We start from the raw sequence: 138,451 nt of genomic DNA, 5'->3' as shown, positions 1-138,451 counted from the left end.
GAGAGGGGGGGGAGGGCCAGAGGGCAGGTGGGGAGAGCACGTGGGGAGAGAGAAGGGGAGGGCAGGGCAAGAAGGGAGAGAAAGAGAAGTAAATAGTTTAATCAGTAAAGGACTTAAGCAGTGTGCGTGGGGAAGAGACACAGAGAGAGAGACACAGAGAGAGAGAGGAGAGAGAAGGGAAGGAAGCGAGGTGACAAAAAAATAAGCCGGGATATTAATAGGAAGTTCCGGGAATCAGAGCGGACACTTCCGTGACACAAGCAGCAGGGGGCGGAGGAGGAGCCTCGGCAGAATGAACAGTCCAAATGTTAACACAAATCTTAATCACACTTAATCACTCACTTAATCGTGTTTTGACTTTAGCTAGAAGGAGACCCTCACCTGAAGTCCCCCCGTCTGAGTTTGTGGAGCACCTCAGGGAAGGCGTGTGTGTAATGCACAGGCAGACACAGGTGACCCTCTGACCTTCACCCGCACAGAGAAAGGAAAACAAGGGTTCAGCACGTACAGTCCTTTTCTCTGACGCTAATCTTTTTACGTTTGTTTTTTCTAAGAAGATAAAATAAAAGGTTAGTTGGACTGAATCAAGTTTCTTTTTTCCGTTTCCTTTTTTTTTTTTTTTTTTTTTACCCAACAAACTTCTTGGGTACCCAACAGGATTGTCTGCTAACTGACAGTTCCAGGTGTTTTACAAAACATTCCAAACCACTATTCCCTTATTCCATGTTTTGTCTTTATTCATAAACCCTCCCTTCCAAAAACATTCCATGATGAGTTCATACCTCTCCGGATCAGTATTGACACCAACAACTGGTTTGTCCCTGCTGAACACCTTACTGGCCACTAGTAACATGGTCCCATCACCTACAACATGAATGGAGGTTAGTCTCAATGACAAGCAGGCTACACAATAGCTTATGTGTTGTCTGAAGCTGTTGTTTGGATAACTCCCTTTATTCTGTGGGTCACACCTCAAATAACCCCTTTATTCTGTGGGTCACACCTCAAATAACCCCTTTATTCTGTGGGTCACACCTCAAATAACCCCTTTCTACGGTTTAGAAAAGGGGTCATCGTTTTGTCCCGCAGTAGAACACAAAAATGTGTTACTGTTGAAAAAAAACTACAAAAATTGCTTCCAAAAACGAACACTAATCAACTAACACAATCTATCTTTTATTGTGAAAACTACAAAAATGACTTCCATAAATAACGAAGAAAACCCCTACCGCCAGCAGAGATGATGGCATCGGCCCATTTCACCGTTTCTTCACTGTATTCCCCCCTCTTCACCACACGCACTTCAACTCCCTCTTGTCTGGAGAGAGAAACACACACAAACACAGAGAGACCAAACACAGATTTAGCACCAATAACTATCGTTGCTTATGGCAAGAGAACAGCGTCTGTGCCACTCGTAAGGAAGGCAGGAGGAAGATGTGTGGCTGGGGTTTATTTAAACACACACACACACACTTACTGTAGACTGTGCACTATGTGTTCCACGTTGCGTGTGTGGATGTTGTGCCTCTCCAAAAGACCACAGTAGCTAGAACCTTTCATTGCCAACTGACAGGTAAAGGAAACAAAACGTTGGAACTTTAAGTCAAACAGTTTCAAATACGACCCTTGAATAAAGTTGATGAAACCGTTATCAAAGTGAGTTGTGAAGCAATGTTCAGGCATTGGTGGACGAGATTTCCTAATACTGCAGCTTACAACAATTAGGGCCCAAGACCAGACGGCCAGCCAAGGAGGACTGAACACATTTCTGATCAGTATATCAGTGTGACTAGTCTTGAGTTAGACCTACTTCTATATAAAGACATCCATACAAGACTACAAACGATATAAATACGTAACACCCTCTCCCAAGATAAAACTTCAGGCAGACAAATGGCACCAGCAGCCTGTATCCATTGGAGCTGCAAAAAAGGATATGGTTGCTTTCACGTCATCGTCTTACCAGCTGTTTCAGATCCTCCTGGGAAAGTTCTGAATAACGGTATCTTTGCTGCTCAAATTCATATCTTGTCGTCTTCGTGACCACCGCAACTTTTTCGGGTTTGAACCCAGCATCGGCATGCGATACAACATGTCGTATTCCAAACAGGACAGGCGTGAGGCGACGAACACAGGTTCCATTCAGGACTGCGACAACTCGATTCCCGAGGCACATAAAGTTCATGAATGAACGACTGGTCATTGTAAACTTGTAAAACAAAGGTCAGTTTGTTCACGACCTTATCTACGGAATCGCTACCGTCTGTCAGTTTATCAAATCTCGGTTTAACTGGCAGTCCAGCTGTTTAGCCTGGCTTCCATTCATTCACTGAACTCGTTGAATCCAGATGCTGCGAGACAACGCTGTCATCCGTCCCGACCTGTCAAAGCATTAGCATCCGACCTGTCACTGCTAACCCAAACCTCGTCAGGTGCAAGACCGGGCGTTACGTTTGGAAAGAATTAATGTGCATTTCTCGACCGAACGTGTAACTGAATCCAGGTAAACAGCAGGTCCTCAAGCGAAATAATGCGACTAACAGGTTAACACTATCCATATAAGCATGGCCACTTGTGGATTTGTCAGCTTCCTGACAGCTAACTAGCTAGCAACCGTAGCCCTATGGCTGTCCAAAGTTACTTAGAAGCACGAGGGTGTTCACGAAAACAACCCCGCCTTTCACATTTTCTACGTATTTTCTTGCCAAACGACTACTGTCACTTTTGTCACAATTATTATTTTCTTGAAGCAACGTTGACCCTAGTTTGCTGACATAGCTTACACGACTTCTTAAGAGCGTACGAGGACAGTTAGCTAATAACGAGGACGCCACAACACACAGGTACAATCCCGCATCCCCACGCAGCTGCAATTTCATTGGTCACGTAGAACGTACTAGTTAAAAGGGGGTGGGGCGTTTATGGTACTTCTGATATACCTTATCTATCTTGGCTCCTTCATCATATCCGCTTTAGAGAGAAGTAAATTACAGTTTTTCTCAGTCGCTTTGGGACATTTCTCAGATCAGAATTGAAGTTCTCAAAACAGTAATTGCATTTCTCAAAACAACTTGTACAAATAGTAAAACACCATGGATTACTTGCAAAAGCCAGTCTATTGCCCAAAATCCTTAGTTCATCTCTCAAAAGTAAATATCTGTGTCAATGAACATGTCAGTGCCATCAGAATGACAAGTCCTTGTGTCATTGTGTACGTATAAGACAGTCAAATTTCTTAGTCATGTTGTCAATATAACAGTGTACTCTGGAGGGATGTTCTGATGTAAACTTGGCTAAAGTTTTGATGATAATTATTGTAAATTGTAGGTTACACCTTAGTGTATATAGGAGTTTGATTGCATGAGACGGACAAGATTCACATTTATGCTTTTACTGTAATTTGTTGACAGACCATGTCATTGCGATACAGAAAGGAAAAGAAATGTGAACATAGGACAATCTCCTTAGGGGAAACTGTACATGCAGTGCTGTAGGAATGACAGTGCAGTCTTCCTACACCTCCTGACGTTCCTGTCTGTTATACACATCACAACGAATATCTTCTTTTGCGACCCCCCCCAATTCCTTGGCTTTACATTGTCAGACGTTGTAACATTGTGTTGGGCTCTGGCTATATATACTTGCCAGTTGATGGTTCATGAGACGCACCTTTGTTACAGTTATGGAAGTGTCAGTTAAATAAACAAACCTAATTCAAGGAAACAACACTTCAAGAGAAAGAAGTCAAACTCAAATGATCATCATCCGCTCTTTTTAATAGGTCATGACGACATATTAGGCAAAATAACAAACCATCAAAATACAATTTGTACAGTGCTTGACAATTATAATTATATATAACTAGATGCTAGTCGCTATCTCACAATGCAAGACTATCTTTCAACATAGCTGCTTTGTATTAAAACACGAGAGAACCTTTAGAGAATTTTGCTTGTAGGATAGCTTTAAAGACGCACAAAAGCATTACAGTTTTTCTTAAATGACGGTATAGAAAATGTACTGCAAGGATACCAAATCAGATGTTGTTCAGTTATCTTTTTGTATGAGTAATTAAGAGCTTAGACGGCAAACAAAGTAAACCAAATGTAATTGTGTTTAAAGTTAAAATGCACCAAAATAACCAAAATAGATGTTGAAATTTGTGACTTGAAAATTGGTTCTCACAAGTATGTATCAATGTTTGAATAAGAATACGTATTTAAAAGAAATACAAAAATACATTCTTCTAAAATGAACATAGAAGAACAAAACCTTTTTGAAAATACGAAATGTACTGAATGGTTTAGAAAGCACTTTGAATTCAACTGTGGTTTGTGTGACAGGAGAATAAAGTATATAAAATATTTCACAAAATAAGTAAAAAGGTAAGAAACATAAAACACTTTTTTAACTGTCATACCAAAATATTTGTATTTACATCGGCAAAAAACATCTGTCCATAAAGAGAACAAATCAAATGTATTTCTGTTTAAGTCAGAAACAGGTAGCTACACACATTTGTGGTCTACAAAGTTGATTTTGTCCCCAATGCACCAGTACGGCCCAAACTTCTCTCGATGTTGGTGCTGATAAGACTTTGCTTGCTGCTGAAACTGGAGACCACTGGGTTGCGCAATAAAACGTCACCAAGAACCCAAACTGGGTTTACCGTGCATCCAATCACAGACCACTTTGAAAGAGAGGCAGAAAGAGAAACAGAGAGAAACAGAGAGAGACAGAGAGAGATTATGACATAATTACGTGTCACTGATTCAGGCATTCAGGTTATTACTGGGAATCCAGTGGTGCACAATCACGTTTGTATTGTGTATGATACATTCCCTGTATTCACCAGGCTGTGACAGAATCAGGCTAGAGTTAATCCTCTACAGACATATTCAGCCATAACATCTTGAAATGCTCAGTCGATGGCCCTATTTCGTGGTCCTACGAGGAAGTGTGAATGATCCTCAAGGAGAGTCCTACTCTGAAGCTATATACAGTAGAGGGACAGAGAGAGGGAAACATATGCCCTAGTGTGACATCAGTTACCCACCACTGGCATGCATTTCATGCATGGGCCAGATGATATGGAGCTAAAGATAGCTTAATCCTTAACGGTTTTGTGGGCGGACAAGTGTAACTTCAACTCCTAACTATAAGCGCAGGAGGGTTTTCTGATTGAGATAGAGACAGACAAACAAAGAGAGAGAAAGAAATAAAGACAGACAAACAAAGAGAGAGAGACAGCCACGGACAGACAAAGAAAGAGAGAGACATAGAGACGGACAGACAAACAAAGAGATAGAGAGACAGACATAGAGACAGACAGACAAACAAAGAGAGAGAGACATAGAGACAGACAGACAAAGGGAGAGAGACATAGAGACAGACAGACAAACAAAGGGAGAGAGAGAAAGAATCGCTAAAGACCACAAGCATCACAGCATCTGTGTCTCACCAGGTCTCAACCGGGTGTGCAGCAACTTCTCCTTCTCCCTCCTCTGCCTCCGTCTCTCCTCTTCCTCCTCGTCTTCCTCCTCCTCGTTCTCGCTGTAGCAGTGTCCCTCCCGTGGCGGGGCCCCGGCCCCCTCCGCCTCCATCCCAGCTCCAGCCCCACCACGGAGGGCCACCAGGCGGTGGTGAATGGCCATGTAGAGCCTGGCCACGTCCCTGACGCTAGCCTGGACCAGGAAGACCCGCATGGCCTGGCTGTCCACGTCGGTGGCAGTCACCTGGAGGTTGCGCCTCCCAGGTCTGCGCAGGTGTGTGTGAGGCCACAGCTTGGTGTTGAGGATGACTTTGAGGCTTCCCTGGTGTCGCATGACTGAGGAGAAAGGAAGGGGGACATACTGATGTGAAGTGAGCTCCACAATCGCTTTTTATTTTATTTTTAAAAGGTTTGTATATTAAAATCAATGTTTTACATGATAGTGTAACGTCTTTGTTTGCAAACGGCTGTCAAACACTCTACACCTGACCTATGCGTATACAAATGGAGTTTGATTTGATTTTGGGAGTTTGAGCAGACGAAAGAGCCAAGGTGTGAGGTGAGAGATGCTTAGCCGATGTTTCGAAGTTAAACAGAGGGATGACAAGTGAGGTGATGTTCAGGCGGGTGTAGTGAAGAGAGACCGAGCTGAACTCACCTATCCTGGACTGTAGGCAACCTTTGGGCCCTGAGGCTAAATCGTTGAGTCGAAGGACTCCCCTCCCTCGCTCACTCCACGACTGAGTTCCCTTCTCCAGGACAAACAGTATGCAAGTCATCTGAAAGGCAACGATGACAACAAGCTGAATAAAGACGTTTAGCTGACACGGATGTGTGAGGTATTTTCTTACGTCAGTTATGCTTCTGGCCCATATATCTTGATCATAAACTGCGGTTACAACCTGCTCACCTGCACCACGTTACTCTCCTTCTCTTCTCCGGTGAAGAGTTGGACGCGCCTTAGTGGACGGTGCCTCCGGTACGAGGCTGTGTGGGCCGCAGCCGACTCCCTGAGCGATCTCCACACCCTCCCTTTCCAACACACACACAGCTACATTTAACACCACTCGGATACAAGACCGACACACAGAACACTCCAAACACGACTCCCATGTTCTAAATCTAAGAACAGACTATTCAGCCCCTCAGGAAATACATAACAGCCTTTCAACTGAACACTTCAAATGAATGCTTCACTCGTCCAAATGAAAGCATATTTTTAAACACATAAAGATATTGGCTGGGTTCTTGTGTCTCAAGTTACTTTGGCTGAAGTTCTGGAAAGATACCAGCAGAGGAACAAATGAATGTGAATAGCTCAGAGGTAGAGCATTTGACCGCAGATCTTGAGGTCGCAAGTTCAAATTCCCCCTTTACGTAGCTTTGGATAAAAGCGTCGGCAAAACGAATACGTTACATTACAAATATACCACCGGAGGGCGCTATAGGGCACCCTTTTGACCTGATGCTCCTGAAGCTGAAGCAGATTTACGCTACTTGCTGCTAGAATCTTCCAGTGGCAGCGGGCTAACAGAAAAGTAAAACCCAGGATTTACCGTTATGACTTGGCTCAGAGCTGGAGGAGTCAGATTCTGAGGAGCTGCAATCTGACTCAGATTCACCGCTGACTGTTTTCTGTGGACTCTACGGACGTGACAAAAAACATGATAACAAGGTGTTAGCCCATCAGGCGCTGATTTACTGTGGTCACGTAGTCGTCATGTTTTACGTTCACGTGTCATTTTGAATGTCAGCGCAAATGTTTGTTCGGAACTCACCAGAACTCTCTCGCTCATGTTCTCTCCGAAAACAAACTGAAGCCTGTCAGAGGGGGAGACGTCGATGTCTGATCTGGAGAGAGAGAGACATAGAGAGAGAGACATAGAGAGACATAGAGAGACATAGAGAGAGAGAGAGAGATTATTGTTATTGCAAATTATTTGGCAACATTAATAAAGCAAACCAACTTGAAAAATTATAACATGGATACAAAGTTGTACAACTGTGTGGTGTAGTTACACGTATGTATATGTTTAACTACCGTGTGTGTATCTGTGTGTGTGACTGTATAACATAAGTATATATAAGGATTTATATCAATGAATATTTCTGTAATTCTACTGTTGCTTTGGCAATATGAACAATTGTTGTTTTCATGCCAGTAAAGCCCTTTGAACTTAAATGAACCGAGAGAGAGAAAGAGAGAGAGAAAAAGAGAGAGGGAGAGAGAGAGAGACAGAGAGAGAGAGAGAGAGAGAGAGAGAGAGAGAGAGAGAGAGAGAGAGAGAGAGAGAGAGAGAGAAGAGAGAGAGGGGTGCTGAAGCCACATTTATTCATCACAAACGTTCAAGTACAAATGCTACTGTATTACTGATTTAAATTGACACTTAATGTTAAGTTAAATTTGTGGACAAAAGACTATAGGGGGAGTAGGCCTATAGCGGTGGTAAAGCATTAGATTGCATCGTCAAGAGATCCTAGGTTCAAATCCCACCCTGTCCATCCCATTGGATAAAATTGATACATTTTGAATGAAAATTTATAGAAATTAAGGCCCAACAGTATACCTATGATCTGGAGGTGAAAGACTTGAAGGGGGTCTGTTTACTGTGACACTGCAGAGGCCACCCAGGTTGTCATGGCTACCCTGTAGGACAAAACACAAAGGTGTACTTAATTTAAATTGTATTCTATAGTCCTATATTCTGTAAATCCACTGGATATTCTCTGTCATTGTCCAGCCTATGACTTTAAAATCATATCAATTAAAAGGGTTGGATGTGTTCGTGTTCACCCCCTGTTAGTATGTGCTTGTTGCGAAGCGACGCATTGTAGGTGTGTGGAAGAATAAATTAAAAGAAAAACACGTAAAAACTGACCAAAACCAGTTTGAACGTTGAGTTTAACCATTGACAACCTACCACCCCTGCGGCAGTCTGTACAGGGAGTCAGGTGGCTGAGCGGTTAGGGAATCGGGCTAGTAATCTGAAGGTCGCCAATTTGATTCCCGGCCACACGAAATGACGTTGTGTCCTTGGGTAAGGCACTTCACCTTACTTGCCTCGGGGGGAATGTCCCCGTACTTACTGTAAGTCGCTCTGGATAAGAGCGTCCGCTAAATGACTAAATGTAAATGTACAGAATGTGTATCTCCAGAAGAAAACAACATGGATTCCTGAGGCCGTGACACAGTCAGGGCTGAGGAGAAAGTGTTTTTAACCACAAGCCTTAAAACTGCTGAGCAAGTTCATGTTCCAGCCAGGGTGGACAGGACACTACGTGCCTGTTCTCAGGGATGGGTTCCCGGGCCCTGGGCAGTACCACGACCCCCACACCCAGGTGTGAGACAAGTCCTGGCTGGCTAGAACCAGGACGGGGGAGGGGGGGGGGGGGGGTAGTCTGTGGGGAGGGGGAGTAGGGTGAGCGGGGTCTGGGACGTGAGGGAGAGAGGTTAGAGAGCTGTTGACTACCTCAGGCTGGTGTGATTTCTGGGAGATGCTCCAGGGCTTTGGGGCGAGGAGAAGAGCAGGCCTCAGCAGGGATCTTCTCATCCAGGGTGAAGCTACACTCCAGGGGAACAGGCAGAGGGAGGCAGGGGGTGGAGGAGAGGCGGAGAATTAGAGATTTGATCCACGATTTGTAGTCAGTTTTGCTATCATCGACACAATGCAATTGCCTCACAATAAGATTGTCTAAAAATAAGAAACATTTTCAATAGACAGCATTTTGCAATTAATGAATGGCCATGAAGCAAAATGGAAAAACATGGACATTTTTTGTTTTAGTCACCTGTTTCTGTGGTCCTCTTGCACATATTTGGGGGCATGAACACATTTGATTGTGACACTAGGAGAGAAAAGACAAGATCATTCTTAAAAAAAGATTCAACTAATAATAAAAAAAGTATAAAAATATAAGAATATCTAGCTTAAACTGTAGCATGCTTTTTGAATTAACATTTGGTCATTCCATTGAGGTTTCAAAGCGTGACCTAGATGTTTTCAAAGTGACCGCCAGACTTCAGGAATAGCAGCATGATCTCATGATTTATGACATGATCTCTTGCCAGTGGAGTGATTTATGAAATGGCATACGAGGGCAGACCAGATGACACGTGAGGAGGAAGAAGACACAACCAGGTGGCTGCTGGGAAACAGAACCGTGATGGAGAAGCTTAAAGTCCCATGCATGGGCACTTAAAGCTTCTGAGAGAGTGGATGAGTGTGTGTGTGTGTGTGTGTGTGTGTGTGTGTGTGTGTGTGTGTGTGTGTGTGTGTGTGTGTGTGTGTGTGTGTGTGTGTGTGTGTTTGTCGGTAGAAGCACTTTGTCATGACCTTCTTAGAAGTTATATTTATTTTAATGCTATTTCGATACTGTAATGGCTCTTGTTTTAGGGTAAGGTAGGTCAGTAAATGTCTGCAGTGTTCAATTAATTAAACTCACTCCTCTGTATTGAAACATCCCACCCGCGCCATCAAAAAGCGTTTTAGTGGCAAAGCTGGATAAAGCTGGTGTGTGATTCAGGAGTACCTGGACTTCAAACCTCAGTGAATGTCTCCTAGGGTAGGCTACCATACTGGCTTAGAGCCAGGCTGGTAGGAATGGGAGCCGTGTAGAGGGACGGTTTTGGCCATCCTAACCGGCGCTGTGGGATGAACCGAACACCGGGGGAAGATTCTAGATTTACTCACACATGCAGGTGTGGCTATGGTTGGCAACCGTGGCGCCAAAGCCTTGTCTCCAGCGTCTCTCAGCCCCATAGATCAGCTTATGTACAGTCTAGAGACATTTTGGTGTGAGGACGTCTGAAGACTGCCCCCTCCTCCTCCTCCTCCCCCCTCCCCACTCCCTCCTCCCCCCCCCCTCAAAATGACTGAAAGGAACAGGGCTGTAAACTTAGACCTCATCACCTATGCCATTGCTGACTGAGTTGGAAGGTGCTATGAATTTGAAACCCATTGGGCCCCTTGAGAAGGTCCAAGCTCTGGTTCAAAACCCTGTGGTGGGCCAAGACTGTTTCTCCACACAGGAGACTGGCCATTTCTGAACAAGTCGAGGCATGGCTCGTGCTTTGTGTGTCTTCCTAGCTGCAGAACATGTTCTAGCAAACCCATAAGGGGGTTGGAGACGTGAATCCAGATATGGTATTTCTGTCAGACGGAGCTGGATGTTTGGCATACCTGGGGGCGGCGGGGGGAAACACATCGAGGTGGACCGTATACGACTGCCTCTTTCACATGAACCTGGGAACAGACAGACAGGTAGTCAGACAGACAGGCAGGTAGACAGACAGAGAGACAGGTAGAGAGACAGAGGCAGGCAGACAAACATGCTTCGTCATACATGGCTGAATAGTTCAGTACAGTGTAGATCACAAGCTTTGATAACCTCCTGCGACTCATAATCCAGTCTTTACAGGCAAATAGAGACGAATGTTAGCTCCAAGTATTTACGTTTTGTAAACTGGTGCTGTGATGCTCCTGTGTGTGTGACTTTGGTGTGTTTCCCTGGAAGGTTTTCCATCAACACTCACCGTTCCTCGTTCTGGGACTGGGGAAGGTGAAGGATCGGGCTCTTTTGTTTGGACTCACCCCGACTGATGGAGAAAAGAAACCAATCAGAAAAACTCAACCGTTTATGGAGACTAAAATAACAATGTTTTGGTCCGGATTCCAGACCCTGTGATGCAATGTGGGGCGTTCAGTTATGGCGAGGACTGTGTGCTTACCTGTCCTCTCCTCCCACCTCTCTGCTCTTCTCTGAGGGGAAATCAAAATGAAGAGAGAGGACATTTTGAAAGCAATATCTGACACTCTTCCAGTAAACACAGTCTTTAACACAGCTTCAGACAGGCTCATGCACTTTTCAAACCCTCACCTTCATGGACAGGACTGTGTTCTGGAAGATGAACACTGGCGGACTGAGCACAGTTTTCTCTGTGAAAAGACAAATGAAACTGACTTTGAGATGTTGGCGTTTGAGACAATTGGACATTTAGCTACTTTGTGCTTTTACAGGCGCACACCTCAGCAGAGATAGGAAGTAATTAAGTACAAGTATTTAGTTACTGTACTTAAGTAGATTGTTCTGGTATTAGTACTTTACTATCAGTACTTTCTGTTCTTGAATTTTGGGGAGGAATTCTTTCTTTTTTCACTTTCTAAACCTTTTTGGGGAAACTTAAAAATATTTATGTATTTCGAAACCTTTATCCAAATTTTTTAGGTTCAACCTTTAGAAACCCTTTTAGAAAAAGGGAGAAAAGGTTTCCCTAAAAATGTTTTAGAAGAAACTGTTCTTCAATGTGTGTGAAAAAAATATTAAAAGTCACATAAATTATTTGAAAAAATTTGTTTAGAAAGAAAAGTTTTCCTTCATTTCTGAACTACATTTTTTTCTCTCGAAAAAAAGATTGGAAAAGTTGAACATTTTGTACTGTTTTTTATTTAAGTATATGTCAGAGCCCACACTTCTTTACTTTAACTTAAGTGAAAAAGTGTAGTCCTTTGTAGTACTTCAACTTTTTCAGATTCATTTAAAACATGAGTAACTGTACTTCTACTTGAGTAAACACCACTTACACTGAGAACGGATACTTTAATTTAAATGGAAATAAAGCCAATGCAGCCCTGAAATGCTGGTGCTTTGTAAACCTTACAGTTGTTTCCACACACACACACACAACCTCACAAAGAAGTGAGTAATAGGGAAAATGAGGACATGTTGTCCTGCCAACACTCCAGAACACACACCTATGAACAGACACGGGTTGTCCACTTCCATAAACCTAACGGTACTTCTTTACATTCCTTTATCTATCTAGTAACCAAGAACCCTCTGAACAAGCAAAATCTCATAGACACCCTCCCCAGAATGATCTCCATTTTTCAGACGGGAATCTGAAAAGGCGCCATCACACGACACACCAGACAGGAACGACAGCGCTAGCTCGCTGCCCCAGGAGATCTGAATCTTCCCTTCCAAAGCATTCTTTTTAATGAATGGAGGCATTGACTGTATGGGTCTCTTATGTAAGCCCTTGGTGTGGTCAGGGGCCCCTGGGGGGCTGGGGGGCTGGGGACAGGCCTGCTGTGGCTAGCGTGAGTGATGGGGTTATGCTGGAGGTGTCAGCCAGACACCAAGACACCAGGCCCTGGCAGTGGGTCAAACTGCGACCGGTCCAGACCTGTCTGGAGGTTATAAATACACCTTGCTGTCACTGAGCATATGTTATCAGCTCTACTTACACAGAGCTCAGCCACAATGACTAGAACTTGTAGTATAACTTCCTCCTCATGAATGAGAGAGGTTTTTATAGGCGAAAGGAATGTTTTACACCATTACGAACTCCATAAACGTAAGTTCTTTGTTGTCAAATTTGAACTTCCGTACAGATTTTGCAAAGGAAAATCACAGTAATTGACAGGATTTCTGCCAGTCCACTAATGAAGTTCACGGTTCAACGTTGAGGATTTGGAATTCAGTCACCCACAGGAGATAAGCATTGGGAGGCCAATCGAGGGGATTAGCAGTGTACACACACAACTGTCCGGACAGTGCCAGGGAAGCTCAGCTCAGGGTAGTTACTGCACACTGAAGCATCTAAGGTCACTGAACCCCCTGGACACTTACAGCAGGACATATCCACCCTGACAATGTTGCCAAGGAGAGACGGGGGTTAGTAAGTTAATCTGCTTTCAACGACCAGCGGAAGTATTCTGCACTGTGTATTCACAGTGACGGCCATTTGTCATTCCTCAACGCACTCCATGTTATTTCCCCTTCCTGCCTTCCTGCTGCCTGCCTTCCTGCCTTCCTTCCTGCTGCCTGCCTTCCTGCCTTCCTTCCTGCTGCCTGCCTTCCTGCCTTCCTTCCTGCTGCCTGCCTTCCTGCCTTCCTTCCTGCTGCCTGCCTTCCTGCCTTCCTTCCTGCTGCCTGCCTTCCTTCCTGCTGCCTGCCTTCCTGCCTGCCTTCCTGCCTTCCTGCTGCCTGCCTTCCTGCCTTCCTGCTGCCTGCCTGCCTTCCTTCCTTCCTTCCTGCCTTCCTGCTTTCTGCCTTCCTTCCTGCCTTCCTGCCTTCTTTCCTGCCTTCCTGCTGCCTGCCTTCCTTCCTGCCTGCCTTCCTTCCTTCCCTTCTTCCTTCCTGCCTTCCTTCCTTCCTTCCTTCCTGCCTTCCTGCTGCCTGCCTGCCTGCCTGCCTGCCTGCCTGCCTGCCTGCCTTCCTGCCTGCCTGCCTGCCTTCCTTCCTTCCTTCCTTCCTTCCTTCCTTCCTTCCTTCCTTCCTTCCTGCCTTCCTGCCTGCCTGCCCTGCCTTCCTTCCTTCCTTCCTTCCTTCCTTCCTTCCTTCCTTCCTTCTTTCCTGCCTGCATTCCTTCCTTCCTGCCTTCCTTCCTTCCTGCCTGCCTTCCTTCCTTCCTTCCTTCCTTCCTTCCTTCCTTCCTTCCTGCCTTCCTGCCTTCCTGCCTCCCTCGTGTCCAGACATTCTAGTCTTGTTCGTGTCCGTCTGCAACTCCAGAGGGCAGTCGACCCCCGACCCTACCACGGGCGTGAAAGACATCGCGAGGATGCCGCGCTGAAGTAACCGTTTCTGCTTCGCCGCCAGGACGCAGCCCTGACACGGCCCACGCTCTGGCAGACGCTCGCTTTCCACATCGCGGAGTAGGGAGGTCGCCGTTACGTAATGAGTCGTCAGTGGAGATGTAAGATAAACAATATGTGATTCATAGCTCTTCTGAGGTAAAATAAGTTTGTGTTGAAGCAGAGAGGTGGGATCGGTACAGTTTGGTTTGTGAAGTTTGATTGCAGACCAAGAGATTGAAGGTTCGAATCCTCCCCGGATTAAAGCATTTGCTTCACAAATATGTTATGTTTACATAATGCAACATGATGCAAAGCTTTTGTTAGTCAAACAACAGGTTTAAAACCACAAAGAGAAAGGTACCAATGTTTACTGAACGTTCTGGCAAAACAGTGACATCGATTTATTTTCTTTCCTGATGCAAAGCTTAAAGGCCTCCTCACTCTGATTAAATAGCAGCATTTGTCAACATGGCAACTGGGCACTCAGTGTGATTTAAGACTTCTTGTCCTCTCTCCTCACAATGTCACAGGCACGAACGGCATTTTAAGGTAAAGACAGTATAGGAACAAGCTGTTGGCTCTGTGCCCCCAAAATATCATAGTTTGAGATGAATAAAACATCTTATGTTTAATCTTACAGACATTTTTATTTACTGGGATGGTGCATTTTCCAATACACATTGCGAAGACAGTACCATTTTGAGAAAGATATATTCATAAATATATTCATAAATTGAAGACAGATATATTCATGCTGCAGCTGCATTGTACATTGTGTTCAACAGAACCCAAGGGATGTCCACTTTTTGGGGCTTGTTGTGTTGGGCCAGTTTTCAAAGTCAAGATGATCAAGCTGAAGAGCATGGCTGAATGAGTCATGGGGTGTGTGTGCTTCCAGTCACGTTGGCCTTACATCCCAGCCTCTGGTGAAATAGGCAGGATGCAGGCAGGCTTGTCCAAAACACACACATGCTTTCTCTCTCCCTCTCTCTCTTCCTCTCTCTCTGTGTCTCTCTGTGTCTCTCTGTGTCTCTCCCTCTCTCTTCCTCTCTCTCTCTGTGTCTCTCTGTCTCTCCCTCTCTCTTCCTCTCTCTCTGTGTCTCTCTCTCTCTGTCTCGCTATCTGTCTTTCTTTCACAGTGTCTCTCCTACTCTCTCTCTCTATCTCCCTCTTTCTCTCTTTAATTTATGTCCCTCTTTCTCGCAAAGACACATTTAGACTCGTGGCTATTTGTTTTGCACTCTGCTGCTTCGTTGTTGTTGACTTGCAACAGAGGGCATGAGAGGGGAGAGTTTGGCGTGTTTGTAAAGGCTGGTGTGGGATATATCTGTGCTGTGCTTAGGGTGACTCAACAGAAACAGAATAAGTCCAGTGTGCTTGTCCTCTGGCGGACACTCAACATTTCATAAACACCACTGCCAGCTGTGGCAAGACTCCACTCTCTCTCTCTCTCTCTCTCTCTTCTCTAGTGCCAGCTGTAGCAAGACTCCACCAACCATTGCGAGCCAAAAGAGAAGAAGAAACCCTCAGAGACACCAAAAGAGGAGAGCTTAAACACAACAAAATCCGCCCATATCTGCCCCTGGCCAGGCCACTCTGGACTCCAGCCAGTCAGCCACACAGAGCGGGGGCGGAGCTAGAGGGGGGCGGGGCAGGGTTATAGGGAAGGGGACGGGGTTGGGGGGGAAGAGTTATAGGGGTAGGAGGTGGGGGGGGAGGCCCAGGAAAAACAATATCTCCGCTCAGTGTCACAGGCGGCAGCTGCCTACACATTACTCACCCTGGGAACAATGCCGCCTTCCTTGTCTCCCTCTGTGCTGCCCCCCCCCCCCCACAGCGCCAAGCACCCCTCTCCCTCCCCCCACCCGCCTCAATCTCCCCCCACGCAGATTTGACCCAACTGCCCCGAGGACTGTTAGACAGAGAGCATCCTCTCACTGACGTGACAAGGCCAGAGAACAGGAGAAAAACTTGAACTCTTCCCCCCCCCCCCCCCCCACAAAAAAAGGCCTGCATCAAGAAACAGCGCGCAACAATGGCTCCCGTTCACGTAAACATCTGTGGTTCGTTTACGCAGCAATGCGGAGCGAACTCGGATTACACAAGCACAAATCCCCAGAATCACAGAACCTGCGCTGGGAAACCTAAACTCGCCGACAGAGTAAAGGGATGGCTGACGGCTGAGCGGTTCGGGAGTCGGGGCTAGTAATCAGAAGGTTGACGGTTCGATTCTTCTGTGCAAAATGACGTTGTGTCCTTGGGCAAGGCACTTCACCCGACTTGCCTCGGGGGGGTCCCTGTACTTACTGTTAGTCGCTGTGGATAAGAGCAGGACAGGGGAGGCCGCAGCCCCTGAGCTCATAAGCTACCCTGGGCCTCCAACAGGGCTATTACAGGGGGCGCTTCACCCCATAGGAATGTGAGGCTACTTACAACCACCTCCCACTATGGGCGTATCTGTCTGGCTCACTGAGGTAAAGTAATAACATCTAAATGATCAATGTAAATGTCAAAGGGAAATCAAACAGCAGTTGTGTCATGCCACCTTTTCTGAGGCAATCCCTGCATCAGTAATAAACCCAACTGCCGTTCTACAACAGCAATTTAATTTGTCACGTTGCGCAACTTCTGCTGTCCTGGAACAATCCTGCTTGTTCCTGTGAAACCAGAGCAGGGGCAGATACAAAGGCCTGGCTAGAAACTTGACTGAGAGTCCCACTACTGGGCCATGCCTGGAGCCAGATACTATAGTGAGACTTATGGAAGACGCAAACTGGAAAAAGCTGGTCCAATCTGGTCCTCGATTCCCTGAGTTGTAGCTTGGAGAGGGAAATGAAACTGCGCCTCCTAAGGACTGCTCTGCTCTCTCACGTATAAGCTGAAGAATGCCTACAGCTCGCTGCCCACTGTGCCCACACACACACACACACACACATACATACACACACCAGGTCCAGGTAGTCTTACTATGCCCACACACACACCAGGTCCAGGTAGTCTTACTGTGCCCACACACACACACACACACACACACACACACACACACACACACACACACACACACACACACACACACACACTCCAAGGCCAGGCAGCCTTACTGTACCCACCCACACACACACACCAGGTCCAGGTAGCCTTACTATGCCCACACACACACACACACACACACACCAGGTCCAGGTATAGCCAGACGTGAGCCAGAGTATACGTATACGTGAGTATACGTGAGCCAGACGGGGCCTGACACGGCTGGGCTCCGTGCCTGGATCCAGAGGTCGAACATGTGGCTCCGATCAGCTGCTCCTGGTCCCAGGACCCAGCTCACACATCCAGCCCACCATCCTGCTCCCCCCCCCACAACCCCCCAACCTGAACCCCCTCTGAGATGATGAAGCTCTCCTGAGCCTGACAGCGGAGTGTCTCTGGGTCTCTGAGTGAGCGGGCTCCCCCTTGGCAGCACTGACAGGGGTTGCGACCTCAGCCGAGGGTGTGCTGTCGCCACCCAGGAGCCGGGCGGGGTGACGGGGAAACGTCATGGCCCTGTTAGGATGGTTCCTACGGAAACCGTGAGGACCGTAACCTCTGTGGTGCGTTCAGTGAGATAAGAGGTGTTGCAGCATGAAAATTTGTGTCTGCATGTGTGCCAGAGAGGGTGTTAGTGTGTGTGTGTGTGTGTGTGTTTGACTGTGGGCCAATGTGGGAGATTTGCCAAATACGTCATTATTTTGCAAGAGCAAAGACTAGTCTAACAATGTTACACTTATATGGGGAAGATACAATTCTTGGCTGGAATACATTTATTTGTTTGACATTTATTGCGAATATTACGATTAGTAACTTTCAGCCCTTTCGGTGCCTATACTATAACGTAACTATTCATTATTTAATAAATTAATACAAAGTAATTTACCTTCTGCATCTGGAAGCCTAAACTGTCTTCCTTTAAATGTAAAAAGATGGATGGTTGAAATACAGTCACCTAACTCACCTTTCAACTCCTCTGCTTGGTCTTCTGCGCATCCTGCATCCGGACTCGGCTCGGGACCATAAGAGATGACAGCTCCACGCGCACTCTCCACGTGTGTGACCGAGCACAGAATCTTCTCACTTAAGTTCCTCGATAACTGCATCGTCCCTGAAAACTCTTCATCTCATAATGTTTCAGACAAGAAATACGATGATTACCCTAACTAGGGTCTGGTAGCCTAAGAAGGGGTGTAGTGAACTGACGAGACAATTTTTCTATTCGATTTTGCAGGTAATGACGAGATCGTATCAGATTTTAAGACAGACAACGGTTATGGACGCGACGATTTACCTTTCCGATTGCCTTACAGACAGAGAAGGTGAATGAACGCTCGGTTAAACCCCGTGCAGTCTGTTTACTACTGAGCGGCGCGCCACAGTTTAGCATTGGGCAGTTTATAAATGTGGGCGCGGCATGCAACATGACCATGTTTGATTGGCATTTGGTGTGGGCGATATTTTCAAATCCATATTTAAGGGACACCAGGCAATCTGCATATGTGAGTAGCACGAAGAACACATTATGTTAACTCTTCGCAGTCTGGGAAAACTGTGAACAGAATTAGTGATTGAAAGTAAGGAAATTGTTGACTAGGCCTATTCGCATTATCGGTCTGTAAGGTTGTAGAGTCAACATTGGGCGGGACGAAATCTTCTGTGGAGTCTGGGGGCCTTTACATTTAGTTATGAATATGATTAAATTTTTTATGATAATTTTTTAAGACAGCGTGTGTGTCTGCCTGTCGTAGTGTAGCACATTTATATTTTAATTAAATTTTATATCAATATTGGGGGCAGGGGCGTTTTCAGGGAGTGGCCTAGGGTGGCACGGGCCCCCCCTGAAATCTGATTGGCCACCCCAATATACGATTGGCTATATGCCCAGTCAGAGGCGGGCCACCCCTATCAAAAATGTCTGGACACGCCCCTGATTGGGGGGGACATTTTGACCAGATGTGCCACCCCCAATATATATTATGATTACGGCCCTGATTGAATGTCAATAGTTCAGACATTTTTCCAGGTCACATCCACATCCCTTTTTCCCTACGCGACAAAAGGCTCAAACTCCCAACTGATTAATTCAAGCTACTCCGTAACTTTTCAGGCATCACATCACCAGTACAACAAAGTTCATATTGCAAAAGCACAGTTAGCCAAAATTAGCCTACATTGATTCTATTCCACAGCTGCCAGAATGTTAATTCTGATAGAGAGGCGTTGAGCTTGAATCTGAAACACAGGAGAGAGACCCACCTACTTAGGCTCAGGTGATCCTCTTACAACACAGAACTGATATTTCTGTTGCAATTGGGGTAGCCTACCGTCCGAGTATAGTTCGCCCCAGTGATAGTAACAGTATATGATAAGTGGCTGCGAGCCAACTGCTATTATTAACACGGAGGGGGCCACCCGCATTCTCACGTTTGAAGAGTGTGCCAATTCTTGATCTCGCATATATTTCATACGAGCCAAGAACAGATGTATTTTCTACACACCTATAATAGAGCATAAACATAAATAACTTTTCTATTAAGCTCATTTTACCAGACTATTTTTGTTTTTCAATAGTTAACTACAGTATCATGTGTCCAGTTTCCCCCAGTGAACGCTAACCCCCAGTGCTGACGCACGGTCACATGTCATATTCCAGCTGGTAATTAAGATTCATGACGATAGAGGGACAGGCTGTGCGCGAGGGGGACTGGAACAGGCTGGATTTCTGGGCATGCTCTGTAGTAGCAGGAGGAAATTTCCACTGTCCTGTCCTGCAGCCTTGGAGGGAGGGCATGGGCTCTCTCTGTCTCTCCCCCTCCCTCTCTCTATGACTCTCTCTCTCTCTGTCTCTCTCTCTCGTGCTCTCATGTGTGTGTGTGGATGTGTGTGCTTCTCTGTGTGTTTGTGTGCCTGTGTCTGCATACGTGTGTGTGTGTGTTTGCATATTTGTCAGCACACATGCCAGTGAGTGTGATATGGGTTTGTTTTTTACAGATGATAAGGTGTCATTTCATGCATAAATACTGTGGACATGGTGGAAATGTATTTCTGTATGGATGAAGGCTTTCATTCTTGCCAAAACCCTCCTCACCGCTACACCTCTGTCGTGTTATTAGACCGTTTAATGACCTGTGGGACTGTGGTTTGTGTCGGGGGTGTGCTAGTCTCCCAGAATCCTGCTCTGACTGCATGTGTTTCCCAATTGGGTTTTGTTTTTAAATCTCAGGGTCCCCTAACCCTCGATATGGGCCAGAAGGTATACGCTATTACGCAACGAGACGGGTAGCAGAACTGTCTCGCTCTCTCTGACCTTGGCAGTGGGCCCTTGGCTCTTTACATGTACACAGCTTTTAATAAGGCCAAAAGCATACCCTGCGCATGCACTCCCTGGACCAAGGTCATCGCAATGTAGGTAACGTGTCACATGGCTTTCCAAGTTGATGTGCAGAGAGAGAGAGAGAGAGAGAGAGAGAGAGAGAGAGAGAGAGAGAGAGAGAGAGAGAGAGAGAGAGAAGTGAAGACGAAGGCCAGAATCGTTGAGAGAGAGATGTGTAGCACTTAGTGGGGAATAAATAAAAACAATGTTTACTGATCTAACAGTAATCAGAATAATGATGGTGGAGCACTGCCCTTTACTGGTAACCCGTGCTCATTACACCCTCCCTACTGCTTGTCACATCAGCAAGACCTCTACCCCGTTCATTACCAGCTACATGTTAAACATTCAGAGGATTTCCTCTTTGTGTCGTTGGAGAGAGTGAGATTGCTAGATCTCCTTCCAAAACACTTTTAGAAACCTTGACCACCCAGATATCTCTGAAGATCACTGCCTATCAATCATAACCAGATTTGTTTAAAAGGTTGGCTACAATTATTTTAAATCATTACAGTTTTACTTATTTATTCCGTTAGAGTAGACGTTTTTATTCTAAGCAACTTTACAAAACAGTGCATATACTAAATGCATCAGATATTCAAGGACTATAAGTGCACAGGTATAAAATTATTTCAGTGGTCACAACATCAGACCTGAAGTACAATGTTGGATGGGTGCCTATAAGAAGGATAAGGATATAGAAGGATATAGATGGAGGAAGACCAAACAAGATGTTCTGTAGACAGATACAGTAAGGTTCACAATCACATCCACAGTATCACAGTGACCAGGGTGTAGCCAGCTGCAGGTTCAATGAGACTGCAGAGTAGCCACACCCGTAGACAACAGGTTTCAATAGGCCCAAATGTAGTAAGACGTAACGTTATTGGTCGAAATACTGCTGAACCTGTGCACTTCTGGCATTGGTTTATCTGCTTTACTTATTACTCTTTACTGCACTATTTTTAGCCCATGTTGTTGAAGCCTCTGCTATATTAATAAAACGTAATGCGATGCTGCAGGAGAGCTCCACTGGGAATGAGGGCAGACACGTTCACACTGAGAATTAACCAGGTTATACTCTGCACTGACGGAAAAACAAAGTACAAAACACTTTGTTACTCCACTTAAGTATATTTTTTCTGGTATCAGTACTTTACTTCACTATTTATTTTTCTGACAACTTTTTGTTTTCACACCTTAAATTTTCTACACAAATATCTGTACTTTTTACTCTTACATTTTCAAGACAGGCTCGTTTTTATTTTTGTCTGTATTTGGTGGCATGATCTTTCTCCTGTCCTCCCTTTCCTCTCCTTTCAATTTGTGTGTTAAAGAAGTGTGATTTCTTTTTCAAAAGTCATAAAAATATTTTGAAACTTTTGTTCAAATGAAAAAAAATGAAAAAAAGTTTCAAAAGTTTGACAAAAGATGTGACAAGGTTTTAAAAAAAACAATGGCCAAATTATTTTTTTAGAAATTATAAAAAATTAATAAAAAATAATAAACCAAATTCCTTTTTTTTTCTTTAAAAGTTTGACAAGATATTTTGGAAAAAAAGCATTTGCAACTAGAATACATCAAGGAAGACAGTCATTCATCTGACAGTTTGCTGTGAGCTTTATTTATAACAGGTTACGTGGCCTGATTTCAGGGGTGTTCTCACTAATTATACTCCTCTTCGCTGGGGGACAGATTTTCCATACAGTGAAGTCAATCAGCACAGGACTTTTTTTTCCTTTTTATTCCCAACTAACTATAATTGACTTTGTGGAGTGGCAATCACCCTGTGGCACTATAACATGTCTAAGATGAGCCACTGTGAATCCTTCCACAGCAACGACACCCACAACATCACAAACCCCCTTGGTGATGGGCGGCATACATTTAGGCTACCTCCATCTTAGTCTCAGTAGTGTGTGTGTAGGTGTGTGTGTGTAAGAGAGATAGAAAGACTGAGCGAGAGTGTGTGTAAGTAAGAGTTTGGCTTTGAAAGTGCACCATGCACAGTCCATCTGCAGGACATTCATCCGGGCAGTTGTGTCGACTTATGTATCTGTAAATGACTGACACAGAAATAGTCTCAGAGAAAGAATTAACAGTGTCAGCGAGACTGGGCCTCCATCTCCCACATGGTTTGTGATCTCCTCCTTCCCTTTCTTCTCTCTCTCTCTCTTTCTCTCTCTCATTCTGTCTGTCTCTCTCTCTCTTATTCTCTCTCTTTCTGTCTATGTCTCTCTCTCTCTCTCTCTCTAGTCACCTCCCTCTCAGTTGGATAGTATGAGGGATTGCCTCAGATGCCAAAGCAGAACATACACAGCCCTCCTGTTAGTCGTGCGTTTTGCTCCATCCCTCCATCTTCCAGTCTCTCTCTCTTGTTCTCCTTTTCTGTCTTCCTTTCTGGGTCTGGGTCTTCCTCTACGACCCTCTGCCACACAGCAGCATCCTTGCCAGAGCTTCCCCCTGCCTGAGCACAACCCAGAGCAAGGAACAAGTTCTTCTGAAGGGAGCAGCAACTCCACCAGCCAGGTGAGATGTTTTTATAGTTTTCGATTCCTGTTCCATTTTCCCATGGATGACATGAAAGTGGTCGGCAAGGTTACCTGCGTTAATCTTTTCTTCGGAAGTTTCTTTTCCAGTTTGTTGTTGAGTTGTCAAGTTATTTTCCTCTATTTGACTGGATTTTTCTTTTCATTAGCACAAAAGAATATTGTTAGTTTTAAACTGTTGTATGTGTTATATTCTATGCAGCTTCATTATTCAGATATGAATAGTTTTTTTGTAACAAATGCATTATTCAGCAAACTCATTATTCCCAGAGGAGGAATGGAATATTGTCCCTTTCACCTGCTGGGCAGTACGGTTTCACACCAGGGTCCCATGGATCTAACTGTGTTAAACCTTACTTTGGAGTTTGACTGGAAGACTTTGTTTTCAAGCGTGGCTTCTTCTTTGTCTGTTATTTTCGCACAATACTCTTTGATCATGATGATGATAAAGGATGAGGAAAAGTATTGAAATGCAGAGCATTTTTAGGTTTGTTACCATGGAGGTTTGTTACCATGGTGTGTATTATTCCCAGGGCCGGTCCTTCCTATAGGCGACATAGGCAGCCGCCTAGGGCAGCATGAAGAGGGGGGGGGGGGCGGTAATTTCCCAAGTGCATCCATTAATTAACCGTCCCACACTACCAGCAGGGGGCGCCAACCGCTCCAAGTCATGTATCCGTGTTGTGGTTTGGGGGCGGCGCCCCAATTTGCGCTCCTGGGGGGGGGGGGGGTGCTGGGGGGGTGCTGGTGAATCTCGTCTAGGGCTTCAAATTTGCTAAGACCGGCACTGATTATTATTCAAGAGGCTGTGAGCACTGAGATGAGATCTGTATCTCTGATTCTCTGTGATCTTAACACCATCTGCAACCTACACCTACCTGTCTGCACACCCTCACCTGTAACTACACCCTCACCTGGAACTACACCCTCACCTGGAACTACACCCTCACCTGGAACTACACCTACACCTCTAATTACACCCTCACCTGTAACTACACCCTCATCTGTAACTATACCTACACCTGTAATTACACCCTCATCTGTAACTACAGCTACTAATCTACACCTGTAACAATTACACCTATACCTATCTGCATGGTGCAGATGCATCCCCGCGGTAACAGCCCTGGCCCCCGGTAACAGCCCCATCTCCCCGGTAACAGCCCTGGCCCCTGGTAACAGCCCCGTCCCTCGGTAACAGCCCTGTCCCCGGTAACAGCCCTGTCCCCGGTAACAGCCCTATCCCCCGGTAACAGCTCCAGCCCCAGTAACAGCCCCATCTCCCCGGTAACAGCCCCATCCCCTCGGTAACAGCCCTGTCCCCTCGGTAACAGCCCCGTCACTTGGTAACAGCCCCGTCCCCCCGGTAACATATAACCTGGGCTCTCTCCACAGGATGCAGCGCTTCAGGGAGAGCATCCACATACGCACCATGAAGGCCAAGAGGAAAGTGGAGGAGATATCCAAGGAGGATGTCCAGGCCTTCCTGAAGAAGCACGCCTTTGTCCTTTTCACTGTGGCCGCGGTCATAATAGGTGAGTAGGGTGCCTCTGAAAGAAAACTCACTCTCTCTCACTCTCGCACACAGACACAAATATCACACACACTTACGTGATCGCCCCACTGAAAACAGGAATCACTCTTTCCATCTTGGACCAGGCATAATACTGGGCTTTGCGCTGCGTCCGTATAAGATGTCGTACCGAGAGGTGAAGTACTTCTCCTTCCCCGGGGAGCTGCTGATGAGGATGCTGCAGATGCTGGTGCTGCCCCTGCTGGTCTCCAGCCTCATTACAGGTAGGACACTGTCAGCATCATCACAGGTACGACACTGTCAGCATCATCACAGGTATGACACTGTCAGCATCATCACAGATAGGACACTGTCAGCGTCATCACAGATAGGACACTGTCAGCATCATCACAGATGGGACACTGTCAGCATCATCACAGGTATGACACTGTCAGCATCATCACAGATAGGACACTGTCAGCGTCATCACAGATAGGACACTGTCAGCGTCATCACAGATAGGACACTGTCAGCATCATCACAGGTAGGACACTGTCAGCATCATCACAGGTAGGATACTGTCAGCATCGCAGGCCTTCCCTCTGTCTGCCTGTGCTGTGCTGACTCCTCCCAGAGCCCAGACATGATGAACAGCCCTCCTTCACAGCTGACGACAACACAGCCTCTGAGGACAATGTGAGGAGGCCTTCGGACCAGGTTCAAACAGCGGTTACCATGTTGATAAACGGCTTCTCTTGCTGAGTTGCCCTGCAGAGCCCCTACCTACCAGGCTCACTCTCGCCTTGTATAGTACAGTTAGACTTGTTTATTTATTTAAGATGTACTTCTACATGTTGAATGTATGCACCTTCCTGCCAAAGTAATATCCTTGTCTGTGCAAACTTTCATGGCGACTAAAACCCTTTCTGATTCTGACCTGCAGCCATTGTAGAGAACTGACACCCCTGCAAGTCCAATAAGAGCCAAACCCTTCGTCTTGTGTACAATGGGTGGATCGTTTTAGCGCTTCTGTGGATTAATTGGAGTTCCCACAACAGACCGTCTCGCAATACTGTGAAGAACAGTCTCACGCTGTGAAGTATAGCTCCCCATGACAGAAGCAATTTTCTCCTTTGCCGTTCTCACATGCACCGTGGAACATTCCAGACACTACAGACAGAGAGCAATTTAGTAAAGTATTCATTTAGCCGACACTTTCATCCAAAGTAACGTGCAGTGGAGGGGATTTGAATCTGCAGTCACATGTTGTACTGCTGAGCTACACCCATCCTGTCAATGATTCATGTTGGGAATGCAATGGCTTTTTCTCTGCATTTTCATGCTTTATTAGACTATTTCTAAGTGAAGTGTTGCAGGAAAGAGAGGGAGAGAGAGAGAGTAAAGAAGACATGCTGCAAAAGACCTCAACCCACATAGTACTCACGCTTATCCGATGAAGTACCGGTGGCGCCCCCAGTAATGCCACTCCTACCCCCCCATTCGATGTCAAGGACGTGTCACGTCTGTTGATCTGGATCAGAGTCAGGTCAAACATGTCCTCTGTATTTCCTGTCCAGGAATGGCCGCCTTGGACAGCAAGGCCTCGGGAAAGATGGGCATGAGAGCAGTCATGTACTACATGACCACCACCGTCATCGCAGTCTTCGTGGGCATCCTGGTCGTCCTCATCATCCACCCGGGTAAAGGATCCAAGGCCGAGTTTGGGAAACAGCAGAAGATCGAGCAAGTCAGCCCCATCGATGCCTTCCTGGATCTCATCAGGTGGGCGGCGGGCTGGGAGGGGGGATGCAGGGCTGGGGGGCGGGGGGGATGCAGGGCTGGGGGGCGGGGGGGATGGGCAGGCTCTGGTGGAAGGCCTCTCGCGAAAGGCCAATTGAAGGTGTTCTGTTTACGGCCACTCACTTACTATGGATGTTTATGATGATTGTTTTTTATTTCAGAAACATGTTTCCGCCAAACTTGGTCCAAGCCTGCACACAGCAGGTAAATTATAACATGACTATCACTTCATGGTTTCCAGGTTGTTGATTACGATATTCATTCCAGTGCTATGGTTGATGGCTTGTAGAGCTTAGCCTATAAGACTGAATGCAAAGACTTGAATGAATTATAACAATCTAAAACATTTTAAACTTTCAATGCAAATTGACCAGTAATTAAATTGACCCAATTAGTAAACAGATCTCAATGATAATACACATCAAACATGAAACCGCTTCAAACCGCTTCATGACATTCAGGCCAAATCAAAAACATGCCCTGTACTCATGTGGACACGACAAACAGCTCTGTCAAACTCTCATTATCCTGTTGGCGGTTTAAAGTTGTGAAGGATTAGTGGCCGGCCCAAGGGGGGGGGGAGTCTGAGCAGATATAGAGGCTCAACGGGCAGAAATCACTCTGTGTTGGGGGTGAGAGACAATAGGGAGGGCCTGGACACCAGGGCTGGAGTCCAGTCCGCTGGCTCTGGACAATAGTGAGTGTCCCCAGGGGGTCAGCTGGGGCCTCCGGCCCGCTGCACAGAGAGGTCACGACTGGTCCCTGAGGCGGAGGGGACCGCAGCTGGCTGCTTCCTCTTCACTAGTCTCTCTGTCAAAAGGGGTACAAGTCAGGCCACGGTTATCCAGTACCTTGTCTGAAAGCTTGTCTTTATACGGACTAAATATGCACAATCTTTATCAGGCCTAAGACATTTCCCAGAAAAAGAATGAGTGATGGTTACAGTACTGAGTAGCATTTAAGAGAGTAAAATCTGATATCTCTCTAAACGTTCTCTTAATTTATTGTCTTACAAAACTCTTGCCCCCCCTGCCCCCCCACCCCCCTCCAACCGCAACCCTCAAGTTCAAAACCAAATACGGGAAGCGCATCGTCACGGTAACGATGACGGTCAACGACAGCGTCTTCAACCTGACCAACGGCACGCAGGAGCTGAAGCGGGAGGAGGTGATCCCCGTGCCGGGGTCTGTGAGCGGGGTCAACGCCCTGGGCCTGGTGGTGTTCTCCATGGGGTTCGGCCTCATCATCGGGAGCATGAAGGAGCAGGGCCAGGTGCTCAGAGACTTCTTCGACAGCCTCAACGAAGCCATCATGAAGCTGGTGGCCCTGATCATGTGGTGGGCATTCATTTATCGTGCGATCGTCACATTTATCGTATGTAGAGATGTTATAGTGTTATCGTGTCATTATTCGTGTGTATGTTGTGTTTAAATGCTATGGTGTGCATGATGACAAAGCCCAGGACTGCCATAGTCCCTGTGGTGGGGAAGGCCTCTATATTTCTCTCCCTCGTTCTCGACAAACGATTTTTACTCTGAAGTAACTTATTAGCCTTTCGGCCTCAGGCGTTACTGTGATCTCATAACAGCAGGCAGGTTTACACAGATGGCTGACTGACACTTGCGTGGCCACGATCCGCCCGGAGAGACAATCCTCCCCCTTCTTTCCGCTCTTCCTCCTCCAGGTATGCCCCTGTGGGCATCTTGTTCCTGATATCTGGGAAGATCGTGGAGATGGACGACATCACCCAGATGGGCGGCCAGCTGGCCATGTACACCATCACGGTGATCATCGGCCTGCTGATCCATGGCGTACTCATCCTGCCCCTCCTGTACTTTGCCATCACGCGGCTCAACCCCTTCCTCTTCATCGCCGGCCTGCTGCAGGCCCTCATCACCGCCCTGGGGACCTCCTCCAGGTAGGCCTCTACTCGCCTTCGGCTCGGAACCAACGTCTCGGCGAGCGACTCGAGGCTGCTGTTTGACGTGTTGGTGTTCTAAATGACACTGTCCCAACCTCTTCATGTGCCTGTTATTTACATTTAGTCATTTAGCAGATGCTCTTATCCAGAGCGACTTACAGTAAGTACAGGGACATTCTCCCAGAGGCAAGTAGGGTGAACCTTGCCCAAGGACACGTCATTTCGCACGGCCGGAAACGAACCGGCAACCTTCCGATTAATCGGCCGATTCCCTAACCGCTCAGCCATCTGACCCCCCATATTTCTAACCTTTTTCCACTCAGCTCCGCGACTCTGCCCGTTACGTTCAAATGCCTGGAGGAGAACAACAAGGTGGACAAGCGCGTGACACGGTTCGTGCTGCCGGTAGGCGCCACCATCAACATGGACGGGACGGCGCTGTACGAGGCACTGGCGGCCATCTTTATCGCCCAGGTCAACGACGTGGAAATGAACTTCGGTCAGATCCTCACAATAAGGTCAGTATGAACATGATTTTTTACGACGTGTATGCGTGTACAGTATATGTATGTGGTTATATGCGTGTATGTATGTGGGAGATGAATTGGAAGACCCGATTCTTGTGTGTTGTCCCACAGCATCACAGCCACGGCCGCTAGCATCGGGGCTGCTGGGATCCCTCAGGCTGGTCTGGTCACCATGGTGATCGTGCTGACCTCCGTCGGACTTCCCACCGATGACATCACCCTCATCATTGCTGTCGATTGGTTCCTGTGAGTCATTCCGTAAATGGCTGTTGCCGGCACTGTGCAATCATATCCAGCACATGAAACTATGAACGATCTACATTGTCGACTGAAGTTGTCAAAGTCCCTAGTTTGTAGTCAGAAGTTGAACATGTGAGCACTATAGAATCAGTTTTAGTTTTAAAGGTCGATTTCTCTTTGTCTACGACCACCCTAGTGACACACTTCTCTTTGATCCCTTGAGTCTCGCTCTACTTAGTCCTTTTTTTGAATCACATATTTTTTGCATTGAGTTTTAACATAGAAATATAATTAGGCTGCCCAAATTAATCATTTCAATTACAATCCCCTTCCCAGAAACTACATTGGCTAATTGGGTAATAAGAAAAAAATCCACTCTGTTAACTGGGATGGACTACATGTGCAGACTGAGTCAAAGCTTCACAAGATCAAAACAGAGAAGCTTCCAGCAGTGATTAGAACCTGAAGTAGCCAATAGGGAGGTCCAGTCTGCTCTACTGTTCTGACTACTCCAGTGGACAGGAAGTGTGACTCCTGGGACCTACTTCCTGTCCACACCGTTCAGACAGTGAGCAGCAATTAGGTGAATAGGTGACCAAAAATAGGTGAATGTCGACTGTTCTACTTAACAAGACCCACAGGCCCTGAAAGGGTTTTCTTTTTAAATCAAATGCGATGTATTCCCTGCACAGGCTCAACTCCAGAACTAATCGGATGGGTGGGCATTTGGTTTCCACAAGGGGGAATATTGCATCGGCTATAGCTCTCTTTTAGAAACTTATAGCTAAGATAATAGGGGGCTCAGTATTCCATTTGAGGGGGGGGGGGCTTTGCTTGTAAATGCCCCCCGGTCCCTGCAGCTTTTAGTTCTTCTTGCTTTCCTGTTCTGCACGCAACGCCATCTTCCTGGATGACCCTGTATTCATCCTCTGGTCTCCTCTTTCCGTAGTGACCGCCTACGCACAACCACTAACGTGCTGGGGGACTCCATCGGTGCCGGCATCGTGGAATTTCTGTCCAGACACGAACTGCAGAGCAAAGATGTGGAGATGGGCAACGCCGTGCTGGAGGAGAAGGAGAGGAAGAAACCGTATCGGCTCATCTCTCAGGAAAACGACTACGATAATGAAAAACATCGTCACGGTGACACCATGATGTAGGCCTCTCCTCGGTTCCAGAACTTTTCAGATTGTAATCAACACAGCGTTGTGTGTCTTAGTAATAACCTGCTGGTGTTTCCGTTGTTGCTTATTGTGGTTATTTTGTAATGATAAATGTTAGGGTTTCTTTTGTTGTGTTCATGGTGGTTTTCCATGTAGTCACTGCATTATTATTCATGCAAGCAAGTCGTTTCATAACATCGAAATTCTCGTCAACTTAGATTTTTATGTGTTGTCATATTAAAGTGACTTATCCAAGATATGAACACTCATCAATACAGAACAAACATAGGCCTTTTCCCATTGTACAGGTTTGTGTTATTTGAAAGGTTTCTCGCCATGTATGTGTGTGTGTTTGTGTGAGTGTGTTAATTAAGCCACACTTAATAATATGCTGGCTATTCTGAAGGAAAGAAAGTTAAGACTACGTAATACCCTTATAATATATTTAGGTAAATCTTGAGGAGGTTGATAGTTATTAAATTTTTTTAAGGGAAAATTGGGTAAAATATCACTGTTCTGCAAACTTTAATATGAATAAAACGTTGCTATTTTTATTAACATGGACAAATGATGAAGAACGATTTATCATATTATATTCACCATTACTATCAAACAATTCTACCATTAACCCCTCAACGAAGTTGCCCACAATATCAGAAATATAATTAATGAGCAACCAGCTTACAACATAAGTGTACTTTATAAATGAGTAGACTTTGTGAACAGATTTAATGTAGATATTGTGTGAATTAGTTGTAGATTAATAAATGACTTGAATGTCTTCTTTAATATCCATGTCGGGAGATTAGATATTAATTTACAGGGCTGTTGTATATTGTGTCTTACCCCTTCTCTTTTCACATTTTGGTTAAGTTTCTGTAAATCCAGTTTCTGTCAAACTTGTCGTTCAAAAAATTATGAATGGGGCATGTCTTTGAAAAATAACGTTTTGAATAAAATTTAGAAAAATGTTAAAGCTGTAAGTGTCTATATTGCTGCTGCAATAAAACAAGAACTTGCTGCTTGAAAATACCTGGTTCTCATTAAATCTAATTATATATGGCGCACAAATTATGCAGGCTAAACTGTTACCTTAGTATACAAATTATATAGACCTACAATTGCAAACAAAAAACAATAGTCACACGCCTTCCTTTTGTGGAGATTAAAACGTTAAAACGTTTATAATAAGAACGTTGACTTTGTTTTGTTTCGAAACACAAGAAAATGCCGCAGTTTTCTTAAAATGTAATAATGTTAAGTAGTTTTATTATGTATAGTTAGGAACTCCATTATCCAGAGGGGGTGGGCTATGTGCCTAGCAGTGAACCCCTATGGATTGAAGACTGTTGCTGCCACCTAGCGGTGGAATATTAACGCAACAACAACGTTATTTAATAATTTGACTTTTTATGCTATCCTTCTTACAAAGCTGGAGTTTCGTGAATTAAATTAATTACATATGAATATTATGGACATTTTTTATATATTATTTTCATGCTAGTGTATTAGGCTATTTATGGTTGATTTAAAGTCAGGGTTGGTAATGTTGTTGTGATGCACTTCTTGTCATTTGCTAAAATAAACTTGACATGGCAACTACTAAATCTAAAGGTTTGAAAGTGAAACGAAATAAATCCGTTTAGTTTGAAAGAAATGATTGGTAATGTTCATTACAATCTAGCAACACCCACAGATATCGGATTTATTTCATTTACTGTCTTAACTTTAGATTTATGGGTCAACAAATAGGCTATGAATCTCAACAATTACCGACCCTACCTCTAATGAGAACCAGGTATCTTCAAGCAGAAAGTTCCAAGTGAAAAGGTCGACCAAGCGCGCGCCAGATTTTTAAAATTGAACCGTCAACCATGGCTTGACACACTTCAACCAACAGACGCCAAATAACGAACTTAAGTCCCTAAGTTAAAGAAAATATGGTCTAGAAGCTTGGAATTTGGATTGTTATTTGCTGGCAAACAACTTATTCCTTACCTAATAAGTGGCTATTGAAGACATTTGCCAACTGCCATCAGTTAGCTACAGTTCTGTAGTACTGTAGGCTACAGTACAGTAGCTGGCTGGGGTCTGTACTGCATAGTACAGTACAGCTAGCTAGCACTAGCTGGCTAGCTAACCATCTTGATAGGTGTTGGGACATGAAGGTACAGTAATGCCTAATTAAATAAACTAGTCGCTACCCTACTGTAAGAATCTAACTAATAATTAACTAGCGTTAGTGCAAGCTAATTGTTTTCTCTTCGACTTACATCACTCGGTTTCACGGGCAACTTTGTGTACTAGCTACAGTACTACTACAGCCACAGTAACTTTACGGTTCTAGTACTGTACAGTCAGTGGATGTTCCGAAAGCAGCAGTACAGTTGGCTACTTAATAGCCCAGAAGCTCTACTGTTCTACTACCAGTACTACTAGATTAGTAGTTACTAGTTTTCTACCGTAGCCTTTCCCACCCTATTTTCTGGACACTAGAGGGGGCTCGTGTATTGAGTTTGATTTGGATGAATGTGTTTTGATTACCCAAAATAATGTTACCATTGATATGTAACAGTACAAAGTTAGACTACAGCAGCGATTATGATTTTTGTAATTCTGGCTTTTCAGGTTGCCGTAGTTGCAATAAAAGGTGTTCCAATCCTAGCCTAGTTAGCTACTGTGTCTAGTTAACTGGTTACTTCTAACTTCTGGTCATAACTTCTTCTGCCGTAGTTTCTACAACTTGTAGCCTGTATCTCAGCAACATGGTCAATGGACAGACAGACCACTGAATTAAGTACAACCCCCTGCATCTTGTGCAGTTTCAGACCACACTTCAGGATTCCCACACCTGTGACCGAGTCAGTCAGAGCATTTCTTTAGTACTAATCGTGGTACGGTTAACATTACATTTTAAGGTGATATGATTACATAAAAACTTTTTTATCTTACTATGATGAACAGTAGTATGGAACATTGAGGTACAGCTCCGATGCAACTCTCAAGCGGCGGAAGCATACGGGTCGCAGCTACTCTGGTTGCTAGTTGGTTTGGCGCCGGTGGAGGGAGTTATTCCTGCAGCAGTTCTTCCGGTCGGCATTTTGTTCTGCGAGAGAGGGGGAGCGTCTGAGTGGATGCCTTTTATCACCGCGTCAATAGCCTTTCTGTTTTTCTCAGTTGATTGTTTTCCGAAACTAGTCGGAATTTTGATTATTCCCCTGCAGGCGTTGGGGATGTACCGGCCGGAGACCGGTTTGAAGGATGTTTCCCCCCTTTAAGCATACATGTTTGCATTGAGAAAGAAGAAGATCGAACCCTCCCGACCCGGATTATTGTTGTTATATTATTACTCGGAGGAGCTGTTAGAGCTGTAGAACGGAGAGGGAGCTAGAGACACGGATCCAACCCCGTTTGCAACCATTTCTTTTTATCAACACACCCTGAGGTAAATATGATCGCACAAGTCCAGCTCTATAACCCTTTCATGAAACAATCCCTATTGGTTTCACGCTGTGCTGGCAAATGCTACTTTGCTGGCTAGCTAGCCAGCTAACATTAGCTACATGTTGGGCATTTGTCTAGCCACTAAATAATGGACCCAGAAAGGGGGGTCTCTGTTGGCTGTTAGCTACCTTGCAAACGCTAAGTGTTGGGTCGGGGTGACCCTTACCCAGGCCAGTCCGATGTCCAGTTTAAGATAGCCATACGCCGATGTAGGCCGCTAGGGTATCATCCACAGTGTTTATGATGAAAACACAGCAATATACGCGCTGTATTTACGAAGAATGATTCGATTTGGCCAAGCTAGCTAACTAGCACAGCGAGCAGTGATATGGTTGCATCCTCGGTTGCATTCATTAGCTCGTGAGCTAGCTAACGATAGCTAACTTGGATGCATGACGTTCCTGCGCAGTGGGATATTTTCATGTACCTAGCGTACATTAACTCTAATTAGGTGTGATAGCTAGTCAACTAGCTACAATATTATTGCAATCAGTGTGCACTAAATATATATAAACACATGTTTAGGTATAAGACCGTTTTAAAACCATAGCCAGCTACAATCTTGCTAACCCAGCTCAGCCAGATGTGTAATGACTAGCTAGCTAGCTAGCGACTGTCAACCTGGACTGAGGAGAGTGAAAACAAGAGTTCACGAATCCAAATTGCTGTCAACCCTCTTTTGATGTAATCGAGGTAGCTAACACAATCAACATCGAAACCCATTCCTTCCATGCCTGGTGCAAAATATAACTGAATGACCAGGTAATTGTGCAGCAATAACTACTCAACGAGTTCGCTAGCGAGTCATTGTAGATACGATTCAAACAATAGTTAGCTAACGTTAGCCTGCTGTCTAGCAAACACTGCCTAGTAGGCCATCTGTAAACGGCTACTTTAGTTGTAGGATCCCTCCAGCCAGTTAAACCGATAATACATGATGTAAACACGATTTAGTTTTTAAAGTCAACAGTGGTGCGAGATCATGATTGATTTGGTGAAACAGGCCCAACTTATTACATCTTGAGGTACCCATTCAACAGAAAATACTAACATTCCTTTTAGCCAAGTCGCTAACAGTTTTCAGCACATTTCCACAGTTCCAATTGAACTTCCCATCTCCTGATGATTATTACGTTTTTGAATAAATTGCAGTAAGTTCCCTTTCAGTTTCAATGCACTGAGTTGCGCTTCAGAACTTTGTGCACCGTAGAACACCATAGTAACATACATAATCCACTATTATTAATGTGGTCGTGCAGCCCCCAGGCTTGTCACTCCCCCGTCTAACTAACCATTGTGAGCCCACTGCCACTGTCTGCTGAAACATCGTCCTATATCATTAGAGCTTAATAGAAAATCCCTGGCTTTTTCACAGAGGCTTTGGCATGCTTCAGTTTGTCAGGACTTAAATGTTTCTCATGTGGGAGAGGGATGAATAGACCAGACAACCCATCTCTCTCTCTATGTTCCCACAGCGTTTGGGAGATGTGAAGAACAGTCGGAAGGCGAAGACATTGAGCAACCTGTGCATCGACACGACCCCCCCACCCCCATCTTCAGCATGAATGGGGATATGCCTCATGTTCCCATCACTACTCTTGCTGGGATCGCTAGCCTCACAGATCGTAAGTATAACTGCATGCTCTTATGGGTCTTCCCTTTTGGCACTTGTTTAGTTTTTTCACAATGTATGCTTCATGTTTTGGCTGCTTGCAATGTTTGGGACTACCTTGTTGTTATGATCAGTGACCTATGCTCTTTTGTAAAGCTCTCTCTTGGAAGTCGCTTTGGATAAAAGCGTCTGCTAAATGCATAAATGTAAATGTAAATGTGAGTGCAGCAGCTCTACTGCCTCTTGTTTTACTCACTCGCAGCTTCGATGTAGCACAGGAAGGGAAGACCCTCTCTTGGGTTACACAGTTAAAAGGTGACTCGCATTATTTGAGCATAACTACCCGTTGTCTGTAGCTAATAGGTTGCACAGACAAAGATGAAAAATCCATGCAAATATAAAATCACAAAGTTTTTGATGTTGAGCGATGTCATTTTGCTTTGAGGTTAAGTCTAGAGGAAGAAGTTTTACGTGCTTGTACTTTCCTCCAGAAGCACGTAGTAAGTTTGGATTCTTTTTAGGAGGCTTGTCATTGTGAAGATTTCACTAATGACCTGGCATTTGCCACTGCTAGCTTGTTTCAGCTGCTGTGCTTTGATGGCTCTCTTTTATTTCCTGTTGTAATGAAACATTAATGTTCTGCACATGAATATTGCAGTCTTGATATTTGGAGCATGCAATCAACGCAGCCAATGAATGCGATTGTAATATTTGTTTGCGAGTCTCATTGGTCGGATTGCATTGGATTTTATTAGCTCTTATGAGTTGTTGTTTACGTTGTTAGGTTCTGAAATAGCTAACTATTCCATTACTGTTTCAAGTTCTACTACTTTCAACTAGTTCATTTACATGGATTTGTTCAGCAGAAACTTTTATCCAAAGTGAATTTTAGTGTTCAATTCGCAGCTTTGCAGGATGGAAATGGACTTCCTAGGTGTGTTCCTCCACCCTGACCTGCTCTGCCTTAATGTCTTTACAGTGTTAAACCAGCTGCCCCTGCCCTCCCCTCTCCCCGCCACCACCACTAAGAGCCTGCTGTACAATGGGAGGGTCGCAGAGGAGGTCAACTGCCTGCTGGGCTGCCAGGACGAGAACCTGGTGTCCCAGCTGGTCCACAGCCTCAACCAGGTCTCCACCGAGCACATGTGAGAACCCCTCCGCCTCCACTTCCAGCCCCTTCCAGCGAGGGTTAAGCGCCGTTCAGGACAAGTAGCTAGCCAGCACGTCTGTTTTACAAATGAAACCCGTCAATAGTCTATGAAGTCTTTCTTCTGTAGACAGAGACTCCCTAAAGCACGAGAGCATAAGTTAACCTTTAAAGGATGACACTTAAAGTTATAGTGCCCGAGCTATGCATGTGTGTTGATGTTTGAGGGTCGTATCATCAAAAGGTTAACGTCCTGGTATTTTGTGTAACCTTGCTGATTGATCTCTCGCTCTTCCCCCTTTGCCACGACAGAGAGTTGAAGGACAACCTGGGCAGTGATGACCCAGAGGGAGACGTGCCCGTGCTGCTGCAGACCGTGCTGACCAGGAGCCCTAACATCTTCAGGGAGAAAAGTAGGCCTGCACCCACACCTGTTCTCATTCCTGCCAGGGGGGGGGGAGGGAGGGAGGGAGGAGACATGCACAGACATTGTTCTCTGACTCGGCAGTGGAGTGCGATGCACGGCCTAATGAGTCACACGCCCTTTGTCGGCTTTCCTAGTGAATCTGCTCATTCGATGCTTTCTGGGTCAAACTATGCAAGGGCTAGTTTGGCTTGTCTCTATGTTTTTTGAAGACTGTGATTGGATAAGGGCTTGGGTTGGATTGAGTGGCCTGGCTTATTAGTATCATTATTATTTTCCAATTATTATTGTGTTTCATTGATCGATGCTCAATTTGTGAGCTCTGAGGTAGTTCACTTTCGTTGTAGTCAGCTAGTCTCACGCTCATGAATCAGAGAGAGAAAGGATGACAGTTTGATGAGTTACTGTTGTCTGGTAGCTTGTGTAGAGAGAGGAGGCGGTGGATGCTATTGGTGGCACGGGGACAAGAACAAGGCAGTGTGTAGGCCCATCAGTTCAGGTGCCAGTGTCAGATTCAATATCTGGAGACTGGACACATAACTGAATGTCCCTACAGATAGCTGGACCCGTTGAGAAAAGACCCAGGCTGAACCCTTCTCCAGCATCTTGGGAGCATCACCGTGGCCTGATCGTTTTATAAATGTCTAAATCTGCCACACGTGGTCGATTTGAAAACGTTCTGTTTCCCAGACGCTCTTAAGCTGAGACTGCTGTTGCGCTAACCCGTCAAAGCTGCTTTTAACGAACAGCTTGTCGTCTTTGTCGTCTTCTTCCCTGGAGTGGATTGGTCTTGTGTCGTCAGCGGCCTTGGCTTGGCAAGCCAAGTGTGTTAACACCAGAGACCCTGAGACCGGGGGAGTGCCGGCTGCCAGGATGAACCATGTTGTGGTGGAGCTAGAGGCCTGACACTGTTTCAGCTCTGATGTTGTATCCAATGACGAGTCCGGCAACGTGTGGATTGCTGTTACTACAGCCTCCCCGCATAACGCTGAACTCTAGTTGTGCTCTTGGGAAATGGCTTATTTACTCGCGTATTACCTATAATCAATATAATATATATTTCTTTTTTCCCCTCCCACATACACAAACTGTATGTGAAGAGCTGAGTAGCGTGGGATCTGGTGGTCTAGTGATCCACCTGCTGCTTCTGAAGGAGCTCCTGTCTAGATGAGAGGAACTCATACTGAATTCCTCCAGCCAAGAGATCCTCCATTTCTTCCTGTCTTATTTTCCTGGGAGTTTTTCCTTGTCTTCTTTGAGGGTTTAGGTTGCTTCTGGCGTTGTTCCAGGGGTACATGTGAAGCCGTCTGTTTTGCCGTCTTGCCTGTAAGAAGGGCTATAGAAAATACGTTTGATTTGATTGATTTGCTTCTCTAATCTGCTTTGCCTCTCTTCATCTCTTCATCAGGTATTCTGCAGCAGTCAATGATGCCGCAGTACAAGATGTCTCAGAACTCCATGCACGGAAGCCCTGCGTCCACCAACTACCAGCAAACCACTATCACGCACAGCCCTTCTAGGTATCACAGCAGCTTGCTATCGAGTGGAGCCGTCCCTACGGACTAGCCAGCTGTTAACAGAGCCCTCTTAATGAAACTTCTCTCCTTCCACAGTCGCTTTGCCTCTCCACAGTCGGGGTCGGGGGGGCGGTTTCTGCCCCAGCAGAACAGCCCTGTGCCCAGCCCCTACACCCCTCAAAGCCCTGCCAGCTACATGCACTACCCCCACCCGCCCAGCTACTCTCAGCACCAACAGATCCAGCAAGGTAGGAAGACGACAGCCACTCGCAAAGGAATACGCAGATGATCTGAACCCTCTTCTTTGTGTCCAAATGACCGAGGGGAGTTTGTGTAGGCGGCCAGGTTCTGAGATTTCTGTGTTTCAGTCGCGAGTCCCATGGTTCCGGGCAGCATGAGGAACATCCACGACGGCAAGGTCTCCGGGCAGATGTCGAGCAACTCAGCGAATCACAACGCCAGACAGGCCTCCAACGACGACTACATGAACATTGTCCAAAGACTTGGGAATGAGGTACCGTTCATCACGCTCATCTGGTTGAAGAGCGAGAACCGTGTCAAGTCTGTTTGTGTCCGTCTGTGTTTGTGTATCTTCTGACCTACTGTTTTGTCTCTCGTTTGTTTCCCTGCAGGAGAGCGACCCTTCCATGAGAAACGCCTCCTTCTCTCTCCGATCACCTCAGTCTCAGTGTTCTCCTGCCGGGAGTGAAGGAACCCCCAAAGGTGACCCATCTCCGAGCTCCCATCCTGCCACACAGCGTCTGGCAGTGTCCGTGCCGAGTACGCACGGCTGACAATCTGTCCGTTGTCTTTTCCCTAAAACCACGGTGTTGTTTTTTTTCGGGGGGGGTGTTTTGACAGGGTCCCGGCCTCAGCTCATCCTCCAGTCCCCTCCCCCGTACACGTCCCCCCGAGACGGAGCCCCCGACCTCCTCCTCGACTCCCCCGACCGCAAGAAGAAGCAGAAGAAGCTGAGCAAAGAGGAGAAGGAGCAGCTGGATAAGGCCGCCCTGTATGACATCGTCAGCTCGCCCTCCAAAGACTCCACCAAGCTGACCCTCAAACTGTCCCGGGTCAAGTCCTCCGAGATGGACCAATCCGGAGAGCTCGTCCCCGGGGCGGAGCAGGGCTCAGAGCAGGACGCGGAGCTGGCGTACAACAGCCTGCCGTTTTCTCGGACGGGCCAGGAGCAGGCCCTCCGGCTGGGGCAGGGCCAGGGTCTGCCAGGGGAGCAGTCGGGGTACCAGCAGGTGCCCGTGCTGCAGAACACCAAGCAGGGGGTGCTGGTGGGTGGCATGGTGTACGACGACGCCGAGATGGACGCGCTCGCCGAGATCGAGAGGATAGAGCGCGAGTCGGCCATCGAGAGGGAGCGCTGCTCCAAGGAGGTTCAGGACAAAGGTGTGTGTGTGTGCGAAGGAGTGAGTGGGTGTCTGTGTGTGTGAGTGAGTGTGTGGGTGTGTGTGTGTGTGTGTGAGTGAGTGCGAGTGTGTGAGTGTGTGTGTGTGTGTTCATGCGGCTGTCACTGTTAACCCAGAGATAAGATGAAACGGCGGTATCACACAGCTGATAAGTTTTCTTGATGATGTGAGTTTTCTAACCGGCTCCCTCCTTTCCTCCAAGATAAACCACTGAAGAAGAGGAAGCAGGACTCGTATCCTCAGGAGCCCGGGGCCGGGGGCACGGCGGGGGCCACCGGGGGGCCCGGCGTAGGAGGGGGCAACGCCGGCGCCAAGCTTACACCCCAGGAGGGTAGCGCCGCCAGTAACGGTACCAGCCGGCCGGCCCTGATGGTCAGCATCGACCTGCAGCAGGCCGGCCGGGCAGACGGACAACCAGAGGTGGCCCTGGAGGCCCAGCGCTGGGCCGAGGACCGCCTGGCGCCCGGGGACGGCGCCCACGCCACCGGCGTGCTCCGCCTCCGTTCCAAGGCGGAAGGAGAGACGCCGAAGGCCGGCGACGGCCGTCCGGAGGTCATCAAGCAGCGCGCCGCCGACACGCCCCGGAAGCTGGGCCCTGACGGGCGCCCGGAGACCCCCAAACACAAGCATGACAACAAACGGGACTCGTCCAAGCACCGGCACGACGGCAAGCCGGACGGCGGTAAGGGGCGCGCCGACGGCCGGGCGCCCGAGACGCCACGGCAGAGACACGAGGGCCGGCCCGACTCCGGCCAGAGGGATGAGCGGCACCGGGACGGCGACTCCTCCCGCGTGCGGCGGCCGGACACCCCCAAGTCCTCCAGCCGGGCGGAGCACGAGTCCAAACACGGGCGCGACAGGGACAGGGACCGGGACAGGAAACACCGGACCGAGCCTGGGGAGGCCCGCGACCGGCGGTCCCCCGAGCAGCGCTCCAGACCCGACAGCCCCAGGGTCAAACAGGAGGGGCGAGCGGGGGCGGACCCCAGCGCTCGCCAGAGAACAGAGCGGAAAGAGGAGAGGAGGGGCGGGGACGGCGGGCGGAGCCGGCAGGACGGGAACAAGCAGCAGCCGTCATCCGAGCCCAAGGCTGGAGAGTTCCCCTCCTACCTGCTCGGGGGCCAGTCGGGGGCCTTAAAGAACTTTGTGATCCCCAAGTTGAAGCGGGACAAGGACGGGAATGTCCCGGGCGACGTGCGGCCCGCCGGGCCGGGCCAGGGGACCATGGTGGGCTGGAGCGAGCCCCGGTTCAAGCAGGAGAAAGCCGGCCTGGTGGAGGACCTGAAGAAAGGAGCCAAGCCGGTGGTGGTGCTTCAGAAGCTCACCATCGACGAGGTGCAGAAGATCATCAGGGAGAGGGAGGACGGGAACGTCCGCAGCTCCAAGTCCAGCAAGAACCGCTCCTCCTTCAGCAAGTCAGGGAAAGGTAAGAGACCTCATCTCTCTGGCTTGTTGGGCACGTGGTCGTGTGGAAAGGGACATCACAACCATTGAACCTGGCTGTGTTTCACATCAAATCTGTTTTTTCGGTCCTTTTAACGAAGCAATGTCTGAAATGTTTGACCTGCTAGGCTATTATATGTTGTAATTAAATGGTATGGGTATGTCCACCACTTCTAAGTGAATAGTTTAGTTGACCAGTTCTCGTTCACACTTTCCCATGTGCCTATGATATGACTTAGTTAGTGAAATGATGTCAATTGGTCATTTTATGCCAGGGCCCTAAGACAGTGATTTGTTTTGTGATCATATTTTTTAATGAAGCTTTTATTTCAAGTGCATGTGATCACTCTTCACAATAATCGACAAACAATGTGAATGAACAACAACTGATGCAGCTAACTTTGTAAAGACAGAATGCATGTCGCCGTCAGTGCTTTGGGCGACGACTGTAGATATATATATACATTAAGTCATTTAGCAGACGCTCTTATCCAGAGCGACTTACAGTAAGTACAGGGACATTCCCCCGAGTCAAGTAGGGTGAAGTGCCTTGCCCAAGGACACAACGTCATTTGGCACGGCCCGGGAATCGAACCAGATATGCACCTCGCGCTCAGACACCCCATGAGATGCTGTGTGGTCTGGTAGGAACCTGAGATCCAGCCAGATGGTGTCGATCCCTGAGCAGGTCGTCAGGCTGTGTCCGGAACCTTCTGTGTGTGCTGGTGCGAGTGACTGGGACGGCCCACTGTGTCCGCAGGCGGTCTGGATGAGTCGGTTCTGCAGGACCTTCCCCCCCAGCTCCTGGCAGAGATCCAGTCCACCATGCCCCTGTGCGAAAGGGTCAAGATGAACAAGCGCAAGCGCAGCACCGTCAACGACAAGCCCAAGTACGCCGAGGTCGACTCGGACGACGACAACGAAGCCGCAGACTGCGTGACAGAGTGTGAGTACCTCAACGGGAGGGCGCCGTCATGTGATCTGCTCGTGGGTGTGTTTTGAGATGGTGGCGTGCGATGTGTTTGGCTACATCACTGGGCCGGAACTCCGTCTTCTGTCCTGTACAACTAAACGCCTCTCCTCCCTCCTATCCTCCCTCCTCTCCTCCCTCCTCTCCTCTACTCCTTTTCTCCGTCCTCTCCTCCCTCCTTTCCTCCGTCCTCTCCTCCCTCCCCTCCTCCCTCCTCTCCTCCCTCTCTTCCTCCCTCCTCCTCTCCTCCTCTCCTCCTCCTCCTCCCTCCTCTCCTCCTCCTTCCCTCTCCTTCTCCCTCCTCTCCTCCCTCCTCTCCTCCTCCTTCCCCCCTGTCCTATCCTCCCTCCTCCTCCTCCCTCCTCTCCTCCCTCCTCTCCTCCTCCTTCCCCCCTGTCCTATCCTCCCTCCTCCTCCTTCCCTCCTCTCCTCCTCCTTCCCCCCTGTCCTATCCTCCCTCCTCCTCCTCCCTCCTCTCCTCCTCCTTCCCCCCTGTCCTATCCTCCCTCCTCCTCCTTCCCTCCTCTCCTCCCTCCTCTCCTCCTCCTTCCCCCCTGTCCTATCCTCCCTCCTCCTCCTTCCCTCCCTCCTCTCCTCCTCCTTCCCCCCTGTCCTATCCTCCCTCCTCCTCCTCCCTCCTCTCCTCCCTCAGCCGCACGGAAGAAGCAGCGGCGTGAGCGGGACAAGGGTTGGGAGCACGAGGAGCGGGAGAGGAGGGGCTCTGGGGAGCACCGGAAGAGTGGGGGCCACCAGGAGGGCCGGCGGGGCTCGGGCTCACGTCACCGGGAACGCAGCCCCAACGAGTCTGAGGAGGAGGGCTCCCCACCGCCTAGCATGAGCGACAGTGAGTCTCCTTCAACCTCTCTCTGCCGCTCTCTCTCAACCTCTCTCTGCCTCTCTCTCTCTCTCTCTACCTCTCTCTCCCTCTCTCTCCCTCTCTCAACCTCTCCCTCTCTCTCTCTCTCTCTCTCTCTCTACCTCTACCTCTCTCTGCCTCTCTCAACTTCTCTACCTCGCCACCCAGAGTAGACAGTTTTTTTAAATAGAGTCTTAGCTCCGCTCCAACGAAACACCAGAGAGCTGTATGAGGGGGGTTGTTGTCATGACGTTTCTCCGTCTCCCCAGTTGCCAGAAAGATGAAGAAGAAGGAGAAGCAGAAGAAGAGGAAGGCCTACGAGCCCAAGCTGACGCCAGAGGGTGAGAACGCTGTCCTGCCCGTCTCCAACATCGCCAGGGTCCCTTAGAGCTGCTCTCACTCACACTGTGTGTGTGTGTGTGTCAACAGAGCTCATGGACTCGTCCACCTTCAAGAGATTCTCAGCCAGCGTGGACAACGTTTTGGAGAATTTGGAAGATGTGGACTTCACAGGTAGATGCTGTCTTCCCCTCGGGGATCAATAGACTCCCATCTATCTGTCCATCCATCTTCTAGCTTTCTATCATCTCTCTTTACATCCAGTCCCTCCATCTGTATCTTTCTGTCTTTCCTTTCAGTCCGTCTACGTATCCATCTGTATCTATGTGTTGTGTCAGGCCCACGCTTCAGTGGTCCGGCTGTGTGGTGTACATGACTGAGGTGATGACTATGCTGTTCTCCTCAGACGACGACGAGATCCCCCAGGAGCTGCTGCTGGGGAAACAACAGCTGTGTGAGCTGGCCAGCGAGTCGGCCAAGATCAAGGCCATGGGCATCACTTACAGGGTGAGCACCGGCCAACACGCTCTGGAGAGAGAGTGTGACTGAGGGAGAGAGTATGAGAGAGAGTGTGACTGAGGGAGAGAGTGTGAGAGAGAGTGTGACTGAGGGAGAGAGTATGAGAGAGAGTGTGACTGAGGGAGAGAGTATGAGAGAGAGTGTGACTGAGGGAGAGAGTGTGACTGAGAGAGAGTGTGACTGAAAGAGAGAGTATGAGAGAGAGTGTGACTGAGGGAGAGAGTATGAGAGAGTGTGACTGAGGGAGAGAGTATGAGAGGGAGTGTGACTGAGGGAGAGAGTATGAGAGAGAGTGTGACTGAGGGAGAGAGTATGAGAGAGAGTGTGACTGAGGGAGAGAGTATGAGAGAGAGTGTGACTGAGGGAGAGAGTATGAGAGAGAGTGTGACTGAGGGAGAGAGTGTGACTGAGAGAGAGTGTGACTGAAAGAGAGAGTATGAGAGAGAGTGTGACTGAGGGAGAGAGTATGAGAGAGTGTGACTGAGGGAGAGAGTATGAGAGGGAGTGTGACTGAGGGAGAGAGTATGAGAGAGAGTGTGACTGAAAGAGAGAGTATGAGAGAGAGTGTGACTGAGGGAGAGAGTATGAGAGAGAGTGTGACTGAGGGAGAGCGTATGAGAGAGAGTGTGACTGAGGGAGAGAGAGTGACTGAGGGAGAGAGTATGAGAGAGAGTGTGACTGAGGGAGAGAGTATGAGAGAGAGTGTGACTGAGGGAGAGAGTACGAGAGAGAGTGTGACTGACGGAGAGAGTATGAGAGAGAGTGTGACTGAGGGAGAGAGTGTGACTGAGGGAGAGAGTATGAGAGAGAGTGTGACTGAGGGAGAGAGTATGAGAGAGAGTGTGACTGAGGGAGAGAGTACGAGAGAGAGTGTGACTGACGGAGAGAGTATGAGAGAGAGTGTGACTGAGGGAGAGAGTGTGAGAGAGAGTGTGACTGAGGGAGAGAGTATGAGAGAGAGTGTGACTGAGGGAGAGAGTATGAGAGAGAGTGTGACTGAGGGAGAGAGTATGAGAGAGAGTGTGACTGAGGGAGAGAGTGTGACTGAGAGAGAGAGTATGAGAGAGAGTGTGACTGAGGGAGAGAGTGTGACTGAGGGAAAGAGTATGAGAGAGAGTGTGACTGAGGGAGAGAGTATGAGAGAGAGTGTGACTGAGGGAGAGAGTATGAGAGAGTGTGACTGAGAGAGAGAGTATGAGAGAGAGTGTGACTGAGGGAGAGAGTATGAGAGAGAGTGTGACTGAGGGAGAGAGTGTGACTGAGAGAGAGTGTGACTGAAAGAGAGAGTATGAGAGAGAGTGTGACTGAGGGAGAGAGTATGAGAGAGAGTGTGACTGAGGGAGAGAGAGTGTGACTGAGGGAGAGAGTATGAGAGAGAGTGTGACTGAGGGAGAGAGTGTGACTGAGGGAAAGAGTATGAGAGAGAGTGTGACTGAGGGAGAGAGTATGAGAGAGAGTGTGACTGAGGGAGAGAGTATGAGAGAGTGTGACTGAGAGAGAGAGTATGAGAGAGAGTGTGACTGAGGGAGAGAGAGTGTGACTGAGGGAGAGAGTATGAGAGAGAGTGTGACTGAGGGAGAGAGTATGAGAGGGAGTGTGACTGAGGGAGGCGGTATGAGAGAGAGTGTGACTGAGGGAGAGAGTATGAGAGAGAGTGTGACTGAGGGAGAGAGTATGAGAGAGAGTGTGACTGAGGGAGAGAGTATGAGAGAGTGTGACTGAGGGAGAGAGTATGAGAGAGAGTGTGACTGAGGGAGAGAGTATGAGAGAGAGTGTGACTGAGGGAGAGAGTATGAGAGGGAGTGTGTCTGAAAGTGAGTGTGTGTGTGTGTGTGAGGGAGAGGGTGTACGAGAGATTAACCGAGGATCTGGGATTTTGAGGGTCACATGCATGAATTCCGGTGATGGACAGTGCAGATTGGTTCCATCATACTTTTTGGTAAAAACTCCTTTTGTCCTCTGTCTGGTGGACAGGTTCCTTCAGATAAGCTGGTCAAGGTGCTGAACATCCTGGAAAAGAACATTCAGGACGGCTCCAAGCTCTCCACGTTTATGAACCACGTAAGCCACATCACTGGTTCATCTAGACCTTCTCTGGAGATGTCTGGTGTCGCATTTACCTGAGAACCTTCCTCTTCCCTCCTCTTTCTCTCCCCTTCTTCCTTTTCCCCTCTCTTTCTCTTCCTCTTTTTCCCTCTCATCCCGCCCTTCCTCTCTTTCTCCCACCCACCCTCCCTTTCTTCTCCCCTCTCCCTCTCCTCCCCCTTCCTTCTCCCTCCCCCCCCCCCCCCCCCCCCGGCAGGACAATGACGGCGAGGACGAGGAGCGTCTCTGGCGTGACCTCATCATGGAGCGTGTGACCAAGTCTGCGGACGCCTGCCTCACCGCCCTCAACATCATGACGTCGGTGCGGATGCCCAAGGCCGTGTACATCGAGGACGTGATCGAGAGGGTGCTGCAGTACGCCAAGTACCACCTGCAGAACACGCTGTACCCCCAGTACGACCCTGTCTACAGGGTGGACCCCCATGGAGGTAAACACACACACACTAGCCCTGCACAACACTCTACCCCCAGTACGACCCTGTCTACAGGGTGGACCAGTCGGGGCCATTTACATGCTACTCTGCTGTGTAGCTTATCAGATCCTCTCTGACTCTCCGACTCTCCGACCCTCCCTCCCTACCCTCCTAGGAGGGCTGCTGAGTTCCAAGGCCAAGAGAGCCAAGTGCTCCAGCCACAAGCAGCGGGTGATCGTCATGCTGTACAACAAGGTGTGCGACGTGGTCAGCAACATCTCGGAGCTCCTGGAGATTCAGCTGCTGACCGACACCACCATCCTGCAGGTGAGACTCTGACCTCTGACCCCTGCCCTCTGACCCCTGACCTCCGTTCACACTGTGACCCCCCCCCTGGCTGTGTTTCTCTCTCTGCAGGTCTCCTCCATGGGCATCACCCCGTTCTTTGTGGAGGGGGTCAGTGAACTGCAGCTGTGCGCCATCAAGCTGGTGACGGCGGTAAGAGTCTGCATGTGCGCGTGTGTGTTCTGGTTCTCCAGGTCACTAGGAGTGTGTCTGTGTGTGTTCTGGTTCTGCAGGTCACTAGGAGTGTGTCTGTGTGTGTTCTGGTTCTGCAGGTCACTAGGAGTGTGTTGTGAGTGTTCTGGTTCTCCAGGTCACTAGGGAGTGTGTTTGTGCGTGTTCTGCTTCCAGGTCAGTAGCAGTGTGTGTCTGATGTGGTGCCTCTCTCCTCCCTCAGGTGTTCTCTCGCTATGAGAAACACAGACAGCTGATCCTGGAGGAGATCTTCACCTCCCTGGCCAGGCTGCCCACCAGCAAGCGCAGCCTCAGGAACTTCAGGTACACACACACACACCATGCACCTCCTGTTGAAAACCCCACACCAAAGTCGAGCTCGGAATTACACCCAAGTTCTAAATCCTCACAACGCTCTCATTCTAACTCCTCAAGCATTCTCATTTCTAACGTAGTCTTAAGTCATTGTAGTTGTGAGGAAGTTGAACGTTGTCTCCATCCTGCTCTGTGCCCCCCCTCTCCCCCCCCCAGGCTGAACAGCAGTGACAAGGACGGGGAGCCCATGTTCATCCAGATGGTGACGGCCCTGGTGCTGCAGCTCATCCAGTGTGTGGTGCACCTGCCCAGCGACAGGGACAGCCTGGAGGACGAGTACAGCAAGAAGGTACGGAGAGGGGGGGAGGGGGCACACCAGGGTTCCCCTTTCCCGGGGGGCCCCCCGGGCGTGCGAGCCAGGGTGTGAGTGCTGGAACTCAGAGAGAGAGAGAGAGAGAGGGAAGATGGTGTCGTGGTGACGCGCAGGCTCTGTTTCCTCTCCAGGTGGATCAGGACATCCTCATCACCAACTCCTACGAGACGGCTATGAGGACGGCGCAGAACTTCCTGTCCGTCTTCCTCAAGAAGTAAGACTTCCTGTGCCGGCTGCTTGCTGCGCTGTGTCTCTAGATAAGGGGGCTCCAGGCCTCCTGGGTGGCCCTTTTTGGGTAGATTGGTCGAATGCTCGATGATTCATGTTGAATGGTGTTGTGAGGGTGCTGGCTCCACTAACCCCCCCTGCTCCTATGTCCCAGGTGTGGCAGTAAGCAGGGAGAGGAGGACTACCGTCCGCTGTTTGAAAACTTCGTCCAGGACCTGCTGTCGACCGTCAACAAGCCGGAGTGGCCGGCTGCAGAGCTGCTGCTGAGCCTGCTGGGGCGTCTGTTGGTGAGTCCACCTTCACCAGCTGACCAGTCGTAAACATGCTTAGGTACTGTCACTAGCTGAACAGCTGACCAGCCGTAAACATACTGCAAATATGGACTTTTCGACAGGTCTGCAAACACCTTTGTAAGCAGAGATTTGTTAAAATGTTTGTTGACCGAGACCGTAGGTCGAGCAACAAAGCGTTCCCAGACATGTCCAAAGTCCATGTTTCCTTATATACCACAACAACAATCTGGCAGAAAAACGAGATTCCCATGTGTTCAACATCTCCAAGGCAACCGCTTGTTGCTAGGTCCATAAAAACTTTTGCAGACCTCTGCAAACTTTCAGAAGTCTGCAAATGGTATAGCGGACTTCTTAGAACTTCTCTGGACCAATAAGAACAGCGTTTTGGTGTAATTATAAAAGTAGTACATACGAAACTTGGATACCATCACCAGCTGACTAGCAGTAAACATACTGAGATGCCTTCACTAGCTCACCAGCTCACCAGCTGGAGAGCTAGTTAGAGACTGGTGAGTCCTCATGTGAACCCTTGTAGTAAAACCAATAGCCCCTCCAGACCGCCCGTCACCAGCCAGCTGTAGAGTTACGTAGAAACACCCTGTGAGAAAAGAGCCGGAAAGAGGAGGAAGCGTCCAGGTGTTGACGGTGTGGACCGCCCCTCTCTCCCAGGTGCACCAGTTCAGTAACAAGCAGACGGAGATGGCTCTGAGGGTGGCCTCGCTGGACTACCTGGGAACCGTGGCGGCCAGGCTCCGCAAGGACGCCGTCACCAGCACCATGGACCAGCGCTCTATCGACCGCATACTCAAAGAGGTAACCACGACAACCGGTCGGTCGGTGAACGACGTCTCGGCATGCTCTGTGCTCATGCCGTCTCTGTGCTCATGCCGTCTGTGCTCATGCCGTCTCTGTGCTCATGCCGTCTGTGCTCAGGCCGTCTCTGTGCTGATGCCATCTCTGTGCTCATGCCGTCTCTGTGCTCATGCCGTCTCTGTCCTGATCCTCCTCAGGCCCCTGGGAATGACGAGACGCAGCAGCTTCAAAAGGCCCTGCTGGATTACCTGAACGACAACGCAGAGACAGACCCCTCTCTGGTGGTGAGTGTGTCTGCGACTGACACACACACAAGACACACACACACAAGACACACACACACAAGACACACACACACAAGACACACACACAAGACACACACACACACAACACACACCCACACAAGACACACAGACAGACCAATAGACTGTCAGACAGACATCCTCGCCCATTCAGTCAAACGCACTCAGGGATAACGTCAAACCGCACCACACGAAATAGCGAGAATGCGGCGTTCGTCTGATCGCCCCCCCCCGCCTGTTCCTCCGCCTCGCAGTTCTCCAGGAAGTTCTACATCGCCCAGTGGTTCCGCGACACCACCACGGAGACGGAGAAGGCCATGAAGAGCCAGAACCAGCGCGACGACGACTCGTCCGAGGGCCAGCACCACGCCAAGGACCTGGAGACCACCGGAGAGATCATGCAGAAGGCGGAGGCGCGCAAGAAATACCTCCGCAACATCATCAGGACCGCCCCCTCCCAGTTCAACACCCTGAGGTACCGAGCGTTTTCAGTCGCTTGATTCGATTGACTCGATTGATGGCGGTTGGACCGCTGGGGTCCTGTCAGAGTTTGAGTTTCTGAGTATGGAGTTAAGAACTGTGTTTTCCCCCCCCCCTCTCCTCACCCCAGGATGAACTCTGACACTGTGGACTACGAGGACTCCTGCCTCATAGTCAGATATCTGGCCTCCATGAGGCCGTTTGCGCAGAGCTTTGATATTTATTTAACACAGGTAAGAGCACGTTCACGGAAGGCGAAGACACCCCTATGTTTGTGGAAGTGAATGACGTCTGTGTGTGTGGTCTGGTAGTTCAGGGGCGTGTGGGTTTGTGTGTGATATCAAAGTAAAGGACGTGTGTGTGTGTGTGTGGGGGGGGAGTTAGGAAAGGATTTGTGTGTTAGTGTGTGTGTGTGTGTGGGGGGGGTTTGGAAGTAAAAGGTGGGGTGTGATAGTAATAGGAAGGTGTGTGTTGTTTGGTAGTGAAGCTTCTCTCTCTACCCCTCCACAGATCCTGAGAGTGCTGGGGGAGAGTGCCATCGCGGTCCGCACCAAAGCCATGAAGTGTCTGTCGGAGGTGGTGGCTGTGGACCCCAGCATCCTGGCCCGGGTAAGAACACAGCACGCTTCTGAGGGAGCCCAGCTAGCTCACCATGCTACATGCTACGTTACTGCTACGGCTTGGGTTCCAATCCAGCTTCGACCCTTTGCTGTATCTCTCTGTCTCTGTCTCTCTCTATGTATGTCTCTCGCTCTCTTTCTTTCTCTCTGTCTCTCTCTCTCTTTCTCTCTCACTCTGTCTCTCTCTCTGTCTCTCTCTCACTCTTTTTTTTTTCCGCCTTTCCTGTCACACTTAACTTACAAACTGTCCCAAAATGCAAAAAAACAAACATCAAAAAGAGGAGTAGCTATGTGCCACTGGTGAGTGTCCTCCCCTTAAGTGTCTCTCTGTCTGTGGTTCAGTCGGACATGCAGCGCGGGGTGCACGGGCGGCTCATGGATAACTCCACCAGCGTGCGGGAGGCTGCCGTGGAGCTGCTGGGACGCTTCGTCCTCAGCCGACCCCAGCTGACGGAGCAGTACTACGACATGCTCATAGAGAGGATCCTGGTAACCACACACACACACACACACCTTCACACACACACACACACACACAGCTGACGGAGCAGTACTACGACATGCTCATAGAGAGGATCCTGGTAACCACACACACACACACCTTCACACACACACACACACACAGCTGACGGAGCGGTACTACGACATGCTCATAGAGAGGATCCTGGTAACCACACACACACACACACACACCTTCACACACACACATACACACACAGCTGACGGAGCGGTACTACGACATGCTCATAGAGAGGATCCTGGTAACCACACACACACACACCTTCACACACACACACACAGCTGACGGAGCAGTACTACGACATGCTCATAGAGAGGATCCTGGTAACCACACACACACACACCTTCACACACACACACACACACAGCTGACGGAGCAGTACTACGACATGCTCATAGAGAGGATCCTGGTAACCACACACACACACACCTTCACACACACACACACACAGCTGACGGAGCGGTACTACGACATGCTCATAGAGAGGATCCTGGTAACCACACACACACACACCTTCACACACACACACACACAGCTGACGGAGCAGTACTACGACATGCTCATAGAGAGGATCCTGGTAACCACACACACACACACCTTCACACACACACACACACACAGCTGACGGAGCGGTACTACGACATGCTCATAGAGAGGATCCTGGTAACCACACACACACACACCTTCACACACACACACAGCTGACGGAGCGGTACTACGACATGCTCATAAAGAGGATCCTGGTAACCACACACACACACACCTTCACACACACACACACACACACACACAGCTGACGGAGCAGTACTACGACATGCTCATAGAGAGGATCCTGGTAACCACACACACACACACCTTCACACACACACACACACACAGCTGACGGAGCGGTACTACGACATGCTCATAGAGAGGATCCTGGTAACCACACACACACACACACACCTTCACACACACACATACACACACAGCTGACGGAGCGGTACTACGACATGCTCATAGAGAGGATCCTGGTAACCACACACACACACACCTTCACACACACACACACACACAGCTGACGGAGCGATACTACGACATGCTCATAGAGAGGATCCTGGTAACCACACACACACACACCTTCACACACACACACACACACACACACACACACAGCTGACGGAGCAGTACTACGACATGCTCATAGAGAGGATCCTGGTAACCACACACACACACACCTTCACACACACACACACACACACACACAGCTGACGGAGCGGTACTACGACATGCTCATAGAGAGGATCCTGGTAACCACACACACACACACACACACACACACACACACACACACACACACACAGCTGACGGAGCAGTACTACGACATGCTCATAGAGAGGATCCTGGTAACCACACACACACACACACCTTCACACACACACACACACACACACACACACACACACAGCTGACGGAGCAGTACTATGACATGCTCATAGAGAGGATCCTGGTAACCACACACACACACACACACACACACACCTTCACACTCACACCTTCACACTCACACACCTTCACCGCAGCCTAGCTCACAAGTCACGACACCCCAGCCTTTCATACTTGAGCGTTTAGCTGTTGGAAGCAACTAAGTAGGCAATGTTCCCAAAGCATATTAGATAGGATGAAGCCCCTCTCAGTGCTCCCTGGTGGTCTGGCTGAAGGGCAGAGGTCACTAGCCCTCACAGGCAGTCTGGCAGACTACTCTGCCCGAGACATTGACCACCTTTAGCTGTGGGTTCATAGGAAGGCGAGAAGTTCAGCTGAGGTATAAATATAAATACCAGATACACATTTGTCCCCACACTGCCTCCTAGGGAGCTGACAGTGAACTGCAAGCCCTGTTTATTTTAAGTTCATACTTCGAGTCATCTTTTCCTTCCTACCTACGACACGAGTCTGAAGGTAGTCTCACTGCAGGCCAGACGATATCGAATGCCTCTTTCAGAAGTGGATAATTTAATTAGTTGTTAAAAACGGATCTAGCTTCACCTGGATAATGATAGTTGTTGTAAGAAGTGGTCAGTGGCCCCTTCTTCCCTGAACCTGTCCCCCCCCTCCAGGACACGGGCATCAGTGTGAGGAAGCGTGTCATCAAGATCCTGCGGGACATCTGTCTGGAGCAGCCCACCTTCAACAAGGTCACCGAGATGTGTGTGAAGATGATCCGGAGGGTCAATGATGAAGAGGGCATCAAGGTGTGTGTGTGTGTGTGTACAAGTACCTCCATCTGGAAGCGTGTGTTTACAAGTACCACCTATCTGTAGATGTTGTGTGTTTATGATGTACCAATCCCATCCTTTCCTCCAGAAACTGGTCAACGAGACTTTCCAGAAGCTGTGGTTCACACCAACGCCCAATCACGACAAGGAGGCCATGACCAGGAAGATCCTCAACATCACAGACGTGGTGAGTGTCTGGGCTCGGGAGCGGCGAGCCGTCCTCAGGGGGGGAAACGGCGAGCTAGACGCGGCCTGGAACGCTGTTCCTGGTTCTTCTCTTAACCCTCTCCTGTCCTGGTTTCTCCTTCAGGTGTCCGCATGCAAAGAGACTGGCTACGACTGGTTTGAGCAGCTACTTCAGAACGTGAGTACCTGTGGGCGTCTGGAGTATACAACATATAACTGGGTGACTGTGACTTGGTTGACTTGGGGACTGTGACTTGGGGACTGTCTGACTGTGCTTGGGACCAGTATGAGTCGTGACTTGGGACCTGCAGATCTAGGACGTGACTTGGGATGAGGAGGGGTGTATATATATGAGGCGTGACGTGGACCCCTGCGAGCGAGCGTGTTCATGAACAGCATGGGGTGTGTGAGTCTCCGCTCACGGCCTCTCTCCTCTCACGTCCTCCCTCCCCTCACGGCGTCTCTCCCCTCACGGCCTCCCTCCTCTCACGGCCTCTCTCCTCTCACGTCCTCCCTCCCCTCACGGCCTCTCTCCCCTCACGGCCTCCCTCCTCTCACGGCCTCTCGCCTCTCACGTCCTCCCTCCTCTCACGGCCTCTCTCCCCTCACGGCCTCCCTCCTCTCACGGCCTCTCTCCCCTCATGGCCTCTCTCCTCTCACGGCCTCTCTCCTCTCACGTCCTCCCTCCTCTCACGGCCTCTCTCCCCTCACGGCCTCTCTCCTCTCACGGCATCCCTCCTCTCACGGCCTCCCTCCTCTCACGGCCTCTCTCCTCTCACGGCCTCTCTCCCCTTACGGCCTCTCTCCTCTCACGGCCTCTCTCCTCTCGGCCTCCCTCCTCTCATGGCCTCTCTCCTCTCACGGCCTCTCTCCTCTCCCTGCAGCTGCTGAGGTCGGAGGAGGACGCCTCGTACAAGCCGGCCAGGAAGGCCTGCGTCCAGCTGGTGGACAACCTGGTGGAGCACATCCTGAAACACGAGGAGTCCCTCACAGGTACCCACCCTGACCACCCTAACGACCCTGACCACCCTAACCACCCTGACTCTAACCACTCTAACCACCCTGACCACCCTAACGACCCTGACCACCCTAACCACCCTGACTCTAACCACTCTAACCACCCTAACCACCCTGACTCTAACCACCCAGACCACCCTGACCACCCTGACCCAGACCACCCAGACCACCCAGACCACCCTGACCACCCTGACCCAGACCACCCAGACCACCCAGACCACCCAGACCACCCTGACCACCCTGACCCAGACCACCCAGACCACCCAGACCACCCTGACCACCCTGACCCAGACCACCCTGATCCTAACCATGTTTAGTTCATGGGTTATAAACGTGTGTGTGTGTTGCAGATGGGGTCAACTCAAACCGGCTAGTGGCCTGCATCACCACCCTCTACCTGTTCAGTAAGATCAGACCCCAGCTAATGGTCAAACATGCCATGACCATGCAGCCCTACCTCACCACCAAGTGCAACGTACGTAACCCATAACCTGGACCTCCGCTTGTCCTCGTGTTTTCAGCCCTGCAGTCGATTCCAACGTCCGTGTGCTTGTGGAGCACCAGGTAGTGAAGTTAGGCTGGCTGGAGACAAGAGAAGCTGTTGTTCATATGAAGAGCTCTAGGGCCATCTAGTGGCTGGGCACTGGAAATACATGTGCCCAACTATTATTAGCTAATATTCAACTAGCTCATTTTCAATGTAATATATTATAATAATGTAATCATATTTACCTGTGAAATGAATAGGAATTCAAAAAGGAATTATTTTATTATATTCCTAAAGTAATATTTAGGAATATTAATGTGGGTGCGTTGTGTGGTGTGTGTTTTCAGACCCAGAGTGACTTCATGGTGATCTGTAACGTGGCTAAGATCCTGGAGCTGGTGGTTCCTCTCATGGAGCACCCCAGCGAGACCTTCCTCACCACCATAGAAGAAGACCTCATGAAGCTCATAATCAAATACGGCATGACGGTTAGTGTCTCTCTCTCTCTCTCCATCTGGCCCTGTCCTCCACTCTCTCTCTCCACTCTCCTTCCCTCTCTGTCTAACTAGCTCTATCTCTCTCACCCCCTTCCTCTGTCTTAGGAAAGCGTATTCTCTCTCTCTCCCCTCTGTCTCCCCTCTCTCTCTCCCCCCCCCCTCTCTCTCTCTCCCGCTCTCCTCTCTCTCTCCCCTCTCTCTCTCTCCCCTCTCTATCTCCCCCTCTCCCCCCCCCCCCCCCCCCCCCCCCCCCCCCACAGGAAGGAAACAGAAGATTCTGATTCAGAAGACTGAAGCCAACATGATTGAGTAACAACATCAATGTGTTTCCTCAGGTTGTCCAGCACTGTGTGAGCTGTCTGGGAGCTGTGGTGAACAAGGTCACTCACAACCACAAGTTTGTGTGGGCTTGTTTCAACAGATACTACGGTAAGACAGGGAGGAGCCCTCTCTTCAGGGTTCTGTTGCTATGGGGATAAGTCGCCGCTAGCTTTAACCTCCATGTTCTGCATGACTCGACATGAACTGCTGGTATATGTGAAGTCATGAAAGTCAGGCTGTTGGTGTGGCTGTAACATGGTGTTGTGTGTAACGGTGTGTGGCTGTAACATGGTGTTGTGTGTAACGGTGTGTGGCTGTAACATGGTGTTGTGTGTAACGGTGTGTGGCTGTAACATGGTGTTGTGTGTAACGGTGTGTGGCTGTAACATGGTGTTATGTGTAACGTGGTGTGGCTGTAACATGGTGTTGTGTGTAACATGGTGTGGCTGTAACATGGTGTGTGGCGTGGTGTGGCTGTAACATGGTGTTGTGTGTAACATGGTGTGGCTGTAACATGGTGTGTGGCGTGGTGTGGCTGTAACATGGTGTTGTGTGTAACGTGGTGTGGCTGTAACATGGGGTTGTGTGTAACGTGATGTGGCTGTAACATGGTGTGTGGCGTGGTGTGGCTGTAACATGGTGTTGTGTGTAACATGGTGTGGCTGTAACATGGTGTGTGGCGTGGTGTGGCTGTAACATGGTGTTGTGTGTAACGTGGTGTGGCTGTAACATGGTGTTGTGTGTAACGTGGTGTGGCTGTAACATGGTGTTGTGTGTAACGTGGTGTGGCTGTAACATGGTGTTGTGTGTAACGTGGTGTGGCTGTAACATGGTGTTGTGTGTAACGTGGTGTGGCTGTAACATGGTGTTGGGTGTAACGTGGTGTGGCTGTAACATGGTGTTGTGTGTAACGTGGTGTGGCTGTAACATGGTGTTGTGTGTAACGTGGTGTGGCTGTAACATGGTGTTGTGTGTAACGTGGTGTGGCTGTAACATGGTGTTGTGTGTAACGTGGTGTGGCTGTAACATGGTGTTGTGTGTAACGTGGTGTGGCTGTAACATGGTGTTGGGTGTAACGTGGTGTGGCTGTAACATGGTGTTGTGTGTAACGTGGTGTGGCTGTAACATGGTGTTGTGTGTAACGGTGTGTCGCTGTAACATGGTGTTGTGTGTAACGTGGTGTGGCTGTAACATGGTGTTGTGTGTAACGTGGTGTGGCAGGCGCCCTGACCAAGCTGAAGACGCAGCACCAGGAGGACTCCAGCAACATGGCCCTGGCCGCCAACAAGCCCGCGTTGCTGCGCTCGCTGTTCACCGTGGGGGCGCTCTGCAGACACTTTGACTTCGACCAGGAAGACTTCAAGGGGGCCAACAAGGTGAGGAGGAAACTGTTCTGGGAGTGAGGGTTGTGTTTGAGATCTGTTAACGGAACGGTTTCTAAACAAGAGCGTTTGGTCGACAGGTGGTCATAAAGGACAAGGTTTTGGAGCTTCTGTTGTACTTCACCAAGCATGAAGATGAGGAGGTTCAGACCAAGGCTATCATCGGGCTGGGTGAGTTAGCGTCACCCTGGGTTACCGTCACCCCGGGTCACCACACCCCAGAACATCTCGCTGATGAAGAGCCTCGGAGTCGTGAATGAGTTCCTCTGCTTCTGCTGATGTCCCTCCTCTCTTTCTTCCCCCCCCCCCCCCTTCACCCCCTCTCCTCACTCTCTCTCCTCTCTCTTCCAACCTACCCGTCTCTCTCTCTCTTCTCCTCCTGCCCCTTCTCTCTCTCTCTCCTTCCCCCCCCCCCTACTTCTCTGTCTTCTCCCTCCCTCTCTTTCTCTTGTCTCCCTCTCTCCAGGCTTCCAGTTCATCATGTACCCAGACCTCATGTTCTTCCAGGATGTAAAGACCCTGTACAACGGCATCCTGTCTGACCCCGGCAGCTCAGTCAACCTGAAGATCCAGGTGCTGAAGAACCTGCAGAACTACCTGCAGGAGGAAGACTCACGCATGCAGGAGGCCGACCGCGAGTGTGAGTCGCACACACACACACACACACACACACACACATAGAAACACTCACACACACCCCTCCCCCCACACACACACCCACCCTCCCCACACACTCCCCACACACACACAGAAACACACATACCACACCATCGATTCACCGTAACAGAGGCTGATTGGGCGCTCCAGTATCTTAACCCTCCGTGTGCGTGTGTGTGTTCTCCAGGGAAGAAGCTGTCCAAGAAGGAGGATCTGAAGGAGATGGGGGACATCTCGTCAGGGATGAGCAGCTCCATCATGCAGCTGTACCTGAAGCAGGTTCTGGAAGCTTTCTTCCACACCCAGTCCAACGTCAGACACTTTGCCCTCAGCGTCATCGCCCTCACCCTCAACCAGGGCCTCATCCACCCTGTGCAGGTAACACACACACACACACAATACAGATGCTCGCTCACTCACACACACACACACTCTCACATACTCATTAACACACACACACACACGGAAGGCTCAATGGTTCCTGTTGATGAGTATGGGTAACCCTTGCGTTCCAGTGCGTGCCCTACCTGATCGCCATGGGAACGGACCCGGAGCCCACCATGAGGAACAAGTCGGACCAGCAGCTGGTGGAGATCGACAAGAAGTACACAGGCTTCATCCATGTGAGGGGCCCGGTGCATGTGTGCCTGTAGACCTGTGTGTGTGTGTGCCTGTAGACCTGTGTGTGCCTGTAGACCTGTGTGTGTGTGTGTATAGACCTGTGTGTGTGTAGACCTGTGTGTGTGTGTGTGTAGACCTGTGTGTGTGTAGACCTGTGTGTGTGTGTGTGTGTGTGCCTGTAGACCTGTGTGTGTGTCGACCTGTGTGTGTGTGTGTGTGTGTGTGTAGACCTGTGTGTGTGTGTGTGTGTGTGTGTGCCTGTAGACCTGTGTGTGTGTCGACCTGTGTGTGTGTGTGTGTGTGTGTAGACCTGTGTGTGTGTAGACCTGTGTGTGTGTGTGTGTGTGTGTGCCTGTAGACCTGTGTGTGCCTGTAGACCTGTGTGTGCCTGTAGACCTGTGTGTGTGTGTGTGTGTAGACCTGTCTGTGTGTAGACCTGTGTGTGTGTGTGTGTAGACCTGTGTGTGTGTACACCTGTATGTGTGTATACCTGTATGTGTGTATGCATGTGTAAACATGTGTGTGTGTATACCTGTGTGTTTGTGTATACCTGTGTGTGTATGCATGTGTAAACCTGTGTGTGTATACCTGTGTGTTTGTGTATACCTGTGTGTGTGTGTGTGTGTGTGTATACCTGTGTGTTTGTGTATACCTCTGTGTGTGTGTGTATGCTTGTGTAAAACTGTGTGTGTGTGTGTGTGTGGATACCTGTGTGTGTATGCATGTGTAAACCTGTGTGTGTGTGTGTATACCTGTGTGTTTGTGTATACCTCTGTGTGTGTGTGTATGCTTGTCTAAACCTCTGTGTGTTCACCTGTGTGTGCAGATGAAGGCGGTGGCAGGGATGAAGATGGCCTACCAGGTCCAGCAGGCCATCATGGCGTCGCGGAGCGGGGTGATCCGAGGCTTCAGGCAGGATGAGACCACCTCGGCGCTCTGCTCTCACCTGTTCTCCATGGTCCGGACCAACCGCCAGTACCGCCGAGCCTTCCTCAGCTCACTGCTCAGCCTGTTCGACGACAGCTCTGTGAGTCCCACTCCCTCTCTCCCACTCCCTCTCTCTCTCCCTCTCCATCTCTCTCTCTCCATCTCTCTCTCTCCATCTCTCTCTTTCTCCCTCTCAATCTCTCCCTCTTTCTCCCTCTCTCCCACTCCCTCTCTCTCTCTCCTTCTTTCTCTCTTTCTCTGTCCCACTCTCTCTCCCCCCCGCCCTCATCACCCCATGCCGTTCTTGTCCTCTTCCTGTGTATGTGGTGTGTGGTCATGTGACCGGTGGTTGCTGTGTCCCCCTGCAGAAGACGGAGGTGAACATGCTGCTGTTTATCGCAGACAACCTGGCCTGCTTCCCCTTCCAGAGTCAGGAGGAGCCCCTGTTCATCATGCACCACATAGACATCACCCTGTCTGTGTCGGGCAGCAACCTGCTGCAGTCCTTCAAAGAGGTACACACACACACATACACACAGCACATCTTCATAGACATCACCCTGTCTGTGTCGGGCAGCAACCTGCTGCAGTCCTTCAAAGAGGTACACACACACACATACACACAGCACATCTTCATAGACATCACCCTGTCTGTGTCGGGCAGCAACCTGCTGCAGTCCTTTAAAGAGGTAGGACACACACACGTGTTGATTTTGATTTGACCTCATTGTCTTTGGGAGGCTTTATTGTTCCACGGCATGTCACAGAAGCTGACTGTCAAGAAATGAAAAGGGAATTAACTAAAATGAAATGCTGTCGAAAAATGTCCCGTCGTCATTCCAAAAAACGCAATCACAAATGACGGGTATCAAAAGATCCCAACGGCGTTATGACGACCCTGTCCGTCACGACCGCGGACAACGATAAAGTCTCGTCCCGACCTCTAACCTCCCTCCCTCTCCAGTCCCTCCTCAAAGAGCCCATCCGCCGGGAGAAAGAAAAGAAGAAGAAAAAGAAGAAGAAGAAGAAGGAGGAGCGCGAGAGGAAGTACGGCTCGGAGGACGAGCGTGGGGGCGGGGGCAGCTCCTCCAGCTCCTCCTCCAGCTCCTCGTCCTCCTCCTCTGAGGACGAGGCGGCGCGCAGGCCCAAGAAGGGACCCCGGGGCCAGCCCGGCTCCGACTCGGACCTGGAGGTGGAGGACGTGGACAAGGTGCTGCAGCGCCTGCCCGAGAACCCCGCCCCCCTGCTGGACTTTGCCAACGCCTCGCAGGGCATCCTGCTGCTGCTGGTGCTCAAACAGCACCTGAAGAACCTGTACGGCTTCTCCGACAGGTAGGGGGATGCGCTTGCACCCCGCACGCACACACACACACACACACACACAGCATCTCACACCCTCCATACAGCCACACACCACTCACACAGCCATGCCACACCCCACAACGTCTCTCAGGGAAGTCAGGTGGCTGAACGGTTAGGGAATCGGGCTAGTAATCAGAAGGTCACTGGTTCAATTCCCGGCTGTGCCAAATTACATTGTGTCCTTGGGTAAGGCACTTCACCCTACATGTCCCTGTACTTACTGTAAGTCGCTCTGGATAAGAGTGTCTGCTAAATGTCTCCAAACCTCCCCACCACAGTGGAGTGAAGCTCTCTGAGAAGGATCTCTGAGAAGGATCAGACTGTGACACCCTGACTGACTCTCCCTCCCTCAGTAAAATCCAGAAGTACTCGCCGACGGAGTCTGCCAAGGTGTACGACAAGGCGGTGAACAGGAAGGCCAACGTGCACTTCAGCCCTCGGCAAACCCTGGACTTCCTGACCAGAGACCTGGCCAACGCCAACCTCACCTTCGACATCAAGAGGAGGATCGTCAAGCAGTACCTGGACGTAGGTGTCTCTACTGCGCTGCCCTTCACATTCTCAGCTGGGCCACCCTCTCCCAGGGCCACCCTCTCCCTCACTCTCTCTCACTCTCACTCTCTCTCACCCTCACTCTCTCACCCTCACTCTCTTTCACTCTTGCTTTCACCCCCACTCTCTTTGGCTCTCTTTCTTTACCCCCCCACTCTCTTACTTTCCCTCTCTTCCCCCTCATTCTCTCTCATGGTCTCAGTCTCTCTCCCCCCCCCTCACCATCTCTTTCACACTTTCTCTCTTTCCCCCTTTCTCGCTCTTTCTTTCTCTCTTAATATGCGTTTCCCTCCTCACTCTCTCAGTTCAAGTTACTGATGGAGCACTTGGACCCAGACGAGGAAGACGAGGAGGGTGGGGAGGCGTCGGCCAACGCCAGAAACAAAGCCATTTCTGCTCTGCTGGGAGGCCCCAGTCCCAAGAACCACCACGCCGTGCCCATCGACACGGACGATGACGAGAGCGACGGGGAGGAGAAGACCCCGGGGGTACGTGCTTAGGGGGGGCTGGCTGGTGGGGAACAGTAAGGGTGTGATGTTGGAAAGTCCCTGACGCCATTCTCTCTCTTTGTCTCCTCCTCTTAACCGCACCTGCTGTTCTCCTGTGTTCTTCCTCTCCTGCTTCGCTCCTCTTCTCCATTCTTCCTCCTCTGCTCCTCTATTCTTTTTCTCTTCCTCCTCTGCTCCTCTATTCTTCTTCTCTTCCTCCTCTGCTCCTCTATTCTTCTTCTCTTCCTCCTCTGCTCCTCTATTCTTCTTCTCTTCCTCCTCTGCTCCTCTATTCTTCTTCTCTTTCTCCTCTGCTCCTCTATTCTTCTTCTCTTCCTCCTCCGCTCCGCTGCTCCACTCTTCCTCTCCTCCTCTTCCTCTCCAGGCATCCCGGCGGTCCAGGAAGGGAGGGGACTCGGCCGAGGCGTCCGGCCACATGAATGAGGTGGTGGGGGCCATGGACGTCATCGCCCTCTGCTGCCCCAAGTACAAGGACCGACCGCAGATCGCCCGGGTCATCCAGAAGGTCTCCACGGGCTACAGCGTGCACTGGATGGCCGGCTCCTATTCCGGGCCCTGGGCGGAGGCCAAGAAACGAGACGGACGCAAACTGGTGCCTTGGGTGGACACCATCAAGGAGTCTGACATTATTTACAAGAAGATCTCCTTGACAAGTGGCCACAAGCTCACCAACAGGGTGGTGCAGACGTTACGCTCTCTGTACGCGGCCAAGGAGGGAACCTCCAGCTAATCACCTCCACCTGTTCACACACACACACCTTTGCAGCCAAACTCGACATGGATCCAATATTTTGTAATGACAGAGGACTCAAACACAGAGGACAGCTGATATGGGAGATGGATGAGGACTGACTAGGGCAGAGCGAGTGTTGTGATACGTTGATCTGCGAGGAACTGTAAATCGGATGCCAGGACATGTTTAAGTTAAACAGATAAAACACACCAGAAGGAAATGTTTTGAAAAACATTGTGTGGGAGCTCCTTCGCTGTTGTGCAGCATCTCGGTTGTTAGGTTTTTACTCCCACTGTATAATAGTTTAACTAAAAAAACAAAAAAACAAAACAACATGTTTATATCTCTGACAAAAAGTTCTGTTTAAAAAAAATAATAATAAACAAAGTGAATGTTGGAAATTTAGTTTGTGGTTGTCCTGAATAAAGTGTTCTTGGAGTTTAACCTAGCAGCGGATGAATTTCTTTAGCTTTGCTCAGTTTCCAGGAAGCTTCTTTTAAAAATAACCTTTTTTGTTTTACTCTCTTGGTTTGTTTTACCCATGCTGTACAATGGAGTCTCTTGGAAATAATTTATTCTGTTGAAAGCAAAGCATGCAGTATAGGTGGCCGATATGCAGGGGACAGTTTTGTAAATGTAGATTTTGATGTAACGGTCATCTGAGAAAGAAAAGAGGTTCCCCAGCACTTCTGGCAGAAAATAAATACTGCAATAAATTTTTTTTACTTCTCTTTGTTACTTGTCTTGTTTGCGTTTGAGTTTGTTTTAGTTGGATAGAACAGCCAGCTTGAACTAATGTCCATTTAGTCTGTTATTTTAGTCCTTTTTATTATTTTTTATTTGTTTTACAGTTTGTCTTGTTCTGTCCTGTTTTGGGTAAATTCAGCCCTTTGAGAAGAAAATTGCAGAGGGACAATTGAAGTTGGTGCCACATTATACTGGTATGTTGTAACTCCATCTGAGATGGGTTAAAATTATAAGCAAGATTTCTATAAGGTGGGATATGTAAGAATTTCCTGTAATTAACGAGTGTATCAGACTACAAACAACAGGTGCATGGCCTCAAAATCCAGTCTGTTGGACGCTCGACCTTCTCATATAAACCTCTGGCGCCATCTAGCGAACACGCACTTGAAGCACAACCAACTAACCTGGCCGGATGTGCGTCTCCATTCATGACCTTTCACCCTTCAACTCAAGGCATGAGGCTGGCGGGCTGTAGCATTCGTTTGTTTACGAAAGTCTGAAAACATTAGATAGTAGTTGTTCTCGTTAATACAGTTGTAAAGTAGCTTAACACAACATCACCGGGTGGAACTGTCAGCAGGGTAAGATGGCATGATATGAGTTACGAGTCAAAGTTTGTCACGTTATTCTCATTCCCTTAGCCATTATTGCTAGGTGGCTGTGCTAATCTTCTATGAATATGAACTGAGCGCGCGTTTTGTACTACCAGGGCAGATAGTCAACCAAGTTAGGGCATTGTTTGTATTTTTTTGAGTATCCAGCCAGCAAACTAACGTTTAAATGACAATACGCTAAAGAGGCCTTATCACAAAAGTCTGGACACTTAGCAACCAGCGAACCTAGAGAGCTTAACTAGCTTGCTATTAGCTTAGCATCCTAACTTGCCAACTTATGGAACTTAGCTAGACTAACCATCAGATAATTCTTAAACAATGCTTAAAAAAAGATGAAAACTGTCTGCTTGGTACGGCCTTGTAGTTGCCTTGTGGAAAGACACGTCTGTTTCTCCACAGACATCGGCTTGAGCTGAAGCAATGCCGTCTAGCGTCGGACCGAGCAGTCCAGCCGCTGCTCTTGCCGAAGCTTTGGAGAGCTCTGGCCGTCTCATCGATAGACATCTTCAGGAGGATCGCTGCTTCCCCGACCTGTCAGAACTCCTCAATGTTCCTTCTCACAGTAAGTCTAGACTGTCTCCTCAGGCACCACACCAGTGACTTTGCATCATATGACATGTCAAACGCTCTTATCCGAAGTGACATTCAAATAACGTTCTCAGAGAGAACTAGATACCAAATCAAGGATGAGAAGAGCATTTGTCCTTCACCGCGTTATATGTGGTAATGAAGTCACGTTCTGTATTTTACCAAGCAGAGTGTAAAAACGACTCCCTTTTCTCAGAGTTGATGTGGTCATTTTACAAAATCGTATTTCAAAAAGTCAACTCACGCGTACCGATTTCTTGTCCCGCAGACATGCCCTCCCTGTCTGGGGTATCCGACATGGACTACCCGCTCCAAGGACCGGGGCTTATTAGCATACCGAACCTCCCAGAGCTTAGTGCGGTACGCAGGGTGCCCCTTCCGCCTGAGCTAGTGGAGCAATTCAGCCGTATCCTTTGAGCAGGTGTGAACAGCGCTGGAAGAGTCCTAGCTCTATGAAGCATGGCTCGCTTCATCTGTGGTACTACTTGTGAAAGTCGCCCGTTTTGCTCTTTTGTACAATCGGATGTATTGTTTTGATCTGGACGAATACAAGTCACTTCAAGCGACCCTTAGTCGGAAAATACCTTGACCAGCTTCATAGATATGCAGTGCAACTGCATGATGGGAGTTTTCCCCGAGATATGCCGGGCATGGCTCACCATCGACAACGACATCTTCATGTGGAACTATGAAGATGGGTGAGTGTTCAGATTACATGTTCCAGTCTCTCCTTTCTCTCTGCGGCCGTGGACCAGATGAACAGAGTTCTGACACACCGTGACTGGTGTCTGTCTGTCTCACTGTCTGTCTGTCTGCTGGTGTCTGTCTGTCTGTCTCTCTGTCTGCTGGTGTCTGTCTGTCTCACTGTCTGTCTGTCTGTCTGTCTGTCTGTCTGTCTGTCTCACTGTCTGTCTGTCTGCTGGTGTCTGTCTGTCTGTCTCTCTGTCTGCTGGTGTCTGTCTGTCTCACTGTCTGTCTGTCTGTCTGTGTCTCTGTATGCAGGGGAGACGTGGCGTACTTTGATGGACTGAGTGAAACCATTCTGTCAGTAGGCCTGGTGAAGCCCAAACCAGGTACAGAAGCCCTCACATTGCATTTGGCATGTCATTCATTTGGTATTTTACCCAACGCGGCATAGAAATTGTGCATGTAGACCGTACCCACGGCAGGAAATCAAGTGTCAGAAGTGCGTAGTTTTGTGAGTGAGTCTAGGAACGCTCTGTATTGTAACTGGCACGGTGCTCATGTTTAGAGTGATGCACCACCAGCATACATTGTGTCCTCGTGGTCTTCTGTCCAGGTATTTTCCAGCCACACATCCACTTCCTGTTGGTCTTGGCCACCCCGGTGGATGTGGTGATCCTGGGGCTGAGCTTCCCCAAGGCTCAGGCAGGTGAGTGCGATGCTGCCCTTTACCTGCCCTCCTCCACACCTGCCCTCCTCCACACCTGCCCCTCCTCCACACCTGCCCCTCCTCCACACCTGCCCTCCTCCACACCTGCCCTCCTCCACACCTGCCCCTCCTCCACACCTGCCCCTCCTCCACACCTGCCCTCCTCCACACCTGCCCTCCTCCACACCTGCCCCTCCTCCACACCTGCCCCTCCTCCACACCTGCCCTCCTCCACACCTGCCCTCCTCCACACCTGCCCTCCTCCACACCTGCCCCTCCTCCACACCTGCCCTCCTCCACACCTGCCCCTCCTCCACACCTGCCCTCCTCCACACCTGCCCCTCCTCCACACCTGCCCTCCTCCACACCTGCCCTCCTCCACACCTGCCCTCCTCCACACCTGCCCCTCCTCCACACCTGCCCTTCCTCCACACCTGCCCTCCTCCACACCTGCCCTCCTCCACACCTGCCCCTCCTCCACACCTGCCCTCCTCCACACCTGCCCTCCTCCACACCTGCCCCTCCTCCACACCTGCCCCTCCTCCACACCTGCCCCTCCTCCACACCTGCCCTCCTCCACACCTGCCCCTCCTCCACACCTGCCCTCCTCCACACCTGCCCTCCTCCACACCTGCCCTCCTCCACACCTGCCCCTCCTCCACACCTGCCCTCCTCCACACCTGCCCCTCCTCCACACCTGCCCCTCCTCCACACCTGCCCTCCTCCACACCTGCCCTCCTCCACACCTTCTCCTAGACGGTTGGGGCCTTGGCCGTCATCACCCTCTCTTGGCTGATGTGAAATGTCTCCCCCTCTCTCCCTGCAGGCCTGAACGACAGCATGTCCGGTGGGATGCAGCTGCTGCCCGACCCCCTGTACTCCATCCCCACAGACAACACCTACCTGCTGGCCATCACCTCCACCGACCTGGGTCGCATCTTCCTGGCGGGCAAGGACGGCTGCCTGTACGAGGTGGCCTACCAGGCTGAGGCAGGCTGGTTCAGCCAGCGCTGCAGGAAGATCAACCACTCCAAGAGCAGCCTGTCCTTCCTCGTCCCCTCCCTGCTCCAGTTCTCCTTTTCCGAGGACGGTAAGGAACCGGAGGGGAGAACCAGAGGGCCCCACTCCCTCTGCCCTGCTCCGCTACCCTGCCCCTGCCCCAGTCCCTCTACCCTGCCCCAGTCCCTCTACCCTACCCCAGTCACTCTACCCTGCCCCAGTCCCTCTACCCTGCCCCACTCCCCCTACCCTGCCCCCCTACCCTGCCCCAGTCCCTCTACCCTACCCCAGTCACTCTACCCTGCCCCTGTCCCTCTACCCTGCCCCTGTCCCTCTACCCTGCCCCAGTCCCTCTACCCTGCCCCACTCCCCCTACCCTGCCCCCCTACCCTGCCCCAGTCCCTCTACCCTACCCCAGTCACTCTACCCTGCCCCTGTCCCTCTACCCTGCCCCAGTCCCTCTACCCTGCCCCACTCCCCCTACCCTGCCCCCCTACCCTGCCCCAGTCCCTCTACCCTGCCCCAGTCCCTCTACCCTGCCCCAGTCCCTCTATCCTGCCCCAGTCCCTCTACCCTGCCCCAGTCCCTCTACCCTGCCCCAGTCCCTCTACCAAGCCTCTAATCACGTCCTTGTTGTTTTTGTTGTCCTCTTCAGATCCCATTGTGCAGATCGCCATAGACAACTCCCGCAACATTCTGTTCACGCGCTCTGAGAAGGGAGTCCTGCAGGTACAGCTGTCATCCCCTGGGTGCACGCATCTCTCTCTGCACCACATGGTCATACTGGATCTGCAAATCACCATTAACATAAAGATGGTAGTATTATAAAAATGAATAATCCTACTATCAGTAGTAGTAATAGAATCTGTGTGCTGTGGTTGTTGCCGTTTCAGGTGTACGACCTGGGTTCAGACGGCCAGGGCATGAGTCGAGTGGCGGCCATGTCACTCAACTCCATGGTGGCCGCGGCCGGGAACATCGCCAGGTAACTGTCCTGACTTCACCTCCTCTCTCCTCAACCCAACACCTCAGCCGCCCTCCACAGACAGTGGCTCACGTTTCCCCCCCTCCTCCTCTCCCTCTCCTAGGACCATCGATCGCTCCGTCTTCAAGCCCATCGTCCAAATCTCCGTGATCGACAGGTCCGAGTCGTCAGACTGCCACCTGCTCGCTGTCACTCACGCAGGTAAGAGGAGGCCGCGCTCCAAATCCTGCGCTCTCCGTTCCAACCCGACCTGGTTCTTCACCTCTCTCTCTCTTCCCCGTGTTCAGGGGTGCGGCTGTACTTCAGCACCGCCCCCTTCGCCCCGCCCCACCAGAAGCAGGTGTCCGGCCGTCCCAGCCTGCTGGCTCTGGTCCACGTCCGCCTCCCCCCCGGCTTCTCTGCCTCCTCCACCCTGCAGAAGCCTGCCAAGGTGCACAAGGCTCTCCACAGCAAAGGTAGACCTCACCACTGCGTCAGTCCTCCTGGCCTGCTGGCTCACCTGTCCTCCTCCTCTCTCACTCCTCCAGCTGCTGGCTCACCTGTCCTCCTCCTCTCTCACTCCTCCAGCTGCTGGCTCACCTGTCCTCCTCCTCTCTCACTCCTCCAGCTGCTGGCTCACCTGTCCTCCTCCTCTCTCACTCCTCCAGCTGCTGGCTCACCTGTCCTCTTCCTCTCTCACTCCTCCAGCTGTTTCTCCCTCTAAAGCGCTCTGATTCTCTCCCCCCCCCCCCTCAGGAGTGCTGCTGATGGCGGCGGCAGAGACGGAGGACAGCGACATCCTGTGGTGCATCAACCACGACTCGTTCCCCTTCAAGAAGCCCCTGATGGAGGCCCAGGTAGGAACATCCGGCCCCCTGGTTTACTATTTTTGTAACTTTATTTTTTTACAAATAAATATATATATATATAAAAAAAATTGGATTGTTGTTTTAGGCTTCTCTGTTCTCCCCTCTCCAAAAAAAAGTGAAAAAGAAAGAGTGTAGTCAGTACTTCAACTTTAACCAGAGTCTAAACATGAGTATCTGTACTTCTACTTGAGTGAAGGATGTGTGTACTTTTGCCATCTCTGCTATGCACACACGTGTGTGTGTGTGTGTGTGTTCCTCCAGACGATGTCGGCTGTGGACGGCCACTCCTGGGCCCTGTGTGCCATCAGCGAGGAGCCCCCCCCCAGGATCTCCACCCCCCTGAACAGGGACCACATCCCCCTCACAGACTCCCCTGTGGTGGTGCAGCAGCACGCCGTTCCTCCACAGAAGTTCGTCCTCCTCTCAGCCAAGGTAACCTCAGCTGCGATAACCGTTCTCAAGCTTCCACAGGGCTTGATAACAACCCGTTCATTTGAATCGGGTGTGTTGGAGCTGGGAAACATCTAGAATACGCAGGACTGTGGGCCCGTTCTCCGAATGTCGCTTATTACATCAGAGATCAGATGACCTCATCGTGCTAATCATGATCTGGCTAATTTGGTTCTTCCAACAACCTTGTTGTTTATGATTAGTATAGCTGGATTGAGTTATGCGTTTGTTTAAAAGGGGTATGCATCGATAGTAGAAATCTTGATCAGCAACGCTGCTATTGGCTGCTCACATAAGCTTAAACCTGCTCCCGAGCAGGACTTGTTGCTATGACAGCAAGTCCAGGATGAGCTTCGAAGAACCGAACAATCCAAGATCATAACAAATCGTCAACAATCTGATCCAGCTCACTGAGATAGCCACGTACGGAGAGCGTTCTCCCAGGTCTAGTCCCCTGTGCTAAAAGAGTTGTTGTGTTTCCAGGGCAGTCACATCTTTCACAAGCTGAGGCCTGTGGACCAGCTGCGCCACCTGCTGGTCAGCGGCGCCGGAGGGGAGAGCGACGAGATGGAGCGCTTCTTCAAGCTGCACAGGGTGAGTCTAACCTCTCTCTTTCTCTCTCTCTCTCTGTCTCTTTCTCTGTGTCTCTCTCTCTGTCTCTTTCTCTGTGTCTCTCTCTCTCTCTCTGTCTCTTTCTCTGTGTCTCTCTCTCTCTCTCTCTGTCTCTCTCTCTTTCTCTCTCTCTCTCTGTCTCTTTCTCTGTGTCTCTCTCTCTCTCTCTCTCTGTCTCTTTCTCTGTGTCTCTCTCTCTGTCTCTCTCTCTGTCTCTCTGTCTCTGTCTCTCTCTCTCTCTGTCTCTCTCTTTCTGTCTCTCTCTCTGTCTCTCTCTCTCTCGCCACACACGCACACGCTCACCCCTGTGGACACACCTATGAGTGTGTTGTGACGCTGGCTGTGTTGTCGACAGGAGCAGCATGCGTGTGCTACAGCTCTGATCCTGGCCTGCTCTAGTGCTGCCTGTGACAGGGAGGTGTCCCTCTGGGCCACCAGAGCCTTCTTCAGGTGACCGCACACACACACACACACACACTGCTATACACACACACGCACCTGCACGCTCTGTGTCGTCATGGTGTGTGTGTGTATCAGGTACGGTGGAGAGGCTCAGATGAGGTTTCCCACCGCCCTATCAGCTCCCAGCAACGTTGGACCTCTCATGGGTTCTCCTGTCCCAGGTAGGAACCACCATGCTACAAACACACATCTTCATTCATCATTACATGCGTCTGAAAACATCTTACTCTAAGATTCCTCCCAATGCACTCATCATTCAGTCCCCGTCTGTGGTGTTTTGTGTTTGTTGTATGTTGTTTGTTTGTTGTTTGTCGTGGTTGTTCTTCTAGGATCCCCTGGGCCTGTGGGGAGTCCCTTCCCTAACCCCAGCTTCCTAGCCACTCCTGCCCCAGGTATACCTGCACCCTCCCCCTCCCCCTCCCCCCCAACCCTACCCCAGGTATACCTGCACCCTCCCCCCCCCCCCCCCAACCCTGCCCCAGGTATACCTGCACCCTGTCCTCCCCCTCCCCCCCAACCCTGCCCCAGGTATACCTGCACCCTCCCCCTCCCCCCCAACCCTGCCCCAGGTATACCTGCACCCTCCCCCCCAACCCTACCCCAGGTATACCTGCACCCTCCCCCCCAACCCTACCCCAGGTATACCTGCACCCTCCCCCCCCCCCCCAACCCTGCCCCAGGTATACCTGCACCCTGTCCTCCCCCCCCAACCCTGCCCCAGGTATACCTGCACCCTGTCCTCCCCCTCCCCCCCAACCCTGCCCCAGGTATACCTGCACCCTCCCCCCCAACCCTGCCCCAGGTATACCTGCACCCTGTCCTCCCCCCCAAACCCTGGCCTCAGCACATTAGTAGGGTGAAGGCAGTCCAGTAGAGCCCGACCAATATATCGGCGTGCCGATATTATCGGCGTGCCGATATTATCGGCTGATATTAGACATTTTCAAAATTATCGGTATTTATAAGAGCTATAGGGGATAAATGAATATTCATGTTTTATTTTTATTGTGTTTTTGTTCAAAGGACTTTAAGTTTCATATCTTAAGTTTGTATTTGTATACATTTTATTTATCAGAACTTAAATATATTTTTATGTTCCTCTGTTCTGTTGTGACAATAAAACAAACAAGTTTATTTTTAAACTGCATTATCATATTATTTTAGTGAGGAAATAATAATAGGAGTCAGATGGCTGAGCGGTTAGGGAATCTAAAGGTTGCCAGTTCGATTCAGGCCGTGTCAAATGACGTTGTGTCCTTGGGCAAGGCACTTCACCCTACTTGCCTCGGGGAATGTCCCTGTACTTACTGTAAGTGGCTCTGGATAAGAACGTCTGCTAAAAATGACTAAATGTAAACTACAAATAACATATGTTAGGGCAATCAGTTTGTTTTGTAACGCGTTTCTGGATTTATTTATATTTTTTTATATCGGCCGATATATCAGATTTTGAAATCACCAAATATTTGTATCGGCATCGGCCTTAAAAATCCTTTATCGGTCGGGCTCTACTGTCCAGTCATTGATTTATGTGTGTATGTGTATCCCTTAGGTTTGATTCCTCCCAGTATGTCCACGCCCTTCATCTCGGCCCCGCCCATGCCGCCAGGCTCCGCCCCCATGTCATCTGGCCCAGAGGTGGTCTTCTCTGGGAAGCACAGCGGCATCAGCATCTACTTCACCCGCGTCCTGGGGTCAGGCCCTTCCACCTTTGACCCCCACCTTCTTTTTCTATACATTAGCAGACGTTCGTAGCCAAAAGCAACATACATATTGGAAAGTACAAAACGTCCTAGACTCCCATCACAGTTCAACCTCACTAGCTCATGTTGCTAATGGGCCATCAGTTGTCAGGGTGCACATGCTGATCCGATGACCTGAGTGAAGTGTGTGATGGTGTGTCTGAATCCTGCTCCCTCAGGAACATCTGGGATGGTAGTCTGGCTGTGGAGAAGACGGTCTCGAAAGGAAACCAGACTGTCAGCATGGTGGGTACCAGCAGGACGCTGTCACTGCTGCTGTTAGAGATGGGGATCTGGCGTGAGTCTGTCATACCTGTCTGACTCGCCCTGTCACTGGATCTCTGTCTACCTCACCTTCTCCCCTCTCTCCCTCTCCTCTCCCTCTCTCCCCTCCCTTCTCCTTTCCCTCTCTAACCCTCCCCCTCAGTTGGATAGTACAGTCAGCTCCTCAGATCTGGAGTCTGTGCTTCTGGAGCTACGAGGCCTCAAGGACTTCCTGGACAAGAACGCCCAGTTCAGCCCCTCCTCTCTGGGGGCCCCCAGGTAACCCCCTCCCCTCTCCTGGTACCAGGCCCCCAGGCCTCACATCCACATCAGCCTCTGTAGCGTGACTGTGAGGTGCCTTCCTGCCGTGCTAAGGGCCCCCCTGTCCCCCTGGTCCTCTGCCCCCTACAGCTTCAGCTCCCCGGCCCACCTGCAGCAGCGTCTGCTGGGCTTCATGCGTCCAGACGGGGCCACCTCGCAGCAGGTCCAGCAGGAGCTCCAGAGGAAGTATCACAGTACGTATCTGGTCCCAGACCAGCCTTCCACCTGGTCCCAGACCAGCCTTCCACCTGGTCCCAGACCAGCCTTCCACCTGGTCCCAGACCAGCCTTCCACCTGGTCCCAGACCAGCCTTCCACCTGGTCCCAGACCAGCCTTCCACCTGGTCCCAGACCAGCCTTCCACCTGGTCCCAGACCAGCCTTCCACCTGGTCCCAGACCAGCCTTCCATCTGGTCCCAGACCAGCTTTCCACCTGGTCCCAGACCAGCCTTCCATCTGGTCCCAGACCAGCCTTCCACCTGGTCCCAGACCAGTTATTGACACCCTTCTCGCTCCCCCCTTCCCCCCCCCCCCCAGCTGAGGCCCAGGCCTATGAGAAGATCTCCCTGCAGGGCATCCAGCAGCTGGTGCATCGCTCCTGTCAGACCCTGGCCCTCTGGAAGCTTCTGTGTGACCACCAGTTCAGCCTGGTCCTGTCTGAACTGCCCAAGGTAAACCCTCCCCCCCTCCCCCTCCCCACCAATGGGAGTGAATAGTAGGGCCCCAGAAAAAAGAACGTGTGTGGGGAGTGTGTGCTTATGTGTGTGTGTGCTTATGTGTGTGTGTGTGTGTGCAGGATCTCCAGGAGCAGATGAAAGCCGTGAGCTTCAGGGACCTGGTGACCCGGGGTCGTGAGCTGAGCGGTGCCCTCATCACCGCCCTGGTCAGCGTGTACATCAAGGACAGCGCCTCTGTGGACGCAGTCAGCAGCCACCTGCGGGACGTCTGCCCCCTGCTGTACAGCAGCGACGACAGCGTCTGCGCCAAGGTGGGACACACACATAGACACACACACACACACATAGACACACACACATAGACACACACAGACACACACACGTTCCGTCTTCCTCTTGTCCGTTCTCTCTTTCACTCCCTCGTGCTTCTCTTGCTCCGTCCCTCCCTCACCTCCACACTCTCCCTCCCCCCTCTCTCTCCCTCCCCAGGCGAATGAGCTGCTGCAGGGTTCCAGGCAGGTGCAGAACAAGGCTGATAAGGAGCGCACTCTGAGAGAGTCTCTGCGTCTCTACCAGCAGATCAGCCACCACACTGACCTGGCCCTCGTGTGCTCCCAGTACAGGCAGGGTAGGAGCACGCACACACACTGTCATTCACCCACGCACTCTCCTCCCTGACGCACACACACACACTCTCATTCACCCATGCACTCTCCTCCCTGACGCACACACACTCTCATTCACCCATGCACTCTCCTCCCTGACGCACACACACTCTCATTCACCCATGCACTCTCCTCCCTGACGCACACACACTCTCATTCACCCATGCACTCTCCTCCCTGACACACACACACTCTCATTCACCCATGCACTCTCCTCCCTGACGCACACACACTCTCATTCACCCATGCACTCTCCTCCCTGACACACACACACTCTCATTCACCCATGCACTCTCCTCCCTGACGCACACACACTCTCATTCACCCATGCACTCTCCTCCCTGACACACACACACTCTCATTCACCCACGCACTCTCCTCCCTGACGCACACACACTCTCATTCACCCATGCACTCTCCTCCCTGACGCACACACACTCTCATTCACCCATGCACTCTCCTCCCTGACACACACACACTCTCATTCACCCACGCACTCTCCTCCCTGACGCACACACACTCTCATTCACCCATGCACTCTCCTCCCTGACGCACACACACTCTCATTCACCCATGCACTCTCCTCCCTGACGCACACACACTCTCATTCACCCATGCACTCTCCTCCCTGACGCACACACACTCTCATTCACCCATGCACTCTCCTCCCTGACACACACACACTCTCATTCACCCATGCACTCTCCTCCCTGACGCACACACACTCTCATTCACCCATGCACTCTCCTCCCTGACGCACACACACTCTCATTCACCCATGCACTCTCCTCCCTGACGCACACACACTCTCATTCACCCATGCACTCTCCTCCCTGACACACACACACTCTCATTCACCCATGCACTCTCCTCCCTGACGCACACACACTCTCATTCACCCATGCACTCTCCTCCCTGACACACACACACTCTCATTCACCCATGCACTCTCCTCCCTGACGCACACACACTCTCATTCACCCATGCACTCTCCTCCCTGACACACACACACTCTCATTCACCCACGCACTCTCCTCCCTGACGCACACACACTCTCATTCACCCATGCACTCTCCTCCCTGACGCACACACACTCTCATTCACCCATGCACTCTCCTCCCTGACACACACACACTCTCATTCACCCACGCACTCTCCTCCCTGACGCACACACACTCTCATTCACCCATGCACTCTCCTCCCTGACGCACACACACTCTCATTCACCCATGCACTCTCCTCCCTGACGCACACACACTCTCATTCACCCATGCACTCTCCTCCCTGACGCACACACACTCTCATTCACCCATGCACTCTCCTCCCTGACACACACACACTCTCATTCACCCATGCACTCTCCTCCCTGACGCACACACACTCTCATTCACCCATGCACTCTCCTCCCTGACGCACACACACTCTCATTCACCCATGCACTCTCCTCCCTGACGCACACACACTCTCATTCACCCATGCACTCTCCTCCCTGACGCACACACACTCTCATTCACCCATGCACTCTCCTCCCTGACGCACACACACTCTCATTCACCCATGCACTCTCCTCCCTGACACACACACACACACTCTCATTCACCCACGCACTCTCCTCCCTGACACACACACGCTGTCACTCAATACCTGGTGTGTGTACTGACTGTGTGTGTGTACTGACTGTGTGTGTGTGTGTACTGACTGTGTGTGTGTGTGTTCTGACTGTGTGTGTGTGTGTGTGTGTGTACTGACTGTGTGTGTGTGTGTGTGTGTGTACTGACTGTGTGTGTGTGTGTGTGTACTGACTGTGTGTGTGTGTGTGTGTACTGACTGTGTGTGTGTGTACTGACTGTGTGTGTGTGTGTGTACTGACTGTGTGTGTGTGTGTGTGTACTGACTGACTGTGTGTGTGTGTGTACTGACTGTGTGTGTGTACTGACTGTGTGTGTGTCAGTGCGTTTCTACGAGGGCGTTCTGGAGCTGTGCCTGACGGCAGCAGAGAAGAAGGACCCCCAGAGGCTCGGTCCTCACTTCTACAAGAACGGAGAACCAGAGGAGGACCAGGCGGGCCAGCAGGCCTTCCAGGAGAGGTACCTGCTGGGGAGGGAGGGAGGGGGCGTACTGGGGAGAGAGGCCTGCTTCTGGGGAGGGGTACCATAGGTGTGGAGAGAGGTACATGGGTGTGGAAAGAGTGTAGTTGGGTGTGGAGAGGGTTTATCAAGTCTTGAGATCCTTCCTCCCTCACTGCTATCCCCCCCCCCCCCCCTGCAGGCTGTTGTGTTACAAGTGCATCACAGACACCATGCAGGAGCTGGTGACCCAGAGCAAGGCTGCTCCACAGTCCCCCAGCGTCCCCAAGCAGCCTGGGCCCCCAGTCATGACCTCCGACCCCAACATGCTCAGCAACGAGGACGCCACCGCCCATGTGAGTGGAATGGGAGGGGGGGGGGGGGGGGTGGAGAAGGATGGAAGAAGGTTGCTCTGTCATAGGTCAGGACTTTTATTCAGGTTGTGTACTGTCCATGGGCATTCTCAGTAACCCCCTCTCTCCCTCTCTCTCCCCCTCTCCTCTCCCTCCGTCCTCCTGGTAGTTGGAACAGATGCTCACCCTGGCCCAGAGGTCCCATGATGAACTGTTCCACATAGCCCTGTACAACTGGCTCATCCAGGCCGACCTCACAGACAAGCTGCTGGAGGTGGGACTCCTCTCTCCTCTGACCCGATAACATGATAACCTGGATAACTTATACATGACCTACACATGGAGTACTCGTTGTTTCTTACCTACTGTCTTTCTCTCTCTCTCTCTTTCTCTCTCCTTCTCTTCCTTCCTCCCTCTCGCTCTCTCTCTCTCTCTCTCTCTCTCTCTCTCTCTCTCTCTCTCTCTCTCTCTCTCTCTCCCCCTCCCCCCCAGGTGAACTCCCCCTACCTGGAGGAGCACCTGATGCGTGTGGTGAAGCAGGACCAGGGCCAGGTGAGGAACATGGACATGCTGTGGCGCTACTACGAGAAGAGCCGCAGCTTCGGCAAGGCTGCCCATGTCCTGGCGCGCCTGGCTGACATGCACAGGTACACACACACACACACACATAGGTACACACACGCTAAAGGGTTTATACAGAATAATAACATGCATATGTATTACCAAAATGTTCCACTTATGGTGTGTTCCTGTGTGTGTTCCTGTGTGTGTGTGCAGTACGGAGATCTCTCTGAAGCAGAGGCTGGAGTACATCTCCAGAGCCATCCTGTCTGCCAAGAGCTCCTCCTGCATCTCCACCCAGGGAGCCAACGGAGAGTTCCTCCACGAGCTGGAGGAGAAGATGGAGGTGAGGGGGATGGGTGATGTGGAGGGAGGAAGAGGGGTGACGTGGAGGGGTGATGTGGAGGAAGGAAGAGGGGTGATGTGGAGGGGGATGGGGGGGAGGAGGGGTGATGTGGAGGGAGGAAGAGGGGTGATGTGGAGGGGGATGAGGGGGAGGAGGGGGGTGATGTGGAGGGGGATGGGGGGGAGGAGGGGTGATGTGGAGGGAGGAAGAGGGGTGATGTGGAGGGGGATGGGGGGGGAGGAGGGGTGATGTGGAGGGAGGAAGAGGGGTGACGTGGAGGGGGATGGGGGGGAGGAGGGGTGATGTGGAGGGAGGAAGAGGGGTGATGTGGAGGGGTGATGTGGAGGAAGGAAGAGGGGTGATGTGGAGGGGGATGGGGGGGAGGAGGGGTGATGTGGAGGGAGGAAGAGGGGTGATGTGGAGGGGGATGGGGGGGGAGGAGGGGTGATGTGGAGGGGGATGGGGGGGAGGAGGGGTGTTGTGGAGGAAGGAGGAGGGGTGATGTGGAGGGGGATGGGGGGGAGGAGGGGTGTTGTGGAGGAAGGAGGAGGGGTGATGTGGAGGGGGATGGGGGGGAGGAGGGGTGATGTGGAGGGAGGAAGAGGGGTGATGTGGAGGGGGATGGGGGGGAGGAGGGGTGATGTGGAGGGGGATGGGGGGGAGGAGGGGTGATGTGGAGGGAGGAGGAGGGGTGATGTGGAGGGGGATGGGGGGGAGGAGGGGTGATGTGGAGGGAGGAGGAGGGGTGATGTGGAGGGGGATGGGGGGGAGGAGGGGTGATATGGAGGGAGGAAGAGGGGTGTTGTGGAGGAGGGGTGATGTGGAGGGAGGAGGAGGGGTGATGTGGAGGGGGATGGGGGGAAAAGGGGGGCGGTACAGAGGATGAGGAGAGGTGGGGAGGAAGATGAAGGGGTGGAGGACCGAGGAGAATTGTCTGTGTAGACTCCTCACCCCTTCTTACGTGTGCGTGTGTGTTCATGCTTGTGTGTTTGCTCATGTGTGTGTGTTTGCTCATGTGTGTGTGTTTGCTCGTGTGTGTGTCCCAGGTGGTGAGGATCCAGCTCCAGATCCAGGACACCCTCAGCAGGCAGTACTCCCACCACCCCTCTGTGCAGGGCGCCGTAGCCCAGCTCGACTCCCAGCTCATGGACATCACCAAGGTAACGGCACAGGAAGCACCGCTTGATTGACAGGTCAGCCTGTCGTGTGTTCCGGGGGAAGGGGGGGGCCTAGTGTAGTGAGAGACTGACCCCTGACCTCTGCCCTTGTGTCCAGCTGTATGGGGAGTTTGCGGACCACTTCAGGCTGTCTGAATGCAAGCTGGCCATCATCCACTGTGCTGGTCACTCTGACCCCATCCTGGTCCACTCCCTGTGGCAGGAGATCATGGAGAAAGGTAGGCCTCTCCCCTTTTAGGAGCATTGCGATTGGCTGTGTGATCCTGTACTGTGTTCTGATTGGCCGTGTGTTCCTCTCCTGCGTTCTGATTGGTGGTGTGCTCCCGCGTTGCAGAGCTGGGCGACAGCTTGGCCATGAGCCCAGCGGACAGGATGAGAGCTCTGAGTCTCAAACTGGTCTCACTGGGGAAGGTCTACGCGGGCACACCCAGATACTTCCCCCTAGGTAAGCCGTCACTAACACAAGTGTCTCCCCCACCCCCTCACCTCCATCTCTCATACCCCCTCACCTCCATCTCTCATACCCTCCCACCCCCTCACCTCCATCTCTCATACCCTCCCACCTCCTCACCTCCATCTCTCATACCCCCCCACCCCCTCACCTCCATCTCTCATACCCCCTCACCTCCATCTCTCATACCCCCTCACCTCCATCTCTCATACCCCCCCACCCCCTCACCTCATCTCTCATACCCCCTCACCTCCATCTCTCATACCCCCTCACCTCCATCTCTCATACCCCCTCACCTCCATCTCTCATACCCTCCCACCCCCTCACCTCCATCTCTCATACCCCCTCACCTGGAGGGACCAGGGGCCTGGATCTCTTGGAAAGCAGCTGTCGTGTGTCCTTCTGACGAGAGGAGTCAGGATGTTCAAGCTGTAATTGCTTAATTGTTCTCCTACGCCCTGTGACCTGTTTGAGCTTGTTCACCTAGGGTCTGGAGAGGATTGATTTACGCACACAGACATTTACATGTGCACTCATGGGCACGAACACAAATCTTGTTTGTCATTCTTGAAAACGGTAAGAGTGAACGTATCTCGCTTCTTCCTCCCTCACTGACTCCATTTCCCAGAATTCCTGGTGAAGTTCCTGGAGCAGGAAGTGTGTCGTCTGAACTGGGACGTGGGCTTTGTCACCTTCACCATGCAGGAGATCGGAGTCCAGCTGCCCCACCTGCTGGAGGTCTACGACCAGCTCTTCAAGACACGGGTACGCGCCCCAATACGCTCAATACAGCCAATAACATGCACCGTAATGCATCACATGGTCACCCCAGCCAATAACATGCACCGTAATGCATCACATGGTCACCCCAGCCGATAACATGCACCGTAATGCATTCAGTCACCCCACCTTGGGTGTCCATGAACTCTAAGGCTCATGGGTAATCAATCTACTTGTCTCATCATTCCGTGTGTATGTGTGTATATATATAGTGCCGATCGGACATGTCATGACATCACGTTGCGGTGACGTAGCGTTTTCCATTTTAATGGCGGTTCTGTTTCGGTCTCCAGGACCCGTGCTGGCAGCGTCTGCAGAAGCCTCTCCACCTGGTGGAGTGCATCCACATCCTGCTGTCTGGATACGTGGACGAGCCCAGCAAGGTGCCCACCTACGACAGGTAACTTCCTCCTGCGGGACCCTGGACCTCACCAGGTCGTGACTGAGAGGGGGGGGGACTCTGTCCAGGGGAACTGTGTGAAAGTAGTGCTGTAGGGTGTTTTGTTGTGCTGTTTTCTTAGTGTGTGTGTGTGTGTGTGCCAAGCCTGTGTGTCAGAGCGGTGTCCAACCTTCCTCTACCCCTTTCCCCCCCTCACCTTCACCCTCCTCACCTCCAGGCGCCGGTTCACCAACGTGTGTCTGGACAACATCTGTGGCTACCTGGTGGAGCTTCAGTCCCTGAGCCCTAACTCCGCCCTGCAGCACACCATCGGCAACTTCAAGGCACTGCAGGCCAAGCTGGAGAAGGTTCACTGACCCTCCCCCGGGAGGTAGAGAGGAGGAGGGGAAGGACAACGGACTCTGCTCCGCTGTTTAACATCTGAACACGGATCAAACCGGCTCAAACTTGTACGATCCAGAGCTAGGAACACGACCTAAACGATTCTGTCTTGAGTGTGTCCTGTCTCTTTGGCCTGGCTGTGTGTTTGCCCTGGTTTGTAGCTGTGTGTTTAGTATCTGTCTGGAGAGGGGAACGTGAAGGCTGTCTCTGATGCTGCCGCAGGGACCTCTAGTGGACACCTGATGAACTACATGAGTGAAGATGAGTGACCACCACCAGTAGGGTTTTCTTGTTTTGTCAGACAACCTGCCTGACTTCACACAATTTGTAACTTATTATACACATACATGCATTTGTTGTTTTTGTTTGTGTGGAACAAAAAGTTATGATCCGATTGAGTTTGGAAAACGATAAACAACAGAACACATGGTGAACGGGATTGGTTGCAGACGTGTACTGCCGTCAGACGTTAGCCAATGAGAGTAGAGAGACGCGATTTAACGAATGGGGGGGATACGAGTAGAATGTAGTCTGTCAAACCAATGTTATGAAGTAATCTCTGCTGCTGTGTGAGCCACAGTTTGGACGGAGCGTGGGTCAGAGACACCCTGTCGTCCTGTTACACTCTGGAATCTGTGTCAGGACTGAACACACTGTCCAAGCGTGTGACCTGAGCTCATGTTCTTCCCGCCAAAGCACCATTTTTTTTTTTCCTCCCTCCACTCTGTGTTGTGTTTCAGCCTTGCCTACTGACATCTGTTCACAACCATGTGGGTAATTATGTCCCCTTCAGTCCCGGTGAGCCTGAATCCTCTCTCTGCTGATCCAGGCTCAGTCCTAGCCAGGTCTGTCTGTCAGTCCCGGTGAGCATGAATCCTCTCTCTGCTGATCCAGGCTCAGTCCTAGCCAGGTCTGTCTGTCAGTCCCGGTGAGCCTGAATCCTCTCTTGGCTGATCCAGGCTCAGTCCTAGCCAGGTCTGTCTGTCAGTCCCGGTGAGCCTGAATCCTCTCTCTGCTGATCCAGGCTCAGTCCTAGCCAGGTCTGTCTGTCAGTCCCGGTGAGCCTGAATCCTCTCTTGGCTGATCCAGGCTCAGTCCTAGTCAGGTCTGTCTGTTTCCTCACCCCTTCCCTCTGTCTTTGTGAGGCTGGATCCCAAACGCTGTAGACACAGCTGTGCTGTTGGCCCTGCTTAAGGCATATTCCTACATTTCAACCTTAACTTGACCACAAACATGAAAGTGTATATTTGTTTTTGGATCACGGATCGGTGTGCGAGTCTGTAGAAACACAGAGTTTGGATGAATGTCGTTATGATGAGGATGATGTATGTTGTGTTCTGGTGAAGCGAGCCTCGATCCATGCCTTGCGAAAGGGTGCTGTTTAAAATAGCTATACTTAAATAACGTAGCCTGCAGTTTTTTATAAAAGCGGTGTTTTTACATAGTTATTTCAAATTGTCTCTTGGTTTCTTTGTTTACAGTTTGTATTGCATACTATTAAATAACAAAGAATAAAACATTTCGCAACCTGGTCTTTTTTTGGTGTAGATTAGATTCTGTTTCTGTATTTTACATCGATTCATTTATCTTGTGATATTTGATAGTTCACAGTTGAAATACTGTATATTTGCAGGTGGTTGGTATTTTGCCTCTCTTGCTGAATAGTCAGACCTCATACAAACAACAGCTGCATTGCTTAACTCGATTACCCTTAATTGAGGATAATTAGGCCTTGAGGCCTGCTGATGTCACTAAAACACAATAATTGCTTATGGGCCTTCTTCTCCTAACAGAGGCAGAACATTTATTTTTAATTGTAATGTTCTGGAAAACAAAGTTGTTTTGACTCCTGAGATTAAGTACTAATTTCCACATCCAAGCAAGATGACAAACTTATCTAAAAGCATTACATAGGAATGAGAGTGTAGGATATTTTAGCAGGTTACACTTTACATTGAAACAACAGACAGCAGGATGTGGATGCACTCCACCAGGTGGAGAGGCTTCTGCAGACGCTTAGGTTACACAATGTAAATAGGAGGCCTTTAGATAAACGTTGCCACCCCAAGATAACTGGATGCATCTGATCACCTCATGACGTTCAGGCTACTCCACGGCAGTGCACCAGAAGCCTAACTGTCTTAATAAGCTTCTGCAGAAGTTGTTTCGGAGAAATCAGTTTTTTCGCTCCGTACAGAAACATGTAGGGGATGATACTGGGGTAGGAGGCTGCAGTATATGTGGCAATATCCAAAATCAGAGTGGAGTTATGGATGCTGCTGGTGATGCGGACAATGAGATGAGTCAGCCAGCACACCAGAAACACCGTGACCACGGCCACCACGCTCTTGGCTGCCCTCACTTGAGAGCTGGAGCCCGGGTTACGTTCCGCTACGCGCGTCCGGACAAGGTCACCGACTGGACCCTCCTGGTTTTTAGAAGTCCCGCTACTTCTCTGATCATTGTTTGTGTTTCTCTGATCATTGTTTGTGCTTCTTGTTTCGTTGGGTGGAGCGTTACCTGTGCTGTTGTGAGATTCGGCGGACAGACCCTGGACACGAGTCATGTGCTGGAGAAGAGTGACAACTATCTGGAGGCTTGCGAACACCGTGCCAGCTAAGGGGACTGCGTTAGCCAACGCCATGATCACAGAGTTGTACATCACCATGGCTGTTTCTGAGGGGTAGTACTCTACACACTTGCGGCTTGCGTTTTCCCCCTCCAACCTCGAAAAAAACAAACGTGGGACATTGAAGGAAACAGAAACTATCCAGCTTCCGGCCAACAGAACGGTCACCAACTGCAGGTTATCTAGACGTACGGGCGCCCCGCCGCGTTTTAGAGACCCCACCAGCTTCTGGTTCCAGAACACAGTGATGAACATGGTGAAGAATATGCCATTGGTCTCGGACAGGTCAGCGCAAAAGAGGAAAATGGAGCAGTAAGCTTTGCCCATGAACCATTCACCTGCAAAGTCTGACATGGCGTCAGGGAGGTCCACCAGGCAGTTGTTCAGGAGGTTGGAGGCGGCCAGGTTTAAAAAGAGGAGCTCGTTGGTGCGCAGGGGGGTTTGGGGTCCGGGCAGGGAACACAACCAAAGACAGCTGTTCCCAACGGTTCCGAAAAAGAACATAAGAATTCGAATGAAAGCTTCAATCCAGCCAAGCGTTCCCATCACAAGAATATCTTACAGTATCTCTAACTGTGTAGCATTCAGTCTTTGCTTCTTTACCAAACACAAAACCCCACCTTGACTTGCTTCAACTGACCTGTAGCTAACTAGTATGCCTGCCTGGTGAGTCTGATGGACGAACTTTTATAGAGTAAACTAGTTTAACCACAAAGTCCAGCCCTCTAATGTGTGTGTGACAGGCAGCCTAACCTAACCACCAGTGGAGAGCTCCCCACTAATGAGGGAGTGCATCATAGGGTTAATGTTCTACGTAGCTATTAGGGGTGGGGGGGAAATCGATTCACATTTGATTCATGATTCAGTCTTCTAGCGATTCACATCAATTCACAAATGTATAGTATATATATTTTCTTTTTTCGTGAATCGATTTTTAATCGATTTTTGACCCCAAGAATCGAATCGTGAGTTACCAAAAGACCCACCCCTAGTAGCTATAGGCAAAAGCTAAGCTGTAGGCCTTAAATAGTTAAAAACTATTATAAAAAATAATAATAATTTAAATGCATTGAAATAAATCTACTTTTATACCATGATCATCATAACCATGCTTAAATCAAGATCAGCGGCATTTGAAGCGTAACCTACTTCACGTCATTCGTCCCGTGGACTGAAGCCCCACCTTATAAGCTCAATCAAAGCCGTGATCGGAGCGCCTCGAGACCTGATGGTCGGGTCGGATCGCAGGGGATACAGAAGACACTGCGGGAACAGTTAAGGCTGCTCGACTTTTAGTGATGCCTTCGTTTGCATTTGATTTCTGGGCCATGGAGGGAAGCCGGAACACCCATAGAGGAGCATTTATGATCGGATCTTTGGTATCGTTTTTGTTGGAATAATTTTCAGATGAATGTGGACATAACATAATGCCCACCAGCGGCGGTCACAGATTTAAACCGAGCGCATTTATTCCGGTGTCCACCGCTGCCTGTCTCCTAGTCGGCTCCACCTGTCTATTCTTCGTTTTTACGTAAGTTTACCAACACGTCTCACGGTAATAACGATGAAACTTTATCCTCACTGTATCCTGTAAACTATCCTAAAATAAATCTATGAAGTTCACGCGAGCAACGGCAGAAAACGAAGACATAATGCAATCTTTAACAGACAGTAGGCTATTGAAAGCGTAGAATTCTAACCTCTGCTTTCATACTGTCCAGAATATTCTGTAAAAGTATTATAAATACGGTATGGCCTGGTCTGGAGTCATATTATCTCTGTGTCAGAAGAGTTTGTGCACCAGAACACGTGGAACATTACACGGATCCAGAAATATGTAGGCTATTTCGTTATTACATTGTATTCATTTTTGTAAAAAAAAAAAATATTTAGACTATTTTTGATTTGTTTGACATCGGTTACCAACAGTCTCTGAAACCGGAACTAAAATAGTCTGACATCAAGACATAAATGTGAAGGAGCCCAGTGGATATTACCTGGCCGTGACCTAGTTCCAGATGAAGAGAGCTATTGACCCCAAACATCTTCCCATCTGTATCTTTCACATAGCTTATAATGTCCCAATATATTTCTAAATCCCTTCTCATAGGGTGATGGCAATGATGCTTGGAGCTTATTCAAGCCTATTTCCTAGATGTCAGCCAGAGTTACATTTTGAAAATACGGTCACTTGCATTTTCTAATCATTCAGTTTCGAATCTGTCCCAGAGAGAAACAATGTCACCATCATAACTTAACCGCTCACTATCATATCAACTTAACTATAAAACCAACCCTTATCTTAGGATGTGAATCACGGTTTGCTAAAAGAAGCATCTCGTCCCTAAATCAAGTGTTTGCGTGAGTTGAGTTACCAGGAGGGCTGCACTAAGCTTTCCCACCTCGGACCTCTGCAGCCTGTGTCTTCAACCGTTTGAACAGTTCAACAGTTTCCCCTCCGCTCTAAACACACTTTCATCCAAAGCGACGTACAGGGAGGTATATAAACCTGTGACAGTCAAATTCTCTGCCACTGAGCTACACCCAGTGATCTTTAGTATTTAAAATGATAAAAATGCATTTAATGTTAAGTGTCTGTTTTCTCCCCCCCCCCCCCCCCCCCCCCCCCCCCCCATACAACCTGTTAACATCTTATCAATATCTATCTGTACTATCCACAAGGCCTCATCATATTGTTTCACAGATGGTGAATATTTCCAGAATGATCTGAAAGCATTCATCTGATATGGTAATTGAAAAGTGGGTCATTATGCCTTGAGCCCTGCCGGCTACAGTAAACTGTGGATTTATTCAGAAGGCTCTCACTTCCTACTGACATGGATTAACCGTTGTGCATGTCAGAAAGCTTGGAGAGAGAATTGTTCACACCCTTCCTTTCCTGTTGTTGTGATATGATATGGTATTCAAAGACCAGAAGGGATTTAAATGGCTGTCTTATGGCAGGAATAGTCCACAGGTAGAATGAACCAGTAGTTAAGGCACCTTTTCCTTCTGGTTCTGGGGCGTTGCGTGTCAAATATGACTTTTCATTTGAGCTATTTGTTCATGAGCAAGTGATGATGATTAGAAAGACTATGTGTGCTCTCTCTCTCTCTACAATGAAGCAGTAAAGACATGTTTCCAAGTGTCTGTTTTGGTTAAGACAGCTATTCAAAGATGATAGTAAGATTATTGTCTTTGTATTATCCTTTCTTGGCAGCATTTGTATCTAGTGCAAGCATAACAGCTGTAAGTGTATCGTTTCACTGCTAATTTCATCCGATCCAGAAGATAATCCCAGGGTATCTTGGCGTATTGGTATAGGGTGCCTTTCTAAATGCTAATCTGGCATTAGCTCCTCCTGTGCTTGGTTGATCCAACGGCTGTGTTTTAGTAGTGTCATGTGTGGTGAGCGACCCTGCCAGGACTGATGAGGCTAAACAAGACAACTTCTAGAACAGTCGACATCCACCTAAACTCCCGTTCCTCCATTCGGATGTGAACATATTTAACTAACTGCCGAAAACGCGATCGATTCCACAATCTGAATTCTCCCTGACCCAGATGAAGTCAAGCTTGGGTAAAGCGCAGAAGAAGATTCAGCTCTCTATTTGATGACCGTCTCTCACAGGAAGTGTGGAGGCTGACGGCCCAGCTCGTTTATTAAGCAGGAAGCTGAATTCCATTAACTGGAGAGTAATTATGGCCTTGAGCTCACTGCCCTTTCCTAATGACGTGATGCTTCCTCGGTGGCGGGGAACCAGACTAGTCTGATGTATCTGCATCTAACTGCCGCATCAGCACATCCACTGACTTTCCCTGTGGTAAAAGCTGTAATGGACAGGTGCTAGGTCTCACGGTGCCAATGGGGCAGAAGGGATGCATGAGGATAAGAGACGGATGAGGATAAGAGATGAGTGGAGAAAAGGGATGGATGAGGACAAGGGATGATTGGAGAAAAGGGATGGATGAGGACAAGGGATGATTGGAGAAAAGGGATGGATGAGGACAAGGGATGATTGGAGAAAAGGGATGGATGAGGACAAGGGATGAGTGGAGAAAAGGGATGGATGAGGACAAGGGATGAGTGGAGAAAAGGGATGGATGAGGACAAGGGATGATTGGAGAAAAGGGATGGATGAGGACAAGGGATGAGTGGAGAAAAGGGATGGATGAGGACAAGGGATGAGTGGAGAAAAGGGATGGATGAGGACAAGGGATGAGTGGAGAAAAGGGATGGATGAGGACAAGGGATGAGTGGAGAAAAGGGATGGATGAGGACAAGGGATGAGTGGAGAAAAGGGTTGGATGAGGACAAGGGATGATTGGAGAGAAAGGACGTTGGTTCCCTCCCCATACCCAGCCTGCTTCAGAGAGAGTTGCTGCAGAGGGAAGACCAGACAGGCTCTCTGAGAACCTGCTCTGACTGAGAGCTCTTTTCCAGCCGGCATACCTGCCAACAAGCCCAGAGCAGAGCCCTCCCCACAGCCGGCCCCCTGGTGCACTAACCTGACTAGAACATCCCTGGAATACTGACACAGTGTGTGTGTCTGTGTGTGTGTGTTTGTTCATCCTCACATGTTCATGCTGCAATCTGCGGTCAAGCTGGCAAAGGGCCAAACTTCAGACAAACAAGTCAAATTTCTGACTGTGCAGAAGCTTCCTGCCTTTGTTTTCACAGTAACAAGCCTCTCTGTTGCTCTTTTCTCCCACAGTGTTATCCCAGCTCACTGTTAACCAAGACCAGACATAGAACCTCTATAGATGGGAGTTCTTAAAGCCAATTATGTTATGTTACTGTAATTACGTCTTTAAGTGACGTTATTGAAAAACATGCCGCAAGAACAGGAAGAAACTATTAATACCTAGGAAACCTCTCTCACTGACCAAGGGAAAGAATTCGTCCTTGTCAAGGTATTTCTCGTTTGAGAAACAGTTACTGTAACGGGGCCCGGTTGACCTAAAACAGGTTTCCTGACTGGATATCAAGAGACTGACTGATACAGTTCAGTCTAACCAGCCTCACTCTCAGTGCATCAGGCACAGTATTTATAGACTTCTTCTCCTCACCCAAATCAACAGTTCTTTTATAATAGCACCCAGATAAACCACATCATATCCTCCCATATTCCTCTGTCTTTGCCGCGTACGCATGCGATGGCTGACCTCCGCCATGTCCATTCTCCAAGTTAATCTTTAATCTCCTGCCTCAAAAAGTTCCCTCCTGCCCCCGAGAGACAATCGAGATTTATTGGATAAAAAGAACGCTGACAGTCAAGATTACGATCGCTCTCCATTCAACATGTCAGCCTCTCTCCTCCCCCCTCTGGGCAAGCCAGTCACCCAGCAGACGACCTCAAAGCGGCCAGGGTCCCGAGTCCGGACCAGGAGAAGAGAGCGGAGCTCAGGGCAGCGTGCAGATTGGAGAGCGGCTTACCGTCGCGGGGTGATTTAAGACAGAGCTAGCGCTCCGCAGTTTCATTAGCCGTAGTCAGGGGGCTTGTCTGGCCACACTGCAGCATAATGAACTCTCCCTCTCTCTCCCGTGCTCCAGATGGTGTCGAACGGCCCAGCCACAGTATAGCCTCTTCTAGGCCAGCCACAGTAATCCCTCTGATAGGAAATCAGACAGGGCATGGGGGCTGTTTGTATCTGGTCTATAGCATTGCCCACTCAACGGTTCAGTTTGATTGGGTGGGGGGAGGGGAAGGGGGGGGGGGGGGGCTATACCCGTATGTAGGACGCAATTTTATAATACTCGCCATATTGTGCTCATTTGCTTCGTCTGTGTGTGTGTCAGAGAGAGAGTATGTGTGTTTGTGCTTGTGTGTGTGTGAGAGCATGTGTGTTTGTGCTTGTGTGTGTGTTTGAGTCGAGAGTATGTGTGTGAATGTGTTGCCGGCTAATGAATGGATTGATAGATGGTTTAGTTTGAGAGTGTTGGTTGAGGAGGGTTAAAAGTTGTGTCATTGACTAGCGAATTTAAGGGGTGGGAAAAAAGACAAACTAAACTTCAACACACCACTTCTTCCTATGAGTTTCCCATGTGACCCACCCTCATCACTTCCTGGGATGAGATGAAGCTTATGAGATCTGAACCACAGACCTCCATGGCTGGATAGCCAGCACGATGGTCCATATCCAGTATAAGGTTTGACCTGGGTAAGGTACTGCTTAGTGGTTAGAGCCCGTGCAGATCAAGAGATTGCATGTCCATATCACATGAATGTTTCCAAAACATCTAAGGTCGTTCGGAAATTGTTGTATTTCTTTGAATTCTGTTTCTGTAAAGAGGATGGTTTTTCTTTCACTGTTATGTTGTGTTTAGTAAGCAGACATGCAAAGGGGGATTTAAACCGGCAACCTCTTGATCTGAAATCAAAAGCTCTAACCACTTAGCTACACCCATTTTAAATACTATCAAGTATGTTGTCACACTGTTCATAGAGGCCTGGACCAGCGATACCTCTGTCTTGACGGGAAAAGCACACTTCAAACACAGCCCCGGTCAAATCATATCAACACTTAATTCGTACAGCCCTTTTTACAGCCAGCATCCCAGCAGGCTTCCCAGATGCCCACAGATCAGCACCTGTGGCCGAGCTGAAGCCCGGAGCCGCCTGAGCGGTCACGCCTCAGTCAGAACAGCAGATGAATCCCCTGCTCGAGTCTTTACCGGCCGACACAGCAGGCTCCCCTTCATCTGTGTAAAACGAGACTCACAGCGGCTTTTAGGTGACCGCGTGTAACGGAGTGAGAACCGTGAAACTCGCTCCTCAGGTATGTAAGAGGCCACCCGCGTCAGAGAAGAGCTAGCTTTTCTTTGGCGTAGCTGGTAGTGGTCACGCTTGGCAAGTCAGAGGTGGTGCGTTCGAGCCCAGCGAGTGGCGAACGACACCTCGTTGTGACGGAGCGTGGCTACGTCTGTTACATAACGTCACACACGCATCACAGTTATTAGATTACTTTGAATTCATTTACATCCACACGGTGGTGAACTATTTTCAGACGTCTTCAGAGACGGTCACCAAGTGAGGACTTCTTCCAGCTGTGGAAGGAGTCTACTGTGTGTGTGTGCCGTGTGTGAGGACCTGCTGGCTGCAGGGTGTGTGTGGTCGGTGTCTGATGCAAGGATTCCACAACAACTGCCGGCCGGAGTGGTCTGTAATCCAGATTCTATAATCTGAGGATTATAGGGATTGCAGCTGGCATGGTTTTTACTAGGCATTCCTCTGGGAGGGGATCCCTCCCCCACCCCACCCCTCCCCCACCCCACCCCGGAGAGGAAGGATGAGAAAGAGTTGGGCAGGGGAAGATGGAGAAGACAGACAGAAAGAGAGAGAGAGAGACAGAAAGAGAGAAAGAGACTGAATGAGAGAGAGAGAGAGAAGAGAGAGAGAGAGAAACAAATAGGTGTGTCCACAGTAACATGTTCTATACCATACCCGCCCTAGTGTGGCATTCAATCAAATACTGGACTGGATAATCCAGTCCTCTTCTAACCTCTATAAACCTAATTGTTACACATAATCCCAGACTATTCTGACATACAATTATGTTCAATCAGAATCTACCGAGTCACACACCTACTGTAATTACTGTAGTAAAGTAACAGTGGCATATAATGGCCCTTTAAAAGCCAGACTAAAAACCAGGCCACATCGGACTATCTACAGAGGACTAGGATGTCAAAGGTACGCTTGTGTTGTGTCAATCTCTTCCAGTTTACACTGGAAGGATGGCATGTGCTGGTGTGTCAGTGTGTGTGAGACTGAGTGTGCTGGTGTGTCAGTGTGTGTGAGACTGAGTGTGCTGGTGTGTCAGTGTGTGTGAGACTGAGTGTGCTGGTGTGTCAGTGTGTGTGAGACTGAGGGTAAAGTGCTGTATGTCTCCGCCCCTGTCCCAGATGCCCTAAGGGTAAAGTGCTGTATGTCTCCGCCCCTCTCCCAGGTGCCCGTGGTTGGCTGCCACCCTCTCCCCGTCAGTGCCGCCATGCTGCGCCACCCTCTTCCTCTTCGTCCTGGCCAACTTCACCATGGCAACCTTCATGGACGCCGGAGTGCTCCCAATGGGTTGGTGAAACGTTGTTTGTTAAACCTGGGATGATTTTTGGGTGTGTTTGCCGATGGTGGTGAACCACCTGCTGATTGGTGGTTGACCGTCCGTGGGGGGGGGGGTCTCTGTGTTTCAGCTAACGAGGACGAGGACAAGGACGAGGACTTCCGCGCGCCGCTCTACAAGAACGTGGAGGTGAGGGGGGCGCAGGTGCGCATGAAGTGGTGCTCTTCCTGCCACTTCTACCGCCCCCCGCGGTGCTCCCACTGCAGCGTGTGTGACCACTGTGTGGAGGTGAGGGGGGAGGGGTGTGTGTGACCACTGTGTGGAGGTGAGGGGGGAGGGGTGTGACCACTGTGTGGAGGTGAGGGGCGTGTGTGACCACTGTGTGGAGGTGAGGGGGTAGGGGGTGTGACCACTGTGTGGAGGTGAGGGGCGTGTGTGACCACTGTGTGGAGGTGAGGGGGCGGGTGTGACCACTGTGTGGAGGTGAGGGGGGAGGGGTGTGTGTGACCACTGTGTGGAGGTGAGGGGGGAGGGGTGTGACCACTGTGTGGAGGTGAGGGGCGTGTGTGACCACTGTGTGGAGGTGAGGGGGGCGTGTGTGACCACTGTGTGGAGGTGAGGGGGGGAGGGGGGGAGGGCTGGAGGAGAGAGGGGGGAGGTGGAGAAGGAGTGAGGGTCGGGGTGGAGAGGGGGGAGGGTGGGGGATGAGGAGAGAGGGGAAGGGGGAAGGGGGAGGATGAGTGTGGGTCGAGGTGTAGAGAGGGGAGGGAGGGGTTGAGGGCAACAGGGGGTAGCGTGGAAAGAGGGTAGAGGGGAGGGGGGTGTGGAGAGGCTGTGGAGGGGAGGCAAGGGGGGGACGACAAGCGGGAAGGAGGTGGGGGAGGGGTGCAGAAGGAAGATTAAGGTTGGGTAAGTGTACTGTATCTGAGGGCTGTGTGAGGGGGGGAGGGGAGGGGAGGAGGGAGGGGGAGGTGGTAGGGGGGGTAAACAGAGAGGGATTGCTGTGGGAAGGAGGGAGGGAGGGGATGTGGGGTGGAGGGAAGGGGAGGAGGGAGGGAGGAGGGGGGTAAACAGAGAGGGATTGCTGTGGGGAGGAGGGAGGGAGATCACATTAATCAGGTTAATCCTCAGATCCTTTGTGGTCTCTGGCCCCTGTGTGTGCCTCCATACAGCACCTCTGCAACTCTCTGTCTCATCCTGTAGAACTACCATGGTGCTCTCTGTCTCATAGTGCAGAACTACCATGGTGCTCTCTGTCTCATCCTGCAGAACTACCATGGTGCTCTCTGTCTCATAGTGCAGAACTACCATGGTGCTCTCTGTCTCATAGTGCAGAACTACCATGGTGCTCTCTGTCTCATCCTGCAGAACTACCATGGTGCTCTCTGTCTCATAGTGCAGAACTACCATGGTGCTCTCTGTCTCATCCTGCAGAACTACCATGGTGCTCTCGTGAATGTTACTCGTAAATTATGATTTCTCTTCATCACATGCCATGCATTAATACTTTGATACTGTGTATGTACATGCTTATCATATACAATATATATATATATATGTACAGTATACTATACATGGTGTATGTGTTTGTGCATAAACATAAACATACAGTATTGTGAAAATGTCTTAAGCAGCCAAGATTAAAGACAAGAATATTTTCTTATATTATATATTTAATATATATTATATATTTAGGTTTAGTTTCATTTCAGTATTTCTTAAAGCATTTTTCTCAACTTAAATATTTTGCACAGTGCTGTATTTATATTACTATAACATGAATATGATGTGTAAAAAACATGTAAATATGTACAGTACACTGACTATACCATTGTATCATTCCTCGCTGGAATCCTAGAGTGTTTTCTACTTCCTTTCCCCCACTTCCTGCTTCCTGCAGGACTTCGACCACCACTGTCCCTGGGTGAACAACTGCATCGGGAGGCGGAACTACCGCTACTTCTTCCTGTTCCTGCTGTCGCTGACGCTGCACATGGTGGGCGTGTTCACCTTCGGCCTCCTGTACGTCCTCCATCACCAGGACGACCTGTGGAAGCTGCACTGCACCGTCACGTATCCTCTTCACACACCGTGTGTGAGTGTGTGTGTGTGTGTGTGTGTGTGTGTGTGAGAGAGGGAGGGAGTCTGTGTGTGTGAGTATATGCGTGTGAGTATATGTATGTGTGTGTGTGCGCATGCGTGTGTATGAGTAATGTATATGTATATGTGTGTGTGCATGCGTGTGTGAATATGTGTGTGTGTGTGTGAGTGTGTGTACAAACCTCCTTGACAGCGTGCTCAGTCTGGTGGCCATGAGTGTGTGTGGCCTGTTCTTCCTCCCTGTTCTGGGTCTCACTGGGTTCCACCTCTACCTGGTCTCTAGGGGGCGCACCACCAACGAACAGGTCAGACACACAGAGAAACCGTGTCAACTGTCGTTATAAACTGTTTTAAATATTGTAGTTTTATTCATTTTAAAGTAAGATATTTCTATATTTTTCATGTTTGTAAAGTGATTTTTAAATAGGATTATTTTATAAACCATTTTTGAACTATAGTTTACAAACAGTTTTCAAACTGTTTTCTTTATAAAGTGTTTGAATATTCTTTGTTTTCAAATTCGTTTTCTTCACAAACCTTTCTGAACATTAGTAGTTACAATATGAGAAGCAGCTTAAATTGTTTCTGTTCATCTTTTTCTCTGCAGGTTACCGGCAAGTTCCAAGGAGGTGTCAATCCTTTCACACGGGGTTGCTGCGGCAACCTGGAGTACCTTATATGCAGCCCCATGTCTCCCAGGTGATCTTATAGACCCGCTTAAACATCTAGAAAGGCTGTCATAGCTGTCACAGCTCTGGTCTGCTCTGGTCTCTCCAGTGTGACCAGCCTGTGTGATTACAGCCTTGGGCTGCGTTTCCCGATAACGATGGATCGTAGCTTTCTACGAGTAAAATAACTAAACCATCGTTATTTCTTATGTGCATTTCCAGAACATGCTCGTAAGGAGTAGGCTAATCTACGATCTTTCAACAGCTACGAATTTTCAAGAGACACTTTAGCTATGACGCTTTTGGGAAAAGCAGCCCTGCTTGTTACAGCTCTGCTCTGCTCTCTGCAGGTACGCTGCCAGAGTGGTCAGGAGGACGTCAGTCCGGGTCCAGCCTCCCTTCCTGCGGCCTGAGACCAGCAGGCATGCCCTGGTGAAGGCCAGGGACAACGGGGTGAACAGTCACGACACCCACGACAAGGTGACCCAGGCCCAGATACTCTGCTAGTCCCACACACACACACACACACATACACACATGCATATATGGCTGAGCGGTTAGGGACTTGGGCTATTAATCAGAAGGTTGTCGGTTTGATTACCACCCTACTTGCCTTGGGGGGAATGTCCCTGTAATGACTGTAAGTCGCTCTGGATAAGAACGTCTGCAAAATGACTAAATGTAAATGTAATGTAAACATATATACACACACACACATGCGCAGGACTTCACATCCACACACATCCACACACACGTCACCATCCCACGCCTGACGTCTCCTCCCCCTCGCCCAGTGTTCGGACGTTTCCCCGGACGAGCCCGACGCCAAGCACGTGACCCCCACGCCGCCGCCCCCACTGCCCCCCAAACCCGACCCCAACATGCTGAAGAGCCACTTGGCCGCGCTGGAGGGTAGGTCGCCGCGACAACCACCTTTACCCTAACGACCACTATACGGAGCGGCGCTTGGCTACTGCTGCAGTGTGTCCCGATGGGTGTGCATCGATGTAGCAGAGGGGAACACTTTAGACCTAGGAGCTTTGAATAGTATCCTGAGTACCTGAAGACAGAGCCAGCACTGGAGGATACAGGGTCGCTGGTTTAATCTGTGTCGTTCAGACCACTCTGATGCAACAGGAGGTCTTGTGGCTTTGTAAAAACAGACACACAGTGCTGCCCCCTGCTGGTGACACCAGGAATTTTACTCAACTGTTGTTTGATCTTTTATTAGGGGCTGTTTAGGAAATAATTCAGGCTGTCATTACACAAACACATATGAAGCACATACACACTCATATTACAGGACAGAAAGTGTAGCTGAGCATCAAGGATCAGAAAATGCTAAGTTCGAATCCTTTTTTCTAACTGTGTGTTTCAGAGAGTGGGGTCCACTCCAAAGCAGTGATCCCTCTGTCCACCCCGACCGTCCAGCAGCTGATGCCCGTCATGGAGAACTCCTCCAGGGGCCCGTCGCCCTCTCTGGGGGACCAGGTCTGCCCCCTCCCCCGGCCGCCTCACCCTCGTCACACACGTGTCATCATCCACAGCCCTGGAGCTAACCTCAGACTCTGACAGAGTCCTTGTGTGTTTGCGTCCCCAGATCGCCAAAGCGGCGGCGGCCGAGGCCTGCGTGAAAGTCCAGGACGCGTCCCCCCACCTGGGGCCCCCCGGCCCCCCCGGCCAGCATCGCAGGGCCTCCTCGCCCTCCCAGCCCCGCCCGCCAGCCTCACACCACTACCCCACCGCCACCACCACCAGCCCCCTGCAGCTCAACTCCCTCACCCTCAACTCCCGCTCCCTCACCCTTAAGCACGCCCATCGCCACGGCAACAAACCCCAGCAGGCGGGCGGGCGTGCTGACGTCCTGGTCTCCAGCCCCCCCGCGGCGGGCGCGTTCCCCCCCTCCGGCGCGCTGGCTGGCCGTTCCAGCAGCCTCTCCTACGACAGCCTCGTAGCCCCGGGAGAGGCCCATGTCCTGGGCCAGAGGGGGGTTCCGCTGGGGGGCTACCACTCCCACTACATGACCCTGGTGTCGGACACGTCCGTGCTGCAGCACCCCCCCTCCCACGCCTACGGAGCAGTCTACATGGGAGTCAGCAGACAGTCTCCACAGCCCAGGGATCACTCACCCTCGCTTAAGGGCCTAACATCCAGAGACCCCTCTCCCTCCCTCAAAGCCTTCTCTTCTAGAGACCCCTCTCCCTCCTTCAAAGCCCTCTCCTCCAGAGACTCCTCTCCTTCCCTCAAAGCCTTCTCCTCCAGAGACCCCTCTCCCTCCTTTCACGGACTCACCTCTCGCGATCTCCCCCCTCCGGACACCCCCATCGTGCGCTACGACAACCTCTCCAAGAGCATCATGGCGTCCATCCAGGGGCGTCGTGAGCAGGAGGAGAGGGAGAGCGCCTTGCGCCTGCAGGCCCGCTCCCACGCCCTCCACGGCCCCGACACGGGCGTCTACGACGTCCCCAGCCGACGCAGCCTGCTGGCGGACGGCGTGCGCCCTCCGGGGGCGCGAGGCCCCACCCCTCCGGCGTACGGGTCTCGGGAGTTCCTGATGAGCACGGGTATCCTGGGTTACGGGGTGGGGAGGGCGTCGCCGCTCGCCAGCTCGTCGACTTCCTCCCTGCCGCGCGGCCCCAGGGTGGCCTGCTCCGCCCTGCAGAGCAGTAGCACCTCCAGCCTACACGGCAAGAACCGCTACGGCTCGCAAGCCTACTGCCCCGAGCCCCTGCCCCCGCCCTCCGCCTCCACCCTGCCTCGCATCCCCATCTCCACCGCCTCATCCTCCCACGCCTACACCTTCACCTCCTCCTCCAAGCGCCCCTCTCTCACTCACTCCCAGGAGGCCAAGGGTCCTGCACCTCCTCTGGGGCTGTCGAAGTAGCTTGCCCACGGCAGGGTTGGTGGAGGCGTTCAGAGCTATGCATCGCCCGGCACTGCAGGTCCCAACAGTGTGTGCATGGGAGGACATCGATATGCAGTTAAGGGAGCCTGTTTCTATTGTTTGTTTGTTTAAGGGAGCCTGTTTCTATTGTTTGTTTGTTTAAGGGAGCCTGTTTCTATTGTTTGTTTGTTTAAGGGAGCCTGTTTCTATTGTTTGTTTGTTTAAGGGAGCCTGTTTCTATTGTTTGTTTGTTTAAGGGAGCCTGTTTCTATTGTTTGTTTGTTTAAGGGAGCCTGTTTCTATTGTTTGTTTGTTTAAGGGAGCCTGTTTCTATTGTTTGTTTGTTTAAGGGAGCCTGTTTCTATTGTTTGTTTTGTTTTTTTGCACTTGTACCTCTTTTATGACAGATACCCTATGAATAAGGGATGAGTGTAACAGTCACCTCGTCCATCTTCATCCATACGGACGATTCTCAGGACAGTCGTGCCTCCTCGTGTAGCGAGGGGAATCAGTCAACTCAGTCAAAGTTTTAGGACGGTGGAGATGATTTATTGTTTGTTTTGTTCTCTCCTTTTTACTATGCTTAATATTTGAAACCATGTTTGATTTGTTCATGGGAAAGTCCTGTTTTAGCTACGTTTTATAGTCATTTGAGTAAATAAAGTATTTTGTTCCTGGTTTCAGAACGGTTTATGTCATAAAACAATGCTTCTGCATGGTGTTTCTCTCCTCAATGACGCGTTGACATCATCACAAACACCAGAGCACCAGAATCCACTACCTGAAGAGATTACACGCAAATGGAGTGGGAATACCACCTTCTAATGGTCGTTATCGGGAGATGCCACAAAAAATAAGCTTCTGTGTTCAAATACCATCCCTAGCTCACTTGATATGAACATTTAAAATATTTATTGAGTGTGTGATGTTTCTGAGAGTTGCTAGTTAATGAATCCAAACATAGTGAGGGATACTGCTAGGTTTAGTGGAAGGGCTGAAGGCTGGAGATGGTTGCCATAGCCACAGACGTAGTCAGGGTTGGAGAGATGTCTTGGAGTGGAGGGTACACTATGTATCAGTAGCAGGTTACCTGGGTTCAGTCACAGCAGAGGAATGAGTAGCTTGCTGGGTTTCATACAGCCTTGTTCAAGTTACAAAGGCAGGGATACCTTTGTACGTTTCTTTATCGCTCTCTCTTTATCTCTCTACCTCTCTCTCTCTACCTCTACCTCTCTCTCTCTACCTCTCTCTCTCTACCTCTCTCTCTACCTCTATCTCTCTCACTCTTTATCTCTCTCTCTCTCTCACACTTTTTATCTCTCAACCTCTCTCTCTTTATCGCTCTCTCTCTCTTTATCTCTCTACCTCTCTCTCTATCTCTCTCTCTACCTCTCTCTCTTTATCTCTCTCTCTACCTCTCTCTCTTTAGCTCTCTCTTTATCTCTCTGCCTCTCTCTATCTCTCTCTCTTTATCTCTCTCTATCTCTCTCTCTCTACCTCTCTCTCTCTTTTTCTCTCTCTCTACCTCTCTCTCTTTATCTCTCTCTTTATCTCTCCACCTGTCTCTCTTTATCTCTCTCTTGCCCTCTCTCTCTTTAGCTCTCTCTTTATCTCTCTCTATCTCTCTCTCTCTACCTCTCTCTCTCTTTTTCTCTCTCTCTACCTCTCTCTCTTTATCTCTCTCTTTATCTCTCCACCTGTCTCTCTTTATCGCTCTCTCTCTCTTTATCTCTCTACCTCTCTCTCTATCTCTCTCTCTACCTCTCTCTCTTTATCTCTCTCTCTACCTCTCTCTCTTTAGCTCTCTCTTTATCTCTCTGCCTCTCTCTATCTCTCTCTCTTTATCTCTCTCTATCTCTCTCTCTCTACCTCTCTCTCTCTTTTTCTCTCTCTCTACCTCTCTCTCTTTATCTCTCTCTTTATCTCTCCACCTGTCTCTCTTTATCTCTCTCTTGCCCTCTCTCTCTTTAGCTCTCTCTTTATCTCTCTACCTCTCTCTATTTATCTGTCCCTCTTTATGTCTCCCTCTTTATCTCTCCACCCCTCTCTCTTTATCTCTCTGTCTTGCTCTCTCTCCCCCTTAACTTCTCTCTCATTTGTGTGGCATTGGCGTTAGCTGAAGTATCATCTGAACTACAGTCAACAGGTAAGTTCACACAGGAAGAAGTCTGTCTATTTCTTTCCTCCAATCTTTCTAGCCCTTTCTTCACCTCCTGTGTCGTTTGACAGCGCTGAACTTACTCCCATACTGTGTGTGATCACATCTTACACACGACTCCTTCATCTCTTCATCTGCAACATCAAAATGATGACATGGCAGCGATGTGAACGGCGACGATGGAACGGCTTTAAAAGCTCTTGACAAAATGTTCATTTCATGTGTGAGATGTATGTTTTTCGTAGCAATGGCCCACTTAGTAATGGATGATCGTACTGTTTTGCTCTCCCTCTACTTTCCTATCTCCCTTCTTCTCTCCCCCCCCCCCCCCCCCCCCCCCCTCTCTGAATTGCTCCTCCCAAGGTTTCTTCCATTTTTTCTCCCGGTGGGAGTTTTTCTGGGAGTTTTTCCTTGTCTTCCTTGAGGGTTTAGGTTGGTTGAGGGGCAGTTCTATGGGCGCATGTGAAGCCCTCTGTGACATGCTTGCGTGTAAAAAGGGCTATACAAATAAATTTGATTTGATTTGATTTTGACTCTCTCTCTCTCTTTCTTTCTCTCTTTCTTTCTTTCTTTTGTTCTCTCTCTTTCTCTCTCTCTCTCTCTCTCTCTCTCTCTCTCTCTCTCTCTCTCTCTCTCTCTCTCTCTCTCTCTCTCTCTCTCTCTCTCTCTCTCTGTCTCTCTCTCTCTCTCTCTTTCTCTCTCTCTCTCTCTGTCTCTGTCTCTGTCTCTCTCTGTCTTTGTCTCTCTGTCTGTTTCTGTTCCTCTCCCTCGCTATCATCATAGCCCGGGGTGGAATGGTAAAGAGGCTGTGGCAGAGGGGATCATCAGTTAGTTGAGAGTCAAAAGTAAAGCTCTCTGATATGTAACAGTTTCTCTTATCAAGTCAGTTCAATTCAATTCACTTAATTACAGTCATCCCAAAGTAAATTCTCAGTTATCAGTGACGGATTGTAATCTAATATAAATATGATGTTATAGTATCTAATATTCCACATGTATTGTCTCTCATCAAGCTTTAAATCTCTGTTTAAGGATGCAGATAGTCAACAGTGAAACATGGTCTTACTTTAATGCAGTTGAGGTGGGAAGCTGAAAGCTCAGTGCGTTTTGAGGGCAGACTCAGCGATGTGTCGGAGCTCTTGGGGAACGTAGTGATGTGTTTTTTACAGAGACTTATTTTTCTCGTCCCCTCAGGACCCTTCTGCTTCTGACGAGCTCCTCGTAAAAGCTTCCTCATCCTCTGATCTCAGCTCGTGTTTTCATCCGGTTTGTCTTTCAGCTGTTTATGTACCAGAAGGTGACAGGCAGGTTGGCAGACGGACAGATGGAGAGGATAAACAGGCAGGCAGGCAGGCAGGCAGGCAGGCAGGCAGGCAGGCAGGCAGGCAGGCAGGCAGGCAGGCAGGCAGGCCATAGAAATCCATTGAACTTGCAACTGTCGAACTTTAGAAACCTATTCCTGGTCCTCTTGTCACATTGCTCTAGCAGAACTGTGGTTTTCTGTAGATTTTCCTGATTAACAGTTGCAGCAGGTGTTGGAGTACCACAGAGAGAAGCATCATTAGTAATCAGAGGTAAAGGTTTGAAGTCCCAGGATGTCTGCCTCTCTTTCACTCTTCCCCTTTCTCTCTTTTTCTCTCTCCTCTCCTCTCTCCTCTCTCTCTCCCTCTCTCTCTCTCTCTCTCTCTCTCTCTCTCTCTCTCTCTCTCTCTCCTCTCTCTCGCTCTCTCTCTCTCTCTCTCTCCCTCTTCCCCTCTCTCTATTTCTCTCTCTCTCTGTCTCCCTTTCTGTGTCCCTTACCTCTTCTCTATGCCCTGCCTCACTCTCTCCTGCCTCAGCCCTGCTTCACTCTGCCCTGCCTCATTCTGCCCTGCCTCTGCTCCAGGTCAGGTTTAGGTCTCTACTCTCCTGTTCTCTGGCTCTGCTGACAACACATTCGATACACATTTCTTTTAACTAATGTACTTTATCGGCTTAATCAATCAATATGGCCTGCTGGACCCATAATGTGGTTGAATGCTGACCTTTCCTGGCTGTATCCCTTGGGCGGAATACTCGTTTCCGGTCTGGGTTGTCTCAAGATATTATCTTCTGCCCTTTTTCTGGCTATTAGCAATGTTTTTTCATGCCTCTGGGCCCTGTGTGTTAACTCTCCTAATGAATTAGCAGAGCTTCATCCCAGATTCACGACAGTGGGCGGGGGTGGGATTTAGTGGGGATGAAAGGGAGGCTTTGACTTTGTTTTCTGCGAGATGAGAATCCGTGGGAATGAGTGCATGAAGAGGAATGCTGTGCTGAGCATGCCAGAAGAACCATCCGTTTCAACAGATGATCATTAAATATACCGTGCTGCACTGTAGCATACTGCAGAGAACTGTGACTGATCTCTACTGTACTCTACTGTACGTTACTTTGAGGCTCCTGTCTCTGTGTGGGAGGGTCATGCATGGCTGTGTCGGTCTACAGGCATTTCTTTTGCTATGCAGTTACAGCATAATTGCGAGCTGCAATCCCAGTTTCTGTCATGTGCAGGGAGACGGTGCCAGTATTGCTGCTTCCATAGAGCGAAGTTGTTTCTGTCTGAACACATGAGACCAGCCACAGCACACCAGATCTTCATCACCATTGGTTCATCTCTCGTCCGCGGATCATTTTGTCAAGTCTTTTCGCCACATAACCAACTGACAGGAGACATCCAGGGAGGCATTGCTCTGCCTCCCGTCTGCCTCAGCACACAGAGGGGGCGATTGGGTAGGTTTTCCAGAGAGCTGTTATTGGTATTTAAGTGGATTTATCTTGTGTCAGTCTACCAAGATGTCAATGTGTGCAGTACCTCTGTTGTACTTCCTTTCACACCTTCGGCCATTTATCTCTCCATCCCTCCCTCCTATCTTCTTCTCTTCACCCTCCATCCCTCCACCCTCCTTCCCTCCCTCCCTGTGCCCCTCCATCCCTTCCCCCCCCCCCCCCCCCCCTGTGCCCTACCATCTCTCCCCCTGCCGTTGAGCACGTGGGGCACACAGGGTTGGGCTTGAGCGTGCTTCTCCACTCCAGCTGCATCATTTTGTGAGCCCAGAGGGGGATCTATACGAAAGCGTGTGTGTGTGTGTGTGTGTGTGTGTGTGCTAGTATTTACTCATGTCTCACTTCCTGGGCAAACAACAGGGAGACAGCAGAGATTACAGAGCTCCTTAAACCTCCAAAAGCTCTTTTCTCTCCCACAGAAACATCTCTCACTTTCCAACCCACCACCAACATCCCCCAAATCCCTGGACGCTGCTCCTGTTACTATGACAGCAGAGAGGAAGCGTGTTGTGATGAGGTTGTCTGTTTTATATTTTTTTGTCAATTCAGCACCTCTTTCATGAGGGAGAGGGCAACATTCATTCGAGCTCACTGCACGACTGTGTGAGAGAGCGTGTGTGAATGGTGTGTGTGCGCGTCCGGTGCGAGTGTGTGAGTGTGTGTGTGTGTGCGTGCGCGGACGTGTGTTCGGGTGAGCCAGGAGAAAGGATGGCTGCTCATGTCTGAACTGCCTCCACGTTCGCAGGGGAGAGTCGAGACAGAGAGATACCGGAGGGAAGAACACTGACGCAGTTCTTTCTCCCCGTCTCACAGAAGGGTGATAATCTCCCGTCATCTGGGGAGAAGATAATCAGAGACATCTGAGCGATGCCTGCTGAGGTGAAGGAGGTAAGCGCGCTACGTTCCCTCCGCATCCTCCCTCTCTCTTTCTCCCTCTCTCTCTCTCTCTTTTGATTCAGAGGTCTGCTTCTGTTTCTGCAGCTGCATGTTTGTTCAGACTGCTGGTGGTTTTCTGCCACGCTGTGCGAGGGGAGCAAGCCAGCGTTCAGGTGTCATCACATGGTTCCTAGTCGCGGTGTGCTTGTGTGCAGGGGGGACATGCCGTTAACATCTCTCTGCCAAGTGCATGTGTCTCTACCGTGCGTCCGGGCTTGTGTGCGTTCGCCTGTGTGTGTGTCTGTGTGCGTCCGCCTGTGTGTATGCATTCCCGTGTGTGTGTGTGTGTGTACTGCAGACCTATCGAGAGGGTATTAATCCTGATAGTGTTATGAGGAGAACAGCCCCCCACAGGGGAATACGCTGCCTTCTGTGAGCTCAGACCGGTCTGTCAGTGGAAGCCTTAAGGCAGAGCACACATGACCATGCAGTATTTGAATGCTTTAATGCTCCACGGACGCACCATACACACACACACACACACACCATACACACACACACACCATACACACACACACCGTGAGGGGGAGTGGAGCTCTCGTCCTCAATCGAAATGATGTGTTTGCGCAGAAGTGGATGGAATGTTCTGTTGTCAGATTGCGCTGGCACGCCTACAGCTTCCTCGACACCTCGACTGGGAGATGAGAAAACGCCTGGGCGTTGCATGAGCGTCTCTGCGTCTCCGCCTCCCCGTCTCTTAAAGTCTGTCAGACAAAAAACAATCCAGATCTGAAACCCTGAGTGTTTCTGAAACTGCCGACGTGCACGACAGTGAAGTGTGACACAGACGCTTCCTCGTGGTCCCAGACCTCTGTGGCACAACAGTCCTTCCGCCACATCGACCGTGGGAGGCACAACCATCTTCACTTATCATCATGGAGACAAATGAACAATTCACAACATCTCATCCGCGGTTCCGCACCAAATTGCCTTCCCTTCCAAAGAAAGCCTGGCCCATCGCCGTGACAGTGTTCTGGCACTTTCCCGGTAATCTCCCTCTCCTGCATGATTTATCCATCTTAATGACGTTGTGACGAGGATCGGGAGTGGCGCCCTTGAGCCCGGCCGCTCTTGGCGGAGGGTGTCCACGCGACTCGGGGAGGCCAGCCTCACGAGGCAGTGCCTCACGAGGTAGGCAAACCCTGTCATCGTGCCACTTCCTGCTTCAGTGCCTCCCAAATGCAGGTCCAACGCATCTCGTTTGTAAACAGCAGGCAGACAGAGACAGACAGGCAGACAGGCAGACAGGCAGGCAGGCAGGCAGGCAGGCAGGCAGGCAGGCAGGCAGGCAGGCAGGCAGGCAGGCAGAAGGGGGCATGTCTTTCACCACCATGGTCTCCAGTGTGACCACCACAGACTCTTTCATCTCGCCACATCTCCATCTCTCTCCCTCTCTTCATCTCTCCATCTCTCTCCCTCTCCATTAGTCCCTCTCCATCTCTTTCCCTCTCTTCATCTCTCCCTCTCTCTTCCCGACCATCCCATTGGTATGGAGATGAGGGATGTCACCCTTTTGTGTCGTATTTCAAAACGGCAGTTCCGGGGTAATTAGAACCTGCCAATCACAACATCGGTCATCTACTCCCCAACTCTTTGACGACGTAAGGGCTGAAAAACAATTTTCCTCTCGTCCGTGTGGCAGCACACGTAACACGCGTGTTCGCGTAATGATCCTGCTTTCGGACGCAGCAGGGGCGAGAGCTCTTTCATGTGCTGTGATGAGGACGGAGAGAGCCGTCGTAAGGCTGCTCTAATAACGATGAGGATGATTGGATGAAATGGGTTGCGGTTTGAATGGAGCTCAGGTAATCACAATAGCCCAATGACGCACTGGTATGGATGATTGTTTCGCTGTAATTTACACATAAATTCTCCCGGCACATCTGTGGAGAAGGCAGTGGTGTGATTTGAAGAAGATGGGCAGAGCTGAAGATGCTTCCCTGTTGTGATTACTCTGGCACCCCCTGACACACACGCACACGCACACACCTCACACCACATGCACACGCACACACCACATGCACACGCAGTTCCCCATGTTAACAACAACATCCACAAGATCACATTGATCTCAAATAACTACACAAAGTTTACAAAAACAAGTCTAAATAAATCATGTTCACCATCGGTGCCAGACTTTAGTCTAGTGTTTTCGCTTCTCAGACGTTTGTGAAGTTGCTGCTGAATAATTAATGGACCTTTGGAGAGAGGTTGTGGAGATTATTCCTCTGAGAGGGAGAAAAAAAAGAGTTTGTTTCTTTATTGTCTATATACATAAATCACTAAATGACCTCCATGTGTCTCAGGCTAGCAGGTGGACAGTGTTGATTAAAGACCAGACAAAGTTACACGTGAGAAAATCCCTCCAAGCTATTTCCCCTGGCTCACATGAAAAACTAATTGTGACCAACAGCAATCACAACACTTGACCTAGTCAGACAGTCTGTCTTGTTGGTGTGATAAAGGCAAACTCGCAGGGTGTAGCTTGACAGGCTTAACTATGAAGATTTGTTAACGGTGGGTTGTGAAAGGTCAGCAGAACAGCAGCAGGATGTTCTGCAGGGGCAGGTGGACCTTTAGAAAGAGAGAGAGCTCAGACAACGTTGCTTAATTAAACCATCTTCACACTTAGATAACACTTTTTACATTGCTGCACTGCACCCTCTCTGTCTCTCTCTCTCTTTCTTTTCTTTGTGTTTTCTGTGGCACTCTCTGTCTCTCTCTCTGTTTATTTGTGTCTCTTATCTCTCTGTGTGTGTGTTCTCGTGTCATCTCTACTGATTTGACTACATTAGTCAGGAGGAATTGGGGGAAGGGGACTGCATAGGAGATGAAGTTGCTTGGAAACCTACGGGTTTCCTATGTGTGTGTTACATTGTGTGTTTTATCTTGTGTGTGTGTTACATTGTGTGTGTTATCTTGTGTGTGTGTGTTACGTTGTGTGTATTATCTTGTGTGTGTGTGTGTGGTACAGGAACAAAGCTCGGAGGGTCCTTCTGCTCTGGCTCTGAGCCAGGAGCCCAAAGAGCCGCCAGGGGAGCTAGCGGCCACCAACGATGACCTGGACACGCCCACTTCCAACGCCTCCGCTGTCACCTCCACCAATGACAACTCCACAGAGACTGACACGCCGCTGCAAACAGACACCGAGGTCAGCACCTTGACATCATGTGCAGCAGACAGCGTGTGACACGAATGCAACAAGACGTTTAGTATTCTACTCCATAGTTGAACATCTTTGGCATTGACAATGGTGGAGGGAGATACTGTATATCCATTGAAGTTTTGGTTCATTTAACTCCTCTCAAGATTTGCACTAATATCTGAAACCTATTTAATCTGAGACATCCATTACGTTAATCAGCCTTCGTCACAATACACATCTAAAAAGACGTCTGTTTTTCGTCTGAACCGACTGCCTGCTATCGGATGCCAGAAACGCTTTTGCAACATTTGATTAGCTGAATCTGCTCCAGACTTATTAAGAAAGAACGGCAATAAAGAAATTATTCTAATGTCTATAATGTTTTAATTCAGCATAAAATAATAACAAGGTGAAGAGCTCAGAACACAAACGGACGACTGAATTTCAAAAAATGTACCACATCAGTCATCAGTAGATGGATCTCAGGTTGTTTCATCATAATACAATCTAAATGTATTCGCTGGCAACTAGGTATGATCAAGCATTTACTGGTACGGCAGAATGCCAGGAATCTTCTGGAAGCAGGCGTTCTGATCTGTTAGTCCCGGGAGACAACGTGTGTTGTGTATGTAGATTTAATGGTTAAATATTTATAAATGTCTCATGCCTATGCCTCATAGCTCTCTCACTCTCCAAGTTGAAAAAGAGCAAACAGCTACACCTGCAGTGTTGGCAATGATCGCTGCTCCGCAACAGACTTTTAACTTCAGTTTGTAGTTTGTGGATTGCAGTGAAACAGCTCTGTTTTGGCGATAAGTGCGTATACCACAGAGGTATGCGAGGTACCCTCTCTTTGTCTCTCAACCGGCTTATCCTGTCACATTTAACTTAAAACACAGTCTAATAAAGCATATGAGATGTCCACAAATATGTCACTTAAAAAAAGACAGCTCTGTTTTGAGGAATTGGCTGTTGTGTTTTGAACGTGCGGTAAGGTGTCAGGCTGGTGTTGAGATCACTGTGAGGCCTTGTTCTCCTCAGGAAGCCAAGCATGCCCAGACCCCAGACCCTTGCATCCCCCTGCTCCCACCAGACACGGAGGACCCCGTCCCCCCCGACCAGCCCCCCGAGGAGGACCCCGTCCCCCCTGACCAGTCCCCCGAGGAGGACACCGGCGCCCCCAAGGATCCACCGTGGAACGAGTCCATGATCCCCAGAGCCACCCTGATCCCCACCCCCACGTCCAGCCTCGCCAACGCCACCACCCCTACCCCTACCAACACCATCACCCCCACCCCCACCAACGTCATCACCACCACCCCCTCCAACGCCACTGTCATGTTCAACATCGCCACCAACGCTGTGCCCTCCATTGTCACAACCGGTGACGACCCCACAAACGCCAACCTCACTGCCACCGCCTCGACCATCTTCACCCCCCCAGCCCCTCGCCCCACCGACCCTCCACCAGCCACTCCTGATGTGCACGGCCTCCTCAACCTCCCTGGCTCCTACGTAGGTCTCGGGGGCGACCTGTGTATCGGGTACGGGAGCCTGTCTCGGGGGGTCCACCACAGCTATTGGCCTCCCAGGAACTACCCTCCAGGGGGTCACTACACCCTGCCCCTACCCAGGGATAACTACGGGCCTGGGGGCCAGGAGAGACCCAGGGAGGGACCAGGAGAGACCCAGGAGGTGAAGGCTGAGTACCCAGCCGGCAGCTACCCAACCCTGGGGGGAGTCCACCAGTTCAGACCCATCACCACCATGGAGCTTCTCAGGGAACCCTCCAGAACCAGGTCAGGCCCATAGTTTCCATTTCTTGTTTAATTTCACCTTTATTAGCCTATATCAGGCAAGTCAGTTAAGAACATGTTTTTTTATTTACAACAATGTTCGTCATACAGTATTCTGAATGAAGAGCTATAAACTACAGTACAGTAAAGTACAGTTCCAAATGAAATCCTACGCAAACATGACCTTGGTATGGGCATTCATACAATGTTATTGACTCAATGAATGTTGAGTTTCTATAGGCTAGTTTCTAAGACGGTGGCAATGTTGTGATCTGTTTTGATGGCTTTGGTATTTGTCTCCATGGTGTTTGTACCTCCGCATGGTGTTTGTACCTCCATGTTTTCATCTTATTAGATCGAACTAAAACAACAAGCCATTTATCGAGGCCTTACATTGATCTCTATCCATGTGTTTCAGTCATGTTAAGAACACAGTTAGCGCTGCAGCCCACACAGATCAATATCACGGCTCATGAGCTTTCCAAAAGCTAATGCGTTACTTCTAGACTATATATTTCCTATTTAGGTTGTCATTTATTTGGAAGAATGAAGATACATTTTTGATCGTTGTAAGCCGAGGAAATATTCCCGTTCTCGACACAAATGTTCGATTCTATAGAAAAACGGTTATAGTTAACAGCACGTGAAATGTGTCCCTTCCATTGGCATCTAACCTACCGAAGTGTCTTCTTCGTCCCACTGTATAAACACGTCGTTAGATAGGCCTACGGTAAATACAGTTAGTGGAGGAGAGAGTGTAGCTACATTACAGTTCCTCTATACAGCAGACGTGTTTAACGAAAGAGCTGTACATATAGTGCAGATATAGAGTTAGCCATATTAGCACATCGACGCGGAGTTTTCCACAGAACAGTGAGGGATCGTACACACTTCAGCGCAGACTGTCAACTTCCCCGGTCGGGTCCTCAATCCAGACCAGCGCGAGGGGCATCAGTGAGGAACGCACGACAGACAGATGGGCAGCCGTTTAGGAGCAGGTGGTATCAATCAGCCTGCCGCTCCGTCAATAAATAAGTTTTTTTCCAGTCGGTGACGGACAGCAGCGCTTCCCATCTGTTCGTAGACGGAAGACGGATCTGTAGACACAGCGTACTGGACACTCGATCTGCCCTTTCGTCTTTCTCAGACTGACAGTTTAAAATATCCTGAACATGAACAGTCTCCAAAATAACTTAGTGACATACAATATCATAGCTGTTTCCTGCTTCTCTCCCCCCACCTCTGTTTAGCTCTACCTCCCACTTCTCTGTAGCATGTTCTTATGTTGTTCTTTTGTTTCTTCTCAGAGGGGGCTACGAAGACGGCATCATCCCCCAGGTGGACGTAGACCCCGGCTCCTTCTTCCACCCCATGTCCAGGGCCCAGACCCTCCAGTTCCCCCACAAGCGAAGCAGCATGGTCAGCCTGGACGGCATCCGCAGGGACCCCCGCTGGAGGGACCCCAACCTGCGCGAGGTCATCACCATGCTCAGCCACCCCATGGACCCGGTCAAGTCCAACGCAGCCGCCTACCTGCAGCACCTTTGCTACGAGAACGACCGCATCAAGCAGGACGTGCGCCAGCTGAAGGGGCTTCCTGTTCTGGTGGACCTGCTGGATCACCCCAAGGCCGAGGTCCACCGCAAGGCCTGCGGAGCCCTCAGGAACATCTCCTACGGGAAGGACCACGACAACAAGGTGGCCATCCAGAACTGCGATGGCCTCCCTGCCTTGGTCAGGCTGCTGCGGAAGTCCAGTAACATGGAGGTCAGAGAGCTCGTCACAGGTACAGAGACTCAGTCCAGCAACATGGAGGTCAGAGAGCTCGTCACAGGTACAGAGACTCAGAGGAAGTCCTGAGGGGAGCTCAGTTGGAATGTGTTTGTTCAGGGAGGGAATCAAACCTTGACTTTGCGGTCAAATGCTCTGACCCAGTGGTTCTCAATCCTGGTCTTCGTGCTCCACTTCCCTGCGTGTTTTTAGATGTGTCCCTGCTCCAAAACACCTGGTTCAAATGAATGGGTCCTTATCAAGCTCAGCAGGAACCTGATAACGACCTATTCATTTGAATCAGGTGTGTTGGAGCAGGGAAACATCTAGAACATGCAGGGCAGGGGAGCACGAAGACCAGGATTGTGAACCACTGATCTATACCCCATATCAGGGTAGATACTTTCAGTGCTGACTAGAATCCTTCCAATGGGTAGAGGAAATAGCTCGGTGGTTGAAGCATGTGATTGCTGATCAAGGGGTCATAGGTTAAAATTGAAGTAAACAAAAGTTTCTGCAACCTGACGTTCTCCAACCTACCTCTCAGGATTCACCCTCCTCCGTGTTTTTCTTACAAAAGGAACTCTCTGGAACCTCTCATCCCACGAACCCTTGAAGATGATGGTCATCAACCACGGTCTCCAGACCCTGACTGATGAGGTCATCATCCCGCATTCTGGTTGGAGGAGAGACCCCACAGAACATTCCAGGCCCCGGGAGACGGAGTGGACGACCGTCTTCAAGAACACCTCCGGATGTCTGAGGTACACACACTGACCGGGTCAGGGAAGCCAAGATCAGGACCCGGAAACCAAACCACCGTGGAAAACGTGAATGACCCCAAATGTGATAGTGTTCATTCACAGACATTTACATTACATTTAGTCATTTAGCAGACGCTCTTATCCAGAGCGACTTACAGTAAGTATAGGGACATTCCCCCCGAGGCAAGTAGGGTGAAGTGCCTTGCCCAAGGACACAATGTAATTGGGCATGGCCGGGAATCGAACTAGCAACTTTCAAAGTACTAGCCCAATTCCCTAACCACTCAGCCAACTGAGTCCCACGGACACTTCTCCCAAAGCAGGACAGGGAGGAGGGGGGGATTTGAACCTGGGATACTGCGATGTCTAATCCAATGCTCCATCACAGAACCTGTACCCCCATACTCCACAGCATCGCTGACTATTAGTTATCGACACGGTCTTTTGTTGTGGTTTTGTCCCCAGGAATGTGAGCTCAGATGGGGCTGAAGCTCGTCAGAGACTGAGGGAGTGTGAGGGGCTGGTGGACGCTTTGCTCCACGCTCTTCAATCTGCAGTGGCCACCAAGGACACAGATAATAAGGTAGAGACCCACGACCACCTGATAGGAATTCCAATTCAGATTAATAGAAACTGCAGCAGAAGTGCAGATAAGCGCAGAGACTGGAAGTGTCTCGGACCACAAGGTCAACAAAGGGGATTTAGAAAGGGTGGGTTCACCCTCCTATTAATGTCCTTTTTTTAAAATGTTGTGGTTTTATAATTTAGTTTTTTTTCCAGTATTCTTATTTTTGTGTTTTTTTCTATTCTTACCTTCCCAGTCAGTAGAGAACTGTGTCTGCATCTTAAGGAACCTCTCCTACCACGTCCACAAAGAGGTTCCGGGGGCGGAGCGCTTTCAAGAGCCCCCGGCCAATCACGTCCCCCGATCTGGAGGACAGCAGAAGAAGAAGACAGAGGCTGACTGTTTCGGAAGCAAAAGGGCAAAAGGTTTGTTGTCGATGTAGCAAATAAACAGGGGAAAGTGGGTTAGAGCTAACTGTGCGAGAGAAGCTGGATTTGTGACATTATGACCACTCAAGAATCCACCTTGTGTTGCTCTGTGCACCTGACAAATAAAAGACTTGAACTTGAACTTGATCTGCCAAGCTTTATTCATTTGTGCCCATACCACATTGGTTTGGACCAATCAGCATCCTATGAGGAAATACTGGCAGCTTCAGGTGTTGAAGTTAGCCTGTGATGGACAATGATTGACAGATGGTTTATCCAATCACCTGTCAAGTATTTTATGCCTGCCCTTTTCTAAGTTTCCAAGGACAACTTCCCAGATGAATATGTGTAACAAGCTAGTCAGATTAGACCCATCAAGGTTGGTGCAAGAGACAGACCTTGAAAAGCCTCTCACTGTTCCATACTGTGCTGTTTTGTTCCCCATCATGAGTCACAACGCTTTTCTAGAACTTTCTTTCTATTTCCTTCGCTGCCTGTTAGAGGAGTGGTTCAATCAAGGTGAGTCTCGCAGCTTCTTCTCTGTGTGCTCCTTCTTTGTTTTCAATGGAGGTCCCATTGTGTGTGTAGGAGTGCGGTTTTTCCAAATATGGAAGTGTGTGTGCACTTGTGTGTTTGGTAGGTTGGAGAAATGGGCTTCTAGACAAGAAGTATGAAACGCTGGATTTGCCAAAACGCAGACAACCAATGAAAGGTATGAAACACTACTGTGATGTATGACAGGTGACATTTCACCAATCAAACATGGTTGGATATCAATAAAACTGACAAATAATAACGGATCCTAATCATTCCTATTCACATGTTTGTTATTTGAAAGGCTAAAGTTGTGAGGCTTCACAGTTTGGCCGGTGAAGACTTACTTTTGATCCACTGACCGTTTTTAGGGTGTTCATTATGGGATGTGAATTAAACCGCAGCAGGTGCACCAGGGGCAAAGAAGCACTCTGGATAAGTCCAAACAATAGGTCAAACGGTTGTCGTGGAAACCATGCATTTTGCGTGCAGGTCCATGTCTTTGTGTCTGCCTGAGTTGACATTCTGGTTCTGGGAATAAAGATGCACTGCTATTATGTTACATTCAGTATCATATTACAGGCTCATTAGACATGTCCTTTGTGTTCCCAGATAGACATTTAAATTCAGTGTTTGTAGCTCATGCCTATTGCTGAGTACATAGTCTCCATTATCAATATTGAAATGCAGTACAGCAGACCTACAATTACACCTCTGAAGGATAGTTGTATAACTGAGTGAAAACGGACTAGTATTTCTCACCTGTTTAAACTCTGCACATAAAGCTGTTGGACCTGGGAAAGGTGTCTGTATGTGAACCTGGGCAGTTGTGTATGTGAACCTGGGCAGGTGTGTATGTGAACCTGGGCAGTTGAGTGAAGGTGTGTATTTGTGAACCTGGGCAGTTGTGTGTGTGCGTGTGTGTGTGAACCTGGGCAGGTGTGTGTGTGAACCTGGGCAGGTGTGTGTGGACCTGTACCCAGGCTCCCCCCAGCTGTAGTGTCTCCGGATGCCCATCCGTCCCCCTGCTGAAAGCTGCAGTGAAGGTGATAAGGAGGTCTGCTCGGGGTTTAGACAGGAGCTGAGATGCCCAGGGGACTTGACTGACTGATCACGTACACTCGAACAGACACTCTGAGGATTCCAGAACAGGTCTTCTGTCTGGGTTCCTGTTCTTGTACGTCAAGCAGGAGCCGACTCCAGTGGAGTTGGAGAGTGAGGTTGTTTGAAAGAGTTGTCTTTGGATAGGATTATCTTTTACATTGTTTTGTCTTTGGAAAAGTGTTGTCTAAAAGGAATGTTAGGGTGTACTAACCTTAGAGTGTTGTCTTTTATGCAATAGTGTTGTCCTTTTATACAATAGTGTTGTCCTTTTATACAATAGTGTTGTGATTAAAAGATTGTCCTTAGATGGTACTCTTATAAAACAATGTTGTACTGGGGGAGTAGTATCCTAGTAGTAGTAGTAGTAGTAGTAGTAGTATCCTTGGGTAGCGTTGTCGTGACAGATTATTGTCCTGAGATGATGTTTTCTTTAGAGTTTAAAGAGTTCTGTGTAAACTATCCAGTAATGAAAACGGTGGGTAATGACATTTCAAATTGAGTCCAGCTCTTATTCTGCTTTCTGAGCAGACACTTTTCTATTGATAATTCATACTTAATACGTTGATGCGATGCATACACACACAGTGTCTCAACGGTAGGCAGTAGATTTTGGAAACAAACTGCCCCTGTGGATAATCCTTCAACCACAACGGTACAAAGACTCATCTGTGTTTTGTAAAGTTGTAATTTGTTAAAGGTTGCGCTAAACCATAACCGAAGTGTCATAAAATATCCTACTTAATTATTTTTGTTTCATGGCTACTAATGTTTCAAGACAGCTATTGTTTTCCAATATAGATGACGTTTCTCTTTGCCCGTTTAAATCTCAATATTAATTTAGTCTACAGTGCTCTTTAAGATGGAGTAGTGCTGGAATATTCTGTATTCAGTTTTCATTTGGAAGTCTCGACTAGATATCTTTCATGTGTGCGTCCTTAGAGAGTGTTTGAACGAATAATGCTGGTAATGCACCCTCCATCTGGAGCCTGGTGCTGTTAGTCTTGTTGCTGATGGTGTCAGCCTCAATATGCCTCAGTGAGAGCTCTGATGGTTAGGGGTTTCTCTCTGTCTCTCTCTGTCTCTGTCTCTGTCTCTGTCTCTCTCTCTCTCTCTCTCTCTCTCTCTCTCTCTCTCTCTCTCTCTCTCCCCTGGTGCCTTGCTCTCTCGCCCTCTTTTCTCTTCTCTCTCTCTCTCTCTCTCTCTCTCTCTCTCTCTCTCTCCCCTGGTGCCTTGCTCTCTTGTCCTCTTTCTCTGCCTCTCTCCCCCCTCTCTCTCTGTGAAGGTCTGGATCTGCTGTATCAGCCCGAGGTGGTGAGGCTGTATCTGTCCCTCCTCACCCGCAGTCAGAACCACAACACCCTGGAGGCCGCAGCAGGAGCGCTGCAGAACCTCGCGGCGGGACACTGGGCCGTGAGTGCCGGGCTCTGGGGGGCTGGATCGTTGGAGTGTGGGGGGGAATGGGCGTGTGTGTGTGTGGGGGGGAGGGGGGGGGGAATGGGCGTGTGTATGTGGAGGGGAATGGGCGTGTGTGTGGAGGGAGTGGGGGGGGGGGGGGGGGGGGGAGTGTGTGTGTGTTGGAGGGAGTGGGGTGGAATGGGTGTGTGTGGAGGGGAATAGTGTGTGGAGAGGGTGAGGAGGAGGCTTTGGTGTTCGTGTGGGGGAGGGGGTTTGGTGTGTATGTAGAAGGTGTGTGTGTGTGTATATGCTGTGTGTGTCTGTGTTTGAGTCTGGGGGAAGAGAGGGCTGGTGTATACTATGTATGTGTGTGTCTGTATGCAAAGTGTTCGTTGTGTGTGTGCTTTAGTATTTTGTCTGTCTCTCCATCTGTGCTCCCAGTGGTCCAGCTACATCCGAGCCACAGTCAGGAAGGAGAAGGGACTCCCAGTCCTGGTGGAACTTCTGCGTTCGGATGCTGACAAGGTAGTCCGTGCTGTGGCCATAGCTCTCCGCAACCTGGCCATCGATCGCCGCAACAAAGACCTCATAGGTAAGACATACGGAAAAATCTCAGTTCAAACATTTCCATCCGAACGTTACAGTTTATTCATTCAGCAGACGCTTTGAGCGTGAAGCACGGATAGTGCCTATAGAAAGGATTTTATTGTCAGTAAATAATTCCACAGTGCAACAAGAACATCTAAATTCCTTAAATACAGTGCATCAAGATCATTTACTTTAACACAGGGCAGCAACAGCATCTTAATTTCAGTAGCTAGCTAACCAAGGCACAGTCAACAAAAATTGTAACTACGGTATCAGTTTAAACCACAGATCCTCGTACACAGACGGTGTCTTTCTCGTTTGTTCCCAGGGGGCTATGCAATGAGGGACCTGGTTAGCAACCTGCCCTGTGGCCAGCAGGGGCCAGCCAAAAATCTAGAGGGGGATACTGTGGTGGCTGTTTTGAATACCATCCATGAGATCATCACAGACAGCCTTGAGAACACCAGAGGGCTCATTCAAGGACACGCCATCCAGAAACTTATTGCAATCAACAAGACCAGGTACACTTGAAGCACACTTGCATTGCATTTGTATTCGTGTATCTGAGACCTTTATCTAAAACTGAGTATGAGTAGTGTATTTATAAAGCACAGTAGAAGATCTAGGATCAGAAGAGCATGGTTCTGACAGTTTTTCGGGAGTCGAGGAGTTGTCCTTGGTTACACGTGTGCGGGGGTCGAGGTAATAAGGTTTTGGTAATCTTGGAAAGAAGTCAATCGAGTACCATGCTGCTCTTGTCTCGCATGTCCTCGGGCGTGGCCGGTCTGTCAGCCAATCAGTGCGTGAGACGAAGGCCGCCTCTCACGTGTTGCAGACCGTGTGGGCCTACAAGGACCTGAGGAACAATCTGTTCAAAGCTGGCTGGAACAAGAGCCACTTCAAGGTAGTCTTCATTATTTAATTACTGACTAAATGCACTTTTTAAATATGTTTTTTTTGTTGTAATTTAGCGGACCCTTTTACCCAAGTATACTTACCAGTTATACATGTATAGCAGACATTTATCCAAAGCAATATTTTGATCTGTAATGAAATGCTCTACTGCACCACTGAACCCACCTTTCATGCTTTATACGTAGAAATAGAGTTTATAGAAGTAACAGCAAAAAAAATCCAGGATCGGAAGTGCAAAGTTAGTCTATTTTACCAGGCTTGGTGCAATAATAACGTTGCAACAAACAACTTACACAGCAAGATTACACAGTCCAGTGTCATGAGTGCATCGTCTTGTTTTGTGTTCTCTGTGTGGTAGAGGATTCGGAGCAGCATAGCATGCGTGTTTATATGTGCCTTTTCCTCATCACTCAGCCAACGACAACTGGAGTGACGAAAAAAAACAAGAATACAAAGCAGGGCTACGATGACATCACCCTGCCCCTCATGGAAAGAAATCAAGGTCAGCAAAACATGGCTGTGCTGAAGTGGATGTTTTCCTATGCAGTTCTTTTTCAAAGGTCTCTGTTGCTGCCGAATCTCATTCATCCAGCCAGGAGTGATTCTGTGGAACAGACACAGCTGGTTAAATACGTGATAGTTGAGAGACTTATTTCTCTCTCTTTTTCATCTGTCTTTCTCTATCTTCTTTCTTTCCACCTCCTTGTTGTTGTATTCTTCTCTGGGTGTTTGTGTGATGTTTACCCGGCTCCTGAACAATGCCTTTCCACCCACAGAAGGATACTCTGTGTCAGAGCAGGCTGACAGAGTGGCCGAGGGACCTGGCCACGTGTTGGAGAGAGAGGCGTTCCAGGTAGGGAGTTCTGCTTGTGAACGAGGCTACCTTCTCACTGATCGCCTTGATCTTGTACCCAATTTTGTTTTTCAATAAACATAAATATTTATTTTAATACTGCAGATGTATGTAATGATGACATTTTAGTAATGTAGTAGTTAATTAAATTAAATCCTGGAGGAGGTGCAAGGTTTATTAAATTGGGGCAAAAGCTATTAACCATACTTGTTATCATAGGTCGGATACTCGTTTGTACAACAACAACTAACGTTATATTTGTGTTCTGTCAGACGATTCCTGAGAGGAAGCACTTTATCAGAGCTGTGAGACCTTCGGTGGGTCTCGTGGACCGCAAACCCCCTCCTCTCGACTCCTGGGTGTGAAAACTGCTGGGTGGGCTGTAGTGCAGGTACACTCCCAGTTTCACCTGAGACAGTACATCCACCTGAGGGTATTTCAGGTGGGGTTTTAGCTCCAGATGTGCCAAGATGAGATGCGGGTGTGGGATGTGCTGTGAAACTGTGTAAATATGTACTGTTGACATGGGGGGACGGGGAAATGTTTGGTTGTTTCTCATAAATCTTTCCTTTTCTTTGCAGGAAACATTATATTGCAGATGCATATAGACGATGACAGACATTGGTAGAAGCCATTGGTGATGTGGATCATTTTACAATTAGGAAGAAAGATGGATCCTAGGCAATAGAAGCCTATTCCTCAACAGATCTGAATAGTGTGTATATTTGGTCCTATATTTCATGTCAGTGTCATCAAAAAAATCAAGGAGAATTAATACTACATTTTCTACACATGTTGTATAATAGTCCAGTAGGATAAGTGGAATTATCCAGCAAAATATTCAGAATTCAAAATGCATTACAGAATCTATGCGATTAGAATTAGTCAAACTCACATCAACACGACTTTGAAGTTACAGTGGAGACTACTTTTTAGAATTTCCTGACCACCCTTTGACTCTAGTGATATACACTATGTTGGTTCATTTTCCTCAAGTTGTGCAGAATTTCCTTATTTATTAATTGAAAGGCCAGTTAAAATGAGATTGTAAATGTGTAATAAGATTGTTAATATTCTAAATGAAGGCATTTATATTGTAATATTCATTGTAATACTCATGTTATTTATTAGCAATTGTGGATGTTGTTACCTTGTACCCAGAAAACGGAATGGATACCTTAACATCAAAATACTAGTGTCATTTTAACAGAAGCTGAAATTCAAGATTTTTGCTTAGTGTTTGTTCTTGCATCGCAATGTTGAATGGAAATGGAAGTGAATAAAAATCGATAATTTCTATATTTTGTATGTATTTTATTGATGTAAAAAAAGTTGTATTCCATAAAAAGGTTAGTGGTTTTTTAGGCACTTTTGACAGTTGTTTAGGCACTGGACAGCTCCACTCCATCTGTGTAATAAGATTAGTCCTTGAACTCTCGAGCGCATATAGAAGTGCATTTTTCAAAAGGAATTGAACGTTTTTTGTGCACGCTTGCTATAATCTGTGCAGTACCATATTTAGCTTCGGGCTGGTTGAAGGGTCTGCTACATTCTGTTTGCAAACATGAAGCTAAATGATTCTCAGCTACTGAGAGGGAAAAGGTTGGCGAGTTAACTAGCTGTAGCGAGGTCATGTTCTTTTAGTGACTTTGCCATCACTTTAGACGGGCTAGCCTATTGTACTGTAGCGTTAGAGCTAGCTAGTTTTAATTAGCCTACTGTAAGTAGACCAATTTGTAGCTAGGTAAATTACACCACAGCTATTAGACTTAATACTCGTACAGTATTAGCAGTTTAAAGTGCAGTTGCGTTACTTCATATTTTTCCTGTTTATTTTTCCCTGTATTGTGAAGTAGAGTTCAAAAGAAGGGAGACAATTTGAGACCGAGTACGCGTTTAGCAGGTGAGGATACAGTACATTACAGTTATGGTCAAGTCAATGAAGGGACATTTATTCGAATGAAACATCTTAGAAATAGAAACAAATATAAAACATAAAAATGCTATCCTGACTGATCACCTAGAGTTGACCAACTCACCTCACCAGACCTTTGAGCTAATACAAAAGTCGGCTGACAATCATGTGGCTGAATAAATAAATAAATGATATAGTAGCCTAATAACTAGCCTGATAATCTTGACCTTTATTCTTCAGCTGCTCAGTTGTGTAGTGATACAGGAGAGGGGCAGTCAGCATCTCCTCTGCCCAGCCGTCACCCCCCGTCAGGCCCTAGTCCTTCTGGATGGTGTACTTTGCGTCTACACCCTGATCTCTCAGCTAATGCCAAGATTGCCATGGCTCAGTTCCCTGGCTGGAAAGGAGAGCCTTATCCCAAACCGCTGGTCAGATACACAAGAGCCCTGCCCATTGGAAGGATATCCACCGCCGGCCCACAACCACGGCTCAATCCCAGGAGACCCATACCTATCTCTAGCACCAGGACTGTCAAGTTCTCCCACCCAGAAAAGACCCAGCGTCTGATTCCGGCAATTACAAGGCAGAGAATCCCTCCCAGGGTTCAGGCAGGAGGCCAGCAGGTCAGGCCGGTCACACCCAGACCACCCACACGCAGGCTGGGTCACTCTCTGGGCCGAAGGCGTAACGCCTCCCTCACCGAGGCTCAGCTGGCTGGACGGGGGGATGGTGTGTCCCTGTTTTGCGCTGTCCGAGAGCAGTTGCTGCTCACCTCCAGCTCTGAGTCCTCTCCCTCCCCTCGCTCATCCCCCTCCTCTCCTCCGCATCGATGCAGGCGCACCCGCCCGGCCTACCTCACTCGCCGCTACGTGACCCAGATGAAGTTGTACCAGGCGCTGAGTAATGAGAAGAAGAAGAAGAAGAGCCAGGTATGAAAAAAATAAGACAAACTAAACTGAAACACAAATACAAACATTACAAGAGATATGAAACTAAATACGATCGGCAATTTAGACTTACCCATAGGCTCTCCGGGTTATATTTATATTAATACAAAACATAAGCTGTTGTCGAATTTTTATCATGCAGTGCTTTGCTTTCCTGACACAATAATACCATGATAAAACATATTTTTTCTTTTAATTTCCCAGCGGACTTTAGAGGGGAATTCGTTTCGAAAAGGTAGGATGGAATTAATGACCATGTAACGCATTAGCCGTACACTCCGTACACAATTTTTTTTCAATGAATACATAATCTCCTACCGACAGCTAAACAATAGGGTCTACAGATAATGACTATAGCGGTCAGATTATGTTAATAACAGTAAACACTACAGGAGAAAAGGACGGTGGAAACTAATAATAATAATTAGGTCCTTTTGTCCTCCTTCTGAGTAGGAGCTGCCTCCTGTCGTCATGTGAAGCCTCCTCTGTGTGGAGGAGAGTCCTCCCACAGCCTCTACAAAGTCAGCAAGAGGAAGCGAAGCCCCCAGTCTGAACAACAACCCTCGCAGCCACCCTCACGGCTGGCGAGGAGATCCAGGACCCGCCCGTGGCGTCGCCAGTTCGACAGCAGCGCCTCCGACTCCCCGTCGTCCGACAGCAGCAGCCCCGTCCTGGAAGACTGTGGCCAGTCGCCCCGCTGCTCGGCAGCTCCAGACACACCCGACTGCCCCGGCCTTTGCTCGAGCACGCCGCGTAAGGCCCCCGTGGCCTCCCAGTCGCCCTCCAGCACTCTCTCTGGTGCCACCACACCTTACGACACCTCAATGATCGATCAGTCGTTCTCCAGTACTCCCTCCAGCGCCCCCACCACACTGCTCTACCCCCATTCCTTCACCTCCAGTGCCCCTGGTACCCCACTACGCAGTCAGATACTGCTCTCCAGTGCCCCTGGCACCCCACTGTGCACCCCATTATTTTCCCGCAGTGCCCCTACCATGCCCCTCCCCCCTAAAGCAGAGCAACAGAGCTCTCCAAAGCGGTCTGTGTCTCACTCCAAGAACAGGATACTCACAAATATGGTGGGGGACCCAGGCTCATGTTCAGCCAAAGAGTCCAGCCCCAAAATGAGAAACCCAGAGTCAAGATGGAGAGACAGGAGTCCCACTGGCAAGGCGTTTGGAGATCCCCACACGAGTCCTGCAACGGAGACTTTGAAAGTTCCTGAGAAGAAGGAGAAGACCAGGCAGAGAAAGGAGCACTGTAAGCCAAGAACGCTTCCGAAAGCCGGTGGAACGAAACAACCAGCAGACCTCCAGCTGAAACGTCTCAAAGCCCCACCTGAACCTCCCTCACCCGGCCGGAGCAGCCTTTCAGACTGCCAGCTGTCTCCGCCTTTCTTCTTCTTCTGCCGCGAGGACATTCCGCGCAGCCCGAGAGGCCCCGCCCACAACGCCAGCAGGAAGTCCTCATGCAAGCCTCCCTCAACATCCTCAACCTCTTATTCCCCGAAAACAACGGAAACAGCTGACAGACATCTAAAAGCCAAGACTTCGGTGTCAGTCCCTACAACACCCACATCGGCAAAGTATTTCTCTCTGCCGGCGTGTCTGTTCAAGAGGCCTCCTACACCCTGGAGTTTTGGCAGCTGGGAGACTGGCTCTCCAGCCTTTCATCACTCTCCACCTCCCCGAAATCCCAAATCTCCCGACACAGGCGTCGGCCAGCGAACCAGGAAGATCCCCTCCACTGGGTACGACCTGACGACAGCTTCCACCGCCACGCCCTGGGTGCCGAAAACGGAAGAGGATTTGGGGAACGCTGTGGGACGATCCCCGTCCGTCTCCAGAGGCGTGGCGAGGAGGCGCCCGCCTCCCGCCTCAGGCCCGCCTCCCGCCTCCTCAGGCCCGCCTCCTGCCTCAGGCCCGCCTCCTGCCTCAGGCCCGCCTCCTGCCTCAGGCCCGCCTCCCGCCTCAGGCCCGCCTCCCGCCTCAGGCTTTCACAGCCACATATCTGTGTGGAGCCGATACTTAAGCCCAAGAGTTAAAACTGATGCGGATAAACAGGAATTATCCTGGACCCCACTCAACAGTTGCCCTGTTTGCCCATTCCAGCGTCCCAGTTCAGCCACCTCCTCCAGTAAACAGAGAGACTCCAGCATGACCTCACAGGGGAGGACGAAGCACTCTTATCAGAAACCTGACACGCCGAGACCAAAAAGTTGCCCTTCGAAGACCCAACCCTCCGGGACTCCTCTCCGCCTTCGTCCCTCAAACCCCAGCAAGAGCGAGAGGAAGTCCGCCGCGACCTCCACGTCCGGCCCTGACCCCCGTGCGAGGCCGGAGACCTGCCGTTCTCCCCCCTCTTCCCCCTCTGAGTTGCTGCTTGAGAAGGCCTATCTTAGCAGCTCTGCCCCTGTGAGGCCTGGATCCGGGGGACCTCCACGCAAGCATGAAGAGAGGGCCTCGCTTCCAAAGACGGAGCTGGATCCTGAAAAGGGCTTCAGAGGTTACAAGAAAGCCAATGCATCTAAGGGACAGGTGCTCTTTAAAGCCCCGTTTCCATGTGCACCCAGCCACAAACTCTCTGCCTGTCAGAGGTGCCCACCAGACGCGGTGCCCGCTCAAAGGTCCCCACTTAGCAGGCATGACACCCAACGACACTTCAAAAACACCAAAGCCACCCGGTCGCCTTCAACTCAGCCGAGATGTAAGTTGCCAGCGCCTGTGTTCCATTGCCATTTACATTTGTATATTGTGTGTGTGTGTGTGTGTGTGAGGGGATCAGTCACAATTTATTCTGAACCGTCTGGTTGCAGTGGAAGAATCCGGCGACCCTCTGCCCCTCCAACCCCCCTCCTCCTCCCCTCCTCTGGCGTCCCCATGCCTGTCCCCAACCCCCAGCAGCCCAGACCTCATCCACGCCATCGTGGGCGCCATCAGCCTACTCCTGGGTCTGTCCTCCATCTCCTACCCCCAGCTCTACCCTGCCCCTGCCGTTCAGGGCTCCCCTGCTACACCCCCCACAGCGGAGCTCCTTCCGCCCTCCTCTGACCTGGACCCCGCTCCCAGAACCTCCACCACAACAGCAGGCCCAGCCCGGAGCCAGTCTGACCCAGGGCTGAGCTGCAGATCATCAGACACACCGCCTTCCCACACACAGCAGGTGACATGACAACTACATGATCATGAACACTATATGCTACCATAACACTGTATATCTTTAGAAATATAGATTCTCATACATTCTAATACGGTGTGTATATATATATAAAATATGTTATCTTACTTGTACAGTAACGGTAAAATCTATGACTTAATGAGTTAGATATTTGAATGCATGCACTCTCCACTTCTACCAGAGAGCAGGTCAGAAGATAAGTGCACCGCCACAGAAGAAAACAGCACAGTAAGTACAGACCTTTTAGTCACATTGATCAAACTAAGTGTGTCGTGTTGAAATTCAGCCTGGCAACGCCGTATTCCTGAGTGAACAGAACACATAGATCGACTGTATAGTCCTTTTTCAAGGACATGTGTTGCTTACATCTGATCCTTAGCTTAGATTACATAAGGTACAATATGCACACATGACTCCTAAGTACAGTACACACTAACGTAATTGATGTGGATGGTTTAGCAGAGAACATTTGAATCTCAGAGGTTCCCATGGCAATTACATATACTGTACATCTGGTGTTGACGATCCAACAGTCTATTCTAGTAATGAGCTCAACCTGGTTAGGCTGTAAAGAAAAGTGAACATTGTGTGTAAGTAACCCCTGTTTTGGATGTGCTGTTGTTGTGATGCCAGGTGACACGACATGTGGAGGAGGGAATAGTTCTCAGTGGCAGTAGATGGGGAGAGGAGGTCGGTGGTCAGAACAGGGCAGTGTGAGCCAGGCTGAGGAACTAACCAACAGTCAGTGTTTAAATCAGTAGGGATTCACCCACCACTGTGCATCCGTGTACCTAAGAAGCCTAGAACTGATTCACTCTGGTCCTGTGCCAAAGCACGGCCGGTAGATATCCTTAACGAATACCTGATGAGAAGAACACAAGATTCCAATATTTATGTTTGACGGGGCGCTGCAGTTTCTTGCTTCTCTGTGCTCTTACAGTCCAACTCGTCCTGATCCTACGACCCCGCCCTCACTTCGCCTCGGTCGTCTGTCGAGAGGGACCCTGGTTAAAGCCGCACCACTGGGATGTAAACAAACTACGCAGAATGATCTGTTCCTCCATCCAACAGGGAAACGATTCTCCCATTAACCAAACAGGAGGGCTTCATTATGACCACATCAAACCACAAGGGGGCGCTGTCACGCCTAGGAAATACAGCCTTGGACGTTGAGTCTTGGAGGTGGTTGTTTATAGAGCAGAAGATACATTTTATCTAAGTATATTATTCAAGAAATATTGAAGTTTTAATTGATTAAAAGAAATCCTACAGTCTAAATAACACCAGTGTACACTGTATGAATATTCAGTATTGACACTGAGCCATGCATTGTGGGTGTTTGTCTTTCACTGCATGGTTATTATGTTGGCATAGTCTTATGATCTTTGCTGTAGAAAAAATCTCAATAACATACCACAAGCAATAACACAGGTCTCTTGACGTGAATAAGTATTCATGTTTTTTTTTATTCATTCATGGTCATACTATTGAAAAGCATGTAACCTATGTGGATTCCACATCGCAAACTACATTATGGAAACTATCGTTAAGTTTTGAGACCCTCTTTGTGTGTGTTTTGTGAACCACAAAACGGGGTCTACTGAAGTAGCCATCTCTCCTAAACTTTAAGAGAAACAGCTGGATCCGTGCTGGGTGGCCTGGTGACGTTGCAGACCATCTGAATGTCGTTAAAAAACATTCTGAGATAGGGTTAGGTAGAATGCTGTGAACGGATGACATTTGTTTTCGGAATATGTTTGTTGAATTGACGAAATTATCCCAGAACGCAGGAATGAAAGCCTGAAGGTCGAAAATTCAACTGCAACGAAAAGGTGTCGAGATACAGATATCAGTTTAGGAATGTACTGATTAATTTAATATTTCATCATGAGATAATTGACTTCTTCACAGAATAGCCTCGAGGACAAGACTGACCAAATGATTACTTAATTAAAGTAATTTTGTAATTAAAGCCTAGGTTTCTCCCATGTAGGTTATTATATAGGCTAGTCGGTGTTTTTAAGGCTATCTGTTTATATGTAGTATGGAGTACTTCACTGCTCCAGTCTTGTGTGTTTTGAACACCTCTGTACAATAGGGTACAGCCTGCCTCTCCCAATTGAGCTACCAGCTATTCACTGAGCTATTCACGCTCCTAGGTCTGTAGCGCTGCAGAGCGGTACGAGGACACGACGCTAATGGTTGCGCGTGCACTTATAAAAGCCGCTCACGTAACCTTCGCTCAGTTGGCAAGATGGCATTCTAACTGCTGGATTTGTTTCATAAGCGCGGGCAAAGTTTAATAAAGTTTGACCGACCGTTGTTTCAGGCGAGCTTCTTTTCTCCTGATTTAACTGTACAAAAAGAACATCTAACCGAGCCACTATCAGGTAGGCAACATTTGACCATTTCGATTTTCAGTGGTAGGCTAATTCCATTTAATAACGGTGTGCATTGCCTAGTATGTTCGTCTGAAACCACGTTGAGATTAAACAAACAATACGTACATTTATTACTGATAAAAAAAGAAGATTTAAAACAATTATTGTGGGTGTGTAGTTTTAATATAGCCTACTATTAAATTGGCTGTTTCTCAGAGAAAAAAGCCAAAATTGTGGACTGTTAGTACGTGAATGGAAACCCAAAAGCTGATTCGATTCAGTTTTATCGATTTCACTCTCATTCACCATCTTCTAAATAAAGTTTATTAGAGATGTTTAGGATTTGACCTGTGATAGTAGGATACATGAGCACGATCATTGAAAGTATATAAACAGTAACAATGTAGTATCCAAAATGTTATTATATCCTTTGCATAATTATATGATTTTTACGTGTTGTTGTTAAATATTGCATACTGAACAGTATAGGCTATGGATACCTTGTCTGCAAGCAGCTGCACTGTTGTACTGTAGCCTTCAAAATAATTTTGGGACGCACACTCCAATCATGTTGACGTTTTATTCTGTGTTTTTGTTGCATGCCATGTAGCTTGATGGTCAATTTTGCACAGCCTTGTTTGGCATGATTGGGAATTTGAAAACGTTTGTACATTTTTTCTTTAACTGCACGTTTAGACAGATTGTCAACAATTTTTTTTCTGTTTACTATGAGGATATAAGTGCTCATCAGGCCACACATTTCAGACGAGGCGATCAATTCAGAAAACACAGTTGCATTAAGCGTGAAATTGTTATTATTTATTTGCAATTATTATCTATTCAAATGACATCGCATGTATCAAAAAGTGTGAAGATCGTTAAACCATTCATCATATTTAAACTGCATGTTATTTATTGGCAGTTCTTGGTGTGCTTCGGTATAGATATGAACATGAGCAATCTTGAATCAATCAGTTGCTCAGATACCTAGATTTGAGGTCATTGGAATACCTATACTTCCTCTCCACTTCACTAGATTTCTATTTGAGGAACACACCCCCCTAAATACCATCTGTATTTTCAGCATCAACTGAACTGTGTACACATTCCACTTTGAAGTTAGCTCCACATGAAGTGATGTGGAAATATCAGTTTGTGCGTTGATTATCTATACATACTGCAAATGCACCCTTACCTTCACATGTAGATATGGAAGATAATTGTGTACTGTGTTCATTTAGCAAATGCTTCATCCAAAGCAATTTACATGGGTGGGGGGTTGGAATTTGAGTCTAAAACATCTTGATTTGTGTTTAAATGTTCTAACCACTAAGCCTCAAAGCTCCCAATGGGGTGGGGTGTACTTTTTTTTTTTAAAGCAGAGTTCATGATGGAAGACCTGTGGCAACTGACCACTGTTTATACGACCTCTGACCTCTACCCCGTGAACCTCACCGGCCTTAGTAATCTGGAGAACTCCACAAGCTCCAGCTGGATCCCCGGCATCAAGTTCTCCCCTTACTACCAACACTCAGTAGCTGTGGCGATCATGTTCACCCTGGCCTACATGTTTATCTTCCTCCTGTGCATGGTGGGAAACGGGCTGGTGTGTCTGATGGTGGTGAAGAACCGCCACATGCGGACCGTCACCAACATCTTCATCCTCAACCTGGCGATCAGCGACCTGCTAGTGGGAATTTTCTGCATCCCAACCACGCTGGTGGACAACCTCATCACAGGTGAGGCTCCAGGTCTACCTCATCACAGGTGAGGCTCCAGGTTAACCTCATCACAGGTGAGGCTCAGAGTCTACCTCATCACAGGTGAGGCTCAGGGTCAACATCATCACAGGTGAGGCTTCAGGTCAACCTCATCACAGGTGAGGCTCAGGGTCTACCTCATCACAGGTGAGGCTCAGGGTCAACATCATCACAGGTGAGGCTTCAGGTCAACATCATCACAGGTGAGGCTCAGGGTCTACCTCATCACAGGTGAGGCTCAGGGTCAACCTCATCACAGGTGAGGCTCAGGGTCAACCTCATCACAGGTGAGGCTCCAGGTCAACCTCATCACAGATGAGGCTCACAGTCAACTTCATCACAGGTGAGGCTCAGGGTCAACCTCATCACAGGTGAGGCTCAGGGTCAACCTCATCACAGGTGGGGCTTACAGTCAGGGTGCTGGTTTAGCCTTGTGTGACGCGCAGAAGTACTTTGAATGGTATTATTCCTTCATTATTGTTGTTGTGTCTCACTAAATGCTCTCCGTTTGCTAGCTTGGCTGACATCTGGAGATGACTTGTTGCCCGGGCTTGTGTGGATGAGAAGAGAGAACTTCCTGACCATTTGTGGACTGTGTGACTCATGGGTTTACTGTGGATCTGAGGGGGGTAGACGCTTGTTTGAACAAAAACATAGGGCTTAGTCCTGCTAGAGAACATTATCCTCATAGCTGTCACTGTTTGTGTTTCTCATCCATGTTTTTCTTTCAAATCTTCGGTCACCAGACAAAACAAAAGCTTTGATAATCATCTTTGACAAAATGAAAAATGTATCTTCTGTGATCTGAATAAAGGCGTTGGCAGAAGCTTTTTTTAAATATGAGAAGAAACTTCAAAATCACATCAAATACAAGTCAGTAACATCACAAATCTCCATGTCCCATACAGGGGTTAAGTTGAGCTACTCTATAGCTTTATTGAAACGTAAATAAACAACTGCGCTGTACTGCACCGCAGATTTCCCTGACCTTAATCAGTCAACTAAGTCCACAGCTGTAATATTGAATCCGTAACAGAAGTCGCTATTGTTGATAAATAAAATATCATGGCTGTTGTTACCGCAGACTCAAACCGATTATACCATTAATTAGTTGAGATGTTGTGTTCATTTTTATGTAATGAATATTGGCAGCTGAATCATTGTTATTTAATTCCAGTTTCATTTACAATTAACTTCATGAAACTGCTAGTGTCAAACTCTATTTTAGATCTTCTTTCTAGTCAACACTTTTAAGGAATTGTGACAGAGTACATTTAATCTGTAAGGGCTATGGACATTGGTAAACTGTTAACTTCTAAAAATCGATGCAACTGTGCTTCCAACTGTTGAAAGTTCTAGAATATGACTGAATTTACATTTAGTCATTTAGCAGAAGCTCTTATCCAGAGCTGCTGAATACTGCTAGAAACACTTATACTTCCAAACCTTGATTTTGTGCTTTACTTTCTCAATGCTGCTTTGGATAACAGCGTGTCTGGAATATATTGTCAAATGTCTGTTGCAATATTTGTCTCACAGGTTGGCCCTTCAGCAATGCAGTTTGCAAGCTGAGTGGTCTGGTGCAGGGAATATCTGTATGCGCATCTGTCTTTACCCTGGTGGCCATTGCCATACACAGGTAAGTCAGTTAGGTGTCGCTGGAACATTCGTGCCGTTTCACCCGAGATGAAAATGAAATGATGTTGTTTTCGACAATGCCCCCAGAGTTCAGGGTGTCGTGAACTGTATGAAGTACTGTGGTAAAAACATCTGAATGAAGGTTGAAAGATTCTGATCAATACTTCTCCGGTATTTCCTTGGCAGGTTCCGTTGTATTGTTTACCCTGTCAAGCCCAAGCTAACACTGTTTGTTGCTAAGGCAACTATAGGTTTAGTGTGGGCTTTGGCATTGGTGATAATGGTGCCTTCAGTTGTTATGCTGACGGCAGAGAGAGAAGAAGGCCACTTTGTCGTCTCCGTTGACAACCAGACCCTCCCTCTGTATTCGTGCTACGAGACGTGGCCAGATCCGGAGATGAGGAAGGCCTACACCGTGGTGCTCTTCACTCACATCTACCTGGTCCCTCTGGCCCTCATCATGATCATGTACAGCTGCATCGGAGCCAAGCTCTACTCCACAGCCGTCATGTCCAGCTTGGAGACTCCCGATGGTGTGCGAGTAGGCAAGCCTCCCATCTCACTGCGGAAAGTAAAGGTCATTAAGATGCTAATATTGGTGGCTCTGCTTTTCACGCTGTCTTGGCTTCCCCTGTGGACCCTCATGCTGATCACAGACTACGCCAGGCCCGAAGGAGCCCAGCTCGAACTCCTGACGGGCTACATCTTTCCCTTCTCCCATTGGCTGGCTTTCTCCAACTCCAGCGTCAATCCCATCATCTACGGCTACTTTAATGAGAATTTCAAGAGGGGCTTCCAGGCGGCTTGTCGCCCTGGCTGCTGCTGCGACATGGTCCCGCAGGAGCGCTCCGCCCGCCACAATCTCCCCCGCAGCAAGACGCAGACTCAGACCCAGCGGGACACGGCCCAGAGCGCCAACCCCCTGATCCTTGGCGTGAGGAACCGTATCTACACGGGCAGCGACCCAACCGGCTGCGTGTGCCTGGAGATGGAGCAGAAGAGAGAGGAGGGGAGCATGGAGGCAGAGGGCTCGGGGGCGGAGGGCACCAATGGTGGGCTGGCGATGAAGAGGAGTCCCTGTGTTGACGATGGAGATCGGGTGTCTGCTGTGGGGGCCGTTGTGTGTCGAGCATGGGAGCTCTGAGGACACGGGGGTGCGAGAGATGGGAGACTATGGGATGCTCCGTCTCTTGAGTCCTCCTAGTGAGGGATGATTGTCTGGGACGGGGGCTGTTTCTGAGGATGCTCCGAGTACCTCGGAGAATACTTGGCTGAGAATTGTGGCTTTCAAGTGTCCAAGCCTGAAGATGTATAAATGATGTATGAAGGGAATTTTGTTATTTGTTTACGTAAAGCAGAACTTCCTAAATTAAATTCAGGGAGATTAGAAATTAATGTATTTGATAAATACAAGTATGTTGAATCCTCGACTTGACGACCATAATATGGATATTTGCATTATAAAGAAATGCCACTTGATGTTTACATGCACTTAGTAAAATCTTACAGTGCTGTCTTGTTTTTAGCTTTGTGAAATTAATTGATATGTGTTGTTCCTTTCTGTGTCATATCAAGGATTGGACAATGTTATTACGGTTGTATTAAGTGTCAGTAGTTGACGTTGCTGTAAATAGACTGTTTCATTAAAAAAAAATTGTATGTGCAAAGTCTCTAAACAGTGGAGAATGATAGATTAAACAATATCATTTGTGAATGACGTGGGTTATTTATTGCTGTCCTCTTTTTGGAATTGAAATTCACCTCATTTCTTTATGTCCTCCCTATACCAATCAGGTATTATTTTTTCAATCAGACTTCCTTTCACTTGCAAATCAGACAGACAGCATATTTTCAGCAGGGAATGTTAAAAGTTATTTCTGCATGAGATTACTGGTTAATTTGTTCATTGAACCCAGAGTCGATAGACACCGTGGCCAAGTCCTTTTCAAACACTTGATAAACTGTATTTTTAAGTGACAAAATCATTGGGATGCCAGAGAGAAAAATGTTCACTACTGTAAATCAGAATTAGAATCAGAATCAGAATAGGGATTTATTTGCCAAGAAAGTTTGCACAGACAAGGAATTTGCTTTGGCAGGAAGGTGCATACAATAAACATATAGGAACCTCAAATTTAAATATGTGGACTATCTACAGTAAGGGGTACATAAACTAGCAGTACTAAGTGGAATTAGAATTAAATAAAATATACAATTAAATAAAATACAAGTTGCCATATTTTAAAATATTAAAATACAAAAGATACAAAAGATACAAAAGATACAAATATTACAAAAAATACAAATGCACCCAGTGTACAAATATGTCCTAATTAAGGCTATTTTCATTGCTCTATTACAGAATCTTTTTGAATCAAAAAGACGTTTTCTGATGTCAATTATCTAGCACTGAGTGACGACATTTGCATGCAATTTAAACTGACTCACCCTCAGAGTAGATTATAAATTGCGCGCTGCGCACAGACCATCTCTCCAGCTTCCTGCTCTGCAGGCTGACAGACCCTATTACAACGTAATCACCATAACAACCAGGTGCCTCACAGGCCACAGGCACAACTGATTGGAAAATTGTCCGGAGATGTTTTCTGCCCGTATGTTCAACATTTCAATTATAAAAGGTGAATGCCCAGAAAGGTTCGTTGGTTAAGTTAATGCTGTGTAGCAGCGGACGTATTAGCATGTATACGATTACGATACTGTCCTGTAAACACTGTCTGATGTGATCCTGACAAGCCAGTTTACACAGAATAACTTGTTCATCCAGGTACAGATAATTGTCTGATAGCATGTCACCTCACTGAAACATTCAAGGCTCCATAGACTTCCTGTAATATATTCTCCCTCGGCTCCTGGTAATTAATGATTATTCTGCAGGTGTACGGCACCTGGTGTTCGTTGCAATTCAAGTCACACGTTTTATGGACAGATCCATGCAGGATGTGCATTTTTAACAACTGAATGTTTTTACATTGTTTCAGAGACTTGGAAATTGTGTCGTTCTTTGTGTCTGGCTTTGTTGTTGTGATTTAACATAGATTTGAGATTAGTTTTGTGTCATAGTAAGTTCACTGTCATGTCGAAAGCATTCATTATGGATAAAAACGTCAGCTAAATGACTAAATGTAAATTATGCTCTATCATTCGTCAGTATTTGGCATCTAATGGTTCGATTTGTACTGAATATCCGGTGCCTGTTGAGGACAGATAGCCTATGTTTGTCTCATTGAGAACAATGTGACTATTCAGATGGGTTCTGAGTTTATAAGTAATGTAAACACGTCAGTAACAAAGTCTTTCTAAGGTAAGACCGTAATAGATGTGATCCTGCCCCGTCAGAGGTTCACGGGCCGATGTTCATCACTCACTGTGAATCGAACACGCCACCTCTGGCTTCCCATGCACGACCACTACCAGCTACGCCAAGCCAGCTATTAGTTGATACCGATGGCCTGATTACACACGTGAGGAGTGAGTTTAAACCGATACACACCGGCTACGAGAGGACAGAATTGATAGGAGAAATAGAAAGACGAATGATGCACAGCCAACAGGTGTTTGCACGTACGAAATCCCTGATTTCTTCCAAACTGCTTCTTCTTATGTTCTTGGCTTTTCAAAGACCAAACATTTCTATCACACATAAGATGTACTTAAGCAACATATTGTGTAGTGCAACTTTAATGTCATTGGTTTATGGCATGTCAACACTAAAATGCATAACATAAATTCAATTCCTTTCATTTACATTTTTAGGAGCATTGGAGAACTGCTCATTCAAAATTCCAATTAATGTTCAAAACTAAGTAACTAAAAATGATTATGACCAAGGACAGCCTGGAGTGATTTGATTACAACAATCAACAACAAAATATTAAATAATTTTCAAAAGGACAGTCAGGGAACACATGCCACCCTTTCAATGACATCACAGGAGTGTTCTGGACAAAGTCAACAGACTCCATCATCGAGACAATCACAATAGCTCAAGATTGGACAAATCAAAGTGAGCTGATTATTTGATGATCAAAGAGTCTGCCCCCTGCCATTGAAGCACTTGGAAGGCCTCTTAGGTTGTTTGTTTCGAGTTGTTATTTGTCTATTTTTTGGATGAGCAGCATTCTAGCAGTAGCTTGTTTTGAACGAAAGGAATGGACGTTATTCTCAGGCAGATGACTAAGCTACAATATCGTTGTCGAAAGAAATCTAACTTAATAGGCAACAGTTATTTGCCTAAATAATAAATTCTTCTTACTCCCTGTCTTTCCGTCTGAAATGTCAATAAATTTAAAGATTTTCAGCAGCTCGTTCTTCATTGCTATACACAGTGGAGTGTCATAGTTGTACGACAGTTTCAAGCTAGTCTGTATTGTATAATCCCTGCACTCCCCTCCCCACCAGTGGTTGGATATCAGCAGAGATGCAATTGATATTTCAGTTGATCAACTGAGGCCTATCCATCTAGAATACGGATATTTCTAAGGGCTTCTGCATGAGGGTATGGGCATTTTAATGAAAATGTGTTTGCATCATCCCACAGCCTCCCTCTGCTACTGAAATATCACAACACTCTGGGCGGAATTTCCACACAGCAGGAATACCACGGTGGATACGACGACATGTCAATCAATCACGGCTAATTATTCAACAAGCTTCAATATCTGAGCTCTTTTTAGCTTGAAATTATATACAAATGTCAAGTCCAGGTAGGACAAAAGGTTTCTAAAAATAAAGAAATATTTCAGTATCAACCGTGAACACAAATGTACTATGACCTCTTGTGGGGTCCTTGCAGTACTACATTAACTTACTGCCAAATAAATTAAGTATGTAATAATAATAATATAGTGCTTTCATTTAGCAGATGCTTGTATTGAAAGTGTATAGGAGGGAATCTGAACCTGCAACCTCTTGATCTGCCATCAAATGTTACCACTGGGCTATAGCCATCACAGTATTGACAATTTGAACTGATCTAATATATAAAGCCTAACCAGAAGGTAGTTATCATGTGATTATACTTGAACCAACTACTGATGTTGGATGATTTGTTTTCATGTAATTTTGAAGTCAGTATCTTAAATATGGATCAAAGAATGCTCTCTGGCGTTTGGCAAGCGATCCACATGGACACAAACTTTGCATTAAGTTCTCATGTTCTCGGAGGGAAAAACAACATTGACTACAGTATGTAAAACTGCGGTAAACAAATAAGAACGTTTTTTCTGCCCCACTTTTCTCAAACTCACTTCCATATTGAGTGATAAGAGATTAGGGCTGTAGTTTTTGTCGTGATGAACAACAGCCGGCACCCTGAGAAAAGCACGCATGGAAAGCAGATACAACTCGAGAGGGGTTTGTGTTCGTCACCCGCCCCCGGCCCAGAGGGAGGCAGGGGGGGGGGGGGGGGCTAGCGGAGCCTTTGTGACATCTCCAAACATGTCACAGGAGCACATCTGACAACACAGTCCGGCCCTCTGCACCCAATCACAAGCTGCACAAGGACAAAGCAATTTTTCCCCTCAACCCCCTAACGCCGTTAGATAGCAGGGTGCAATTCTCTACAGGTGTTCTCTGCCGTGGAGTCGTTCCTATTTCCATATCTGACATTCTCTTCGGACCTAAATCTGACCTTGAATCAACCATGGCTGCTCAAGTGTCCTGTAGACCTGTGTACAGCTACGCTCTGAGCGTCTTGCTGGTGCTGCTTCCTGGGGCGAGCCAGGCCAGTCCCATCATGGCCCCCCAGGACACTCGTCGCGGGCCTGGGGCGAGAGGGGTTTTGAACACCCCTCTCCTGGAGCAGGAGGGTGACCTGGATGTCCAGGACCTTTTGGGGCAGTTTCTGTCCACGTTTAACCTCACGGAGCTGGGGCCCTGGCCAAAGCCTCGCGCCTCCCGCAAGGAGCCACCAGAATACATGCTGGAGCTGTACAACCGATTTGCCCACGGTCAAACCACAGTGCCCTCAGCCAACATAATACGCAGTTTCAAGAATGAAGGTACAACTTTTTCTTTTGTAACACAAGTTTTTTTGTTGTTGTTAGGAGAAACAACACCAGAAGCTTCGTCATTTATTCATTACGTTGATTGTAAGTACGATAGTTATCATAAAGATATACTTGGATTTTATTTGATCCAAGAAAATTAGTTTTGTATTCAAGAAGGATTGCTCTGCCTGGACATTTCTGCACACAATTATGTTAATGAAATGCAATTAGTTTCCAGAAAAATCTTTTTCTAATAGTTGCATAAATAGGATTATGGTTTAGATTGATAAATAATGAGACAATCTGACAATTTTTTTGTTAGATTCCACCTTCTAACCATTCCTTTTAATCATTCCAAAAGCTTATTTTTTTCTGGAGAGACATGATATGTCAACAAACAAAGAATCTAATTGAAAGTTAGACAAAACAATTAATACAAATTCAATCAAAGCTCATCTTTTAAATCTGTATGTAAATCCTATTCAGACACCTATTGATATTTTAATTCCAGATTCCTCCCCCTACAGTGTGACGTCCATGGGTGTAAGGAGACACCCTCTGCTGTTCAACATCTCCATCCCCCCCCACGAACACATCACCACCGCCCAACTCCGACTCTACACCCTGGTGCAGAGAGACCGCAGACGTTTCGCTGGCCTCGACCGCAAGGTTACGGTGTATAAAATACACAGTGTGGGATTCTGGAGGGCATATGGGGGGGTAGGGAGGAGAGGGAAGGAGGAGGAGATCAGAGAGAAGGAGGAGCTGGCCACCAGGCATGTGCGCGGCGAGGACGAGGCCTGGGTGTCGTTTGATCTGACTCATGCCCTCCGTGCGTGGCGGAAGACAGATTGCACCACCCACAGGCTGGAGGTCCACATCGCCAGCGTGGAGCCTGAGCACAAGGAGACCCCTCAGAAGATCACAGACGAGGTGGAGAACGCGTCGGGCGTGGACACAGACCGGAGCTCCGAGGGGAAACACAAGCCCGTCGTGATCGTGTTCTCGGACGATCAGAGCGTCCGCCAAGACAGACGAGAGACCCAGCAGCTGATGGAACGCGACAACGACCTTCCAGCAAACCTAGACGTCAGCCAGCAGCCACTTAGGGCCGGTGACAACCGGAACGGCGGCATCCCTGACAACGAGGAGCAGGACAAACAAACGTCTCTCGCGCGGCTGCACTCCAACCTTATCTACGACACACCTCCCAGAGTCCGTCGCAATGTCAAGGGCGAGTCCTGCAAGAGGACTCCGCTCCGCGTGGAGTTCAAGGACATTGGATGGGATTCCTGGGTCATCCAGCCCCTGGGCTACGACGCCTACGAGTGTAACGGCGTCTGCAACCCGCCTATGACCTCGGAGGTGTCGCCCACCAAGCATGCCATCGTCCAGACTCTTCTCAGCGTCCGCAGACCACAAATGGCCTCTCGAGCCTGCTGTGTGCCGACAAAGCTGGACCCCATATCACTGCTCTACGAGGACGGTGGAGTGGTCACATACAAGCACAAATATGAGGGCATGGTGGTGGCTGAATGTGGCTGTAGATAGTCCACACACCTGGGCCTACAGCAGACACAGACTGTGGATTCATATGATGACTGAGCAATTGTCAGTTTCACTGTCCAGTTCCACAATAAGGGCCATGTACCACAAACACGTAACTATCCTTGCTTTGTAATTTAACAATCAATAACTAAATATCTGCTGTATCTTATTTAGGGCATGGATCCTTTGTGTGGGCCCCAGAGAACGAAGGACAAGTTTGTGCATTTCATCATGTAAATTTGCTTTTGTATAGAGGTATTTAACATGGTATCAGAATGACTTAAAATGCTATTTAAAATAGAGAACAAAGTTGCATTCTTTGCATATTGTGTTGCAATAACTAGTTACTATCTGACTTTTCTCTTTAAGCCAAATCCTTTTATTGTCACTCAATCATACACACAAGTGCAACTGTGGGGGGAAAGTCTTGGGTTCAGTTTCAAGCAGTGTAGCAGTGTGACAAAAACACCATTACACATCTGTAACACAACACCGTGCACAATGTATACCTCAGAAATACATTATGCAGTAGACACAAAAGGAGACTGATTACAATAAAAAACACTTACCCGTACCGTCTGTAATCCCAAGGTACAGTTTGATGCAGTGAACTATACAATTTCTCTCCCTGTGCTAAGATGAACCAACCATTTATTTCAAAGACACCAGATGGAAATAGCATGACTAAAATTTCTCCCCTTTTTCTGTGTGTGGTGACGTACAGTTTGATTGAGGGCCGATATCACTGTTAAACAATGGCAGAAGATACCCAAGAAATAAAATGGTCACCTGGTCTGAAGAGATGTGCTGCTTATAAGAGGCCTATCTAAAGCACATTAGAAATCCCTGTGAACATGTTTTAGCTACTTAAACCACTCTCTGACACTCATTTCAATCTGGGTAATTGTGTATCATTTGTGCATAGCCAGGGCTCTCAAGTTTGATCAAAAGAGAAAGATACGAGAGCCCTGTGTGTAGCCCTTCCTCGGGAGACGGGAAAACACTTTTCTTTACAGCTCTCAAAACATTCTCAATACTTAATTGTTGCTCATCAACTGGCTTGTATGGGATTCAAAATACCATCTCCAGCTGCAAGACCATGCAGCCCATGTCATAAGATTCATATGTAAGTTCCCCTGACATTCAAAATGTCCTCCTTAACCATGTCATTTGGATTTTAGTAGCTACTAAAAACACTTTCAAAACCCTTGTTTGTCAGGTTATTTCTCTCTGCCTCCAGCCCATTTAGGCTTTCCTACTCTCCACACCGCCCCTCAAAGCCCCACATGCCAGGCCACCCCACCCCCTTTATGCCACGGTGATAACGAGGTGTCTGGACCTGCTAACTTGTAGGCCGTCACTCAGGAAGAGACGCCACTCGAAGTGGGCAGCAGTTGGGAGAGGGTGCTGTCAGATTCCTGGTCTTTGCACTCCGTTCAGCCTTCCGCCTCGCTGCCCAACGGAGGCTGCTCCTGCCTGTGATCTTTATAGCCTACTTCCCTTTGTTGACGCGGACACACCGCTATCCTTATCAAGTCTGGGTCAAAGCCAAATGGAAGAAAAAAAATGAAAGAAAAAAAAACCCCACACGCACAAAAAACGTCACATCATCACCCAGCTTTAGATGTCAACAGCCTGATAATGGTAACCCTAATGGAAAACCACAATGAAACGTTGACGTTTTTTTCGTCCGATGTTCATTGCCATGAATTCACCTACGTTTCTTTTTTCTGTTGTGATGCCTCTCTATGAAGTTATAGGCCTATTGTTTGGTAGCAGTTAAAGTGGGTGACAGGGAGGGTCGGCCGATTAGATTGCTCCAACAATCCCTCCATTCTTGTCTGTTTTCATTGCCTCGGACTTCTGGTGAGAGTATGTGTTGAAAGTTCAGTGTCCAACCCATTATCGGTTTCCAACTGGACCTGCAAACCGATGAAGTGAAGAGGATATTGTTGTCTTTGGAACGTTTCGACCGATGATTGTTTGAAAGTATGAGGTGCGAAATGAACTCTGAAAGCACAAAATACACAACTGGAAAAGCCGTATTGTCGAAAGAACCACTTTTTCTAATGGGTTAAACCTTGTCTTGTGAAGGTGATGTATTTCATTTTGGCTCCAAATTGTAGGGGTGGGCCGATCGATCTAAAGTAGGCCTATTAGTATCAATACCAACATTGCTATCAGTATTGATCGATATTCGCGTGAAAAGATCGATACTTGGGTTTACGTTTATGTTCAGTACACAACTCCCTTTACATCAGTGATTGTGCAAACACCGCTTCTCTTACTTCACTCAAGCTCACTTTGCCCCTCCCCCCCCCTTCCCTGCTATGCTGTGAGTGGTTGCCGGCGTGCACATGCAGTACATGACTCAGTCAGCAGCAAACTGATGGCTGCACAATGGCAGAGAGAAAGAGAAGCTCAGCTTCTCAACTAATCAAAGGGAAAAAATCTTTGAAGCATTCAATGAAAATGCAAATCAGAAGAATCAGAACTGTCTTTAATTGCCAAGTAAGTGTACACAAACAAGGAACTTACTTTGGTGGGCAGGTGCCTACAATAAACATAAGTGTTACAATAATTACATATTCATTTTCTATTTTCATTCAAATGTACATATTGATGATTCATTGACCTCATTGTTGGAGGCATTGCTTTCCCCTACACA

At 48.9% G+C, this 138,451-nt stretch overlaps 10 protein-coding genes and 1 long non-coding RNA gene across 15 annotated transcripts in view; 7 read left to right on the top strand and 4 right to left on the bottom strand.

Moving 5' to 3' along the window:
• nadk2 (NAD kinase 2, mitochondrial) overlaps positions 1-2,881 on the bottom strand; it is a 6,483-nt gene extending 3,602 nt beyond the window's left edge. For all 4 annotated transcript variants that reach the window (XM_047045262.1, XM_047045265.1, XM_047045263.1 and 1 more), the window contains exons 1-5: positions 1,967-2,881; positions 1,481-1,569; positions 1,230-1,318; positions 783-864; positions 382-465 (exon numbers count right to left, since the gene is read on the bottom strand). In XM_047045262.1, the coding sequence (XP_046901218.1) occupies positions 382-465; positions 783-864; positions 1,230-1,318; positions 1,481-1,569; positions 1,967-2,206 (584 nt within the window). In that variant the 5' untranslated portion in view covers positions 2,207-2,881. The remainder of the gene's footprint in view (positions 1-381; positions 466-782; positions 865-1,229; positions 1,319-1,480; positions 1,570-1,966) is intronic.
• Positions 2,882-3,763: 882 nt separating this feature from the next.
• On the bottom strand, positions 3,764-18,526 carry LOC124484711 (ran-binding protein 3-like). The gene is made up of 14 exons (XM_047045766.1): positions 18,065-18,526; positions 11,372-11,430; positions 11,223-11,253; positions 11,028-11,090; positions 10,675-10,737; positions 9,284-9,340; positions 8,965-9,056; positions 8,062-8,141; positions 7,273-7,345; positions 7,051-7,138; positions 6,405-6,526; positions 6,153-6,273; positions 5,465-5,830; positions 3,764-4,693 (listed from the first exon to the last, which is right to left on the bottom strand). Exons 1-14 carry the CDS (start codon positions 18,204-18,206, stop codon positions 4,647-4,649), a joined length of 1,404 nt encoding a protein of 467 aa, XP_046901722.1. The 5' UTR covers positions 18,207-18,526; the 3' UTR covers positions 3,764-4,646.
• Positions 18,527-22,660: 4,134 nt separating this feature from the next.
• On the top strand, positions 22,661-31,109 carry LOC124483964 (excitatory amino acid transporter 1-like). Its single transcript, XM_047044578.1, has 10 exons — positions 22,661-23,005; positions 24,421-24,560; positions 24,685-24,822; positions 26,116-26,320; positions 26,500-26,542; positions 27,404-27,675; positions 28,023-28,256; positions 28,583-28,777; positions 28,898-29,032; positions 29,976-31,109. The coding sequence occupies exons 2-10, from the start codon at positions 24,422-24,424 to the stop codon at positions 30,184-30,186; spliced, it is 1,572 nt and encodes a 523-aa protein (XP_046900534.1). The 5' UTR covers positions 22,661-23,005; position 24,421; the 3' UTR covers positions 30,187-31,109.
• A 2,185-nt stretch (positions 31,110-33,294) lies between these two features.
• nipblb (NIPBL cohesin loading factor b) lies at positions 33,295-63,167 on the top strand. The gene is made up of 47 exons (XM_047044577.1): positions 33,295-33,634; positions 35,169-35,318; positions 36,285-36,450; positions 36,765-36,865; positions 38,285-38,396; positions 38,490-38,641; positions 38,762-38,907; positions 39,026-39,116; positions 39,255-39,794; positions 40,017-41,240; positions 42,018-42,203; positions 42,880-43,071; positions 43,353-43,424; positions 43,513-43,596; positions 43,829-43,929; positions 45,916-46,002; positions 46,244-46,475; positions 46,636-46,787; positions 46,878-46,958; positions 47,200-47,300; positions 47,508-47,640; positions 47,796-47,878; positions 48,047-48,179; positions 48,855-48,998; positions 49,196-49,282; positions 49,555-49,775; positions 49,911-50,013; positions 50,291-50,389; positions 50,743-50,889; positions 53,020-53,154; positions 53,267-53,365; positions 53,489-53,542; positions 54,249-54,357; positions 54,732-54,856; positions 55,216-55,356; positions 55,701-55,794; positions 56,908-57,062; positions 57,149-57,239; positions 57,535-57,708; positions 57,913-58,103; positions 58,241-58,348; positions 59,173-59,373; positions 59,642-59,788; positions 60,238-60,605; positions 60,989-61,163; positions 61,493-61,675; positions 62,061-63,167. Exons 2-47 carry the CDS (start codon positions 35,255-35,257, stop codon positions 62,424-62,426), a joined length of 7,950 nt encoding a protein of 2,649 aa, XP_046900533.1. The 5' UTR covers positions 33,295-33,634; positions 35,169-35,254; the 3' UTR covers positions 62,427-63,167.
• Positions 51,617-52,452, bottom strand: LOC124483965. Its single transcript, XR_006957934.1, has 3 exons — positions 52,436-52,452; positions 52,054-52,327; positions 51,617-51,953 (listed from the first exon to the last, which is right to left on the bottom strand). It is a non-coding gene; the product is annotated as an uncharacterized LOC124483965 (long non-coding RNA).
• A 446-nt stretch (positions 63,168-63,613) lies between the features above and the next one.
• Positions 63,614-81,842, top strand: nup155 (nucleoporin 155). Of its 2 annotated transcripts, XM_047045179.1 has the most exons (35): positions 63,614-63,757; positions 64,190-64,352; positions 64,647-64,784; positions 64,980-65,076; positions 65,381-65,451; positions 65,679-65,771; positions 66,598-66,861; positions 67,426-67,499; positions 67,664-67,755; positions 67,859-67,956; positions 68,043-68,210; positions 68,491-68,591; positions 68,865-69,035; positions 69,537-69,647; positions 70,021-70,115; positions 70,203-70,288; positions 70,457-70,519; positions 71,680-71,821; positions 72,049-72,115; positions 72,297-72,412; positions 72,545-72,648; positions 72,991-73,124; positions 73,250-73,441; positions 73,620-73,758; positions 75,747-75,882; positions 76,064-76,217; positions 76,384-76,488; positions 76,707-76,861; positions 76,992-77,121; positions 78,168-78,281; positions 78,397-78,517; positions 78,634-78,744; positions 79,379-79,515; positions 79,824-79,930; positions 80,148-81,842. In XM_047045179.1, exons 2-35 carry the CDS (start codon positions 64,211-64,213, stop codon positions 80,284-80,286), a joined length of 4,167 nt encoding a protein of 1,388 aa, XP_046901135.1. In that variant the 5' UTR covers positions 63,614-63,757; positions 64,190-64,210; the 3' UTR covers positions 80,287-81,842. The 2 variants fall into 2 exon arrangements, with proteins under 2 accessions (XP_046901135.1, XP_046901136.1); XM_047045180.1 differs by lacking the exon at positions 70,457-70,519.
• A 570-nt stretch (positions 81,843-82,412) lies between these two features.
• On the bottom strand, positions 82,413-83,486 carry LOC124484449 (C-C chemokine receptor type 5). The gene has a single exon (XM_047045364.1). The coding sequence runs from the start codon at positions 83,484-83,486 to the stop codon at positions 82,413-82,415; it is 1,074 nt and encodes a 357-aa protein (XP_046901320.1).
• Positions 83,487-84,155: 669 nt separating this feature from the next.
• Positions 84,156-96,831, top strand: LOC124484350 (palmitoyltransferase ZDHHC8B-like). The gene is made up of 10 exons (XM_047045236.1): positions 84,156-84,471; positions 90,891-91,012; positions 91,132-91,289; positions 92,902-93,074; positions 93,304-93,406; positions 93,709-93,800; positions 94,120-94,249; positions 94,564-94,681; positions 95,148-95,260; positions 95,370-96,831. Exons 1-10 carry the CDS (start codon positions 84,368-84,370, stop codon positions 96,651-96,653), a joined length of 2,397 nt encoding a protein of 798 aa, XP_046901192.1. The 5' UTR covers positions 84,156-84,367; the 3' UTR covers positions 96,654-96,831.
• Positions 96,832-102,482: 5,651 nt separating this feature from the next.
• arvcfa (ARVCF delta catenin family member a) lies at positions 102,483-117,635 on the top strand. The gene is made up of 17 exons (XM_047045363.1): positions 102,483-102,504; positions 105,527-105,703; positions 106,739-107,496; positions 108,801-109,279; positions 109,844-110,027; positions 110,493-110,610; positions 110,849-111,017; positions 111,522-111,539; positions 111,661-111,732; positions 113,941-114,068; positions 114,495-114,645; positions 114,970-115,162; positions 115,434-115,545; positions 115,971-116,058; positions 116,333-116,409; positions 116,682-116,800; positions 116,991-117,635. The coding sequence occupies exons 1-16, from the start codon at positions 102,484-102,486 to the stop codon at positions 116,772-116,774; spliced, it is 2,838 nt and encodes a 945-aa protein (XP_046901319.1). The 5' UTR covers position 102,483; the 3' UTR covers positions 116,775-116,800; positions 116,991-117,635.
• Positions 117,636-124,710: 7,075 nt separating this feature from the next.
• Positions 124,711-129,693, top strand: npffr1l3 (neuropeptide FF receptor 1 like 3). Its single transcript, XM_047045401.1, has 4 exons — positions 124,711-124,838; positions 126,209-126,568; positions 128,129-128,228; positions 128,414-129,693. Exons 2-4 carry the CDS (start codon positions 126,217-126,219, stop codon positions 129,369-129,371), a joined length of 1,410 nt encoding a protein of 469 aa, XP_046901357.1. The 5' UTR covers positions 124,711-124,838; positions 126,209-126,216; the 3' UTR covers positions 129,372-129,693.
• A 3,636-nt stretch (positions 129,694-133,329) lies between these two features.
• LOC124484447 (bone morphogenetic protein 10-like) lies at positions 133,330-137,033 on the top strand. The gene is made up of 3 exons (XM_047045362.1): positions 133,330-133,358; positions 133,694-134,247; positions 134,747-137,033. Exons 1-3 carry the CDS (start codon positions 133,330-133,332, stop codon positions 135,784-135,786), a joined length of 1,623 nt encoding a protein of 540 aa, XP_046901318.1. The 3' UTR covers positions 135,787-137,033.
• The last annotated feature ends 1,418 nt before the right edge of the window (positions 137,034-138,451 follow it).

Source organism: Hypomesus transpacificus, chromosome 22 (assembly GCF_021917145.1).
Source record: "Hypomesus transpacificus isolate Combined female chromosome 22, fHypTra1, whole genome shotgun sequence".
Taxonomy (NCBI): domain Eukaryota; kingdom Metazoa; phylum Chordata; class Actinopteri; order Osmeriformes; family Osmeridae; genus Hypomesus; species Hypomesus transpacificus.
This window is presented reverse-complemented; position numbering and strand designations above follow the sequence as displayed.

Coding starts and splice junctions, on each gene's coding strand:
- npffr1l3 (XM_047045401.1), top strand. CDS start 126,217: ATGATGGAAGACCTGTGGCAACTGACCACTGTTTATACGACCTCTGAC. Junction 126,569..128,128: donor GGTGGACAACCTCATCACAG/GTGAGGCTCCAG, acceptor TTTGTCTCACAG/GTTGGCCCTTCAGCAATGCA. Junction 128,229..128,413: donor GTGGCCATTGCCATACACAG/GTAAGTCAGTTA, acceptor TTTCCTTGGCAG/GTTCCGTTGTATTGTTTACC.
- LOC124484711 (XM_047045766.1), bottom strand. CDS start 18,206: ATGCAGTTATCGAGGAACTTAAGTGAGAAGATTCTGTGCTCGGTCACA. Junction 11,254..11,371: donor ACACAGTCCTGTCCATGAAG/GTGAGGGTTTGA, acceptor ATTTCCCCTCAG/AGAAGAGCAGAGAGGTGGGA. Junction 6,274..6,404: donor AGGAGAGTAACGTGGTGCAG/GTGAGCAGGTTG, acceptor GTTGCCTTTCAG/ATGACTTGCATACTGTTTGT.
- LOC124484449 (XM_047045364.1), bottom strand. CDS start 83,486: ATGGGAACGCTTGGCTGGATTGAAGCTTTCATTCGAATTCTTATGTTC.
- LOC124484447 (XM_047045362.1), top strand. CDS start 133,330: ATGGATCAAAGAATGCTCTCTGGCGTTTG. Junction 133,359..133,693: donor AGAATGCTCTCTGGCGTTTG/GCAAGCGATCCA, acceptor AACATGTCACAG/GAGCACATCTGACAACACAG. Junction 134,248..134,746: donor ACGCAGTTTCAAGAATGAAG/GTACAACTTTTT, acceptor TTTTAATTCCAG/ATTCCTCCCCCTACAGTGTG.
- LOC124484350 (XM_047045236.1), top strand. CDS start 84,368: ATGCCCACCAGCGGCGGTCACAGATTTAAACCGAGCGCATTTATTCCG. Junction 91,290..92,901: donor TGTGTGACCACTGTGTGGAG/GTGAGGGGGGAG, acceptor TGCTTCCTGCAG/GACTTCGACCACCACTGTCC. Junction 95,261..95,369: donor CGCCCTCTCTGGGGGACCAG/GTCTGCCCCCTC, acceptor TTGCGTCCCCAG/ATCGCCAAAGCGGCGGCGGC.
- arvcfa (XM_047045363.1), top strand. CDS start 102,484: ATGCCTGCTGAGGTGAAGGAG. Junction 110,028..110,492: donor AACACCTCCGGATGTCTGAG/GTACACACACTG, acceptor TTTTGTCCCCAG/GAATGTGAGCTCAGATGGGG. Junction 116,059..116,332: donor CCTCATGGAAAGAAATCAAG/GTCAGCAAAACA, acceptor TTCCACCCACAG/AAGGATACTCTGTGTCAGAG.
- nup155 (XM_047045179.1), top strand. CDS start 64,211: ATGCCGTCTAGCGTCGGACCGAGCAGTCCAGCCGCTGCTCTTGCCGAA. Junction 76,489..76,706: donor TCACAGACAAGCTGCTGGAG/GTGGGACTCCTC, acceptor CCTCCCCCCCAG/GTGAACTCCCCCTACCTGGA. Junction 78,282..78,396: donor AGCTCATGGACATCACCAAG/GTAACGGCACAG, acceptor CCTTGTGTCCAG/CTGTATGGGGAGTTTGCGGA.
- nipblb (XM_047044577.1), top strand. CDS start 35,255: ATGAATGGGGATATGCCTCATGTTCCCATCACTACTCTTGCTGGGATC. Junction 47,641..47,795: donor AGGACGAGTACAGCAAGAAG/GTACGGAGAGGG, acceptor TTTCCTCTCCAG/GTGGATCAGGACATCCTCAT. Junction 55,357..55,700: donor TAATCAAATACGGCATGACG/GTTAGTGTCTCT, acceptor GTGTTTCCTCAG/GTTGTCCAGCACTGTGTGAG.
- LOC124483964 (XM_047044578.1), top strand. CDS start 24,422: ATGCAGCGCTTCAGGGAGAGCATCCACATACGCACCATGAAGGCCAAG. Junction 26,543..27,403: donor TCCAAGCCTGCACACAGCAG/GTAAATTATAAC, acceptor GCAACCCTCAAG/TTCAAAACCAAATACGGGAA. Junction 27,676..28,022: donor CTGGTGGCCCTGATCATGTG/GTGGGCATTCAT, acceptor TTCCTCCTCCAG/GTATGCCCCTGTGGGCATCT.